Source organism: Salmo trutta, chromosome 12, assembly GCF_901001165.1.
Source record: "Salmo trutta chromosome 12, fSalTru1.1, whole genome shotgun sequence".
NCBI classification, from domain to species: Eukaryota; Metazoa; Chordata; class Actinopteri; order Salmoniformes; family Salmonidae; genus Salmo; species Salmo trutta.
The window spans coordinates 1,333,800-1,477,978 of NC_042968.1; the positions used below are offsets into that span (position 1 = coordinate 1,333,800).

The following is a 144,179-nucleotide window of genomic DNA, read 5'->3' on the forward strand; positions in this document are numbered from 1 at the left end:
CCTGCTGGAGGTCATTTTGCAGGGCTCTGGCAGTGCTCCTCCTGCTCCTCCTTGCACAAAGGCGGAGGTAGCGTCCAGCTGCTGGGTTGTTGCCCTCCTACGGCCTCCTCCACGTCTCCTGATGTACTGGCCTGTCTCCTGGTAGCGCCTCCATGCTCTGGACACTACGCTGACAGACACAGCAAACCTTCTTACCACAGCTCGCATTGATGTGCCATCCTGGATGAGCTGCACTACCTGAGCCACTTGTGTGGGTTGTAGACTCCGCCTCATGCTACCACTAGAGTGAAAGCACCGCAAGCATTCAAAAGGGACCAAAACATCAGCCAGGAAGCATAGGAACTGAGAAGTGGTCTGTGGTCACCACCTGCAGAACCACTCCTTTATTGGGGGTGTCTTTGCTAATTGCCTATAATTTCCACCTGTTGTCTATTCCATTTGCACAACAGCATGTGAAATTTATTGTCAGTCAGTGTTGCTTCCTAAGTGGACAGTTTGATTTCACAGAAGTGTGATTGACTTGGAGTTACATTGTGTTGTTTAAGTGTTCCCTTTATTTTTTTGAGCAGTGTATATATATATATATATATATATATGAGAAATCCTCGATCTCCACAAGTGCATAAAGGGTGTAGGGTTTGAACGGGGATGTGGCGACAGATTGGTAGCCTAGACACTTCGGGAGTCCTACCAATAGGGCAAGGTGGAGCTACTACCATAACTGACTTTATTGGCATGTCGAACTATTGTTGATGTAGCCATTTTATTGAGGTGAAAAGGTGCAATAAAACTCAGGTTATCTGGAGTCATTGCATAGTGCCCTGCTGAAAAATACCCCAAAGTCGGGCATTTTGGGTACACAAGCCTGAAGGAGGAGTGGACACACCATGTGGTTATGGAGCACAACAAGATTGTGGCACAGAAACCTCCAAGCACACAAAGGTATAAAATCAAGACTTCAACAGTAATGACAAATTCTCAAAACACAATACAAAGACATGTCTACAAAATTCCCCTGCAAAGGGCTACTATTGACAAGAATGGGATCTGTCAATTGGCTGGGGAGGTTTACAGACTGTACTTTGAGATAAGGAAGTTTTTTTTGGTTGTGCTTAGACAGTAAATGTATTGTTGTGTATGAGAGCGATTGAGGTGCCATTTCTCTTCAATGTCCCATACACAACTATTCATACTGTGTAAGAACCATACACAACAATTCACACTGTGTAAGAACTGCCTTCCTAAGACTTTTCACACCTTCTTTAGCCCCCAGCCGTTTCACTTTGTTGACAGATCTATGCTCTCAAAAGTAGCTCCCATTGTCTCTAAACAACACTCTAGCCGGTTCCATTCAGTTGATACCTTTACCAACAAAGGCGTGTTGCCCTACATCCCTTCCACAAAAAGTGTAAAATGCTAATGCTTCCAGGAGACGTGCAGTACCAGCAAATCTTTCGGCAGACTTATCCAGCTGGCCGTTCACAGCAGACAGGACAAGACCATTGCTATTAGCACAAAGAGTCTGCTTCCCCAGCCCACCATTGCTAGTGTACCGAAGCCGGATAAAGGACTATGGCTACGTTTACACAGGCATCCCAATTCTGAACTTTTTTTCACTAACTGATCTTTTGACTAACCAGATCAGTTCTGAAAAAGATCTGATGGGATTAAGACCAATTAGTGGAAAAAAGATCAGAATTGGGCTGCCTGTGTAAACACAGCCAGTGTCCCTCAGCATAAGACCATCTTGAACAGGTGTCTCCAACCCTGTTCCTGGAGAGCTACCCTCCTAAAGGTTTTTGCTCAAACCCCAGTTGTCACTAACCTGGTTCAGTTTATCAACCAGCTAATTATTAGAATCAGGTGTGCTAGATTAGGGTTGGAGTAAAAACCTCCAGGAACAGGGTTGGAGTGCCTTGATGTAGAACCACCATAAAATAAATATCTATATTTTCTATCAATCTTAGAAATGTATCAGCCCTTATGGATTCACAGAAGATATTTGTATTGTATTGTATTTGTATTTATTATGGATCCCCATTAGCTGCTGCCTTGGCAGTGAAATGTGAAATGCCAGAATAATAGTAGAGAGAATGGTTTATTTCAGCTTTTATTTCTTTCATCACATTCCCAGTGGGTCAGAAGTTTACATGCACTCAATTAGTATTTGGTAGCATTGCCTTTAAATTGTTTAACTTGGGTCAAACGTTTCGGGTAACCTTCCACAAGCTTCCCACAATAAGTTGGGTGAATTTTTGTAATGGCTGTCGAAATGAGAAGGGGACCAAAGCACAGCGTGATAAGTGCTCATGATTTTATTTGACTATGAAACACTCAAACAAAATAACAAAACGAAAACAAGCCAACTGTCAGGTAAGAGAAAACTAAACAGAAAACAACTACCCACAAAACCAGGTGGGAAAAAGGCTGCCTAAGTATGATTCCCAATCAGAGACAACGATAGACAGCTGCCTCTGATTGGAAACCATACTCGGCCAAAACAAATGACATATCACACCCTGACCTAACTAAACAGATAAAAACGACTCTCTCAGGTCAGGGCGTGACAATTTTGGCTCATTCCTCCTGACAGAGCTGGTGTAAATGAGTCAGGTTTGTAAGCCTCCTTGCTCACACACGCTTTTTCAGTTCGGCCCACAAATGTTCTATAGGATTGAGGTCAGGGCTTTGTGATGGCCTCTCCAATACCTTGACTTGTTGTCCTTAAGCCCTTTTGCAACAACTTTGGAAGTATGCTTGGGGTCATTGTCCATTTGGAAGACCCATTTGCTGCCAAGCTTTAACTTCCTGACTGATGTCTTGATGTTGCTTCAATATATCCACATGACATCTATTTTGTGAAGTACACCAGTCCATCCTGCAGCAAAGCACCCCCACAACATGATGCTGCCAACCCCGTGCTTCGCGGTTGGGAAGGTGTTATTCGGCTTACAAGCCTCCCCCTTTTCCTCCAAACATAACAATGGTCATTATGGCCAAACAGTTCTATTTTGTTTAATCAGACCAGAGGACATTTCTCCAAAAAGTACGATCTTTGTCTCCATGTGCAGTTGCAAACCGTAGTCTGTCTTTTTATGGCAGTTTTGGAGCAGTGTCTTCTTCCTTGCTGAGCGGCCTTTCAGGTTATGTCGATATACGACTCGTTTTACTGTGGATACAGATACTTTTGTACCTGTTACCTCCAGCATCTTCATAAGGTCCTTTGCTGTTGTTCTGGGATTGACTTTCACTTTTTGCACCAAAGTACGTTCATCTCTAGGAGACAGAACGTGTCTCCTTCCTGAGCGGTATGACGGCTGCATGGTCCCATGGTGTTTATACTTGCGTACTATTGTTTGTACAGATGAGCGTGGTACCTTCAGGCGTTTAGAAATTGCTTCCAAGGATGAAGCAGACTTGTGGAGGTCTACAATTTCTTTTCTGAGGTCTTGGCTGATTTCTTTTGATTTTCCCATGATGTCAAGCAAAGAGGCACTGAGTTTGAAGGTAGACCTTGAAATACATCTACAGGTACACGTCCAATTGACTCAAATGATGTCAATTAGCCTATCAGAAGCTTCTAGAGACATACTTTTCTGGAATTTTCCAAGCTATTTAAAGGCACAGTCGACTTAGTATATGTAAACTTCTGACCCACTGGAATATGTCAGTGATACAGTGAATTATAAGTGAAATTATCTGTCTGTAAACAATTGTTGGAAAAATGACTTGTGTCATGCACAAAGTAGATTTCCTAACCGACTTGCCAAAACTATAGTTTGTTAACAAGAAATTTGTGGAGTGGTTGAAAAATGAGTTTTAATGACTCCAACCTAAGTGTATGTAAACTTCCGACTTCAACTGTATGTTTTGACCATGACACTTTACAATCTAGGGTTACTCCAAGCAGTTTAGTCATCTCAACTTGGTCAGTTTCCACATTATTTATTACAAGATTTAGCTCAGGTTTAAGGTTTAGTGAATGTTTTGTCCCAAATACAACGCTTTTAGTTTTATAAATATTTAGGGTTAGCTTTTTCCTTGCCACCCACACTGAAACTAACTGCTGCTCTTTGTTAAGTGTTGCAGTCATTTCAGTCACTGTAGTAGCTGATGTGTATAGTGTTGAGTCATCCACATACATAGACACTCTGGCTTTACTCAAAGTCAGTGGCATGTCGTTAGTAAAAATTGAAAAAGTAAAGGGCCTAAACAGCTACCCTGGGGAATTCCTGATTCTACCTGGATTATGTTTGAGAGGCTTCCATTAAAGAACATCCTCTGTGTTCTGTTTGACAAGTAACTCTTTATCCACATTATAGACTATGATTGATAACGTCAAAAGCTGCTCTGAAGTCTAACAAGATAGCCCCCACAATCATTTTATCATCAATTTCTCTCAGCCAATCATCAATCATTTGTGTAAGTTGAGTGTCCTTCCACTGTAAGCGTGCTGAGAGTCTGTTGTCAATTTGTTTACTGTGGAACAGCATTGTATCTGGTCAAACACAATTTTTTCCAGAAGTTTACTAAGGGTTGGTAACAGGCTGATTGGTCAGCTATTTGAGCCAGTAAAGGGGGCTTTGCTATCATTAGGTAGCGGAATGACTTTAGCTTCCCTCCAGGCCTGAGGGCACACACATTCTAGTAGGCTCTAATTGAAGATGTGGCAATATCGTCTGCTATTATCCTCAGTAATTTTCCATCCCGATTGACAGACCCCGGTGGCATGTCATTGTTGATAGACAACAATAATTTTTTCACCTCTTCCACACTGACTTTACGGAATTCAAAAGTACAATTCTTGTCTTTCATAATTTGGTCCGATATACTTGGATGTGTAGTGTCAGCGTTTGTTGCTAGCATGTCATCCCTAAGTTTGCTTATCTTGCCAATTAAAAAGTCATTAAAGTAGTTGGCAATATCAGTGGGCTTTTGTGATGAATGAGCCATCTGATTTTTGTATTTATTTTCACAACAGTGCATTTTCTAAATTCAAACTGGCTCCTTGCAACACAGACATCATTTTATGAGACTCGTGTTTCCCCGAATAGAGGACGAAGACAGCATAGCTAAGGTTGGTCAAAAAATTATCTGTACTACACCAAACAGTACCTCTCCTATAACTCCCAGTGTAACAGTCTGTAGCTTAGAGAACTGGTGATCAGCAGATGATGGGAGACGTGGTCATTATGAAATTGCCATTCCAAAGAAACAGACAGTAAGTTCAGGGAATACTTGTAAAGCTGTGGGATGAGAGTTTTGACCAAACTGCCATTTAGCTCCTCATGAGTCATCTGCTTGAAAACAATACTCTGAGAGCGACACAGTTCAGCTACAACGACAGACGCAGACAAATAAATAATATTTTTGTATCCAGAATCCACTCCATGAAGATGCCCAGGTTGTCTGTAAGACAAAAAAAATTAACTATTGAACCATGCCAGCATAACATCAACATTAAGGTAGACTAATTGTACATGTATACAGTGCATTCGGAAAAGTATTCGAGACCCCAGGACTTTTTCAATTTTTTTAAGCCATATTCTAAAATTGATTAAATTAATTTTTTTCTCTCATCAATCTACACACAATATTCCATAATGACAAAGTGAAAACAGGTTTTTGGATTTTTTTGCAAATTTATGTATAAAGAAATGTATACCTTATTTACATAAGTATTCAGACCCTTTGCTATGAGACTCGAAATTGAGCTCAGGTGCAGCCGGTTTCCATTGATCATCCTTGAGACGTTTCTACAACTTGATTGGAGTCCACCTGTGGTAAATTCAATTGATTGGGCATGATTTGGAAAGGCACACACCTGTCTGTATAAGGTTCCACAGTTGACAGTGCATGTCAGAGCAAACACCAAGCTATAAGGTGGAAGGAATGGTTCCGAGACAGGATTGTGGAAGGGTACCAAAAAATGTATGCAGCATTGAAGGTCCCCAAGAACACAGTGGCCTCCATCATTCTTAAATGGAAGAAGTTTGGAACCACCAAAACTCTTCCTAAAACTGTCCGCCCGGCCAAACTGCACAATCGAGGGAGAATGACCTTGGTCGGGGAGGTGAGCAAGAACCCGATGGTCACTCTGATAGAGCTCCAAAGTTCCTCTGTGGAGATGGGAGAACCTTCTAGCTGGACAACCATCTCTGCAGCACTCCACGAATTAGGCCTTTATGGTAGAGTGGCCAGACGGAAGCCACTCCTCTGTAAAGGCACATGACAGACTGCTTGGAGTTTGCCAAAATGCACCTAAAGGACTCTCAGACCATGAGAAACAAGATTCTCTGGTATGATGAAACCAAGCTTGAACTCTTTGGGCTGAATGCCAAGCGTCATGTCTGTAGGAAACCTGGCACCATCCGTATGGTGAAGCATGGTGGTGGCAGCATCATAATGTGGGGATGTTTTTCAGCGGCAGGGACTGGGTCTAGTCAGGATCGAGGGAAAGATGAACGGAGCAAAGTACAGAGAGATCCTTGATGAAAACCTGCTCCAGAGCACTCAGGACCTTAGACTGGGGCGAAGATTCACCTTCCAATAGGACAATTAAACTAAGCAACGAAAATGGCTGTGCAGCGACGCTCCCAATCCAACCTGACAGAGCTTGAGAGGATCTGTAGAGAAGAATGGAAGAAACTCCCCAAATACAGGTGTGCCAAGCTTGTAGTGTCATACCCAAGAAGGCTGTAATCGCTGCCAAAGGTGCTTCAACAGAGTACTGAGTAAAGGGTCTGAATACTTATGTAAATGTGATACTTTAGTTATAGAGATTTACAACAGTAAATTGTTGTATTATTGTTTCTCCTCAATGTTTGCTAGCAAACTTAGCTAGCTTTCTGGATATGCAATACTTGTTATTTACATCTGTTTGGAATCTTATCTTGCGTCATGCTTATAATTTTGTGATTGAAATGCATCCAAGTTCATAATCATAACCAATGTCAACCCTCGTCAATTAGGTTACATAGCTAGCTAGTAAAATGTACAGTTGCTGATCCGACACATTTGCTAACAAGTTACAATTGCCATCCTCAAATTCGTGTTGATGAGAGGAATCACTTGAAGCCATTGTGTCTGGTCAGTTCTTTCAGTTTTTCCCAAAGCATTGTTGTTAGTGTCTGCCTCCTTTAAAAAAAGCTTGCCTTGGGGTAGGGACGAGGTAGTAATCTTTCAGAGACTTGTATATTTAGCAATGAATATGCTGATAGGAACAACTCTGAAATACATCCAATGGCTCTATCAAACGAGGACAACCATATCTACACCCACAAAAACGTATATTGTGCGATCAGTATAACATAGACCCTTCGCAAAATGCCACAAAGCAGGATTACATGTATTTTTAGATCTCGCCCCACCTCACCCTTTTCTTATAGTGCGCTACCGACTGTGCCCCAAAAGCATGCTCGAGCGGCAGAGTCGATATCCGCGCTTATTAACCCAGGGTCGTTACACTACTCCCTCCTTTCAAAGAGCACGTCCTCGCGCTAGCTTGCGACTCTACGTCTTATAGGAACGCACTCACTGGCCAAGCACACGCACTGTCGTGGATGCAAGGTCCGATCACTTCTGACACCAATGTAATGAAACAGGCAGGGAGCAGGTCTTGAACCCTCAACCTTCTAGCCCAAAGTCCAGCATGCTATTGACTGTGCCCCAAAAGCATGCTCGAGTAGCAGAGTCGATATCTGCGCTCATAAACCCAGGGTCGTTCCACAACTAAGAAATCTGGGAAACCCAGAACTAAAATCTTCCGCCAGCTACTCGATTTAAGTTCTGGGTAGAGATGTGGCGAAAGCAGGTCAGTAAGTTCTCTCTGCAAGTTCCTGGCAAATCTACGGGCCAAATGGTCCCTCCCCTTACGAAATTCGAAAGATGCACACACCTGCAAAATCATGTTGGTCCAGATAGCCTAATCAGTGATGAAAAACATTTCACAAGAACAATGTTCCTCATTAGTCATCACATCCGTTTGTTACCTGTGTCTGTCCAAGAGACATAATTTCTAAAGCTGCGGCTTATAGCTGGATCTACACAACTGATGCTGTAGGATGTTGACTCATCTAGACGACTTTCGCAGCCTGAAAATATCTGACAAACTTTGATTTTGGAGTATAATGTCCCTTTAATACTTATAGAGCTTCGTTGAGGCCATCTTCCCCTTCAGCTCATCATCATTTCTGTCACCTTGTAGGTCAGTATTATCATGCAATATCATCAAAGCAAGTCAACAACAAGACAACAAGAGATGGCACAAACAGATTCTCACCTGGCTGTGCACAAGCTAATGCCCCATTCATTTTCTCAAGTCCCCAATCAACTTTAGATCTCCACAGAATCAAAAATAACACAAAACTTTAGGTCGTCTCCCACCAGTTTTAATCTCCACGGTTTCACAAGCTTTGATTTATAAGTGGATGGAACCAACGAGCACGGCATTAAAGTCCTATCTCCAGGGGAAATAATAAGGTGGCGCGTCAATCAAGCGTGGCGGCCTGGTGAGTGACAACATAATGCCACTTTCATTAAAGATGGAGGAGAACACAAAAACAGCTACCATCACAGAGCCGCAATTACCGCCAGTCTCCGACAGCTAGCATAATCAGGGGACCTATCGTTGGGGGGGACTCGGGGGAGGAAAGGGAGCCATGAGCATTGAGAGACAGCTAGAGAGAGGCTGTGTTTGAAAACGTTTCTAAGTTGTTACCCCAGGTAGTGGTCTGATACAGAGAGACGGCAAGAGAGAACTGGTAAATGCAATGGTCCACACTTTGCTCTCAGTAGCACTTTCATTGTCATGCATCTGATGGAAGTACAGACCTACACTTTTCCAGGTGCAATCTCCTGATGGACCAATGATGAACAACAATTTACACCAGCTTGAAGAAATGTAGTTGCCTCCATACACACACACACACACACACACACACACACACACACACACACACACACACACACACATACACACACACACACGCACACACACAGCTGTAGAGCGTTAGCAGTGTTCTCCTCCTTGGTCTCAATTGCCATGTGGAGTGTGAGGAGATGAGCTTGGTAGGTCATTGACAAGTATATTGGTTGACACAGAGATATAAACTTGAGTGTTCAGAAATGTATTGTTTAGTAGGGAAGAGTCACTATTGAGAGGATCTTGATGCACTTTTGGTCATTGACAAGTATATTGGTTGACACTGAGACGCGTTGTGTCCATTTGAATCGGGGATGCTACTGGATAGAGTCTGATACATGGGTAATTTAATTTCATACAATAGTTGTGAGCATTAGGTTAGGTTGCATTAGGTTGTACAACAGGTCCAGATGGCCATTCTGCAGGGGTTTGTTCCAGCCCTGCTTTAACACGCCTGATTCAGATAATCAAGGTACAGACGAGCAGCTGATTAGTAGAATAATCTACGTTAGAATAGGGTTGAAGCAAAATCTGGCAGCCAGTAGCTCTCCGAGAAGTGTGGTGCCACACCTGTTCTATCTCTACAGCAAACCCATGCCTCACTTTTCTCTTTCTATACTTCAATAAAGAAAATAAATGCCATGTATTTCCTGCATCTTCAACTGGTGATTACTGCATGATGATTCACAGATAACACTAGTCAAGTGGTATTAAACATCTACCCAGGGATGTAAGCCCAGTTTGTCAGTCATTAGTCCATTTCTTATTTCGCATACACAACCATGGTGTTCAGTTTTTTATAGCCTACATACTGTATATACATACACTATATATACAAAAGTATGTGGACACCCCTTCAAATTAGTGGATTTGGCTATTTCAGCCACAACCGTTGCTGATAGGTGTATAAAATCAAGCACCCAGTCATGCAATCTCCATAGACAAATATTGGCTGTACTGTAGAATGGCCTTACTGAAGAGCTCAGTGACTTTCAATGTGGCACCTTCATAGGATGCCACCTTTCCAACAAGTCAGTTTGTCAAATTTCTGCCCTACTAGAGCTGCCCCGGTCAATTGTAAGTGCTTTTATTGTGAAGTGAAACGTCTAGGTGCAACAACAGCTCAGCTGCGGAGTGGGCCACACAAGCTCACAGAATGGGACCGCCGAGTGCTGAAGAGTATAAAAATCGTCTGTCCTTGGTTGCAACACTCACTACCGAGTTCCAAACTGCCTCTGGTTCATGAAATGGCTTTCCATAGTCGAGCAGCCACACACAAGCCTAAGATCACCATGCACAATGCCAAGCATCAGTAAAGCTCGCAACCATTGGATTCTGGAGCAGTTGAAACGTATTCTCTGGAGTGATGACTCACGCTTCACCATCTGGCAGTCTGACAGACTAATATGGGTTTTTGCGGATGCCAGGAGAATGCTAACTGCCCGAATGCATTTGTGCCAACTGTAAAGTTTGGTGGAGGAGGAATAATGGTCTGGGGCTGTTTTTCAAGGTTCGGGCTAGGCCCCTTAGTTCCAGTGAAGGGAAATCTTAACACTACAGCATACAATGACAGTCTAGACAATTCTGTGCTTCCAACTTTGTGCCAACAGTTTGGGGAAGGCACTTTCCTGTTTCAGCAGGACAATGCCCCTGTGCAGAAAGCAAGGTCCATACAGAAATGGGTTGTCGAGAAGAACTTGACTGGCCTGCACAGAGCCCTGACCTCAACCCCATCGAACACCTTTGGGATGAATTGGAACGCCAACTGCGAGCCAGGGGTAATTGCCCAACATCAGTGCCCGACCTCACTAATGCTCTTGTGGCTGAATGGAAGTATGTCCCCGCATCAATGTTCCAACATCTAGTTGAAAGCATTGCCAGAAGAGTGGAGGCTGTTATATAGTAGCAAAGGGGGGACCAACTCTATATTAATCCCCTTGACTTTGGAATGAGATGTTAGACAAGCAGGTGTCCACATACTTTTGGTCATGTATTGTATATCAGTTACTTATACAATAACAATGTTGTCCTAATTGGCTATGTTCCTTTAGTATTAAAAATATTTCTGAATGATCTTTCCTCCATTACTTACATTATATTTCTTTACCTCCTGAAATCTCATTAGAGTAGAAAGGGAGGGACCTTGGATCTTCTCCTCCAATATGTTTTGAGAAGGAGGCGAGGAAGAAAAAGTGACTAGATTATTCAAAGAAAGACAACTAAGAAAGAGCCCTAAACAGCTCTTAAATCCAACTCCTATCCAGCCTGAGGAAGAGGAGGGAGGGCTGAGGAAGGAGGGTTGGGGAAGAGGAGTGAGGTAATATAGTTGCTTCCTTCCTGTTAATGACTCATTCCCATCAAGTTTCACACGTTGATTGTACATTAACATGCAAATTGACATGCATAATGCCAGAGTGTTCAGAAACACAAACCACTTGACAGGTGATTTAATAGAAAGATTCATGACACTCCTATCATTGTGATGTTGACCAACTAAGAGGTGAAATTGAGTTCACACAAAAATGACCTATAGACCTGACAACAAATCAAATTTACAGATCCCCCCAAAATTATGATTTAAAAACTCAATTGAAATAACTTTTTAGTCATGCAGGACTATACTTAAAGGGGAAATCAGCTAAAGGATGGGGCTGGAGAAATATAACCACTCTCAAATTAGTAGGCAGAGCTATGGGTGCTTGGACTGACCATCCGTGAAATCAAAATTATAGTTTTAACCATGTTTTAAAGATATACAGTTTACAAACAATGGAGTAAAACAAATGTATAGTTCTGATGGGGAATAACAGTTGAACTAAGCTCATGAGGGATTTGTAAGTTCTATTATTTTAGAATGAATGGCTATACAGTATATCATTCATTCATTTAAATCCAAAAATGGATGTTCCAGTCCCGGATTACCCCTTTAATCTGTGTCTGGGAAAACTTCTATGACTTTAAATTATATCATTGAGCTGATTCTCCAATCCTCCATGAATGCTGAGCTAAATATCACTTTGTCAGTTCCTATGGTAACACCACAGAGAATGAAAGAGAAAGCATCCCTATATCGTTTCCATTATGGCAACTTTGAGCACACAGGCAGCACCAGAGAGGAAGAGGCGAAGCGAGAGGATTTACTCTGCCCAAAATCTGACTGTGTGAGATAAGCCTATTTTTGTATGAAGGTCTATGAGAGAGTGTTGAATTGTGTGAGGCTTATACTATCAAAATACATTTTGTAATGTTTAGGCTGTTGCTAATGTACTGGTATTTAAGTGGATGCACGTGGCATTCCAGCAACGACTAAGTTGTGCCTGTTGTTCTCATTGGCTAGAATGGTTACCCTGAACTTGCCTGCTTTCAATCATTGAGGGCATGTATTTCCATTGTTAGAACAGTCACTCGGCTATCTTGTCAATATAATAGACCATGTTTGGCAGCGCCATTGAGGCAATCTCCATTTTGATGTAGTACATTTTCTTCTTCTATTTACTGCCACCTGCAGTTTTGGAATGTTTGCCCACAAGTATTATTCATTAGCTTATCCCTCCTGGTGACCCAGATGGAGTCATGTGATCCTTTTTTTTTTTTTTTTTTTTTGTCATTTAGCAGACACTGTTATCCAGAGCAACTTACAGTAGTGAATGCATACATTTCATTTCATGCATTTAAATGTTTTATTTTTTTTGTACTGGCCCCCCGTGGGAATAAAACCCACAACCCTGGCGTTGCACACACCATGCTGGCATTGCAAACACCATGCTCTACCAACTGAGCCACAGGGAAGACGCATAGGAAGTCTCATCCAGTAGAGTACTTCAAAATGATGAAAGCAAAGATGGTGGATAAATGAAGATGTTAACTATTGGAAAAATGGTCAAGGTTCCTGTCTGTGTAAATGGGCATTCCCTCTCTTGCGTGAGCTTGCTTTCTCGCATGACAGATTAAGACTAACTGGGACTGATGGGACAACTCAGAGCTTCTGCTCTTTTCTGTCCATATAGTTCTCTTGGGAGGAAGAGGCAACGCAGGCAAGGATTGAGGATGGGAGGGTGTGGTTAGATCAAGGCATTGTCCTGCTTAAATGTGGTTTTAAATGTGATTTGTGCTCTAGGGTCAAGTAGTTTCCCTGTATGCATTCATGTAATGTGATTTCCTGACATGATTTTATTTAAAACAAACTTTACTAGGTTAAAAGATAAGAGATAACTAAGAAAATATTTAAGATATAAAAAAGGGGGGGGGGGGTATAGAACAATGTTCCCCAACTGGAAGACCGTGGGACAAATTCAGCCTGTGGGTGGTTTTATAAAATTTTGTATTTTTATTGTTGGACATGAAAGACTGTAAAAACACCAGGAGATCATCTCTAATGGATTTTAAATTGAGAAAACTGTTCCCAAGTATTCCCACGCATAGTAGAGAGACACGTGATTGTATACAAATGTAAGCAAGGTTTGAAATGATTATGTTTTAGTCAAATATTATATCTGTTTGAGATTATTGCGGTCAATTTGCATTCAAATGATTTGTAATTATGTTATGGCTCCCTGACCATCCGCTCAAGAAAAAAATCAGCCTGCAGCTGAATCTAAATAGTTGATCCCTGGTATAGAAGATACAAACCCAGATTCGGGTAGGGGTAAGGGGTAGGGTTTGTTATATTAAATATCATATAGTTTGGTGCTAAAAAGCATGTTTAAGTTGTAAGTACATTTAAAGCAAGTTAATTAAAAATAGGCTAGTACCTATCTCAAATAGAAGTTAAGTTGGATAAATAGCAAAAACTAAATCAAATAAAAAAGAGGAAAAGATGGTCATGTGTGGTTGGAGTCAGTTATGTTTGGCTTGGTGGGGTTATTTTAGGGATATAGGGTTGTATTGGCTCAGTGTAGGTTCCAGTCCGGCTTTGACAAAATAAGATGGCGCGGAAGAACATGGCTGACGTTTTACATTCTCCCAACCAATTGTGCTATTTTGTTCGTTTTTTTGCATTTTGTGTAACTTATTTTTTTACTTATTGTGTACATAATGTTGCTGCTACCGTCTCTTATGACCGAAAATAACTTCTGGACATGAGAACAGCGATTACTCACCGCGGACTGGAAGAAACTTTTTCCTTCAACGAGTCGACGGAGAAGGATATCCTGCTTTCACTGGAACAGGCCCAGATCCACGACTTTTGCGTGAAGAAAAGATGCAGGAAAAGGTGCCGCAGATCAGACAACATCCTGAGAATCCATAGGCTAGCGAGTAAACTCCCACTGCAATCCGTTCTTCTTGCTAATGTGCAATCATTGAAAAATAAAATTGATGACCTACAATTAAGATTATCCTACCAACGGGACATCAAAAACAGTAACATCTTATGTTTCACCGAGACGTGGCTGAACAACGATATGGACAATATAGAGCTAGCGGGATTTTCTATGCACCTGCAGAACAGAGACGCTACCTCTGGTAAGACGAGGGGTGGGGTTTGTGTCTATTTGTCAAAAACAGCTGGTGTCTAATAATAAAGAAGTCTCGAGGTATTGCTCGCCTGAGGTAGAGTACTTTATGACAAGCTGTAGACCACACTATCTACCAAGAGAGTTCTCATCTACATTATTCATAGCCGTCTATTTACCAACACAGAACGAAGCTGGCACTAAGACCGCTCTCAACCAACTCTATAAGACCGTAAGCAAAGAAAAAAATGCTCACCTAGAAGTGGCGCTCCTAGTGGCCGGTGACTTTAATGCAAGCAAACTTAAATCAGTTTTACCAAATTTTTAACACCATGTCACGTGCAACCAAAGAAAAAAAATCCTAGACCACCTTTACTCCACACACAGAGATGCATACAATGCTCTCACCCGCCCCCCATTTGGCAAATCTGACCATAATTCTATCCTCCTGATTCCTGCTTAAAAGCAAAAACTTACTAGTACCAGTGACTCGCTCAATACTGAAGTGGTCAGATGACCGTGGATGCTACACTACAGGACTGTTTTGCTAGCACAGACTGGAATATGTTCCGGGATTCATCCAATGGCATTGAGGAGTACACAACCTCAGTCATCAGGTTCATCAATAAGTGCATCGACGACATCGTCCCCACATTGACTGTACGTACATATCCCAACCAGAAGCCATGGATTAAAGGCAACATCCACATCGAGCTAAAGGCTAGAGCTGCCACTTTCAAGGAGCGGGAGACTAATCCGGACACTTATAAAAAATCCCGCTATGCCCTCAGACGAACCATCAAACAAGCAAAGCGTCAATACAGGATTAAGATTGAATCCTACTACACCTGCTCTGATGCTCGCCAGATGTGGCAGGGCTTGAAAACTATTACGGATTACAAAGGGAAACCCAGACGCGAGCTGCCCAGTGACGCGAGCCTACCAGACAAATTAAATGCCTTTTATGCTCGCTTCGAGGCAAGCAACACTGAAGCATGCACGAGAGCACCAGCTGTTCTGGATGACTGTGATAACGCTCTCGGTAGCCGATGTGAACAAAACCTTTAAACAGGTCAACATTCACAAAGCCGCTGGGCCAGACGGATTACCAGGACGTGTACTCAAAGCATGCACAGACCAACTGTCAAGTGTCTTCAGTGACATTTTCAACCTCTCCCTGACCGAGTCTGTAATGCCTACATGTTTCAAGCAGACCACCATAGTCCCTGTGCCCAAGGAAGTGAAGGTTGAAAATAACCTGCCTAAATGATTACCGCCCCGTGGCACTCATGTCAGTAGCCATGAAGTGCTTTGAAAGGCTGGTCAGGCTCACATCAACAGCATCCTCCCGGACACCCTAGACCCACTCCAATTCGCATACTGTCCCAACAGATCCACAGATGACGCAATCTGAAATTGCACTCCACACTGCCCTTTCTCACCTGGACAAAAGGAACACCTATGTGAGAATGCTGTTCATTGACTACAGGTCAGCGTTCAACACCATAGTGCCCATGAAGCTCATCACTAAGCTAAGGACTCTGGGACTAAACACCTCCCTCTGCAACTAGATCCTGGACTTCCTGACAGGCCGCCCCCAGGTGGTAAGAGTAGGCAACAACACGTCTGCCATGCTGATCCTTAACACTGGGGCCCCTCAGGGGTGTGTACTTAGTCCCCTCCTGTATTCCTTGTTCACCCACAACTGCGTTGCCAAACACGACTCCAACATCATGATTAAGTTTGCTGACGACACAACAGTGGTAGGCCTGATCACCGACAACGTTGAGATGGCCTATAGAGAAGAGGTCAGAGAACTGGCAGTGTGGTGCAGGACAACAACCTCTCCCTCAATGTGAGCAAGACAAAGGAGCTGATCATGGACTACAGGAAAAGGCGGGCTGAACAGGCCCCCATTAACATCAATGGGGCTGTAGTGGAGTGGGTCGAGAGTTTCAAGTTCCTTGGTGTCCACATCACCAACAAACTATCATGGTCCAAACAAGACAGTCGTGAAGAGGGCACAACAAAATCTTTTCCCCCTCCGGAGACTGAAAATATTTGGCATGGGTCTCCAGATCCTCAGAAGGTTTTACAGCTGCACCATCGAGAGCATCCTGACATGTTGCATCAACGCCTGGTATGGCAACTGCTCGGCATCTGACCATAAGGCGCTACAGAGGGTAGTGTGACCGGCCCAGTACATCACTGGGGCCAAGCTTCCTGCCATCCAGGACCTATACAATAGGCGGTGTCAGAGGAAAGCCCATAAAATTGTCAGAGACTTTAGTCACCCAAGTTATAGACTGTTTTCCCTGCTACCGCACGGCAAGCGGTACCGGAGCGCCAAGTCTAGGACCAAAAGGCTCCTCAACAGCTTCTACCCCCAAGCCATAAGACTGCTGAACAATTAATAAAATCGCCACCGGACAATTGTTCTTCCTCTGTTATCCATGGTTACCTGCAAGGAAACACGTGCTGTCATCATTGCTTGCACAAAAAAGGGCTTCACAGGCAAGGATATTGCTGCCAGTAAGATTGCACCTAATTCAACAATTTATCGGATCATCAAGAACTTCATGTAGAGCGGTTCAATTGTTGTGAAGAAGGCTTCAGGGTGCCCAAGAAAGTCCAGCAAGCGCCAGGACCATCTCCTAAAGTTGACTCAGCTGCGGGATCGGGGCACCACCAGTACAGAGCTTGCTCAGGAATGGCAGCAGGCAGGTGTGAGTGCATCTGCACGCACAGTGAGGCGAAGACTTTTGGAGGATGGCCTGGTGTCAAGAAGGGCAGCAAAGAAGCCACTTCACTCCAGGAAAAACATCAGGGACAGACTTAAATTCTGCAAAAGGTACAGGGATTGGACTGCTCAGGACTGGGGTAAAGTCATTTTCTCTGATGAATCCCCTTTCTGATTGTTTGGGGCATCCGGAATAAAGCTTGTCCGGAGAAGACAAGGTGAGCGCTACCATCAGTCCTGTGTCAAGCCAACAGTAAAGCATCCTGAGACCATTCATGTGTGGGGTTGCTTCTCAGCCAAGGGAGTGGGCTCACTCAGAAATTTGCCTAAGAACACAGCCATGAATAAAGAATGGTACCAACACATCCTCTGAGAGCATCTTCTCCCAACCATCCAGGAACAGTTTGGTGACGAACAATGCATTTTCCAGCATGATGGAGCACCTTGCCATAAGGCAAAAGTGATAACTAAGTGGCTCGGGGAACAAAACATCGATATTTTGGGTCCATGGCCAGGAACATCCCCAGACCTTAATCCCATTGAGAACTTGTGGTCAATCCTCAAGAGGCGGGTGGACAAACAAAAACCCACAAATTCTGACAAACTCCAAGCATTGATTATGCAAGAATGGGCTGCCATCAGTCAGGATGTGGTCCAGAAGTTAATTGACAGCATGCCAGGGAGGACCGCAGAGGTCTTGAAAAAGAAGGGTCAACACTGTAAATATTGACTCTTTGCATCAACTTCATGTAATTGTCAATAAAAGCCTTTGACACCTATGAAATGCTTGTAATTATACTTCAGTATTCCATAGTAACATCTGACAAAAATATCTAAAGACACTGAGGCAGCAGACTTTGCGAAAATTAATATTTGTGTCATTCTCAAAACGTTTGGCCACGACTGTACAAATTACCTAAACTAACCTGTACCCCCTCACACTGACTCTGTACCGGTGCCCCCTGTATATAGCCTCGTTATTGTTATTCTTATTGTTTTACTTTTTATTATTACTTTTTATTTTACTCTACTTGGTAAATATTTTCTTAACTCTTTTTGAACTGCACTGTTGGTTAAGGGCTTGTAAGAAAGCATTTCACGGTAAAGTCTACACTTGTTGTATTCGGTGCATGTGACAAATAAAGTTTGATTTGACATCTGCAGCATGGTTCATATTGGTGTTTCTGTGACCCATTGTACTTCTTGTATGGTCCTCTTGAGTGATGGGTTGTTGATTGCTCTATTCAATTATTTCTGTCCTATTATTGCTTGTCTTTCTGAAATGATCTTGACTCCGGATATGTGGTCGATTTATTGAGTGTTGATGAAGTGGGGTAGTTCGTATGCCAGTTTTATTGCTCATTTCTGCATTCTTTGTAGTCTGTTAATTTGATGTCTGGGGGCTGTAATCCAGATAGGAAGTGTATACTCGAGGATTGATTTAAGTAACTGATTTAAACTTTTAAAACTGTTTCCGGTGCTGCTCCATTTTTCTTTCCACAGAGGGCTTTGAGGTGGTTAGTTATTTTACGTCCTTCCTTCTCTATGTTGCTGATGTGTGTGGTCCAGTGCATATTTTGTTGGAAGGTGAAACCAAGGAACTTTGCTTCTTTACCCACAGTGACCTGTTCACCATGCAGTGTGACATTGATGGGCTTCTTCTTTTTTGTGTTGGTGTTTCTTGTGAAGATGATGGACTGTTTTTTTTTTTAAGGGTTAAGTTTGACACGCCACGTGTTTGACCAGTTTTCTATTTTGGATATGCACTGTGTGAGTTTATGCTCAACAGGGAGCGATGATCCGATCTCTGAACCTCCTCTAAACAGATTTAGTGTTGCCATATGCCAGTGAATTGTGTGATGATGATGTGATATGTTTGTACCCAGTAACTTCACTGAAAAAGTGAGGTAAATTGTATTGACTTTGACCCCAAAAATGTTTTGGGTTTGGTAGAAACACGCATCATACGCGGAAGCCTCCCAGGCGATAGTTCAGTTAGACCTTCTTTAGGGATTGAGATTCCACATAACTATGATTGCATTTGGATCTCATGAAATAGGTCAGAAATACAGTCTTGCAGCAAAGAAACATCTATGCACTTTATAAAGGCACAGATCTGATTAAAATCATATTTTGATTAATAAAGCCATGATTTGATTTGTATAATGGTCAAAACCAGCCAAATATGATCATGTATAGTATTTTAATGGTTCTGATTTTAATTGAAGAGCTTTCAAATAGACTGCTAATGCAAGTAATTACTGGGTTTCGTCTCATATTCAATAATACGGTACATTCGGAATGTATCCAGACCTGTTAACTTTTTCCATATTTTGTTATGTTTACAGCCTTGTTCTAAAATTCATTTAAATTAAAATGTCCCTCATCAATATACACACAATACCCCATAATGACAAAGTGAAAACAGGTTTTTAGAAATATTTGTAAATGTATTAAAAATATATAAAAAACAGAAATACCTCATTTATATAAGAATTCAGACCTTTTGCTATGAGACTATGAGCTCAGGTGAATCCTGTTTCCATTTGATCATACTTGAGATGTTTCTACAACTTGATTGGAGTCCACCTGTGGTAAATAAATTGATTGGACATGATTTGGAAAGGCACACACCTGTCTGTATAAGATCCCCCAGTCGACAGTGCATGTCAGAGCAAAAACCGAATTGTCCGTAGAGCTCTGAGACAGAGCTGGCCACCTGGCCAAACTGAGCAATCGGGGGAGAAGGGCCTTGGTCAGGCAGGTGACCAAGAACCCGATGGTCATTCTGACAGAGCTCCAGAGTTCCTCTGTGGAGATGGGAGAACCTTCCAGAAGGACAACCCTCTCTGCTGCACTCCACCAATCAGGTCTTTAGGTTGAGTGGCCAGACGGAAGCCACTCCGCAGTAAAAGGCACATGACAGCCTGCTTGGAGTTTGCCAGAAGGCACTTAAAAGGACTCTTAGACCATGAAAAACAAGATTCTCTGGTGTGATGAAACCAAGATTTAACATTTTGGTCTGAATGCCAAGTGTCACATCTGGAGGAAACCAGGCACCGCTCCTCACCTGGCCAATACTAACCAAACGGTGAAGCATGGTGGTGTCAGCATCATGCTGTGGGGATGTTTTTCAGCAGCAGGGACTGGGATCGAGGGAAAGATGAAAAGAGCAAAGTATAGAGAGATCATTGATGAAAACCTGCTCCAGAGCTCTCAGGACCTCAGACTAAGCCGAAGGGTCACCTTCCAACAGGCCAACAACCCTAAGCACACAGCCAAAACAACGCAGGAGTGGCTTCGGGACAAGTCTATGAATGTCCTTGAGTGGCCCAGCTAAAGTCCGGATTTGAACCCGATCGAAAGACCTGAAAATAGCTGTGCAGCAACACTCCCCATCCAACCTGACAGAGCTTGAGGATCTGCAGAGAAGAATGGGAGAAACTCCCCAAATACAGATGTGCCAAGCTTGTAGTGTCATACCAAAGAAGAATCAAAGCTGTAGTCGCTGCCAAAAGGTGGTAAAACAAAGTACTGAGTAAAGGGTCTGAATACTTATGTAAATATGATATTTCTGTAGCAAAAAAAATTTAAAACCATTTTTGCTTTGTCATTATGGGGTATTGTGTGTAGATTGATGAGGGGAAAAAACAATTTAATCAATTTTAGAATAAGGCTGTAATGTAACAAAATGTGGAAAAAGTCAAGGGGTCTGAATACTTTCCCGAATGCACTGTATATCCAATATTGGAGACTCAATAATAGTTTAACATACTGTTTAAAATATGTACTGTGAGGGCAAATTGTATTGTCTGAAGGGATAGCCTTGAATTGTACACAGTAGCTCCTTTCATGCGGCAGGTAGCCTAGTGGTTCGAGCATTGGGCCAGCAACCGAAAGGTTGCTAGATCAAATCCCCGAGCTGACAAGGTAAAAATCTGTCGTTCTGCTCCTGAACAAGGCAGTTAAACCACTGTTCCTAGGCCATCATTGTAAATAAGAATTTGTTCAGGAGAGAAATACATTTTTTGTGCGTATGGCACATTTCTAGGCTCTTTTGTTTCAGCTCATGAAACATGGGACCAACACTTTACATGTTGCATTTATATGTTTGCTCAGCAAAACAAATTAAATACAGTTTCTTACCTTGATATAGATGTCCAAATCTGAATGATGGAGCTACCTTTAGTTGGTCATCATAACCTGTCAGATTGAGTGGGGGAGAGGAGCCCCCACCCGTGGCAGCAGCGTCAAATTTACCATTTGCGTTTTGAGTTTTGAGAGAAAGGCTAATTCCGGCCCCTTAACCCCTAAACCAGTCATAAATGCAGATGTTGTAACCTATCAAAAGAAAAATTGGTGATTGTAGCGCAGAGATATTGACATGACAACTATCAGAAACATGTTTTCCAATTTTTGAAGGATGGGCTGGAAAGGGTTAATTGAGTCTTTAATATGAGATGAATGCCATTATTGTGTACCCTCTTTTGATAGGTTACAATGTCTGTATTAATAATATACACTGCTCAAAAAAATAAAGGGAACACTTAAACAACACAATGTAAATCCAAGTCAATAACACTTCTGTGAAATCAAACTGTCCACTTAGGAAGCAACACTTATTGACAATAAATTTCACATGCTGTTGTGCAAATGGAATAGACAACAGGTGGAAATTATAGGCAATTAGCAAGACTAGTCTAGTGGTAGCATGAGACGGAGTCTACAACCCACACAAGTGGCTCAGGTAGTGCAGCTCATCCAGGATGGCACATCAATGCGAGCTGTGGCAAGAAGGTTTGCTGTGTCTGTCAGCGTAGTGTCCAGAGCATGGACGCGCTACCAGGAGACAGGCCAGTACATCAGGAGACGTGGAGGAGGCCGTAGGAGGGCAACAACCCAGCAGCTGGACCGCTACCTCCGCCTTTGTGCAAGGAGGAGCAGGAGGAGCACTGCCAGAGCCCTGCAAAATGACCTCCAGCAGGCCACAAATGTGCATGTGTCTGCTCAAACGGTCAGAAACAGACTCCATGAGGGTGGTATGAGGGCCCGACGTCCACAGGTGGGGGTTGTGCTTACAGCCCAACACCGTGCAGGACGTTTGGCATTTGCCAGAGAACACCAAGATTGGCAAATTCGCCACTGGCGCCCTGTGCTCTTCACAGATGAAAGCAGGTTCACACTGAGCACGTGACAGACGTGACAGAGTCTGGAGACACCGTGGAGAACGTTCTGCTGCCTGCAACATCCTCCAGCATGACCGGTTTGGCGGTGGGTCAGTCATGGTGTGGGGTGGCATTTCTTTGGGGGGCCGCACAGCCCTCCATGTGCTCGCCAGAGGTAGCCTGACTGCCATTAGGTACTGAGATGAGATCCTCAGACCCCTTGTGAGACCATATGCTGGTGCGGTTGGCCCTGGGTTCCTCCTAATGCAAGACAATGCTAGGCCTCATGTGGCTGGAGTGTGTCAGCAGTTCCTGCAAGAGGAAGGCATTGATGCTATGGACTGGCCCGCCCGTTCCCCAGACCTGAATCCAATTGAGCACATCTGGGACATCATGTCTCGCTCCATCCACCAACGCCACGTTGCACCACAGACTGTCCAGGAGTTGGCGGATGCTTTAGTCCAGGTCTGGGAGGAGATCCCTCAGGAGACCATCCGCCACCTCATCAGGAGCATGTCCAGGCGTTGTAGGGAGGTCATACAGGCATGTGGAGGCCACACACATTACTGAGCCTCATTTTGACTTGTTTTAAGGACATTACATCAAAGTTGGATCAGCCTGTAGTGTGGTTTTCCACTTTAATTTTGAGTGTGACTCCAAATCCAGACCTCCATGGGTTGATAAATTGGATTTCCATTGATTATTTTTGTGTGATTTTGTTGTCAACACATTCAACTATGTAAAGAAAAAAGTATTTAATAAGATTATTTCGTTCATTCAGATCTAGGATGTGTTATTTTAGTGTTCCCTTTATTTTTTTGAGCAGTGTATATGATTGGTTTAGGTTTGCATTTTCAAAATGGTACAGTTAAAATGCTTCTAGTGCATAACAACAATAGTGGAGTGGTTGGAACCCTGACCTGTTCACCGGATGTGCTACCTTGTCCTGGACCTGCTGTTTCGAGACTCTATAACCACTGTGATTAATTTTTGACCCTGCTGGTCATCTATGAATGTTTGAACATCTTGAGGAACGATCTGGCCTTAATGCCTATGTCCTTTTAGAATCCCCACCCGGCACAGCCAGAAGAGGACTGGCCACCCCTCTCTGAGCCTGGTTCCTCTCTAGATGTATTCCTAGGTTCCTGCCTTTCTAGGGAATTTTTCATAGCCACTGTGCCTCTACATCTGCATTGCTTGTTCTTTGGGGTTTTAGGCTGGGTATCTGTTTAAGAACTGCTAATGTAAAAAGGGCTTTATAAAATAAATGGGATTGATTGAGTAGTTACACTACATAAATACATTGAGTTTGCTGACTACATATTTGAAACAGTCTTTAAATTGAATCTCCAATACATAGGAAGGTGTGCCTATGTACCAGTTTAGCTTCCGTCCCTCTCCTCGCCCCAACCTGGGCTTGAAACCTGGACCCTCTGCACACATCAACAACTGACACCCCACGAAACATTGTTACCCATCGCGCCACAAAAGCCACAGCCCTTGCAGAGCAAGGGGAACAACTACTTCAGGTCTCAGAGCGAGTGACGTCACCCGATTGAAATGCTATTAGCACGCACCACCGCTAACTAACTAGCCTTTTCACATCAGTTACACTTAATGTTTTGTACACTCAATGTATATTATGGAATATGAGATGAAACCCAGTAATTACTTGGCAATCTATTTTAATTAGCTCTTCAATTAAAATCATAACCATTCAAATCTTAAACATTATCATATTTGACAATAGGTTATGATCATTATAAAAATCAAATTATGGATTATTAATCAGAATATGCTTTTAAATCAGAACGGTGCCTTTATAAAGTGCTTAGATGTTTTTTTGCTTCAAGACTGTATTTCTGACATGCACTCTATATACAAAAGTATTTGCTATTTCAGCCACATCAGTTGGTGACAGGTCTATAATATCGAGCACACATTTACATTTACGTCATTTAGCAGACGCTCTTATCCAGAGCGACTTACAAACGGCCATGCAATCTCCATAGACAAACATTGGCAGTAGAATGGCCTTACTGAAGAGCTCAGTGACTTCCCACGTGGCAACGTCATAGGATGCCACCTTTCCAACGAGTCAGTTTGTCAAATGTTTGCCCTGCTAGAGCTTCCCCGGTCAACTGTAAGTGCTGTTATTGTGAAGTGGAAATGTCTAGGAGCAACAACGGCTCAGCCGCGAAGTGGTAGGCCACACAAGCTCACAGAACGTGACCACTGAGTGATGAAGCACGCAGCGTGTAAAAATGTTCTGTCCTCGGTTTCAACACTCACTACCAAGTTCCAAACTGCCTCTGGAACCACAAGAACAATAACTGTTTGTCGGGAGCTTCATGAAATGGGTTTCCATGGCTGAGCAGCCGCACACTATTTCCGCCTAATTTCATACGTCCAAGCATCGGCTGGAGTGGTGTAAAGCCTGCCGCCTTTGGACTCTGGAGTAGTGGAATCCCGCTTCACCATCTGGCTGTCCGACGGACAAATCTGGGTTTGGGGGATGCCAGGAGAACACTACCTGCCCCAATGCATAGTGTCAACTGTAAGGTTTGGTGGATAAGGAATAATGGTCTGGGGCTGTTTTTCATGGTTCGGGCTAAGCCCCTTAGTTCCAGTGAAGGGAAATCTTAACGCTACAGCATACAATGACATTCTAGACGTCAGTTTAGGGAAGGCCCTTTCCTGTTTCAGTATGAAAATGCCCCCATGCACAAAGCAAGGTCCATACAGAAATAGTTTGTCGAGATTGGTGTGGAAGAACTTTACTGGCCTACACAGAGCACTGACCTCAACCCCATCGAACATCTTTGGGATTAATTGAAATGCCGACTGCTAGCCAGGCCTAAATACGTAATGCTCTTGTGGCTGAATGGAAGAAAATCCCCACAGCAGTGTTCCAACATCTAGTGGAAAGCCTTCCCAGAAGAGTATAGGCTGTTATAGCAGCAAAGGGGGGGACCAACTCCATATTAATGCCCATGATTTTGGAATGAGATGTTCTACGAGCAGGTGTCCACATACTTTTGGTCATGTAGTGTATTTCATGATATCCAAATGCGATCATAGTTATGTGGAATCTCAATCACTGAAGAGGGTCTAACCGAACTACAGCCTGGGAGGCATATGTGCTTCCGTTTCTGATGCATGTTGCTTACCGAACTGAAACAAAAATGAAAGTGAATAAAGTCAATACAATTTGTGTCACCTTTTGAATAAAGTTACTGGGTAACAAATATCACATCATCACACAATTCACTGGCGATGCTAAATCTGTTTAAAAGACGTTCAGATATTGGAGCATCTCTCCCTGTCAAGCATATTCCATGTGATACCATAATGTGCAGTACATGCGCGCATGCAATTTCTATAGCATGTATGGCTTGACCGTGGATTTTCATTTGCAGGATAGGTTGACCGCAGTAGCACCTGGGTGGTCTCTGTTGTCACTGTAATGTTTATGATCTTGTTTACAATGCATTTTCTCTAGTTCTCACAGTTTGCTATCTTGTAGATGTACTTTGGTTTTGCAGGTGCTTGTTGTAGTTGAAGTAAAAAGGAGGCAAGGATGGGAAGGTGGTCACTTCTGACGTCATGGCTGATGGAGAAGCTGAGGAGTTTGGCATTCAGATCCGGGAGCAGAGGACAAGGTCGAGGATGTCTGCAGTGGAGATGGAGGAGTGGATGTGTATGGGTTTGTCGTTGTTGATGATTGATGAGGTTTGTACTGTCAAGGATGGTCCGTAGTGCTCTTCGTGAGTGTTTTGTGGTGTTGCAGTTAAAATCGGTGTGTTTGGCATTAGAATCTCCCATAATGATAGTGTGAAAGTTGTTTTGTGATATAACAGTGACCAGCTTTTCTGAGGGGGTTATTGTAGGTGGACAGTAGCTACCAGGAGTGAGGTATGTGCATTTAAAATGACTATTGCTGCTATATACGCATTGTTGTCTAGATCTTCTCCCGTGTGAGACCAATGGCACTGGTACACTTATTGTCCCCTCCCTGCTCTCCCCACCCACCCACCCTGCCTCGACCAGACAAAATTAGCCAGTGAGATGTCTTCGCTTCTGGGGCAGGCAATAAGTAGACCTGAGTGGCCCTGCCATGACAAATTAAGGAGTGGGGTGTCTTGCTTTCTCTACCAGTCCTCAATGGTGCTGGTAGAGAAAGTCTTCAATGGTGCTGCCCATGCTAATAAAGGCATTTGGCCACTAGAGGCCTGTATCATTCTCTATGGGTAAGACACATCTGGCCATTTTAGGAGCTCAGTGAAGACAGGCAAAGATCAGAAATGATCGAACACAGTGGGTTTGTTTCTGGGTCACTCCAGGATATTCTCCTTTGAATAAGATTAATTTGTGTCGGGGAAACCGGCCCAGTTTGTTTAAAGTCTAAGATTCATTATTAAAACAGTAAGCCTACAATCACACATTTTCAACCAATTTTTACACCACCTGTACTACCACCAACCTTGCTCTACATTTGATCCATGGCAGCCTAAATCTTAGAGGGCACTGGTCGTACTTGGTCTTGAGGATTCTCCATACCGCCAGGCTCTCTCGCAAAAACAATAATATGATGATGTGATTGTTAACGTAGCTAGAACGAGCTGTGGCTCAAAGCAGCCTTAGAAAAGTTTTCAGTCAGACATTCACACTTGCCATACAGAGTTGATATTTCTAGCCAACATTTTGAATTGAATAACATTGCTTGATTTGACACTTGATTTGACACTTTGACTTTGGTTAAAAGCAATTAGAAATGCATGCTAGTAGTTATTGCTCCTGCTCGAGAGTCTCCACATTCTGGGTGATGCGAAACAACGTCATCATCTCACTGGCTTCTTCTCTGGCGAGCTCTCATTGGCTATTGCTGATCACAATTCCCAAAACTTGTTGCACATCTCACACTACAAGAGCATTGCAGATTTTGTGCTGATAAAAATATTGGTGGTCTGGGACTGCTCAAAGACGGGATTGGTAGCACTCAGATTGCATCTCTGACCCGTTTACATTAAACGAGCATCAGTGACAGCCGTGCGCCCCGAGTTGGCAGCGACATGGGGATTTAGGCTCCGATCTCAAAAACTTGTCTGGGACAGCTAAATTTGGGCTAAAATCGTGTTGTGTGACATCCTTTTACAATGGCACAAACAGATTCTCGCCTGACAATGGACATGCCCTTTCATTTTCTCAAGTCCCCAATAATCTTCAGATCTCCAGAAAATCCCAAAAGAATGAAAGACTTCAATATGTCCCCCCCAGTTTTAATCTCCATGAGAGCCTGACTTCATTGAACACTAGCCAGGTAAAACTTTATTCAAACTAGACTAGAGAACGATTGTGATGTATTTCAGTCCTTTCAGATGACTGGGCAAGACCTTAGCAATTCTCCACAAGAGGGTGCACTAGGATAAGCAGTGGTGGCTGATGTGAACGGCTCTCTGTTCCATTTTAAGTGAGCACTTGGTAGTAGAGCTCACAGCCTGAATGAAGCCTTGTCCAGAATCGCAAAACAACCCCTAACCCTTTTTCCCTAGGCAGTACAGGCCCTTCTTGGTCTGAAAGAATGGATAATGGTAGTCTCTCCACCTAGCCCTCTGATTTTTATTTTATTAAACTAGGCAAATCAGTTAAAAAAAAATCTTACTTACAATGACAGCCTAGGAACAGTGGGTTCTGTCTTGTGCAGGGACAGAATGACAGATTTTGATCTTGTCAGCTCAGGGATTTGATCCAGCAACCTTGCAGTTACCTGCCTCCCCAGACTAGTGGAATTGCTTACTTATGTCCAATCCCAGATCTAAACAAATGCAGAGGAGTTATTTCTTGTTTATACATTAGCTGAATATAACCATAGGATGTCATAAGGCCGGTGATACTGGTGCAAACATCTGGCATCTGATAGTTTTTCTGTTTAGGAGTGTTTTATTAAAGAATGTGAAACAATGTTGTTTCTGGTTGCTCCTTTTCATTAAATCATGCATATCTGTTCTTTATTTGGCCTAAAATAAATCAGTTAATATGGGCAGAATATTATCTTACTGCATTTTCATCAGATATGAAAATAAAACATTTAATGAGGAAGAAATGTATCTGGTGAATGGCAGACATTTGGTACGTTTCAATTAAAAAAGACTGCCACATGACTATAAAAATGGAAACATTGTGATTTTAGAGACACAAAGTAACAATAGCCTACGTTTAAAGGACGCTTATCATCATCATCATTCACATAATTCCAATTCAATCAAGTCACAGTTATCAGCTTTGGTATTGACATCAGTGAAGAGGCTTTCAGAGAGAGGAGAGACACAGGTAGGCCTACCACCTGAAAATAGAAATAAAAAATTTAATTAAAAAAAACTATGCTTTTTAATCATTTTAACACTCTAATAAGTCCATATAGTACAACATCACAAAATCATTTCATGTAGTCTCATTATGATTCGGAAAATGTTGGCTTTTTTTTTAACTGAATAACATATTTTTAATTTACTGTCTAAGCTATTATACTAAAGATCTATCCAAGGTTAAACTTTTTTTAAACTATTTTGATACTCACCTCATGTCTTTATAATATGAATGAGAATGTAATCCATTTTGTTTTGAAAATCAGTATTTGTCCATCTCTCCCATTTTCAATGAAAAAATATGCATCAGACATTCACAAGACTATAATGTTGTAAAACTTTGCACAACCATGGCTGGCGAGACACTCAGGTGAAGACATGGAATAATTTGAATTACACGGAAATAACGCTTTTAAGCTTTTGAACCTCTTTAAAAATGCTATAGTTCTACATTTTTACCCTGTATAGTTTGGACTATCCTTTTCATAATTTATAAGACATCAAAACATTCTAGAAAAGCCTTACGTGCTATCACAACAGCTGTTCACTTTACTGTCATTTGGAAAATGATCTTCTGAATCAGCTGATGATTATTGAAACAGGCATCAATATCAACGTCTACTTCCACAGATAAATGCTTATTATGTTGATAGGCAAACAACACTGCCATTAATACAAGGATCCAAAAGGGTTTTATTTCACACCATTTTGGACCTAAAATGTTACATCTTACATTCCCATGACGCCCAAAAGATGGTTCTAGTTTTATGAGGTCATACTGAAATGTAAAATAATAATAGGCACACAAACTAAAGAAAACTATTTTTGTATTTGATTAACTTAAGATTCTCACCAAGACAGGCAGACAGTTGAGAGAGACAAACAGTAGAGTAGGCTATACATTGCACAAGAAGAATATATGCTATTTTAATAGATTTAACAGAATGAATGCAGATGTACACCGTATGCTGTTAATGAACAAAAACTAGGCCCAATTGATTACCTTTGAAACTATCCTCTTTGAACTGCCGGATCTGAATAAATGAGTTGGATGGATGGCTTCGATAGTCCAGCAATCGAATGGCAAGTCATTCATATGCTAATAACCAAAACATTCTTCTTAAAAAGATCTTGCACTGCTACCCTCAGCGTTCATTATTCTTAAAGGAGGACAGAACAAACAATGCAACCTGAATTCATCCTCTCTGTGCTAGGAAAAAATATCCTGACGCATGAAGGCTACACCTACAGACGTGAACGATAGACCACAAATAAGTCATTCTGGAAGTGCACTGAATATAATGCTTTCGAATGCAGAGGTCGTATAACCCTCACTGACGGGGTTATCTGGAGAACACAACCACAACGGACAATTCTCGGATTTGGATCAGAAAGGTGATGAATGGCCTGAAGGAGAGAAGCCAGGAAGAAACCGACCAAGTTGTGGACCGTGGTTCACATGACCTGCCTGTGTCTATTTGAGGAGAAATGCCTACTCTGAAGCATCCACATTAATGTAGAAGTGTTTAGAAAAATGTTATATTCTTATCTACTATAAAAGTGACTCCAAAATGACACAATACATAACTTACCATTAATTTCTATTGGGCACAAAATAATCTGAAACACAACCAAAACAAAGATAAATTGCATCCAGCAATGTTTGATGAAGTCATTGCATGCTATGAATATGGGACCACATTCTTAACTTTTTGCTACTTTAATACACATAAGTGAATCTGTCCCAATACTTTTGGTCCCATAAAATGGGGGGACTATGTATAAAAACTGCTTTAGTCTCTAAACGGTTCACCCGATATGGATGAAAAAAACTCAAATTAAAGCTGACTGACTGCACTTTAATATCAAAGTCATTGTATCATTTAAAATCCAAAGTGCTGGAGTACAGAGCCAAAAAACCCCAACATTTTGGCACTTTCCCAATACTTTTGGACAGGGTTGCAACTTTGGTTTTATAAGTGGTGGGGACGTAATAAAACATATATTTACAGTAACAGTGAAACGTTTGGACACACCTACTCATTCCAGGGTTTTTCTTAATTTTTACTATTTTCTACATTGTAGAATAATAGCGAAGACATCAGCACTATGAAAAAACACATATGGAATCATGTAGTAACCAAAAAAGTGTTAAACAAATCAAAATATATTTTATATTTGAGATAATTCAAAGTAGCCACCCTTTGCCTTGATGATAGCTTTGCACACTGTTGGCATTCTCTCAACCAGCTTCATGGGGAATGCTTTTCCAACAGTCTTGAAGGAGTTCCCACATATGCTGAGCACTTGTTGGCTGCTTTTCCCTTGCTCTGCAGTCCAACTCATCCCAAACCATATCATTTGGGTGATTGTGGAGGCCAGGTCATCTGATGCAGCACTCCGTCATTCTCCTTCTTGGTAAAATAGGCCTTATACAGCCTGGAGGTGTGTTTTGGCTCATTGTCCTGTAGAAAAACAAATGATAGTCCCACTAAGCACAAACCAGATGGGATGGCGTATCGCTGAAGAATGCTGTGGTAACCATGCTGGTTAAGTGTGCCTTGAATTCTAAATATATCGCTGACAGTGTCACCAGTGAAGCACCCCGACACCATCTCACCTCCTCCTCCATGCTTCACGGTGGGAACCACACATGCGGGATCAACCGTTCACCTACTCTACGTCTCACAAAGACACGGCGGTTGGAACCAAAAATCTCAAATTTGGACTCGTCAGACCAAAGGACAGATTTCCACCCGTCTAATGTCCATTGGTCGGGTTTCTTGGCCCAAGCAATTCTCTTCTTATTATTGGTGTCCTTTAGTAGTGGTTTCTTTGCAGCAATTCGCCCATGAAGGCCTTATTTACGCAGTCTCCTATGAACAGTTGATGTTGAGATGTGTCTGTTACTTGAACTCTATGAAGTATTTATTTGAGCTGTAATTTCTGAGGCTTGTAACTCTAATAAATCCTCTGCAGCAGAGGTAACTCGGTCTTCCTTTCCTGTGGCGGTCCTCATGAGATCCAGTTTCATCATAGTACTTGATGGTTTTTGCGACTGCAGTTGAAGAAACGTTCAAAGCTTTTGAAATTTTCCGGATTGACTGACCATCATGTCTTAAGGTAATGATGGATTGTCATTTCTCTTTGCTTATTTGAGCTGTTCTTGCCATAATATGGACTTGGTCTTTTACCAAATAGGGCTATCTTCAGTATACCACCCCTACAATTCCAGGTGACTACCTCATGAAGCTGTTTGAGAGAATGCCAAGAGTGTGCAAAGCTGTCATCAAGGCAAAGGGTGTCTACTTTGAAGAATCTCAAATATAAAATATATTTTGATTTGTTTAACTATTTTTTGGTTAGGACATGATTCCATGTGTTATTCCATAGTTTTGATGTCTTCACTATTATTCTACAATGTATAACATAGTAAAAATATAGAAAAACCCTTGAATGAGTAGGTGTGTCAAAACGTTTGACTGGTACTGTATATACACGCTCACCGGACAGTTTCCCTTCAGAACAGCCTGAATTCTTCAGGGCATGGATTCTACAAGTCAGAAACGTTCCACATGGGATGTTGGTCCATGCTGACGGGATGGTATCACGCAGTTGTTGCATATACGAAGACGGTACACCACCATTGATACCAGGCAGGATGGGTCCATGGAGTCATGCTGCTTACGCCAAATCCTGATCTGCCATCAGCATGATGCAACAGGAACTGGGATTCTTCGGAGCAGGCAATGTTTTTCCGCTCCTCAATTTTCCAGTGTTGGTGATCGCGTTCCCACTGGAGCCGATCCTTGTTTTTAGCTGATAGGAGTGGAACCCGGTATGGTCGTCTGCTGAAATAAGGATTGATGAGTTGTTCCCTTCCGAGATGCCGTTCTGCACACCACTGCGTCGTTATTTGTCTGTTTGTGGCCTGCCTGTTAGCTTGCACGATTCTTGCCATTCTCCTTCGACCTCTCTCATCAACGAGCTGTTCAACATCCACAGGACTGCCACTGACTGGATGTTTCTTGTTTGTCGCACCATTTTTGGGAAACCGTGGACATTGTTGCGCGTGAGAAGCCCAGGAGGGCAGCTGTTTCTGAGATACTGGATCCAGCATGCCTAGCACGGAAGATCATACCATGCTCAAAGTTGCTTAGGTCACAAATTTGTCCGATTCTAACTTTCAATTGCACAGTAACTGAATGCCTCGCTTTATATAGTGAGTCACTGTCTGTTGGAGAAATCCGTTTTTGTGAACAAGGTGGTCTACCTAATAAACTGGCAGGTGAGTGTATATTGTGTATGGACATTATGGACATTATATGAATAGGAAAGGTGTGTACAGCAGTAGTTATATAGGATGAGCCATGACTAGAATACAGTGTATACGTATAAAGCAATATGTAAACATCAGTGGCGAACTGTGACTGTTCAACATCCACAGGACTGCCACTGACTGGATGTTTCTTGTTTGTCGCACCATTTTCATAGGCCTTCTGATGGACCAAAATTCCGCCAATACGTTGTATCAAACAAGAAAATCGAGAAAATAACAGAAAACATAGCATCACTTAATGCGCCCGGTATTATATCTTCTGTAGTCAGACCATTCTAGTTCTAGTGGAAGAGGAGCAATACTTTTTGATGACATTATGAATCAATCAAACAGGCCTACATGTCAGCAGGGATGGAAATTAAGCTAGCCCTAGGCAAGTACTTTTCAGACTGGGATAGTAGACAATGTACCAAACTAACCTGACACAGCAGTGAAATGGCTAGTAGAACATGTGCCAAACTAGCCTGACACAGAAGTGACATTTTGTCTTTACAAACAATACACACATAATTCAAAAAGGTCTGCAGGCCAATGCCCAAAAACCTTATGTTCCATCCCTGCATGTCAGTCCCTTTCAGACGATCCCCCATCACTGTTGGTCCTCCTCCGTGACCTCACGGCTGAGGGTTTTAACTTTGCTCTTGAGAATTACAATCTGAAGTACAGTCGTATAGCTCATTGCAATACTTCACCTCTTCGGGCAAATAGTACCCTGGACTGTCCTGTTCATCTAGTTGGTCATTCCAGATGATTCCTCCATCACAGCAGAAATGTCCCATCCACATAGTAGGATTTTAGATGTGCAGATAGACCAAAGCCCAGTCTATTTTACCATTACTATAGACAAGTCTGTGGGTTAAGGTATTTTAATATAGATTAAAAGATATATATAAAGATATAAAGATATAGTTATATAGACTTGGTTAAGGTTAAATAAAAAAAGAAAAGTTACCATTTTAGTAATCAACTTAGCTAGCTAGTAAAAGTAACTTTTTTTTTCAGATGGGTTGACCAGAAACCCAGTGACAGCATTCAGGTCTGCTGCTGCCATTTTCCTGTGGGAAAGAGAAATGGCCCTGTATTTACCAGAAAAGGTAGCTCATAGCTGAAGACGAAGATCCAGACTGTTGATTGGGAAACAAGAACAAACAATGCGGCATGAAGAGTGGGTGTTGAGGGACGACTTGTCACATTGTCCAAGGTGAGTTTGTGTTATGATAAACAATGCATTTTCTGTCCAGATGAAGATTGTCACACCCTGATCTTTGTGCTTGTCTCCACCCCCCCTCCAGGAGTCGCCCATCTTCCCCATTATCCCCCAGTGGATTTATACCTGTGTTCTCTGTCTGTTGCCAGTTCGGTTTGTTTGTCAAGCCTACCAGTGGTTTTCCCGTTGCGCCTCTCTTTTTCTAGTTCCTGTTTTCCCGGTTTTGACCATTCTGCCTGCCTTGACCCTGCCTGTCGTTCTGTACTTTGTCACACCACACTGGATTATTGACCTCTGCCTGCCCTGACCCTGAGACTGCCTGCTGTTCTGTACCTTATGGACTCTGATCTGGATTACTGACCTCTGCCTGCCCTTGACCTGTCATTTTGCCTGCCCCCTGTCCTAGTAATAAACTTTTGTTACTTCGACACCGTCTGCATCTAGGTCTTCTCCAGAAACGTGATACAGATGTGGTATACACCATTGAAAAAGACCCACCACTGACTAAATGTCTCTTTGTTTTCAGTCCAACAGGAGTGCATCCCTCAGACCACCCGGTGCATGGATATCTTGTGCCAGTGTGATCTGGTTGTGGAAACTTCAGCACATCGAGCCATGTGGACGAACAGGTCAGTAAATCATCAAATATGATACAATAGTGTATTAAAAAACATTGAATTTATAGATGTACCCTTTTCCCCATGTTTTAGACATAAGGCAGAACATCAGGCTTACCCCACTAGAAGCAGTGCATGATCAACACCACCCTCAGCAAGGAGATGTGCTGGAAGTGATGGTTCTCCCATCCTTAGATGCTCTCTCTCTCTCTCTCTCTCTCTCTCTCATTCTCTCTCGTTAAGCAGTCCAGATTTTCGTAGGGTGTGTTCTAATCAACTCTACTTACTACTAATTTGGAGTACAATGGTAACATTGAAGTTCCAGGCATGATGCCAGATGTCGGGATAGCAGGTAGCGCTTTGCTTTGATGTTGCCTTGCTTGAATGTTGGCAGTTCATTTCAAATATTGTCAGTTAATCATTCCACTTAAACTAGCTGGCTAGTTAGCTGACAAACAAACATACTGTGCAGATATATCTATACATTTTTATAAATCCTGAGGCCTGAAAACCTAGAAGGTCCTGACAGATCCCCACTGGTAAACATTAAAGTGTTCAATGACTCTATAGGGCAGAAGTCTCTAAGGTGCAGGGTAGAGTACTGGGTGGTATTCGGCTTGTAACAGTTTCTACGGCTAGTGGTGACTGTTTAACAGTGATGGCCTGGAGATAGAAGCTGTTTATCAGTCTCTCAGTCACAGCTTTGATGCACTTGTACTGTCTCCGCCTTCTAGATAATAGTGGGTTGAACAGGCCCAGCTTGGTGAGATATGATTGACTTTACCCTTCCACGCAGAGGACAGTCATATTCATCATTATTGCCTTGCTCTCTTCATTATAGTGGGTTGAACTCTATCCAAGCTTTATTTTAATGTGGTTTGACTTGCATCATCTATATTCACTGATCTTCTGAAACATGACATAGGGACTCTCCTCAACTGTGACCCCTGATGAACTTCCATTACAACATCAAACTCATTCCACATTCTCCCTGTTTTCTCTCTTCCTCCTTCATACCTCTTCTCACCCTATCCTCATCTCTCTCCCATTTGCCAAGAGGTTTGTCTCTCTCCATATTCTCTTTGATCTCCCCCGCCCTCCCTCCTTCCTTCCCTCCCTCCTTGCTCAGTTTCGGCGAATCAGGCCCCCACACAAACTTTGCCATCAACTACGGTCAAACCCAAGTAGCTGTAGCTAGCGCAAACTATAGGCAGGGACGTGTCCCTATGCATTACACATTTCTGTATCTCATCTATCTGTTCTGTAGCTTTTCCCCACAACCATACTGAGGGGGGTGGAGGCATACAACAAATAAACTCCCCCGCTCGTTAATTGCAGGGTGCACTGCTGCAATCTCCTGTGCTTCCCCCTCCGTAGTTTCTGGCTGTTTAGCGCTACTTTGATCAGCAGATAGAGTGATGGGAGAGAGGCCCGCCCTGCAAGCTTGCCTATTGACCCCCCGCTTCCTTGCACAAGAGAGAAAGCGAGAGATGAGTTTGGGGGCGTTTTGCTTCACATGTGTGTGGCTCTGCAATTCCAAGTCAAACAGCTGTTGTTTCCTCCATCATGCCATGCATCCTTTCAGATATTTACCCTTCTTATATGTCCCCGCAGGAGGCCTTTTGGAAGTCATTTTAAATAAGAATTTGATCTTAACTGACTTGCCTAGTTAAATAAAGGTAAAATAAATATGTGAGTGTGCTTCTAAACATTACCAAGAGCCTGATCGCTTAAGCCTTGGCAGTATATCCCAGCTGCCTCTCAACAAACCATACTCTGGCCTTGTAATAACAGTCAATAGGCACTTCTGAAGAACAACAAGAGAGTTCCATACCAGCATGGGAGAAAAACTATTTTGATCAGTGCTCATGCAATACATCACACTCCATTGCGCAACCCATTGCATTCCAGAATCGAGCATGTGTACATATAGAACCAGTGAAACGAATGGCCTGGCTGCTGTAAGGTTGGGGTACAACTCTCAGGAGGGATACAGCCCGCAAGAACGCCCTTATCTCACTGGAGGATTGATAACCACTAAAACGCCACTTGCTTACGCTGTCAATAACTGTCGGTCCTGGTTGTCTGGGGAGGGTATTAAAAGATAATAAAGGGTCTCATTTATGGACAAACATGTACGCTTAAGGATTTCCCATGCAATCCATGGCGACGCTGTTTTGGCAGAGCCTGCATCTGATATTAGCCGCCATTAATCAACTGTTGTTATTGACACAGGTTTTCAAAGCATTAAGAAGCTTAATCAGCTGGTGTTGTACATGAACAGTGATTTGCATGGGCTGGTATAATCGTATTCACTTAGCCAATCCAGTACAATGTTGTGTTAGGCCAGACATGCTACTGGCAGGATTATGTCGATGCTATCCGCCATCTCAGATGTGATGTAGTTATCTGATCTGTTCTCAAATCAAATCTTATTTGTCACATACATATGGTTAACAGATGTTAATGCAAGTGTAATGAAATGCTTGTGCTTCTAGTTCCGACAATGCAGTAATATCTAACAAGTAATCAAAAAATTCCCCAACAACTACCTAATACGCACAAATCTAAAGGGGTGAATGAGAATATGTACATGTAAGTATATGGATGAGCAATGGCCGTGCGGCATAGGCAAGCTGCAATAGATGGTATAAAATACAGTATAAACATGTGATATGAGTAATGTAAGATATGTAAACATTATTAATGTGGAACTATTTAGAGTGCATTATATAAAGTGACTAGTTATCCATTTATTAAAGTGTCCAGTGATTGGGTCTCAATGTAGGCAGCCTGATGGCCTTGAGATAGAAGCTGTTTTTCAGTCTCTCGGTCCCAGCTTTGATGCTGGTGTGAACAGCGGTGTAAACAGGCAGTGGCTCGGGTGGTTGATGTCCTTGATCTTTTTGGCCTTCCTGTGACATCGGGTGCTGTAGGTGTCATGGAGGGCAGGTAGTTTGCCCTCGGTGATGCGTTGTGCAGACTGCACCACCCTCTGGAGAGCCTTGCGGTTGAGGGCGGTGCAGTTGCCGTACTAGGCTGTGATATAGCCTGACAGGATGCTCTTGATTGTGCATCTGCAAAAGTTTGTCAGTGTTTTGGGTGACAAGCCAAATTTCTTCAGCCTCCTGAGGTTGAAGAAGCGCTGTTACGCCTTCTTGACCTCACTGTCTGTGTTGGTGGACCATTTCAATTTGTCTGTGATGTGTACGCTGAGGAACTTAAAACTTTCCACCTTCTCCACTGCTGTCCCTTCGATGTGGATAGGGGGGTGCTCCCTCTGCTGTTTCCTGAAATCCACAATCATCTCCTTTGTTTTGTTGATGCTGAGTAAGAGGTTGTTTTCCTGACACCACACTCAGAATGCCCTCACCACATCCCTGAAGGTTGTCTTGTCGTTGTTGGTAATCAAGCTTCTGTTGTGTCGTCTGCAAACTTGATGATTGAGTTGGAGGTGTGCATGTCCACGCAGTCGTGGGTGAACAGGGAGTACAGGAGGGGGCTGAGCGTGCACCCGTGTGGGGCCCCAGTGTTGACGGTCAGAGACGTGGAGATGTTGTTTCCTACCTTCACCACCTGGGGACGGCCCGTCAGAAAGTCCAGTACCCAATTGCACAGGGCGGGGTTGAGACCCAGGGCCTCCAGCTTGATGATGAGCTTGGAGGGTACTATGGTGTTGAATGCTGAGCTGTAGTCAATGAACAGCATTCTTACATAGGTATTCCTTTTGTCCAGATGGGATAGGGCAGTGGGCAGTGTGATGGCGATTGCATTGTCTGTGGACCTGAATGGGGGCGATATGCAAACTGAAGTGGGTCTAGGATGGCCGGTAAGGTGGAGGTGATACGATCCTTGACTATTCTCTCAAAGCACTTCATAATGACAGAAGTGAGTGCTACAGGGCGGTAGTCATATAGCTCAGTTACCTTTGCCTTCTTGGGTACAGAAACAATGGTAGCCATCATGAAGCATGTGGGGACAACAGACTGGGACAGGGAGAGATTGAATATGTCCGTAAACACACCAGCCAGCTGGTCTGCGCATGCTCTGAGGACGCAGCTAGGGATGCCGTCTGGGCTAGCAGCCTTGCGAGGGTTAGCATGTTTAAATGTTTTATTCACGTCAGCCACTGAGATGGAGGGGGGGGGGGGCGCAGTCTTTGTTAGCAATCCGCGACGGTGGCACTGTATTGTCCTCAAAGCGGGCAAAGAATGTGTTTAGTTTGTCTGGAAGCGTGACGTCGGTGTCCGTAACGTGGCTGGATTTCTTTTTGTAGACCGTGATTACCTGTAGACCCTGCCACATTCGTCTCAGACATATTCCCAGACCTCTTTTTCCATGGTTAAATGCAGTGGATTGCGCTTTTTTGCGCGAATGCCGCCATCGATCCACGGTTTCTGGTTAGGGTAGGTTTTAATAGTCACAGTGGGTACCACATCTCCAATGCACTCCTTTATAAACACACTCACCGAGACAGCGTATAGGTCGATGTTGTTCTCTGAGGCAGACCGGAACATATTCCATTCCGCATGAATCAAACAATCTTGAAGTGTGGCTTCTGATTGGTTGGACCAGCGTTGAATGGTTCTCGTCACTGGTACATCCTGTTTGAGTTCCTGCCTATAAGACGTAAGGAGCAAGATGGCGTCGTGGTCGGATTTGCCGAAGGGAGATGCATTCTTTCTATGCTTCCTGTTCTTCAGTTTAGTTTTAGCGTATATTACTTTCGGTTTTGTACACCAGCTTCAAACAGCTGAAAATATAATATTTTGGGTTATGGAAAATATATTTCACAGTGGTTTAGATGGTACAATGTTTCTCAACAGTTTACTTGCTTGTTTTGTCACATAATCTGAAATTAGACGAACTATTAAAATTTTAGCAAACAGGAAATGGCGGAACGATTTCTACATCTTTAAAGATGCACTCTCAATCATTTGGATAATTTCAGCCAGAAGTTTTGAAAGTGGTGCTCACGAGCCAAAAGTGGTTCCCGTTTTTTAGGTGTACTACGTCATCCATTTCGTGTGATATGCTGCGAATTTTGCAATTTGTGTGATATGTTACAAATTTGTTGTGCTTAAGATTCCGGAATGCATCTTTAACCATGCAACCCATTTTTATCATCAGGTGCCACTCTTAACAATTTGTGTTCCAAATCATGATTAAATTGCGCCGAGTGGATAGATGCCAATGCAAGGTTTCATCTGTCAGGTCTACTTTTTAAAGGGGTTGTGCATTCTTAATATTGATACAAGCCTTCCAAGAACAGGACTTTGGAGTTAAATAAGACATTGTTCCTCATCTGGTGGTTACAGTCCCCTGTCATGTCTCATGTATGACATAAGTGCAGTTTATTTTGTTTACTATTTCATATGGAATGTTACAATATACACTACATGACCAAAAGTATGTGGACACATGCTCGTCAAACATCTCATTCCAAAATCATGGGCATTAATATGGAGTTCCCCGTTTGCTGCAATAATAGCCTCCACTCTTCTGGGAAGGGTTTCCACTAGATGTTGAAAACTTGCTGCAGGGAATTGCTTCCATTCAGCCACAAGAACATTAGTGAGGTCGGGCACTGATGTTGGGCGATTAGGCCTGGCTTGCGTGTTCGATGGGGTTGAGGTCAGGGCTCTGTGCAGGCCAGTCAAGTTCTTCCACACCGATCTCGACAAACCATTTCTGTATGGAATTCGCTTTGTGCACAGGGGCATTGCCATCCTGGAACAGGAAAGGGCCTTCCTTTGTCATTGTATGCTGTAACGTTAAGATTTCCCTTCACTGGAACTAAGGGGGCTAGCCCAAACCATTAAAAACAGCCCCAGACCATTATTCCTCCTCCACCAAACTTTACAGTTGGCACTGTGCATTTTGGCAGGTAGCGTACTCCTGGCATCCACCAAACCCAGATTTGTCTGTCGGACTGCCAGATGGTGAAGAGTGATTCATCACCCCAGAGAACACGTTTCCACTCCTCCAGATTCCAATGGTGGCAAGCTTTACACCACTTCAGCCGACACTTGACATTGTTCATGGTGATCTTACGCTTGTGTGAGGCTGATCATCCATGGAAACCCATTTCATGAAGCTCCCGATGAGAAGTTCTTGTGAATTCGGTAGTGAGAGTTACAACCAAGGACGCGCTTCAGCACTCGGCAGTCCTGTTCTATGAGCTTGTGTGGCTTGTTGCTCTTAGACGTATTTATTTCACAATAGCAGCACTTACAGTTGACTAGGGCAGCTCTAGCAGGGCAGAAATTTGACAAACTGACTTCTTGGAAAGGTGGTATCCTATTACAGTGCCACGTTGAAAGTCACTGAGTTTTTCTATGGAGTGCTCAATTTTATACACCTGTCAGCAACGGGTGTGGCTGAAATGGCCAAATCCATTAATTTGAAGAGGTTTCCACATACTTTTGTGTATATGTTAGGCATAGGGTCTACAGGCAAAGCAATCTGAATGGAAATAACAGACTGCCTCTCAAGCGCTTCAGTGTGATGATGAATACATGAAAAGAAGAATGTAGCCTTGCCCTTGCATGACATGGCTGGGAAGCATTTCCCCTATAGTCATAAACTTTGTGTCACATGAGTGAGCATTCATTAACGGCCATCACAGCAACATCATGTTCTCACTGCCTCCTTTGCACATCAAAGTGTTGCTTACAGTATGTGACCGCCTGGGTTAGAACTGGGTCACTTGCATCACAAGACTGAGTTAACCTGCTGAGCTAAAGCCTAGGCATTACTCTGGGGACCTAACGCTAATCTTCAAGTCTCAGGAAAGGTTATTCGTCACGCTAGCATGGTTCATGGAACCACCTGCATTACACATACTAGTAGTTCCCTGAACTAACCTCACCACCTAATATCTTGCTATTAAATTAATCAAAACTCCTCTGAGAGTGTGTTGCCTGTTTTCCATAGTCCTCCTCAGGGCAGCAAACAACAAGAAGTCACACAGCAGCTAGGGAGTGACTCTTTTGGCTCTTTCCAAAGTACAACTGAATGTGACTCTTAGTATGATGTATGTACAGGTAACTGACAAAATAAAGGAAACACTTGAGTAAATGAGGGTTCTAGCGGCTCTGTTATGGTGTGGGGTGCTTTTTCCTGGCATGGTTTAGGTCCACTCGGCCACTTTGAGGGAAAGGTAAATGGCAATAAATACACAACCATTCTGAGTGATCACCTTCAACCTATAGTAAATAATTTCAATTCTGATGGGAGTGGTCTCTTCCAGGATGACCACGCCCCCATCCACAGGGCACGAGTCGTCACTGAATGGTTTGATGAGCATGAAAATGCTCATCAAACGTAAACCATATGCCATGGCCATCTCAATCAACAGATCTCAACCGAATTGAACAATTACGGGATTTATTGTGGAAGAATGGTGTCATTCCCTCCAATCGATTTCCAGACACTATGCCAATTCACATTGAAGCTGTTCTGGTGGCTCGTGGTGGCCCAACGTTCTATTAAGGCACTTTATGTTGGTGTTTCCTTTATTTTGTCAGTTATCTGTACATGTCTTTCAGCCATTTGTGTTCTCATTCGCTGTAGTTTATCTAGGTGAGCATTCATTGCAAGTGGGCCGCATCCATCTTTTGATCCGGTGTCTAATTAATTCCTTAAGTGCTTGTATTTATTGTGCAGAGTGTACGTGTGAAGGTGGTAGTGATGGGGGAAATCAGGCTTTGAAGTTTGTGCTGTGCAGTCTCTAGAGACCCTCAGGCCTTGGGCTGGATGATGGCACTTTTGAAGGGAATAAACCCTCCGCAACATTCCTCTCCCTTCTCCCAACCACTACCACCACCACCAACTAACTATCCATCCATCTTCCTAACCACTTCTCCCATCCCCTGCTGCAGTATCTGTAGTTAAGTCTGTTGGTTCACGCCATTAGTTACAGTATGTGTATTGGTGGTATCTTACAAGTGTTTGCTGTAAGGAAGGGAGTACTGAAAATATATTTTTGGGTATAATTTTTTTTTCACTCACTGTTCTGTTTCAGCTGGTATTTCATGAGGCATTGTGATTAATTCAACACAATCTGGAACTACTACAAAACATTTTAATAAATCCCAAAGAAACCCCAAAGTAATTATGTTAGAGTGATTATCAGTTAAGAACAAAATATTCACCAATTGACAGTGTAAAGTCTGTAATATCAGATTAAAGAAGACTATGAAATAACTGTTAACAACATAGTTAACCATACATCTACTTGAAATCTGACAATGGTAAGTATAGAGGCTGTTAAAATGTAGTATTATCATGATTCCTTATATTTGCCTTGATATTATTAAAGCAATATTAGCTTAGTGCACATCTCTATACGTTTACCTGAAAAACATGCATTTTGTGGGATATAGTCCTAGTCGGCATGTCCAGTTAAATATGTTCATAATTTGAGTACAACCACATCCCGGAACCTGATTACTCCTACAACTCCTGGACTAAAAAGCATGCTCAATTGATTATTTTTCTGGGTCTGAGAAACCGGACCAAGGTTATTATATACTGAACAGAAATATAAACACAACATGTAAAGTGTTTCATAAACTGAAATAAAAGATCCCAGAAATGTTCCATAAGCACAAAAAGCGTGTTTACATCCTTGTTAATAAGCATTTATTATTTTCCCAGATAATCCATCTACCTGACAGGTGTGGCATATCAATAAGCTGATTAAACAGAATGATCATTACACAGGTGCACCTTGTGCTGGGAATTTAATGTTAATTTCTCTACCATAAGCTGCCTCCAACATTGTTTTAGATAATTTGGCAGTACGTCCAACCGGCCTCACAACCGCAGACCATTGTATGGCATTGTGTGGGGACGAGCAGTTTGCTGATTTCAACGTTGTGAACAGAGTGCCCCATGGTGGCGGTGGGGTTATGGTATGGACAGGCATAAGCTACGGACAAAGAACACAAATGCATTTTATTGACGGCAATTTGAATGCACAGAGATAGCGTGATGAGATCCCATGGCATTCATCCACAGCCATCATCTCATATTTCAGCATGATAATGCACGGCCCCATGTCGCAAGGATCTGTACACAATTCCTGAAAGCTGAACATTTCCCAGTTCTTTCATGGCCTGCATACTCACCAGACATGTCACCCATTGAGCATGTGTTTGGGATGCTCTGGATCGACGTGTACGACAGCGTTTTCCAGTTCCCGACAATGTCCAGCAACTTTGCACAGCCATTGGAGAGAAGTGGGACAACATTCCACAGGCCACAATCAACAGCCTGATCAACTCTATGCAAAGGAGTGTCACGCTGCATAAGGCAAATGGTGGTCACACCAGATACTGACTGTTATTCTGATCCACGCCTCTACTTTTTTTTTTAAAGGTATCTAAGACAAACAGATGCATATCTGTATTCCCAGTCATGTGATATCCATAGATTAGGGCCTAATGAATTTATTTCAATTTACTGATTTCCTTATATGCATGTTGCGTTCATATTTATGTTCAGTATACATACAGTGGGAAGGAAAAAGTATGTGAACCCTTAAGAATTACCTGGATTTCTGCATAAATTTGACATAACATTTCATCTGATCTTCGTCTAAGTCACAACAATAGACAAACTCACTGTGCTTAAACTAATAACACACAAATGATTGTATTTTTATTGAATAATGTGGAAGGACCACCAGAGGGCAGGTTGGACTCACGGATAGTAGCCCAACTAGGCATGTGAGTCAAGGGGACCTGAGGCAATTAAGCACAGCTGATGGTACTAATGACCTATTATCTTTTCCCTACAAGAGAGAGGAGGGAACCAGCAAGATTGGGGGGGACCTATCTCTGGAAGATGGCTACCAAGAGAGAGAAGCTAACCACGAAGAACCATTAAGACGGTGACAAACCCGTGACTTTTGTTGTAGTTTAAAGATAATCGTATTGTGTTTCTGTTTCATCTGGAGAAGAAGATGTATGTTTTTCCTTGGGAGATTTTCATTGATTATGTTGGAGTGTTTGTATTGACCAAAATCCCTCAATAGAGAACTGTGTTCAATCAAGAAACCAACTCCTGACTTGTGTATTCCACCTTTCTGCTTTAGTGATGCCAAATTACTTGGTCCGCTCAGAATAAACATTCAGTGTAGGTTGGAAAAAGTTTGTGAACCCCTAGACTAAGGACTTCTCCAAAAGCTAATTGGAGTCAACTAACCTGGAGTTGAATTAATGAGACGAGATTGGAGATTTTGGTTAGAGCTGCCCTGCCCTATAAAAAACACACAAAATTTGAGTTTGCTATTCACAAGAAGCATTGCCTGATGTGAACCATGCCTCGAACCAAAGACATTTCAGAAGACCTAAGATTAAGAATTGTTGCCTTGCGTAAAGCTGGAAAGGGTTACAAAAGTATCCCTAAAAGAAAGTCCACGGTAAGAAAAATTGTCTATAAATGGAAGTTTCAGTACTGTTGCTACTCTCCCTAGGAGTGGCCGTCCTGCAAAGATGACTGCAAGAGCACAGCGCAGAATGCTCAATGTGGTTAAGAAGAATCCTAGAGTGTCAGCTAAAGACTTACAGAAATCTCTGGAAGATGCTAACATCTCTGTTGATGAGTCTACAATACGTAAAACACTAAACAAGAATGGTGTTCATGGGAGGACACCGTGGAAGAAGCCACTGCTGTCCAAAAAAGAATTGGTGCACGTCTGATGTTCACAAAAGAGCACCTGGCATAATATTCTGTGGCCAGATGAAACTACAGTTGAGTTGTTTGGAAAGAACACACAACACTATGTGTGGTGAAAAAAAGGCACAACACACCAACATCAAAACCTCATCCCAACTGTGAACTATGGTGGAGGGAGCATCATGGTTTGGGGCTTCTTTGCTGCCTCAGGGCCTGGACAGCTTGCTATCATCGACGGAAAAATGAATTCCCAAGTTATCAAGACATTTTGCAGGAGAATGTAAGGCTATCTGTCCTCCAATTGAACTCAACAGAAGTTAGGTGACGCAACAGGACAACAACCCAAAAGACAGAAGTAAATCAACAACAGAATGGCTTGAACAGGGCTTGAACAAAAGAAAATATGCCTTCTGGAGTTGCCCAGTCAGGCCTGACCTCAACCCAATTGAGATGCTGTGGCATGACCTCGAACGGTTCACACCAGACATACCAAGAATATTGTGGAATTGAAAAAGGTTTTTATAAAGAGGAATGGTCCACAATTCCTCCTGACCGTTGTGCAGGTCTGATCCGCAACTACAGAAAACATTTGGTTGAGGTTATGCCAAAGGAGGGTCAACCTGTTATTAAATCCAGGGGTTCACATACTTTTCCCAACTTGCACTGTGAATGTTTACACTGTATGAGCAATAAAGACATGAAAAATTAATTGTGTGTTATTAGTTTAAGCAGACTGTTTGTCTATTGTTGTGACTTAGATGAAGATCAGATCAAATTGTATGACCAATTTATGCAGAGATCCAGGTAATTCTAAAGGGTTCACACACTTTTTCTTCCCACTGTACGTATTGTATGTAATTTAGAGTAGTTTGTTAGACACAGTTGATGTAAGGAAGATGTGGGAAAGATAAGACAGCACCGCTTAAGTAGTAGTGTAGATGTGAAATTACCGTAGGCTGAGAAATTCTATTTATAAAAAGCATGTTGCAGGGTAACATGTTTTCAATTGCAGATGTAATATCCTAATTTGAGCCAGTTTGCTGTAGCAGGAAAATAACATTAAATATGAATTATTATATGGATTTTAATTCATGAACATTTGTTTAGGGGTTGATTAATTTTTTCGGTGGGACAAATCAAGTTTGAAATTTCAAAGTAGAAATTACTAACTTTAGAAGCCTTTTTAAAACTCAAATACACTACAAGTTTGCATTTCCTGCTTTGCAGAAACATTCTCAGCAACAAAAGAGTGATCAAATTAAGATCCTAAATCTATATCCATGCAAGCATACACAAATATATGAAGTAATATGTTGGCCAAGGTAAATACAATAAACAGAACATAAGTGTGATGTTAATGGCTCTGAGCACAGAGATCCTATAACATTATAGGTGTTCTAATATGTAATTCTATGTCTCTGAGTTGGTCATTGTTATCAAGTGCATCCTCAAGTGGTGGACTGGACCAGTGATGTAGTCAAGTCACTAAACCTTGAGTCTGAGTCGAGCCCCAAGTCCCTTGTGTTTTCGAGTCAAAGTCCAAGTCCTTTATACTCGAGTCATGAGTCGAGTCACGAGTCCCTTGGTCGTACTAAAAGTAGTTGTCCAACCATTTCTTTAAGCTAAATTTCATTACACCGTTGAACATTTGTAAGGCTAATTAGGTAATACAGCTATCTAACGTTTGCTGTTGTAGCTAGTATGTTAAATTATGCAAAAGAGAAGAGATTTTCTGACAAAGTCAAACTGTTCAAGTCTAAGTCACAACTGGTCGAGTCCGAGTCGAGTCACGAGTCATGAAAATCGTGACTTGAGTCCCAGTCAAGCACTAGGCTACAACACTGGTATGGACTCACACAACTAGCATTTTTAACTTGTACAATGTAGCCTATATTATAATTTTTTTATTAAAATGTTTTCATTCAATGTTGTTGGTGTTGTTTTTTTACACCAAATAAAAACATACACATATGAACAACTTACAGACGCACACAAATAACGACTACAAATCCTCTGCCCAGACCCACAGGCTCAAATCCCCATCTCTAGTGCCTGCATTATTGTTTGCCACATGACCTGAAACTGCACCATTTTTGTTTCTCTCCATAGCACACGCACTTTCAATACTTAAATCATAAATAATTTGATTGTTCCATTGTGTTAATGATGGTGGATTGATTGATTTCCAAGTTTTTTCAAGATGAGTGATGAGAAGAGAATCGTCCAACCCATAGCGTATCTCACTACAAGACATACAAAACCTTGCAGACAGCATATCCAACTGACAATCTCTTAGAAAAAAATAAACTATTGAAATAAAGAATTTAAAATAACTGATGTTGGCACAAGATGGAGGGAATGTAGTGTATATTCTAAAGTGAGTGTTAGACCTAAACACCATTTCTTTCAAATATGTCAGGTCTTTTCTGACTTTGTTGGACAGACAGAGAGAGGATGACAGTGGGGAAAGATAGTTTGTGTCAAAGGGCAGTAGGCCGGATTTAAATCTATGCTGATACTGTAGACGTGTGTGCCGGAGGTAATGCAATACCGCTAGACCAGGCAGGCCACCTACACACTTTTTCTGGTGCACTTTCCAATGGAAGGAGCAGACATGACAGAATGTGCATTGCAGTGGGGCTCCCGAGTGGCACAGCGGTCTAAGGCACTGCATCTCAGTGTTAGAGGTGTCACTACAGACACACTGGTTTGAATACAGTCTGTATCACAACCGGCTGTGAATGGTAGTCTCAAACGGCAGTGCACAATTGGCCCAGCGTTGTTCGGGTTTGGCCAGTGTAGGCCGTCATTGTAAATAAGAATTTGTTCTAAACTGACTTGACAAGTTAAATAGGTTAAACATAGGTTAAACACATTAGCATACCCCTTGTGGCATGGGTTCAAACCCTGCCTGCGTTCAGCTTCATATCTGTATTCTTATACCTATCTGTCTCCCCCTCACATTTGTGCCTTTCTATCTCAATAAAGAGAAAATGTTTATTTTGTGTAATCTGTAAGATGCTTATTTTATACGGTTTATTTTATAGGAGGGGTGTGTCACTTCGTGCCAGGATTTTTTTGCTATACTCAACTTGAGTGGGTTGAGTCACTGACGTGAGCTTCCTGTCTGGTTTTGCACCCTGTAGGGCTCGAGCGGTGGAGGAGATCTTAGTGGGCTATACTCAGCCTTGTCTCAGGGTAGTAAGTTGTTGGTCTGTTGATATCCCTCTAGTGGTGGAGGGGCTGTGCTTTGGCAAAGTGGGTGGGGTTATATCCTGCCTGGTTGGCCCTGTCTGGGGGTATCGTCGGACGGGGCCACAGTGTCCCCTGAACCCCCCGTCACAGCCTCCAGTATCTATGCTGCAATAGTCTATGTGCCAGGAGGCTAGGGTCAGTCTGTCCTATCTGGTGTAATTATCCTGTCTTATCTGGTGTCTTGTGTTAACTTAAGTATGCTCCCTCTAATTCTCCCATCCCTCTCTCTCTCTCTCCTCCCGGAGGACCTGAGCCCTAGGACCATGCCTCAGGACTACCTGGCCTGATGACTCCTGGCTGTTTCTTCCTATGTTCCTGCCTTTCTAGGGAGTTTTTCCTAATGGCTGTGCTTGTACATCTGCATTGCTTGCTGTTTGGGGTTTTAGGCTAGGTTTCCGTATAAGCACTTTGCACTATCTGCTAATGTAAAAAGGGCTTTATAAATAGATTTGATTGATTATATTGTTTCTTGTTCGATGTGGTTATGTCCAACTGAGTTCCCTTCTATTTTACCCAGTTGTCAGTCACATTATTGTGGCAAGAGAATATTATTTTGTCTTCTTTACCTGAATAGCATTCTAGATGTTTGTCACTCTGCTATGATTTGAGTTTCGACAAATTGCCAATGGTTGTGCATATGCTATCAAATAAGCAAGATAATGTCAGTGTACTACTTATTAGACCTAAAGAAGATAGCAAAATATTAATAACAAACAGTTAAAATATAGAAGAGATTGGCAATATTGAATGGCTGACTCCATTTTCATCATCGGAGAAAAACTATTTGACTGAGGTGGTGTCAAGAACGTCATACAATATAAATTCATATTTAACTTTGTGGTATTAATTCCTGTGAAATAGCTCATTTAGACAACCAAGGTAAAGTTGGTTTTATATTCACACATTCAGACATTCAACAGACATTTGACAAAATCCATTTAAAATTGTAAAAATCAAAAATTAATTGACTGTCAAAGAAACATAAAAATAGATATTGTTTATTCTATAAATGTCTAGCATAGTTTTACAACCTTTGTTTTGATTCAAAAATCCAGTTTTGATTTGATGGAAAAAAATACAATCTTTAAAATGCAATTTAAAGCAGTATAAATCAATGACTAATTGACCCTTTGTCACAGAATCATCAAACTAGATATGATTTATTCTATAAATGTCTAGCATACTTTTACAACCTTTGTTTTGAATAAAAAATCCAGTTTTGATTTGATGGAAATACATAAAATCTCAAATATTGCATTTAGAGATGAAGAAATCAATAACTAATTCAGTGATTGACTCAGAAAAAAAGTGAAAATATGCAGTTACTTGCTATAGCTTTAAATAAATGTTAATTTCAAGTGCAATTTGTTCTATATGAAGTTAGACAATGTAAACATTGTACAACTTTATGTAAACAATCTTAAATTGTATACCAAATCAATGTTTGCATTTTTAGTGCAACAGTTCCACATTTTAAATTAGTTACAAGGCACAACAGTAATTTATTTATGTCTCTCTCAGCAAAGGGCCCTCTCTCTCAGCAAATCATTTTCTATTTTGGCTTTGTTGAAATCCTTCTTTGTCATTCCCAGACAAGCTGAATGGTACCATCTCTGGCACAAAGAGCATTCAATCTGCAGTATTAAAAACATAAAACAGGATTATAAATTGTAAATTACAGTTCTGTAATACCCAAATTATGTTACATGCTTTTGCAATTAGGAACATTTTCAAATTGAATTGGATTTTTGTTCAATTGCTAAATTGACTTTAAATGACATGCATTTGACCACAACCCTGACAGAAGCACACATAACTGAGGTGTTAATCATCGTTGAGTATTCAGGCAATAAAAATCATATAGTAATAAAGGAATACATTTGCAAAAAACGTATGCGTTGATAAAAAGATATCACACATCAATGTTGTAATCAGGGACGAAAATCTGATATCAACTTTGGAGGGGACAATTACATGAAATTTTCTCAAGAGCAATTCCTGAGGGGGACACCAAAAGTAGTGCTGTAACACATAGCCTACGTTGTAATATGGTAAATATATATTGAGGAACCAAAGAAATAAGGTGTTTGCCGTACTCCTAACTACCGGTACCCAAAACTACACAACTAATCACAACAGCAATACCATTGCCTTTAACAAATCTTAGTTCAGTCACCAGTTTAAGTTGAGAGTGGGGGTATCCATGGCATTTTCCAATTATGTTCCTATTTTACAAGTAAAAAAAATTGAGAACCTTTCATAATGTTGCCAAACAAAGACTCAACAAATTTACCTTAGACTCCCTGTCTCTGCCAGTCTGTCCCTGCATATCTGTCCCCAACTCTGCTGTCTGTGTGCCATCTGCTGCCTGCTCTTCCTAATGACATCATTGTGAAACATTTCCATTAGCATTTCACTTCTTTCTTATTAACATTTTATCAACTAGTCTTTGAGATATTAGGCTACTAGGGTTCTTATTTTGCGTTTTGGTGTACTGAAAAATACTCTGATGTCCGTCTTTTTTCTGCCATTTTTCTACCTGGCTGGCTACACACACAGTGTGTAGGTTATTTACAGTAGGAGATGGGCTACTATCATCTTATCTTCTATCATTCTATATGGGCTTCGATCTAAAAGGTAGCTTAGCAAATGTGAAACGGATTGCAGTGACAAGAGTTGACAGCTGTATGAGTTCACCATTTACACAACATATGCTGCAACCTTTTGTAATATTAATAGTTTGTTTCATATTGGCTGGCTTCCAACAATAGCTGAATTTGCAAAGCTAGCGAGCACCAATTCCGTTTCAGTGGTGTTTGCTATAATCTTTACTACCGGGGTTAAATAAAGGTGAAATAAAATAAATAAATAAAAGTTCCCTTGCGACAATTTAGCTTTTGCAACGAGACCATTAAACATATTTAAGACAATGGTAGAAGAGAGTGTAGTTCTGTTCAGTTTGGACTTCAGTTTATCACTAACCTTATCACAGGGACTTTGAAGCACTAACTTACATCTGCATGCTGATCTTGGAATAAATTGATACCAAAGATTCCATCTTTGACGACGCAACATAAATGGAATAGGTACTAGCTAGCTTAATAGTTAATATTTGCGCGCTAGCTCTGCAAATTCAGCTAGTGTGTGTATGAAACCTGCCAACATAAAACAAAACATTGCTATGGCGAGATTGACTGGATTAACCTCACGTCAGTTACGCGCATTGAGTGCCTTTCAGACAGTAGATACGAACCCTCTGTTACCTAGCAAGCTAAGGAACTGGCAGTGGATCAAACCATTGTGAGGAAAAGGGTGGGGGGTCACAATCTTTTGAAACTTAAAAACGCGCTATTAAGTGTCTATAATCAGCACAATTGCTTTCATTGCGTATTATTAATATTATTTAAATTACATAGTTATGTTTACAGTGATATATTGGGGGGGACAAATCATATTTGTAGGATGTGTCCCCCTGTCCCCCCTGGGATTTCCGCCCCTGGTGTAATATCAAACATTACAATAATGGCAGTCTTTGAAAATCAAATCAGTTTACTCGTCACTTGTGCCAGATACAACGTGTGTACATATTACAGTGAATTGCTGTCATAGTATGTATCTAGTATCGCTCATAGTAGAATAATAAAATAGAGTCATGATAATAGAACATTAGTGCAATAATACAAGGATAACCCTGATAAAAAAAGTATTGCGCCCTCTAGACGGACTACATGCCCTCTATCAAATCAAAACTGACATTTATCCTCAAAACAAAGGTTGTAAAAGTATGCTAGACATTTATAGAATAAATCATACCTAGTTTGATGTTTCTGTGACAATCACCGAGTTAGTTATTGATTTATACCACTTTAAATGTCATTTTATAAATTGTATGTATTTCCATCAAGTCAAAACTGGAATTTCTACTCAAAACAAAGGTTGTAAAAGTATGCTAGAAATGTATAGAATAAATCATACCTAGTTGTATGTTTCTGTGGCAAACGGTGAATTAGTTATTTATTTATACCGCTTTAAATTGCATTTTATAGATTATATGTATTTCTATCAAGTCAAAACTGGAATTTCTACTCAAAACAAAGGTTGTAAACGTATGCTAGACATTTATAGAATACATCGTATCTAGTTCGATGATTCTGTGACAAACGGTGAATTAGTTACTGATTTTTACATTTTTAAATGGCTTTTGGCGAATGACAGTTGAATGTCCGAATGTGTGAATATAAAACCAACTTTACCTCGGTATTTAGACGCGCGTGCATATCACAAAGGTTTCGATATTCACCAGCAATCTTTTCCGCATTGGTTCCGCCTTCACCCGGTGCGGTCCGTCGGACTTTCCGCGGCCGTTAATTATACATTATCAATTAAAAACGGTATGGTTGACAGCGGCCGCTCGTGTCGGGATAGCACTCCATGTTCGTTGACATTTTCATCCGGATATTTTTTATTTTAGTTTTTACTGTGGATGTTATTTCTTTAGTTCGTGTCTTGGAATCTCTCTACAGTACCATAACTAGGCCGCAACCCAATCCCCGGTGTCCCCTACGTTTATTTAACGTTAACTAGCCATCGACTGGAGACAACCATGGGTTTCACAGGCAGTGAACGAAGCAAGCCGCCACCACGCTGTTCCTGTGGATTTTGGGGGTAAGCGTTAACTAGCTAGTTATGAATAATAAACATAGCTATGTAGTTAGCTCTAGCTTGGTACAGCTAATGAAATGTACAATAGCCCCCGGTCTTTCATAGCTTGACGCCTGTCGTGTGTCGCTAGTTGACGTTAGCTAGGTACAGAGGGCCAGAAGTAGAATGTGGGGGATGTGTTGTTTCAACTAGCTAAAGTTATGAAATGTAGCATCTAGTTAGGTGTTAACTGGCTAATTTCATGGAAATTGTCATTTTTGTTTTTCAATATTAATGTCTGCCGTACATTAACTACTAACTCCATTTAATGCTATTAAGCTAGCTAACCGACTGGTTAGCTAATGATAGCATCAGCTCGACAGCTAATGTTAAAGCTAACCGGAGCGATCTAACAAACATATCAATATCTGCTTTTGGTGCTGCTGCCGGTTGCTGCTGTGACGCTAGTTTGACAGCTAAGCCAATTTGTAACTATAATTACAAGCCAGATTCAATCCAAGCTATAGCTAAGTTTCGAGAGAATGTCAGTGGTATGTTGCAAGCTTGTATAATATGAAGTTAAGTTAGCTAGTAGACCTAATTATGTATGTATGGATCATATTTCCGAGGTCACAACAAATATTCACAATACGTCTCGATAGGGGGACTGATGTATATGCCAGCTAGCTAACTGTTAGTGTTCTACTCCCGAATTCTCATGAGGGTTATTGTTTTATTAGCCTTGAGAGCTCAATCTTTATCCAAAATGTCGACCAGAGTAGACCTATAGTTAGTATAGGACAATGTTTTTATGAACTCGTATGTATAACCGTTGGTGACCATTGTATCTACCTCATTTTCGAACGCTTTTGAAACAGAAGCCAAACTGGAAAACCTATGGATGCAACTTACTCCACACCACTAGAAATCCCTGCATTAACATATTTCTGTTAGCCTATACGTCCTGACAAAATGCACCATATTAATGGCCTGCTAATCTGCTTGGACCTTGTAGGCTAAACTACAGAGAAAAGACCCATAACTGATCCAAATGGTTGCCTAATCAGGCATGCTAGAAAATTAAGCATTCAAAACGCCAGGCCTTTGAGCGATTATTGAAATGACAATGGCTATTCACTGCAGTTTACAACCTAGGCCTTAGGCTATAGTTTTGTACAAAACGGCATCAATAGGGTAGCTTTTTGAGCTTGATCACTGCTAGACACTCTTTCGACACAGGTATAAGGCCCGCTCCCATCTTCCTTTCGGTAAATCTGACCACACCTCCATTTTGCTTCTCCCTCCTACTAACAGACTCGAGGGAAGTTCCGGTGGTCAGGTCTGTACAGCATTGGTCCGACCAATCAGAATCCATGCTACAAGAATGTTTTGATCACGTAAACTGGAATATGTTCCGGTTAGCCTCTGGGGATAACATCAATGAATACGCCGACTCAGTCACTGGATTCATCAAACAATTCATAGATGTGATTCTGATAGTCTTTCAAAACTTACCTGACTCAAAAAATGTGGCTTGATGGCAGCCTGTAGGGAAACTGAAGGAGAAAGATGCTGCTTATTAACACGCTAAAGTGACTGGGGACAATGTTATGGTTAAATAGTACAAATGCGACCTATGCAGATCGTTCAAGATGGCGAAATACATATATAGGGAGAAAGTGGATTAGCAATTCTGCGGGTCAGACACAAGGCATATTTGGCAGGGGCTACTAACGATCACAGATTACAAAGCCAGCCACGTCGCTGACACCAATGCAGCCTTATCGGAGGAGCTGAACACATTTTCTCACGCTTCAAGCACAACGACGACTTTGAGCGGTCGAGGAGAGCCCTTGAGGACAACGAGGGCTATGTGCTTATGGTCTCCACGGAGGACATGTGTAAGTCATTCAAATATGTTAACCCTTTGAAGGCTGCGGCCCAGAAGGCATCCTGCCCAGGGACTGAACTTCTCTCTATACAACTGGGTCCTGGACTTCCTGACGGGCTGCCCCCAGGTGGTGAATTTAGACATCTGATTCTCAACACAGGGGCACCTCAAGGGTGCATCCTCATTCCCCTCCTGTACCTCCATGACTGTGTTGCCTCACACAGTTCTAAGTTTGCTGATGACACGACTGTAGTAGGCCAGATAACCAACAACGATGAGATGACCTACAGGGAGGAGGTAGGCACTCTGACGGCATTCACATCTCTGAGGAGCTGAAATGGTCAAACCACATGGACACCATTGTGAAGAAGGCACGCCAGCTACTCTTCAATCACAGGATGCTGAAGAAATTCTGTCTGTCGCGAGCACCATCGAGAGCATACTGTCGGCTTACATCACATCCTGGTACGGCAACTACACCGCTGTGCTACAGAGGGTGGTACGCTCAGCCAAACGCACCATTGGGTGCACACTGCCTGCCCCCAGGACACCTACAACACCAGGTGTTACAGGAAGGCGAAAAATATAATCAGGGACCCCAGTCACTTGAGCCATGGCCTGTTCTCCCCTTTTCCATCAGCTGGACGCAGGCAGTATAGAAGCATCATGGCAAGTTGTTAGACTAGCCAATAGCTTCTACCCCCAGACCATCAGGCTGCTGAATAGCCACCACTAGTCAGATTAACTGCTCCCCCTATGGACGTTGTACATGTGACTATTAAACTTTAATCTCTAAAAAAATTGCCTTTCTCTTCCAGCTGTTTTCGTGTACAATGGGCTATACACAAGCCTCTCTGCAATAGGCCATTCCCCTACTCGTGATATCCCAGGAAAAGCTATAGGACATTTTATTTAAAAAAAATTATACTAGGTTTAATAGCCTAGTAGGCCAAATTACCTGTCGGGAAAGTTGAGTGGTGTTTTGAACACTTTTGTCCAGTTATGATAAAATTGTAGCACTGATGCATTGCAAATAGTTGCACAGCACAGTCCGAGTGAGATGAGCATGGTGAAAAAGAAGACCCAAAGGAATTGACAACAATTAGAAAAATATAAATTATTTGCAAACCTCTTGAACAATGAGACACTGACATGCTGTAGCAGATGGGCAGGCTAAATTACGTTTATTGAATTGGTACTTTTTAATGCAAGTTACTATGTAATTGTTCATTAGGCCTATATGTACATTGAAGTAGCCTTTTTTTTGTTGCAGTTTTCACTATGAAAAACCCTTAAGTCACTGAATGGTGTTACCATCTTATTAATAGACTGTGCAGTAGGTTACTTTGTTACGTTCTCAATGGTCTCTCGCTGGGTGACTGACGCAAGAGGCGAGTTGTTACTGAATAGCTTGTTCAGATTTTACATTTTATTTAAACGGGGTCACATTGAGATTCCAATTATTTTACTAGAGCCCTGTATACATTACAATAAAAACATACACGTGTATAAAAATATATAATTCAGCACACAATAACAAACACATATAAAATAAAAGCAATCACATTCAACTACATAGAGGTCCTTAATCAATAATTTTAACTGCCTGAGTGGCACCAGCACATGTAACTGCAGTTAACTCTGTATATTGTTCCACAAATTGGGGGCAAAAATTCAAAATGCAGATTTTCCCAAATCTGTGGAGACTGAAGAGATCTCTAGTGTGTTTGTGAAACGAGATTAACATTAGGCTAGCCTACTCGTTAGGCTACTGTATGTAAATTCTCAGGACCGATATTGACATGAGCTTGTCAACCACAAGGCCTTTTTTCAGCTAAATCTAGCCTAGTCTGGAACATCAGTCATTTTTATTGGTGAAGTGGGTTGTACAGGCTAGGCCTACTCCAAAACATGCTCTGTAAAAAAAAAAAAAAAGGATTGATACATTCCTTTCTCTTTTGCTCTGCATGTCCGCTATTGACTATTGCAGTGTCAGAACAATAATTATTTTACATTTTAAGCAGTTGCCGTTGCGCGGAACAAGGAACAGCCCTACATTGGCTATCCTTTTTGCCTTTATGAAGGGAAAGAAACCCTTGTATTTTGAGTTGAGAACCTGTGTTAGCAAGGCTTGCAGACTTTTGTTTGTCGCGCAGACTGTGTCATTGATTTCAAAGGCAGATGGCTCAGAATTCCCCAACACAAGCATGTGACGCAAAGGGATATTGGGTAAATCCATACATGTTTGCACATGGAAGAAGTAGTCAGAAAGTGACTTTGCAAACTGTTTATTCTGTTTTATACACAATTCACACACAGACAATTCAATTTGTATAAAATCAACCAAAAAGGAAAACAAAGCTATAGAGATCAAGTTAAAGGCACAGTGCTGTTAAACATGTTTTTCCTTTTTTTATTTTTATGTCCACACGGAGGTCGAAATAACAAGAAATTGTGAATTTTATAATAATGCCCTTGTGTTTTCAGCCCGTCATCATCACCCAGCGGTCTGATTTGTAATAGTTCATCTTTCATTTGCCTATCTCCTCCTGCTGCTGGTCTTGCCCTATCAAACTGGTACTCCTCATATTGACATTCACAGGAGAGGTATCTAGTTATCCACGGCCAAAAGCAAGAGATTGTGCAGTAGCTGGCTGCAAAGCAGCAATTGTTTCTTTGCACGGTCTTCCATCAGAACAATCACTTTGTTTGATATGGCATATGCACAGCACACTTCGACAAGGTAGGAAGCTAGCTACACTTGCACTAGCCAGTGGATTTGCAGCTTTCATCCCCCTCCAAGCTTCTGTCCCATACATCTTGCATCCGGCAGCGGCAGGTGGCAGCCAGCAGCAACCTTTTCAAGAAGTAAGTCTAAGTAGTTATTCTTCTAGCTAGATATAATTTATTTAAAGTTAAGCAGGGCATGACTTAACTTTTTATTGCCACTTGTCCTTTGGACAAGTAAGGATACATTTTTTTTTTTACTTGTCCAAAAGTAAAAAATGGTCTAACACCATTTTTACAGCATTGTATGACACAAGAAACCACTTTACAAAATAATTTGCATTACTATCTTTTAACGTAGTTAGACGACAAACGTAGGCTACATATTCAAGCCTGTCTCAAAATAAAGCACTGTCCCTTTAACCCAATGAGTCCCACCGTATCACCGGAGTGTTTTGAACTTCTAACGTGTGTTAGAGCTACGTACTCCTGCGTTATACAAATCAAATGTATTTATATAGCCCTTCTTACATCAGCTGATATCTCAAAGTGCTGTACAGAAACCCAGCCTAAAACCCCAAACAGCAAGGAATGCAGGTGTAGAAGCACGGTGGCTAGGAAAAACTCCCTAGAAAGGCCAAAACCTAGGAAGAAACCTAGAGAGGAACCAGGCTATGAGCGGTGGCCAGTCCTCTTCTGGCTGTGCCGGGTGGAGATTATAACAGAACATGGCCAAGATGTTCAAATGTTCATAGATGACCAGCATGGTCAAATAATAATATTCACAGTTGTCGAGGGTGTAACAAGTCAGCACCCCAAGAGTAAATGTCAGTTGGCTTTTCATAGCCGATCATTGAGAGTATCTCTACCGCTCCTGCTGTCTCTAGAGAGTTGAAAACAGCAGGTCTGGGACAGGTAGCACGTCCGGTGAACAGGTCAGGCTTCCATAGCCGCAGGCAGAACAGTTGAAACTGGAGCAGCAGCACGGCCAGGTGGACTGGGGACAGCAAGGAGTCATCATGTCAGGTAGTCCTGAGGCATGGTCCTAGGGCTCAGGTCCTCCGAGAGAGAGAAAGAGAGAATTAGAGAGAGCATACTTAAATTCACACAGGACACCGGATAAGACAGGAGAAATACTCCAGATATGACAGACTGACCCTAGCCCCCCGACACAAACTACTGCAGCATAAATACTGGAGGCTGAGACAGGAGGGGTCAGGAGACACTGTGGCCCCATCCGACGATACCCCCGGACAGGGCCAAACAGGAAGGATATAACCCCACCCACTAATTGGATTAGTTTATTTCTTCTGCATCTGTAGATACCAAACATTCATTCGTCAGTGATTAACGGGGGGGTTGAGGTACAGCGGTGTTTGTGACAAGGGGCCTGTTTTTTTTTTGTTTTTTTTTCTCCAAAAACTTCTGTAGAGTCAATGATTTCAGCTATAAACCATTAAAAGCCATCTATGAACAGCTGCGATTATTATGCACATCTTTTGCTCTGACACTCATAAGCTACACGAGTTGTTAGAAGGTAAGGGGTTCTTCTACATGGAAGATCATTGGAAATCCCAGGACATAGTGTCTATAATACTTTTTTAATTTCACATAGTTGCCGTCACAAACTCAACACAGCTGTCACTGAATAATTGAATATTAATTTCCTAGTGAGCAAACCATTTCTGTACTTACAGCAACTCCAAGATGGCGCAGCAGTAAAACGTTTTTGTCCCATGTAAATATTCAGTCTTTAGTTTTTTTGTATACATTTCATTGTCTTTTTTTTCCATTTTTGAATTAAATATACTTTCCTGCAACCCGCCTCACCCAATGTGGTACGGATCTGCAAATTTTTTTTTTTTAGACCTTATAACTGGAACCTCCATCAGAAGCTAGCCAGCTAATTAGCTACTAGCTATTTAGTCATTGTTAGCCACTGCTAGCGGTCTTAACCTTTAGCTCGGACACCAGCCGCTTTAGCCCCAGTAGCCCGGATAATACCTGCCAGTGTGCACAGCGCGATATCAGTCCTGAGCATATCGGACTGCTTTTTCCCCCACCTCATCACTGGATTCCTGCCGCAAGCTCTGGACCATTACACCGGATCTTCGCAGCTAGCTAGCTGCTACCGAGTGGCTATTGTGGCTAACGCCCTTGTCCAGAAGCATGCACCAGTTATCCTCGAGCTAGGCCCATCACCCGGCTAGCAAACGAAGTACACCAACTACAATACCTCTCTTGCCAATTGGCCTGGACCCTTTGTCGACACGGAGCCCCGCTGATCCATCACGACTGGTCTGCTGACGTAATTTGGCCGATGTGCTCTCAACAGACCTCTGCGTCGTGGATGTTGGAAATGATCCATCTGCTAGCCCCGGCCCGCTAGCTTCCTGAACGCCGTGTCTCCCGCTCGCCTAGCGTAGTAATCAACTCCCGAACGGCTCCCTGTTTCATCTATTGCTGCTCATTGGACCCTATGATCACTCGGCTACACAGCTGATGCCTGCTGGACTGTATATTAACACGGTACTTCACTTTGTTTATCCGTCTGCCCCAGCCTCAAACTCAGGCCCTGTGTGTAGCTAACTGACCCTCTCTGCCCATTCATCGCCATTTACCCGTTGTTGTCTTAGCTGTTTACCCGTTGTTGTCTTAGCTCTCCCAATCAACACCGGTGATTGCTTTATGCCTCTCTGTCAATATGCATTGTATACTGTTGTTTAGGGCAGCTCCCATTGTTTTATTTTACTGTGGAGCCCCTAGTCCTGCTCAACATGCCTCAGATTGCCTGTCCCCCCCCCACATATGCGGAGACCGCACCTAGCTTAACTGGTGCAGAGACAGACAACCTCTCTCATCGTCACTCAATGCCTAGGTTTACCCCCACTGTACTCACACTCTACCATACCCCTGTCTGTACACTATGCCCTGAATCTATCCTACCACGCCCAGAAATCTGCTCCTTTTTTTCCTCTCTTCCCAATGCACTAGACGACCAGTTCTTATAGCCTTTAGCCGTACCCTCATTCTACTCCTCTGTTCCTCTGATGTAGAGGTTAACCCAGGCCCTGCAGCCCCCAACATTACTCCCATTCCCTAGGCGCTCTCATTTTGTTGACTTCTGTAACCGTAAAAGCCTTAGGTTCAAGCATGGTAACATCAGAAGCCTCCTCCCTTTGCTTTATTCACTGCTTTAGCACACTCCGCCAACCCTGATGTCCTGACCGTGTCTGAATCCTGGCTTAGGAAGGCCACCAAAAATTCTGAAATTTCCATCCGCAATTACAACATTTTCCATCAAGACAGAACTGCTAAAGGGGGTGGAATTGCAATCTACTGTGGAGATTGACAGAACTCTGCAGGCTTACTATCCAGGTATATGCCCAAACAGTTCTAGATTCTACTTTTGAAGATCCATCTCTCCAGAAATAAGTCCCTCACTGTTGCCGCTTGTTATAGACCCCCCTCAGCTCCCAGCTGTGCCCTGGACACCATATGTGAATTGATTGCCCCCCATCTATCGTCAGATTTCATACTGCTAGGTGACCAAAATTGGGATATACTTAACACCCCGGCCGTCCTACAATCTAAGCTAGATCAGTCTCACACAAATTATCAAAAAAACATGGACTCCCTCATAGATATCATCCTGACCAACTCGTCCTCCAGATACACCTCTGCTGTCTTCAACCAGGATCTCATTGCCTGCGTCCGTTATGGGTCCGCGGTTAAACGACCACCCCTCATCACTGTCAAACGCTCCCTAAAACACTTCAGCGAGCAGGCCTTTCTAATCGACCTGGCCCGGGTATCCTGGAAGGATATTGACCTCATCCCGTCAGTAGAGGATGCCTGGTTGTTCTTTAAGTGCTTTCCTCACCATCTTAAATAAGCATGTCCCTTTCAAAAAAATGTTGAACTAAGAACAGATATAGCCCTTGATTCACTCCAGACTTGACTACCCTTGACCAGCACATAAACACCCTGTGGTGGACTGCACTAGCATCGAATAGTCCCCCGCGATATGCAACTTTCCAGGGAACTCAGGAATCAATACACATAGTCAGTTAGGAAAGCAAAGGCTAGCTTTTTCAAACAGAAATTTGCTATATTTGAATTTTAATAAGCATTTCTTTCAGCTCTGTACACCCCCCCGGTTCTCCTTCACTCAAATCCAGACATCTGATGTTCTGAAAGGGCTTCAAAATCAGGATCCCTACAAATCAGTTGGGCTAGACAATCTGTACTAGAGGTCGACAGATTATGATTTTTCAATACCGATTATTTGCGGGCCGAAAAAGCCGCTCCTGATTTTTAATCTGCCGATTATCATTAGGATTTTTTTTTAGTATGTATGTATGTATGTATGTATGTATGTATGTATGTATGTATGTATGTATGTATGTATATGTGTATATGTGTGTGTATATATATATATATATACATGCATACACACACACACACACACACACACACACACACAGCTCTGAAGTGACAACGATACTGAAGAGTCTGCTTAGGAGACAAATACTCTCAACTGTTTGAATAATAAAAATACAGTTTAAGTTACCTGTGATGAATGCTGAAAACAAAAACTGTAATTTCTATATGCAGGAAATCCTATTTTAATAATGGGCATGGTAAGAATTGACTAACAAAGTACGAGTCATAATTCCCATGACACCTTCTAGCAAAATCTGAAAAGCGGTTCCTTCATTTATTCCATAGGATATTTTTAGATTAACTTAAAATAAGGTTTGTGTTTGGTTTAGGCTTACACCACCTTGCCAATTTTATAACTGTGTAGATATCCATAGGATATAACTCTGATCAATATAAGCGAAGATCATTTTTTTTGTAGAGTGGATTTATGAAAATATGTTGACAAACGTTACCTAGTGAGATTTACATGGGTATCAAAATGCTACGGCGGTTTAAGCACAAAACACAGACCTTATTTGAAGTAGATCAAGACATTCTCTATGGAAGACATGAACGGTAAAATACGAAGGAACCCTTTCAAGTTCAGCCGCAAGTTATTACAGGAATTATGACGCGTCGACTATTTCTCTCTAAACCATATATCTTTGACTATTACGAGCCTGCTGCTGCCTTCCACCGCTCAGTCAGACTGCTCTATCAAATCAGACTTAACTATAATATAATAAACCATAGGTCATTAATATGGTCAAATCCGGAATCTCGAAAACATGATTCTTTCAGTGACATACGGAACCGTTCCGTATTTTATCTAACGGGTGGCATCCATAAGTCTAATATTCCTGTTACATCGCACAACCTACAATGTTATTTCATAGTTCCGTAAAATTCTGGCAAATTAGTTCGCAACGAGACAGATTCTGTATACCCTAATTCTGCGTGCAACGAACGCAAGAGAACTGACACAATTTCACCTGGTTAATATTGCCTGCTAACCTGGCTTTCTTTTAGCTAAATATGCAGGTTTAAAAATATATACTTCTGTGTATTGATTTTAAGAAAGGCATTGATGTTTATGGTTAGGTACAGTCGTGCAACGATTGTGCTTCATTTCGTAAATGCGCTTTTGTTAAATCATCCCCGTTTGGCGAAGTCTGCTGTCTTTGTTAGGAAGAAATAGTCTTCACAGTTCGCAACAAGCCAGGCGGCCCAAACTGCTGCATATACCCTGACTCTGTTTGCAAGAGAAGTGACACATTTTCCCTAGTTAAAAGACATTAATGTTAGCAGGCAATATTAACTAAATATGCAGGTTTAAAAAATATATACTTGTGTATTGATTTTAAGAAAGATATTGATGTTTATGGTTAGGTAGACGTCGGAGCAAAGACAGTCCTTTTTCGAGAATGCACACCACATCGATTATATGCAAAGCAGGACAGGCTAGATAAACTAGTAATATCATCAACCATGTGTAGTTAACTAGTGTTTATGATTGATTGATTGTTTTTTATAAGATAAGTTTAATGATAGCTAGCAACTTACCGTGGCAACGTAAAGCAGGTGGTTAGAGCGTTGGGCTAGTTAACGTAAGGTTGCGTCCCCAAGCTGACAAGGTAAAAATCTGTCGTTCTGCCCCTGAACAAGGCAGTTAACCCACCGTTCCTAGGCCTTCATTGAAAATAAGAATGTGTTCTTAACTGACTTGCCTAGTTAAATAAAGGTTTAAAAAATATATATATATATTGTAAAAAAAATTGCAAATCGGTGGCCAAAAATACCGATTACCGATTTGTTATGAGAACTTGAAATCGGCCCTAATTAATCGGTCGACCTCTAATCTGTACCCTCTCTTCCAAAAATGCTCCGCCGCCATTGTGGCAACCCCTATTACTAGTCTGTTCAACCTCTTTCGTATCGTCTGAGATTCCTAAAGATTGGGGGAGACTCTCTAGACCCAAACTGTTACAGACCTATATCCATCCTGCCCTAAAGTCTTCGAAAGCCAAGTGAACAAACAGATCACTGACCATTTGAATCCCACCGTACCTTTTCCGCTATGCAATCTGGTTTCCGAGCTGGTCACGGGTGCACCTCAGTCACGCTCAAGGTCCTAAATGATATCATAACCGCCATCGATAAAAGGCAGTACTGTGCAGCCGTCTTCATCGACCTGGCCAAGGCTTTCGACTCTGTCAATCACCACATTCTTATTGGCAGACTCAACAGCCTTAGTTTCTTAAAAGACTGCCTCGCCTGGTTCACTACTTCTCAGATGGAGTTCAGTGTGAAATCAGAGGGCCTGTTGTCCGGGCCTCTGGCAGTCTCTATGGGGGTGCCACAGGGTTCAATTCTCGGGACGGCTCTTTTCTCTGTATATATCAATGATGTTGCTCTTGCTGCGGGTGATTCTTTGATCCACCTCTACGCAGATGACACCATTCTGTATACATCTGGCCCTTCTTTGGACACTGTGTTAACAAACCTCCAAACGAGCTTCAACGCCATACAACACTCCTCCTGTGGCCTCCAACTGCTCTTAAATGCTATTGAAATGAAATGCATGCTCTTCAATCGATCGCTGCATGCACCCGCCCGCCGTGCAGCATTTACGGTGATACGGCGTCTGCAGAAGTCAGGGCATTCATACTTCTTACGCTTCGCTGAACAGCGCAGAGCTGTTGTCAAGGAAGTGAGTTTGTTTGTACAGGACCTCCCGCCCTCTGACTTAGAATATGTGGACAACTATAAATACCTAGGTGTCTGGTTAGACTGTAAACTCTCCTTCCAGACTCACATTAAGCATCTCCAATCCAAAGTTAAATCTAGAATCGGCTTCCTATTTCGCAAACAAAGCCTCCTTCACTCATGCTGCCAAACATACCCTCGTAAAACTGACTATTTTACCGATCCTTGACTTCGGCGATGTAATTTAGAAACCCACTGGCTCCAGTTCATCTATATGTCTGAAATCTATATCTCTCTGAAATCTTCATCCCTAACTACAACGTTTTCAGACAAGATAGAACGACCAAAGGGGGCGGTGTTGCAATCTACTGCAGAGATAGCCTGCAGAGTTCTGTCCTGCTATCCAGGTCTGTACCCAAACAATTTGAACTTCTACTTTTAAAAATCCACCTCTCCAAAAACAAGTCTCTCACCGTTGCCGCCTGCTATAGACCCCCCTCGGCCCCTAGCTGTGCCCTGGACACCATATGTGAACTGATTGCCCCCCATCTATCTTCAGAGCTCGTGCTACTAGGTGACCTAAACTGGGACATGCTTAACACCCCAGCCATCCTACAATCCAAGCTTGATGCCCTCAATCTCACACAAATTATTAACCTCTCTGGCGCATGTGGGACGAACTCGTCCCACCTACGTAACAGCCACTGAAATCCAGTGGCGCGATTTTTGAATCGTTAGAAATACTATTACTTCAATTTCTCAAACATATGACTATTTTACAGCTATTTAAAGACAAGAATCTCGTTAATCTAACCCCACTGTCCGATTTCAAAAAGGCTTTACAACGAAAGCAAAACATTAGATTATGTCAGCAGAGTGCCCAGCCAGAAATAATCAGACACCCATTTTTCAAGCTAGCATATCATGTCACATAAACCCAAACCACAGCTAAATGCAGCACTAACCTTTTATGATCTTCATCAGATGACACACCTAGGACATTGTGTTATACAATACATGCATGTCTGTTCAATCAAGTTCATATTTATATAAAAAAACAGCTTTTTACATTAGCATGTGACGTTCAGAAAAAGCATAACCCCCTCAAACTTCCGGGGAATTTACTAACAGTTTGCTAAATTACTCACGATAAACGTTCACAAAAAGCATAACAATTATTTTAAGAATTATAGATACATTACTCCTCTATGCACTCGATATGTCCGATTTTAAAATAGCTTTTCGGATGAAGCACATTTTGCAATAATCTAAGTACATAGCCCGGCATCACAGGGCTAGCTATTTAGACACCCACCCAGGTCAGCCTCCACCAAAATCACATTTCCTATAAGAAAAATGTTCTTACCTTGCTTGTTCTTCGTCAGAATACACTGCCAGGACTTCTACTTCAATAACAAATGTTGGTTTGGTCCCAAATAATCCATTGTTATATCCAAACAGCGACGTTTTGTTCGTGAGTTCTAGACACTATCAGAATGCTACATCACGGTCTTGCGCATGGCGCATTGGCGTGACAAAAAATGTCTAAATATTCCATTACCGTACTTCGAAGCATGTCAACCGCTGTTTAAAACCAATTTTTATGCCATTTATCTCGTAGAAAAGTGATAATATTCCGACCGGGAATATGCATTGAGCCTAAACAGCCGAATAAAATTTCTCCTCAGGAGCGAATCGTGCACGCGCCTCAAAGGTCCTCTGAGCCGCCACTTACCAAAGGCGATAATGTGTTTCAGCCTGAGGCTGCCTCGTCAACCTTCAGGTATTTCCCGGGTTCTGAGAGCCTATCGGAGCCCTGGGAATTGTCACGTTACAGCTAAGATCCTTACTTTTCAATAAACAGATGCAAGACGCACGACTCCTTGTCAGACAGGGTACTTCCTGCTTGAAACCTTGTCAGGTTTTTGCCTGCCATAGGAGTTCTGTTATACTCACAGACACCATTCAAACAGTTTTAGAAAATTCAGAGTGTTTTCTATCCAAACCTGAACAATAATATGCATATTCTAGCTTCTGAGTTGGTGTAGGAGGCAGTTAAAAATGGGCACATATTTTTTCCAAAATTCTCAATACTGCCCCCTATCCCAAACAGGTTAATGAACCCACCAGGTACAACCCCAAAGCCGCAAACACTGGCACCCTCATAGATATCATCCTAACCAACGTGCCCTCTAAATACACCTCTGCTGTTTTCAACCAAGATCTCAGTGATCACTGCCTCATTGCCTGCACCCGTAATGGGTCAGCGGTCAAACTACCTCCACTCATCACTGTCAAACGCTCCCTGAAACATTTCAACGAGCAAGCCTTTCTAATCGACCTGGCCCTGGTATCCTGGAAGGATTTTGACCTCATCCCGTCAGTAGAGGATGCCTGGTTATTTTTTAAAAATGCCTTCCTCTCCATCTTAAATAAGCATGCCCCTTTCAAGAAATTTAGAACCAGGAACAGATATAGCCCTTGGTTCTCCCCAGACCTGACTGCCCTTAACCAACACAAAAATATCCTGTGGCGTTCTGCATTAGCATCGAACTGCCCCCGCGATATGCAACTTTTTAGGGAAGTTAGAAACCAATACACACAGGCAGTTAGAAACGCCAAGGCTAGCTTTTTCAAACAGAAATTTGCTTCGTGCAACTCCAACTCTAAAAAGTTCTGGGACATTGTAAAGTCCATGGAGAATAAGAACACCTCCTCCCAACTGCCCACTGCACTGAGGATAGGAAACTTTGTCACCACCGATAAGCCCACTATAATTGAGAATTTCAATAAGCATTTTTCTATGGCTGGCCATGCTTTCCACCTAACTACCCCTACTGCATTCAACAGCACTGCACCCCCCACAGCTACTCGCCCAAGCCTCCCCCATTTCTCCTTCTCCCAAATCCATTCAGCTGATGTTCAGAAAGAGCTGCAAAATCTGGACCCCTACAAATCAGCTGGGCTTGACAATCTGGACCCTTTCTTTCTAAAATTATCTGCCGAAATTATTGCAACCCCTATTACTAGCCCGTTCAACCTCTCTTTCGTGTCGTCTGAGATTCCCATAGATTGGAAAGCAGCTGCTGTCATCCCCCTCTTCAAAGGAGGTGACACTCTTGACCCAAATTGCTACAGACCTATATCCATCCTACCCTGCCTTTCTAAGGTCTTCGAAAGCCAAGTCAACAAACAGATTACTGACCATTTCGAATCCCACCGCACCCTCTCCGCTATGCAATCTGGTTTCAGAGCTGGTCATGGGTGCACCTCAGCCACGCTCAAGGTCCTAAACGACATCGTAACCGCCATCGATAAGAAACAATACTGTGCTGCCGTATTCATTGACCTGGCCAAAGCTTTTGACTCTGTTAATCACCACATCCTCATCGGCAGACTCAGTAGCCTTGGTTTCTCAAACGATTGCGTCGCCTGGTTCACCAACTACTTCTCTGACAGAGTTCAGTGTGTCAAATCGGAGGGCCTACTGTCTGGACCTCTGGCAGTCTCTATGGGGGTACCACAGGGTTCAATTCTTGGGCCAACTCTTTTCTCTGTATACATAAATGATGTCGCTCTTGCTGCTGGTGAATCTCTGATCCACCTCTACGCAGACGACACCATTCTGTATACTTCTGGCCCTTCTTTGGACACTGTGTTAACAACCCTCCAGACGAGCTTCAATGCCATTCAACTCTCCTTCCGTGGTCTCCAACTGCTCCTAAACACAAGTAAAACTAAATGCATGCTCTTCAACCGATCGCTGCCTGCACCTGCCCGCCTGTCCAGCATCACTTCTCTGGACGGTTCTAACTTAGAATTTGTGGACAACTACAAATACCTAGGTGTCTGGTTAGACTGTAAACTCTCCTTCCAGACTCACATCAATCATCTCCAATCCAAAGTGAAATCTAGAATTGGCTTCCTATTTCGCAACAAAGCATCCTTCACTCATGCTGCCAAACATACCCTCGTAAAACTGACCATCCTACCAATCCTCGACTTCGGCGACGTCATTTACAAAATAGCCTCCAATACCCTACTCAACAAGCTGGATGCAGTCTATCACAGTGCCATCCGTTTTGTCACCAAAGCCCCATATACTACCCACCACTGCGACCTGTACGCTCTCGTTGGCTGGCCTTCGCTTCATAATCGTCGCCAAACACATTGGCTCCAGGTCATCTACAAGACCCTGCTAGGTAAAGTCCCCCCTTATCTCCGCTCACTGGTCACCATAGCAGCACCCACCTGTAGCACGCGCTCCAGCAGGTATATCTCTCTGGTCACCCCTAAAGCCAACTCCTCCTTTGGTCGTCTCTCCTTCCAGTTCTCAGCTGCCAATGACTGGAACGAACTACAAAAATCTCTGAAACTGGAAACACTTATCTCCCTCACTAGCTTTAAGCACCAGCTGTCAGAGCAGCTCACAGATCTCTGCACCTGTACATAGCCCATCTTTAATTTAGCCCAAACTACTACCTCTTCCCCTACTGTATTTATTTATTTTGCTCCTTTGCATCATATTATTTATATTTTAACTTTGAACTTTCTTCAAACTACAAATCTACCATTCCAGTGTTTTTCTTGCCATACTTTATTTACTTTGCCACCATGGCATTTTTTGCCTTTACCTCCCTTATCTCACATCATTTGCTCACATTGTATATAGTCTTGTTTTTTTTCTACTGCATCATTGATTGTATGTTGTTTTACTCCATGTGTAACTCTGTTTTTTTGTATGTTGTCGAACTGCTTTGCTTTATCTTGGCCAGGTCGCAATTGTAAATGAGAACTTGTTCTTAACTTGCCTACCTGGTTAAATAAAGGTGAAATAAAATAAATAAATAAATAAATAAAATGTCTAGATAAAGCTCCGCCTTATCTCAGCTCACTGGTCACCATAGCAACACCCACCTGTAGCACGCGCCTCAGCAGGTATATGTCACTGGTCATCCCCAAAGCCAACACCACTTTCGGCTGCCTTTCCTTCCTGTTCTCTGCTGCCAATGACTGGAACGAATTGCAAAAATCACTGAAGTTGGAGACTTAGATCTCCTTCACTTACTTTAATCGTCAGCTGTCAGAGCAGCTTACTGATCGCTACAGCTGGACATAGCCCATCCAACCAACTACCTACCCCATTCCCATTATTCCCCCCCCCCAAAAAATCTGCTCTTTTGCACACCAGTATTTCTACTTGCACATCCTCATCTGCACATCTAACACTCCAGTGTAAATTGCTAAATTGTAAGTACTTCGCCACTATTGGTCTATTTATTGCCTTTCCTCCTTACTTCATTTGCCACACTGTATACATCTTTTTATATTGTCTTATTGACTGTACGTTTGTTTATCCCATGTGTAACTCTGTTGTTTTTGTCGCACAGCTTTGATTTATCTTGGCCAGTTCGCAGTTGTAAATGAGAACTTGTTCTCATCTGGCCTACCTGGTTAAATTAAAGGTGAAAAAAATAAACATTTACAAATCCATTTCTATCAGGATTTTGCTATGGTGGACCTTTTTATTTATTTTTTACGTTTTGTGTACTGGTTGTCCTGAAAAGAAAAATACTTTGAGGCTAAATTTCAGTTCTGGACATGTAGATAAGTGAAAAGCAGATCTTTCTGAGATCTCGGTACTGACAGGGTTATTTAGGCTATTCTGGAGGATGGTTGGCCACCCTTAGTAACCTATAAAATATTATAATTACAACCAAAAACTTTTGTATATATTTTCGGTTCATAACAGAGTCTGAGACGAAAGATCCAAAATGTATACAACCACAGTATAATTTTGTTTTAAAAAGCTATAAGGCTGATGCAACAGATCAGACTGTTTAGCTTAAAATGTTGAAGTTTCATATTATAAGCTCAAAAAATTTGAAAATGGCTGTAGGCTATTCGAGAATGGTGTTTTCCAGCTAAATGCATTTTTGGGACATTCTCAAAGCGCAGGTTTCATGTGACCGAGATAAATATCCTTTTAGAAGTTAGATAAAGGGGAGATCTAAAGATGCATCAACTAGCATGTGTTACTAATATGACTAGGGTTATACCTTTTGGCTGCTGGTCAATAAAGAACGTTGATTTGAATACCAGTAGAACATGAGAGAAATGCTGGTTTCAATTGCATATTAAGTGTTAATAAAATAATTCCCTCAACATTTCTGTGGTTGTATTTTGTCTAGGCTTCTTTAAAACAAGATAAGACTTGCATCATAAAATTACTTTTATATTTTCTAAATGCTGACCACCTCCGCTCAGTTTCAATGTTGGTGATGTGCAGTGTGCAACAGCCACTGACCTTCACTCTATGTATGTTCAGACCAAATTGTAACAAGACCAAACTGTGCCTCCAGTAGTAGACAGAATCAAGCCTTTAGACGTTAATGTTAATTATCCGTCATTGTACTTGTCAAACATGACTGGCGTTTAGCCTATATTTATGTAAGTCTGTTTGGCTACGTTATCAGGCACCTCCCTCGTGTCATCTTTGGCTTGGACATAAAGCTGTAGCCAATATTCATATCACCTACACTTTGTAGCCTTTACATTTTTTTGTTGTTGCTGTATATGGAAAAATATTTAAATTATTCCAATGTTGGCCTCTGATTTTGATAGGAGTAATTGTTTGGACAAAAAAAAATAATCACAAAATCAGTCAGGGAAATGTATCTATATTCTTGTCCGACATTTATTTATTTATCCAGGACAGGTGTTAACGTCGAGCCCTGTAAAGGTCATGATGATGATGATGTTGTGGTGCTGCTGCTGCTAGCTAACTACAAACTGCAACCAGCATAGCTAGCTACCGTTGGCTACTGAGCTGATTTATTATATTTCCATAGCTAGGTACTTGTAGCTAGCTAATGTTACGTCAAAAGTAATGTCAGAATCGTAAAGGGGAAATGCTGGCCTGGGCAGACGTTTCCTCCCACAATGTAAACAATGTTCCCCGCATAGCCAGCTACACGTCTTCCCTCTAGGTAGCTAGCTAATTTCGACGGCAGTTAGCTAGGATACTAATGTGACATTTAGCTAAATTTGCGATTCTCACATTGCTTTATTATGTACATGTACCTTAGTACATGTCAAGTCAATATCCTGCAGTCGACGCTAGTTAGCTACCTTGCTAACTGGATCCCCATGGAAAGTGTAGGTTGGAAGATTTACATTGTGGGAGGCAACCCGACTGCCTCACCGCATTTCTCAAAGTGTTCGCTTGATTTTGAAAAGGGGGTTGTGAGAAGAACCTGTCATAGAATGCAGTCTTTTTTTTTTTTTCTCCTGCAAATGTGGCTCTAACTTTTTAAATGGTTGGAACTACAAGCTATTATGACCCCATTCCTGAAAGATTGTCAGGAACACAAGCTGCTCACAAGCTGTGCAGGACTTGTTAGAACAGAGAGTGGACAGGACCAGGCATAATAGGAATAATCAGACTGGTGGGGGGCACCATGATGATATTTTCTACACAGAAGATCATACACAATTATTGCCTGGTGATCTTCTTATCACTTCCCAATACCTTTTTTTATGAATCATTTCACTTCAAACCGTACTTCCTTAAGATTGAAATACAAGCTCACCATGACAGTCGTGAAGCGGGCACGACAGAACCTATTCCCCCTCGGGAGACTGAAAAAGATTTAGCGTGGGTCCTCAGATCCTCCAAAGGTTCTACAGCTGCACCATTGAGAGCATCCTGATTGGTTGCATCACTGCCTGGTATGGCAACTGCTCGGCCTCTGACCGCAAGGCTCTACAGAGGGTAGTGCGAACGGCCAAGCTTCCTGTCATCCAGGACCTCTGTACCAGGCAGTGTCAGAGGAAGGCCCTAAAAATTGTCAGACCCCAGCCACCCTAGTTATAGACTGTTTTCTCTGCTACCGCACGGCAAGCGGTACCAGAGCGTCAATTCTAGGTCCAAGAGGCTTCTTAACAGCTACTACTCCCAAGCCATAAGACTCCTGAACAGCTAATCAAATGGCTACCCAGACTATTTGCATTGCCCCCCCCCCCCCCTCCACACAACTGCCACTCTCTGTTGTCATCTGTGCACAGTCACTTTAATTAACTCTACCTACATGTACAGACTACCTCAACTAACTGGTGCCCCCACACATTGACTCTGTACCAGCACCCCCCTGTATATATTGTAATTACTTGTTACTTTTATCTCTTATTCTTATCCATATTTTTGGAAACTGCATTGTTGGTTAGGGGCTCATAAGTAAGCATTTCACTGTTGTATTCGGCGCATGCGACTAATAAAATGTTATTTCACTGATATGTAATGATAGACTGTCATAGCCCCAAATAAAGTATACTTTGGCTGTTGATTGTGTTAACACTTAGCAATAACCATTTTTATGTCGCCACATAAATCAAAAGGTAAGGTGTGAGAGGGCAGTGAATATTCAGTTTCAATCTAGTAAAGTATGGATATGAAAGTGTTTGAGATGTATTGCAGCTCATGGTTTGTTTCTGTCCATTTCTTTCTGCAGACCTCCCAAACCCATCCAGTATGGTTCTCTTGACATCCTGGAACTCCTGGTGGGTGCAAAGGACTACGCAGGCTGCAGCACTACTCTGTTCCTATGGCACAGATGGACCTAGCACCAACTAACAAAGCTCATATAGGCCAGATAGATACCTGTAATTAATACCATGTCTTCTGTTGGTCATACAGTCAATCACAAGTAGACCCTGTCCATTGACAATTCCCACTAAGTGTCAAAGGGCATTGTTTAGCCATTACATGTACTGAAAGATAGTAATTTATATACACCCTAGATTGTTCTGCTATGGGGATGAAAAGTGATATTACTTTTTTCAGTGTAGTGGTTGAACCAGTTATTTTAGTAGGAATTATCAATGGGTTGGCGCTATCGGTTTATCTGTGATTGAATGTATGACTTTGTGTAGGGGCACCAACCTTCCTGGAGATATATTCTCCGGTAAATTTTCTTCCCAACCATCACATCAGATTCTGTCAAGCAAGTTCTTGTTGAGAAGCTACGTGTAATTTTGTGTACAATACTAACTCTTCCACCTTTCCTGTCATGGGATGAGATTATAGTTGTGTATAGTGATGTTGATGTTTGAGAAAGCAGGTGATGACAATGTAAATAAAAACACAAGGTTTTGTACTTTAACCAATCGATGACTATTCTGTTGCTGCTCTACACCTGCTAATTGATTTGTTTAGCTACACCCTCTTTACTTTCACCATGATTTGTTTTCCTCACACATGATCCACTTCCAGAGCTTGAGCACATGTGAACTATTAACTTGAAAGACACTATATATACAGAAGTATATGTGGACACCCCTTCAAATGAGTGAATTTTGGCTATTTCGGCCATACCTGTTGCTGACAGGGTTATCAAATCGAGGTCACAGCCATGCAATCGCCATAGAGAAATATTGGCAGTAGAATGGCCCTGCTAGAGCTGTCCCAGTCAACTGTAAGTGCTGTTATTGTGAAGTGGAAACGTCTAGGAGCAACAATGGCGTAGCAGTGAAGTAGTAGGCTACACAAGCTCACAGAAGGGGACCGCAGAGTGCTGTAGCGTGTAAAAAAAAAAATATTTTTCCTCGGTTGCAACACTCACTACTGAGTTCCAAACTGCCCCTGGAAGCAATGTCAGCACAAGAACTGTTCGTCGGGAGCTTCATGAAATGGGTTTCCGTGGCTGAGCAGCCGCACACAAGATCACCATGAGCAATGCCAAGGCGTTGGTGGTGGAGTGGTGTAAAGCTAGCTGCCATTTGACTCTGCAGTAGTGGAAACGCGTTCTCTGGAGTGATGAATTACACTTCACCATCTGGCAGTCCAACGGACAAATCTGGGTTTGGCGGACGCCAGGAGAACACTACCTGCCCTGAAGAACTTGACGGACCTGCACAGAGCCCTGACCTCAACTCCATCGAACACATTTTGGGTGCCCAACTTCACTAATACTTTTGTGGCTGAATGGAAGCAAGTCCCCGCAGCAATGTTCCAACATCTAGTGGAAAGCCTTTCCAGAAGAGTGTAGGCTGTTATAGCAGCAAAAGGGGAACAAGTTCGTCTTAATGCCCATGATTTTGGAAGGAGATGTTCAACGAGCAGGTGTCCACGTACTTTTGGTCATGTAGTGAACTTGCATGCCATGATTTACACTTTCATTATAACCTATTATTTTTGTATTATGTTACCAAAGAAATGTATGAAGAATGACACTTTCATTGCAGTCTGGCTTCTTTTTACTTTCTACAACAGAAAACATTTAGAAATGTGTAATTTAAATAAGTTCTCTCCATTATCACAAAGTCAATATTGTAAAAAATGTAACTTTCTGATACTGAAGATTATACCATATATTCTGCCCTGTAGATAATCATGGCATTCTGCAATGAATAGATGGCAGGCAGGGTATAGGCCAGGATGGTCCACTGTGAAAAAAGGCTTATGTACCTGCATCCTCTGCGTCTTCTAGTGATCTGCATCTACTGCTGACCTTTTGAAAACGCTACACCAATGATATTGCAAATAAAGATGCATTATGCTTGCCGTTTTGTTAACAAAACAAACTAGCCCACACACCTGTGGAAGTTCGCTGACTTAAGTGTCCAGCTCAAACTGACAGGTTGAGTACCATGTGCCTTTGGGTTTTTTTTATGGTAAGGGAGTGGGCTCTAGGCGATTCTGTAAATGTATTCAAATTGTATTTCAGCGGCCCAAGGAGGCTCAGGAAATAAATTGTAAAAAATATATATTTTTTTATATATGAAACAATGATTTATTAGACAAGTGATGCTAAAAAAAAAAGACCGCATGGATCTTTAAATATCTGCAGTTCAAACGAGAGTAAAACGGTCACCCTGCAAACAGCCGAGGGATGGGGTGGAGCAATGGAACCACTATTACATTCATAGATCAAGTTTAACCTTGTTTTGAGGTCACTTAATAATTTTTTTATACAAGTACATCGTTTAAAAACAATGGGGTCAGAACAGGCATACTGTAAACTTACTCAGTGTCTCAAATAGCTGCCTGTCCCTTTTTTAATAGCCAGGCAATAGCACACATTTCAGTAAACACCTTTTTTCAAATAAATGCCGGGTTTAATGGAATTGTTAACGAGGTTGCCATGAATTGTTTGAGGTTTAATGTTTTGATTTGTTACATTAAATAATTCAGTAATGACTTGAAAAAATGCCAATCGTCTGTTTTTATCTCCAGTATGAAACTGCTAACCATTGGCTGCTAACAGCTGTGAGCTGCTTGCTAACTGGCAAGCACATTAAGATCAGGTCACTTTATTGGTCAATTGCACACAAAGTCCAACTGAAATTTGACTTCTGCTTCTAGCCCAACCCCTCCAAAAGATAAAACCTGTGTGTGTGTCTGAGAGGTGCCATACTGGGTGCTGCCAACAATTGAGTACAGACCCTTAGAAATCGGTCGATCGCTCTCTAGTGGCGAAAGAACTGCCAAAAATGCAATGTCAGAGGAGAGTAATTATTCTGTCAAGGAATACTAAGACAAAAGAAGTGTGGCACAGTTTGTAAATGATAACACATTAGTGCAGGAAATGTATTAAAATGCTGGACTTAAACAATTAACTATGCAAATGAGCAAAAGGAAATGGCTCAAATAGAAGCCTGTCTCGAATAGACGCCTGTTGTGTAGAGTGATTTAAGCAAATGTCTGGGCTATTAATTGCATTTTTACGGTAAATCTTAGGCACCACAGGGGCAAGCCAGTTGAAACAAGCCCATAAGATAACCACAAGCCACACTCTCCCAGAATCAATGGGCACATAACCAAGTTCAAAGTCAGCCACAAAATACAGATTTTATTTTTAATATAAGAATGCTATCAGCGGGTGGACTGTTAAAAGACCGGTACGCAGCCCAAGTCTTAAAACAGTTTAGAGTTCCCATGTGTACTAAATATTTTTTTGATTCTAATTTCAGAGAACACGTCACATCTCACACCTAATATAAGATAGGGAAACCACCATTTTCCAGTTCTGGAGTATTAGCCGTCTCGCTAAATTAGTGGTATAGGCAACAGTGTCCAACCTGAATTATTGACTATATAGACAGTACCAGTCAAACGTTTTGACACACCTACTCATTCAAGGGTTTCTTCTTTATTTTGACTATTTTCTACATTGTAGAATAAGATATCAAAACAATGAAATAACACCTGGATTCATGTAGTAACCAAAACAGTACTAAACAAATCAAAATATATTTTAGATTCTTCAAAGTAGCCACCCTTTGCCTTGATGACCGCTTTGCACGCTCTTGGCATTCTCTCAACCAGCTTATCCTGGAATGGTTTTCCAACAGACTTGGGAGTTCCCACAAATGCTGAGCACTTGTTGGCTGCTTTTCTTTCACTCTGCGGTCCAATTCATCCCGAGCCATCTCAAATGGGTTGAGGTCGGGTGATTGTGGAGGCCAGGTCATCTGATGCAGCACTCCATCACTCTCCTTGGTCAAATAGGCCTTACACAGCCTGGAGGTGTGTTGGGTCATTGTCCTGTTGAAAAACAAATGATAGTCCTACTAAGCCCAAACCAGATGGATGGTGACATCGGGTGGTGTAGGTGTCCTGGAGGGCAGGTAGTTTGCCCCCGGTGATGCGTTGTGCAGACCTCACTACCCTCTGGAGAGCCTTACGGTTATGGGCGGAGCAGTTGCCGTACCAGGCGGTGATACAGCCTGGATGCTCCCGATTGTGCATCTGTAAAAGTTTGAGTGTTTTTGGTGACGAGCCAAATTTCTTCAGCCTCCTGAGGTTGAAGAGGCGCTGTTGCGCCTTTTTCACCACGCTGTCTGTGTGGGTGGACCATTTCAGTTTGTCCGTGATGTGTACGCCGAGGTACTTAAAACTTTCCACCTTCTCCACTACTGTCCCGTCTGTGGATAGGGGGGTGCTCAATGGTGCATCCTTAAGTTGAGGGTCTTCAGGGCCAAGCCGAATTTCTTCAGCCTCCTGAGGTTGAAGAGGCGCTGTTGTGTTCTTCACCACGATGTCTGTGTGGATGGACCATTTGAAGTTGTCATTGATGTGCACACCGATGAACTTGAAGCTTTTAACCCACTCCATTTAGCTTGTCTGGTAGGCTCGCGTTGCTTGGCAGCTCACGGCTGGGTTTCCCTTTGTAATCCGTTGAGTGGGCTGAACCAACCACCTACTTTCATCATTGAGTTTTTTGCTCTCATGCTTTGCTTTTGGATTGTGTTGCCTACCCGACACTACCTAAATCTAAGATACTCCTTTTTGTTTGTTCTACTAGACCTCACGCCTGGTAGAGTTGACCTTGTGTCGTACTTTAGAAATGAGAGGGGGGAGAAACAAATAGGCTACGTCACTTGACTGGGCTGGGTGAGTCTATTTGCTGGGATAACAGTTCTCCGCTCTTCACTGTCAAGCGCTCTCCACTCCAGGCATACTAGCCAGGCGTGATGATCGACAGACTCATATCAGACTCGCACCCTAATTATTTTGGGTGTCTCCGCGACCTTGTCCCCGTTTCTAAATGAGGGGATCCATAACCAACTAAGTGAACCGATATAGGTGCTGTTTTGGAAGAGGCGCGCAGGTAACAAGAATCACCGAGTTGACGGCAACGTAGTGATTTGGCAATCACGGGTAATCTTCATAATCATAGGCCAATCAGGAAGTACGGATGGTGTGTGTCCGTGCATGCGTGTGTGGAAGGGGGTTAAGGAATAATGCTTATAAAGACATTAGGGAAACAGGAAGAGAGGACACCCTGAGAGTTTTAAGTAGGCAGCGAGGGCTAATGGCAAGCCATGGTGAACGAGAGACAGAGCTCTCTGATTGGGGTAGACTGGCAGGCTGGGTTCTGTCGCTATGGGGGCGAGACTTGAGTGACATGGGAGAGAGCAAAGGGTGGTGGTGAAGGAAGGATGCAAAACGGAGGAGGATGAGAGGTGGAGACGTATAAAGAGGACGAAGTGGTGAGCGAAGAGGAAGCTTTATTGAGCGATGGTGACAGACTAGGCATTGTTCGCAGTAGGGCTGACACCATTTAGTTGACTGATTGTTTGATCGATAGGCTGTTGGTCCAGCAGTGGCAACTGTATAAAGAAAATGTTATGGCACAATTTATTATTGTTATTATTACAGTTTTACCATTGTCATTGTAGGAGTGGACAGGTTGTTTGCAGAGCACACAACCTAGGCTACACTTGGGAGAAAGTTTGGGTAGATTTAATTCTATTTTCGAGTTGTCAATTTATTAATTGTCTTTTGTTTGGAGCGCTCCTGTAAATCTTGAGTAAGGACACACACCTGATTAGGCCTAGGCTACCTGGCCTGCACGCAAATACAGGCTTATAAATGTGTCCATTTGGGATCTGATTCTATTTCTGATTGTCTTAACTCACGAGCACTGTGGAGCATCTCAAAGTGATTTTTTTTCTTTGCATCAAAGAGCAAATAAACAAAGTCTGTTTTTGCATCCATTGAAAATGACAGTAGTTCCTCAATGTTGCCTATTTGAAAAATATTTCTAGCTCTCTCCCTTTTGATAACCACTCAGCATGAAAGGGGGAAAAAAATGCTCTGATCAGGTCGAAGCGTCATAAAAAAGGCCTACCTGATTACTTCTTATCCTTTGCGCAAATAGACTACAGCTGTATCTGTCTGTCTGGAGCTCACTGGCATGGGAAACTGAGGGCCCAGAATATTTTATACAATGTTGCAAGTTTGTTAGCACCGCTTCAGGCTGGACCAAGTTAATAGTTGATACACAGTGCGATTTGTAGCATATTTATTTTTATCAGGGTATTTTCTACCTGCGGGCTGCATTTATTTTATTTTTTTGGCATTATGTATGCTATTTTTACATATTGGCAATGGCAATAGAAATTACTTTTAGATTTGTATAATTTTTATTAACCATGTGAAATTGATTTTGAGATATGCAGACTTTTATTATAAATGAAACTGTTCCACGAAAATGTGCATATGAAAATCATACTGGCATGCAGATCAGTAGAAATGGTAGGATAACTTGACATTCCAAATGGAAAAGGTTGCCGATCGGGAACTTCAGGAGCGAAGGCCAGCAGCAGCGGGAAGAGGGTTGGCAACATGTTTTTTTTCTTCTGGTTAGGCTATATTGATCTCTGGCTTTCTCTTCAGTATTTTGTGTGTACATTTTTAATCACAGTGCTTAAAGCATTAGACAAGCTCAGTAACCTACGTATAGTTGATTTTATTCAAACATGTCTATATAATATGGAAAAAACACAACTTAAATTTTTGTTTTTGTCAGGGACAGCCTTGTTCTCAGAGATATTGACCGTGCTCAAGAGAATCAAATCTTTGATTCAATGTGGGTAAATTGTGACTGACTGATCTACAAATAATATTGTAGTGATTTACGATGCAAGGTGATTCTTAGATCTGTCAGTTGCTGCAATGTTGTTTTGTAGTGGGGTATTGCTGACCAGGAACTGCTGACACCATTTTAATGTAGTTGGTTCTAGGAAAATAGGAAGGAAATGGCTGTTACAATGTGTTTTTTTTTCAGTCATCAGTTGCAGAGCCTTAAAAGACATGAATAGGAGCTATAGGCTTTGCCAGATAGCACCAGCTACACTGGCTAGGTTTCCATCCAGCTTGCAACAGATTTCCATGCCAATATTCAAAAATCTGCATATTTTCACACCAGAGATGTTTCTGACTTTTTGCGGATAAACGGCTGTGCGCGATGACGTAATGCACATAACGTTTTACCGTTAAATTCCCATGTACCGAATGAAAATTACAAGTTAAATGGGTTTCCATCGCATTTTCAACTTTACATGTGGTTTTGTCACAAAAACTGTTATATAGCAATTGGTCTTGGCACATGTGCTCTAGCCAACGGCTCATAGATACAGTGTAGGCAGGCTACCTTCATGAGGTTATTATTAATTAAAGTGATATTATTTGTTTTTGTCAAACTGCAGCCAAGCTTCGATTGAAAAGGAGCATCAAGCTCATCACCTTACAAATTCACTACCCTGTGAAGTTCATCATATCTTATTTCATCTGTCACCTAATAAACTGCATGCTTTCCCAAGTCGTAGTGGGTGGACCAAACAACATATCATCACATGACTCCAAGTTTACTTCGATATGATGGTTATTATATCAATATTTGTGCATAAAGGCTTTTCCACCGCATAATCAATTTTACATACTCAAATAGATACCACCATGTCGAACTATGAAATTGTCTGTCAGCTTTTTATAAATTTGTACCGACATTTCATGTTTCCATCATCCCAGTCATGTCTTTTTTCCTGCGTCAGGTAATTAATCTGCATGAAATGGTTGGATGGAAACGTGGTTACTGAGGAAACTTAATGACCCACACACACATCAAACATACACATTCTCTCTCACTAATCTAACACACACAAACACGTGCGCTAATCTAACACAGATAAACACGTGTACACACACACTCTCATTAATCTAACACACACACACACACACACTAATTTACTAACCTAACACAAACAAGCATGGGACGCCAGTGATGCATTCAACCCACACCTGTAGGTCTATGAAAATATTATTTGATCAGAACATCATTAGCAAGCCTCTCAAAAGGGCTATAGAGTGCACAGACTGAACTCATGTTTTCAGTGCCACAACAGCAGGTTGAATGTGTGTGATGCCTTTTACAGCCATTGCCAGTTTCTTAGTGAAAGAGATACTCTCGTATACTTTTTAGTCAGTAGTTCTGAAAGTAACTCTCACAAGCCAAAAGTGGTCCCCTTTTTTTGTGTAAGAAGTCATCCAATGTGTAGGCCTACTACGTCATCCATTTTGTGTGATACATTATACATTTTGCAGTGTATGATATCATACAAATTTATCATTGTGTCATATATTTTGAAAGTTGTATGATATTAGAATTTTGAAATGTGTGTAATATGTTACCAATCCAATTTGTGCAATATGTTATGCATTTGTTGTGCTTAAGATCCTGGAGTGTTAGGCTCACCCATGGCAAAGGAAGATCCTTAAGGTAGGTTTAAATGGATTTTCAGGGGTCAAATAGCCTTAGCCTAGGCTAGTCAACAAATGTTTTGGACCAGACCAGGAGTTTGAGCATTTGATTGAGCCTGCCTGGAGTGCAGGGTTTGCTTTTTTAGGACTGAGCTATTCCCTTGACTCTATTGCTAGCTCAATCAAGCACAGCTTAAGTATTTGATAGGTTGTGCCCATTTTAATCCAGGTATGGTTTGTGGTTAAAAACATTTACTGACCACAGCAACACCTCTGAGCCGGACTTTGAATTTGAGAGAAAAAAAGAGAGAAGGAAGAAAAGAAGGCTCTTGCTCCTTTTCCCTGTCTTTCTTAGTTTCACTCTCATTTTAACCCATCACTCAATGCCAATCAAGCCGGCAGCACTCCGGGGGTATAACAAGGCAGGAGACCGGGATTAATTTGACATCTCCCGTTAAATGTCATCCGCAATTAAGGCTTATGAGTGCTGGCGTCGGCAAAGAGCGCCAATCAAGATTCCGCCAGCCGGGCGGCCCACGTTAGTTAACCTTCTTCAGGCAAATCAAAGATGGGTGGTGGGAGAATAAAGTGTGTGTGTGTTCATGCCAAAGTAGCCTATTGGTGCAGAGTATGGTCTCCAATGGCAATTCCAACAGGTAGCTTTTCTGCTACCATTACTCAGGTGGGTCACCCCACTCTGTTTCCCCCAGGTGTAAAAACATTTGACCTCTTGGTTTCAATTTCATTCTTTGGTGGTTTTTGTTTTGCAGCCCTGAATGGTGCTTCGGGGCCCTGTGTGTGCCCCACTAAGGGGTGAAATTTACTGTAGAGAAAACACGAAATAAACTGAGGTGCTTAAATTGATTTGAGTTGTTTTGGGGCCTGGAGTTGCAGACTACTATGCTGAATCTCAAACTGAACACTTGGCCGATGAGCCCTTTATTGAGTGGCCACTTTCTGATCTGTATTGATAGTGATCACTCGAGTCTGCTACCGTTTCAGGCCAAAAGAGAATTGAGACGATGCGCACTTCCATCCTATCTGCCACTTTGTCAATATTCCAATATTCTAAACCCATTCCCAAGCATAGTCTACCACAACCTATCTTGTATTATAATTCACTATGAAGATTCATGGGTAGCACTTGCTGCCAAGGGCAGCGAGTTGACACAGGATGCCCACTTGGTAGAGAGGCTGCCTGAAGGGCTCAATGGAGCCCTCGGTCACTCGACAATTAGCCATGGAGATTGACTTGATTGACTGGTGAACACGCATATCGCATGATCGAGTGGTCAAAGTGTTCGGTTTAAGATTCAGCCCTAGCATGTTTTATTGGTTTGCCTCCAAATTAGGTGCAGCAAAAATAAAAGCTTCCAAGGGCTCCGAGGAGCTCATCCTTCCAGAATGAAGAAATGTGAGGGAAGGGAAGGGGCTTAAGATTTAAGAGAATGTCAACACACACAAAGTTATATCCCGACACCTGTTTTGTTGAGCAGAAGTTGAAACAAATGCACACATACGGTCTGAGGCTGTGCTATCAGAGTGGTCATCAGAATGTTATGCCAACCTATTCATTCACAGCCTTTCCTTTTATAAACGTCTGCACTTTTTATCTATCTGGATAGTTTGTGGTAGACTAAGGTACAGTATCAGCCTCTAAAACTAGGATACATCAATTCCATAAAACAAAACACACAGCCGCTGTCACACCCTCTCAACAATCCCTACCTTTCTAGCCTAACGGTCAATGTTGATTAATTTCCCTCCGTGTGGCATCTGGTCCAAGCAAGGTCTTCCTCACCGCAGCAGGCTTTTCATGAGCCAACACAGAGCAACAATGCCTTGGGTGCCATGTTCAAGAACCTTAGCCTAGGTAAGGTGCATTTTACTCCAGGCACAGAGTAAATTGCTCCCCATGGAAGAGAAACATTGAGGCTTGATTGAGCTCAACTGCCAAGGTGAGCAGAGAGAATACTTTGCTCTGCATGTAAAAACAATGGTCATTTGGGCTGTTTATCATTTGCGCTGTTGCAGTTGGACAACAAATAGGCTATGGGACCCGATTCAATGTAGGTTAAACCATAGCCCCTCTAGTAATTAAATAAGATCTCTGTGATAAACCCTCAATGTTCCAGAAGGGGGTAAAAGTTGCAGCAATATTGGTCAGGAAGTAATCCAAACTATTCTACACTGACCAACAATATAAACACAAGATGCAACTACTTTTCAGACAGGCAAACTACTGCTTCTTAACACACTGCTTACTTAACCCGGAAGCCAGTCGCACCAATGTTTCGGAGGAAACACCATTCAGCTGACGACCGAAGTCAATTTGCAGGTGCCCAGCCCATCACAAAGAGTCGCTAGAGCACGATGAGCCAAAGAAAGACCCCGGATCAAACCCTCCCTTAACCCAGATGGCGCTGGGCCAATTGTGCACCGCCCTATGGGGTGCCCGTTCACGGCTGGCTATGACACATCCCGGGATCGAACCCCAGGCTTTAGTGGCACCTCAGCTGCTCCACTCGGGAGGCCCATGAGTAAGACCTTTTAAACAGCTGAACATTCGCAAGACTACAGGGCCAGACCGAATAGCAGGACATATACTCAGAGCATGCACTGACCAGCTTGCAAGTGTCTTCAACCTATCCTGACCCCATCTGTAATACCAACTTGTTTCAAGCAGACTGCCATAGTCCCTGTGCCCAAGAACGCCCAGGTAACCTGCCTAAGTGATTATTGCCTCACATCATGAAATGCTTTTAAAGGCTGGTCATGACTCACATCAACACCATTATCCCAGAAACCCTAGACCCACTCCAATTCACATACCGCCCCAACAGATCCACAGATGACACAATCTCTATTGCACTCCACACTGCCGTCACCCATCTGGACGAAAGGAATACCTATGTAAGAATTATGTTCATTGATGACAGCTCAGCATTCAACACCCATTGTCCCTTCCAAGCTCATCACCAAGCTCAGGACTCTGGGACTGAAGCCCTTCCTTTGCAACTGGATTCTGGACTTCCGATGGGCCACCCCCAATGCCAGCAAGACAAAGGAGCTGATCATGGACTACAGGAAACCACATCGATGGGGCTGTAATGGAGCAGATCAAGACCATCAAGTGTCCACATCACTAAGAATTGAACATGGTCCACACAAACCCAAACAATTGTGAAAAGGGTACGACAGCACGTCTTTCTCCTCAGGAGGCAGAAAAGATGTGGCATGGGCCCTCAGATCTTCAAAGTTCTACAGCTGCACCATTGAGTACGTTTATATGCACAGTAATAATTTCATTTTAAACTCATTATGGCAGTAGGCAGATTTTGCAATCGTGATGTAAACTCTTTACTCTGCTTATCTTAATCGGCATGAGGTCAAATTCGAAGTAAGCAAATGCTGATTAAAACACCTGGTTTTCTGAGCAATCGTTCAAGTTTAGGATATGTAAACACTTTAATCTGCATTCCAGCGGTGTATTTGATCTATGCATGTGCTAGCACCAGTCGAGCCAGCCTCCCTCTTTAGCTGGCGAAGTTTCGTAGATTAAAGTTATGAAGTTGGCAGAGGTAAGGGACATACAGGTCCACTGTGAAGGATGATGGATTGGACACAATGAAAGAATTGACTTATTTTATTTAGGCTATTTGTCACATTATGTTGTTTTAGGGTGTCCATTTTTATATACCGAATGTGGCACGATTTATTTGGTCTTTATCTAGCCAATTGTTTTGCCATTGGTTAGGTGGTCGTGTTACATGTGGAGAAATAAGTTGCTTAGAACTGAAGACTTTACATTTTTTAACTGCAGATAAAGGAAACCGCACTGCCCAATGTTAAAACTGGCCCACAAGCTGTCTCTCTTGTGGACATTTTCATTGTAGGCAATATTGATGCAAAATTACAGCCTGGTTAACCAGCCTGATCTCTGCGTTCACCATTCTGTTTCACTTCACGTATAAGTCCAATACCTGTCCAATCAGCATCCTCTCAGGTGGGTTTAGGACAAAATCCTATGTGGCTAAACACTGTGCTTTGAATTAGGCCCTCCTCTGGTTGGTTAAAGGCCATCCAATCCCAGACAAGTTAGTTTTAAAGAATTTCCTTTGTTACAGACATAGTATCAAACTGTTTCCATAAGGAGGAATGCCAGACTGATGAAGTAAAATAAAATATTGAATGCAGCGATCAGGCTTGCCGAAGTACACATGTCCTGTGAATAATAATGTGATGGGCTGATCTCCTTTTCTAACCTGTCATTGTCTCTTCTTTTTAGGTCCAGCAAAACCATGAACCTTTGCTCCAAATGTTTTACGGGTAGGTGCGTCCACTCAACTCCCCTCACACACCCTTTCCCCTCGAGTTAAGGGAGTTTAAAGCAGACGGCTTTGAGTCATGCAGCAATACCAAAGATTTGTGTGTGCTGGGGAGAGAGTGTGCGTGCGTGGGAGAGACTATGTGAATAGCAGTGTGTGTTAGCATAGGTGAGTATGCAAATGTGTAGTTTGTGTGAGCATGGGCGTCTGAGTGCATGTAAGAGGGTATAGTGCCTGAGTGAGTGCATGTATGCGTGCCTGTACCCCACGTGTGTGTGCCAGTGCCATCATGACTGAACGTATATCTGTTTGTTCACGTCCCTGCTGCTGTGTTGTCACAAGTTGGTGTCCCGCTCTGCTGCTGTGGCCAGCATGGAGTGGCTTTGGTGACGCTGTGTAAACAGGGGGATTGTGTGAAGATGAGGGAGGAGAAACCCTCTCTCCTCCACCATTACGCTCCACGGACCTACTGCTGGATAGTGGATCCATACTGTCCTGCCGTGGGTGGCTAAGCGTGACCTCTCGACTACTCTCTCAAAAACATACACAAGCAGACTCTCACACACACACACGGGGAGATACACAGAGGCGTACATTGCATTCGGAAAGTATTCAGACCCCTTGACTTTTTCCACATTTTGTTATGTTGCAGCCTTATACTAAAATTGATCAAATAAAAAATCCTTATCTACACACAATAGTCCATAATGTCAAAGTGAATACAGGTCTTTAGAAATGTTTGCAAACCTGAAATACCTTATTTACATAAGTGTTCGAACACTTTGCAATGAGACTCGAAATTGTGTTCAGGTGGATCCTGTTTCCATTGATCATCCTTGATGTTTCTACAACTTGATTGGAGTCCACCTGTGGTAAATTCAATTGATTGGACATGATTTGGAAAGGCACACATCTGTCTATATAAGGTCCCACAGTTGACAGTGCATGTCAGAGCTAAAACCAAGCCATGAGGTCGAAGGAATTGTCCGTGAGCGCTCCGAGACAGGATTGTGTCGAGGAAAATATCTAGGGAATGGTACCAAATAAATTCTGCAGCATTGAAGGTCCCTAAGAACACAGTGGCCTCCATCATTCCTAAATGGAAGAAGTTTGGAACCACCAAGACTCTTCCTAGAGCTGGCCGCCCGGCCAAACTGAGCAATCGGGGTAGAAGGGCCTTGGTCAGGCCTTGGTCAAGAAACCCGATGGTCACTGACAGAGCTCCAGAGTTCCTCTGTGGAGATGGGAGAACCTTCCAGAAGGACAACCATCTCTCAGACCATGACAAACAAGATTCTCTGGTCTGACAAAACCAAGATTGAACTCTTTGGCCTGAATGCCAAATGTCACGTCTAGAGGAAGCATGGTGGTGGCAGCATCTTGTAGTGGGGATGTTTTTCAGCGGCAGGGACTGGGAGACTAGTCAGGATCGAGGCAAAGATGAACAGAGCGATCCTTGATGAAAACCTGCTCCAGAGCACTCAGGACCTCAGACTGGGACGAAGATTCACATTCCAACGGGACAATTAACTAAGCAACAAATGGCTGTGCAGCGACGCTCCCTATCCAACCTGACAGAGCTTGTGAGCATCTGCAGAAAAGAATGGGAGAAACTCCCCAAATACACGTGCCAAGCTTGTAGCGTCATACCAAAGATGACTCGAGGCTGTAATCTCTACCAAAGGTGCTTCAACAAAGTACTGAGTAAAGGGTCTAAATACCTATGTAAATGTGATATTACACTTTTTCAATTTGCAAACATTTCAAAAAACCTGTTTTTGCTTTGTCATTATGGGTGTATTGTGTGTAGATTGATGGGGGGGAACAATTTAATTAATTTTAGAATAAGGCTGTAACAATTTTTTTGGGGGGAAATTAAAGGAGTTTGAATACTTTCCTGAATGCACTGTATGTATATACACACACGCTTAAGTAAGCATATACAGTATGCACACATATACTCTCTTACATACATGCACACACACTTCAATCTCCCCCTTCACAATGAAATGTCTAGAGGGTAGGAGTTATTTTGGAATCCAGCATCTCTCACACACACAAACACACACCCACGCTAGTCACTCTCTTGTATAACCGCAGACATTGAGAAGAAGCAGCCAGGCGAGGACTGTGCCCCAGAGCCTGCCCCCAGCTCAAGCAACAGCCAGTCAGTCATCTTCTATAGCGAATCAAGCAGCAGCAGTAGCCAATCCCTTTTGTCAGCGCCTGTCAGCTCAGAGGACCCGTTGCCTGGAAACACAGAAGCCACGCCTCTACCTGAACAAGATGGTAAGGACAGGAGCCTATGTCCTGCAGTTTGGAATGTTTTTTTTTTTTTATATATACATATGTGATCGACCGCCTCGATTCGTCTTATGTGAAAATGTATTTTTTATTTTTTTACATTGGATAAAAGTAGAGACTCCAAGCTAGAAAATGTGTTTATCATACACTGCAGTTGAGGAACAATGGGGAAGTAGTTCTGATTTGGAATTTGGTAACTTTTGAGAAAATGACCCTTGATTGTTTTGGTACACATACTGGAGAGGTCTTTGTATACCCATTCAGCATCATTCACACCGTCTTATATGGAACGCCGTTTGGGTCTTTGCGTGTCAAAAAAGATACACGTCAAATAACGCGTTGACGCGTTAAATAAGATTTTAATTTGGCATGTAAAATAACACAGTTTAATTGTAGAATGTTGTGTTGGACTGCAACTTCTGGTATTAGCTAGGTAGCAACTTATTGTTAGCCTATTGAAATTGAACTTCAGGTCATGAAAATAAATAGCTAGCCAGCTACTAAACCCTGTTTCCCAAAGCTGGCATTATAAGCAGTCAGCTAGCTTCATGATGCTCGACTGGACCAGGTTATGTGTTGTGAAGCTAGCCACAATAAGGATTAGGCACAATTTTGGAATTTGGTGTTTGCTTTCAAAATAAAATCCTATTTAAAAGTAATGCAAAAGGTTACAATTGGTGGAATCATGCCATATTTAGACTAGATAATGTCAAACAAGGTTGGAATGTGAAGCAATGAAATGGGGTATCAGTCAACTCGGTGACACTCTCAGAACACAACTGTGAAAAGATTACGCAAATATTAGCGTTGTAGCTCTTATCGGGGGACTGTGACTGAAATTTCCTCCCCAGTCAGCTTATTGAGTGCATTGACATTCATGTTGCACTGTACAGCTTTACCTAAGGATTGGGGCTCAATGAAATGGGGTATCAGTCTACCCAATATATTTTTTTCCCAACATCCTCCTCAGAGTTATCAGACTCCAAAACATCCACGCAGTGTTGTTTTTCCTTTATTGTTGACAATAAATGTGTCTCAATTCAGTTCTTTCAGAGTCCCACAATAAGAGCTACGACGCTAATGTTCTCTGGGTGTCACTGAGTAGACTGATACTCCATGTCATTGATCCACAATCTATAGGTAAGGCTGTACAGTGAAATAAGTATGCCCCTCATGCAATTCTAAAGTCTAATACATCCAGTGTGATTTCAACAGCTTTTTGTCAAATTAACAAATTGTCTTTTGTTGATTTTTATATAACATTCCAACCGCGTTTAGCATGATCTATTCAATTATGCCATAATTATACTATTTGCATCACTGTCAATGACATACTTTTATTTTGAAGGCTAACCGCAAAGTTCACTATTGTGGCTAATCATTATTGTGGGTAGCTTCACATAGATGGGTCCGACCACCATTGATCAAATAAGAACTGTCATATAAATTAGGGTTATTTTAGATGATGACACCAAGCTAGATAGTTAGCTTGCTAACTATAGCTACTGAAACAGATTGTCGTTTTGCTATGTTTTTGGGGAAGAACATCGTTTGCATCCATGCGCTAGCTAGTTTTTTTTATAACCAGCACTGTAGGTATGCGAGACAACTTTACCAGCATCATAGCATACGTATCGATGAATCGTTGTGACATATGAAATACGAGTGATAGTGTAATTAATGTGTAATAACTACGTAAAAAATGTATCAAAGCGTTAAATTATTATGTGACGTGCAGTCATATTCAGGTCTTGATTGGTCAACAAGCTTATTTGACACTGATCTTTTTTTACATGCAAAGACCCAAATGGCGTTCCGTACTCTTAAGCCTTAGCCTCACATGTGAATCCTTAAAGATATGGATGGGGCTATGTGGCAATCCCACCCTATATCAAATAAAATTGAATATTATTTGTCAGATGCACAGGATACAGAACATGTAAACGGTACAGTGAAGTGGTTACTTGCATAGTTGAAATTCAAAAATAGTGTCCAGATAAAAATATTTTATAATTATTTGATGACATTTACTCGACACACTTGTCTAAGTTGATGGGTAATGTGAAGGAAATGCTGTATCCCAACTCATACTACTACCAATACAAACATTGTCATAGCTGTAGTATGAATCTGCAGGTAGCTAAAGCAAACAAACTAGCTTCAATGTTAGCTAGCTAACCTTAGGCTATAACTAACAATGTAAATTGATTCCTGATTCGAATCATATTACTTCACAGATCATACACTTAACGTTAGCTAGCGAGCCAGCAACGTTTGCTAGTTATCTAACAGTACGCTTTAAATTACAAAATTAGAAACTTATCTGCAAATGTAGCTAGATTCCTACCCGTATACATGGATGAATGCTTTTGTGGCAGATTGGAACCATTTAGCTCCGTTTTTGTTTGTAGCTGTTTGGCCAGCGTTGTGTCAAGTCACTCCGGTTCACACTGACCGTGGCGTGTGCAGAAATTAGCCCATCACTTTTTCCAACTGATCTGTCGATAGCACCTGCTGAATTCAGGGCATCAATGTGGTATAGAAAAGTAGCAAAACTTGTGTAGTTCTTGATGGCTAATGTTATATCTTTCAACAACAGTGTGATAAAAAGGACTGTCAAGATGTACTGAACAGCTCACATTATAGACAGAAGCATGCTACATGGCAGACCAATCCAAACTCATCTCCCGGCATGTCCAGCCCACCCATTATCTCAGCCAATCATGGCTAGCGGGAAGGTTCCTGAATTTTTCTGTGGCTAAACCAACTAGGCTGGTAATTGACCAATTGTATTCGTATTTATGGATGGAATACAAGTTTGTTATTAAAGCACATGAAAGTTAACGTTCCAGAAGGCATTTCAGCCCAAAAAACGCATTTTGATAAAAAATAAATGTTTATGTTCAAATGCTGCTCCTGTGAAGTAGTGAAGTGCGACATACACTTAGTTTCCTGAAACGAGTCATATACACAGTACATTTAAAAAACATAACCGGGATTGCACGATAAAGTCAGAGACGTTGTGGTTCCTAGACCTCCAGTTAATACAGATTTTGCGTGTTTCCATGAGACAGACACACAGTCTGCTTTCTTTAATAAACACACACACACTTACTCCTTTAGTCCAGGAGCCTGCTATTGCCAAGGACACATCTGCTATTTTCTGCAACAACGGTGAAGCTGCCCAGACCAGTCTATATCTGCCCTGGCATACATAGGAGAGAGAGGTGGGAGAAAGGAAGGCAGTTGGAGTACTGGGCAGATCTTCCACTATCTGGAAGATCTGCCCAGGTTATGTATACAAAGAGGTGGTTACAGTCCCCTTTTAAGTTAGCGATCTGTCATGACTGGGACCCATTTAAATGAACGAAAAAATTGATTTCTGTAGCGATTTAGTGTGAGATACTTGACTTGTCAGTCACATATCGACTCTTGGTTTTTCAACATCAATTCATCCTCTGTAAGACCAAGACATGTCAGACGCAGATTAGATATCAGGCTCGGGCCTCCCGAGTGGCGCAGTGGTCTAAGGCACTAGAGATCCTGGTTCGAGTCCAGGCTCTGTCACAGCCGGCCGCGACCGTGAGACCCATGGAGCGGCGCACAATTGGCCCAGCGTCGTCTGGGTTAGGGGAGGGTTTGGCCTGCAGGGATGTCCTTGTCCCATTGCGCTCTAGTGACTCCTGTGGTGGGCCGGGCTGACACGGTTGCCAGGTGTACAGTGTTTCCTCCAACCCATTGGTGTGGCTGGCTTCCGGGTTAAGCGGTCATTGTGTCAAGAAGCAGTGCGGCTTGGTTGGGTCGTGTTTTGAGGCCGCGCGGCTCTCGACCTTCGCCTCTCCCGAGTCCATACGGGAGTTGCAATGATGAGACAAGACTGTAACTACCAATTAGATACCACAAAATTGGGGAGAAATAATAAAATAAAATATATCATTGCTAAGTAAGCCAAATGTAAAGCTAATTTGCATCCCATTCATTGGATACCATTTATATGTCACGAAAAGGATTAATGCTGCCAAGTTGCTGTTCCAGGAAGTCTAGAAAGGTTTGAGTAAGTCAGAGATTCAGCATTGGCCGCCTTACGCCTATATAATTATTGTCACGACTTCCGCCGAAGTTGATGCCTCTCCTTGTTCGGCGGTCATCGTCACCGGCTTTCTAGCTACCTCTTTTTCCATTTGTTATGTCTTGATTGTTCACACCTGGTTCCCATCTCGTTATGATTATTTTCCCTATTTAACCCTCTGGTTCTCATTATGTTTTGTGCCTGATTGTTTTCTTGTCATCGTGTTAGTTGTTTTGTGTCAGGATTATTTATCCCTGCGTGGATTTTGACTTATGAGTTTCTTTGAGAGTAAAGTACATTATTTTACTCAGTTCTGTGTCCTGCGCTTGACTCTATCCTCACCTCCACATAACTGACACTGACAGAATCACGCACCACGTTATGGAGACAGCAGATGCATCCATTCCTCCGGTACCAGTAGAGGAACGCATCCAGCAGCATGCGACAATGCTACAACATCTTACATTTACATTTTAGTAATTTAGCAGACGCTCTTATCCAGAGTGACTTACAGTAGTGAATGCATACATTTCAAACATTTCATTTCATACATTTTTTTCTTTCTGTGCTGGCCCCCCGTGGGAATCGAACCCACAACCCTGGCATGCAAACACCATGCTCTACCAACTGAGCTACAGTCATGGATCGCGTGCTGCTCACCATCGAGCGATGGGAAAAAGGCTTTTTTCCCACAACTTCATCCACATCACTCCAGCCAACACACAACCCCCACAGCTGTCCACCCCTCCGTCACCTGGAGCCAGTGGGATTCGGCTCTCGCTTCCGAGGGCTTATGATGGAATGGCTGCCGGGTGCCAGGGGTCCTGCTCCAGATGGAACTCTACCTGGCAATCGCTCACCCGGTTCCCTCGGGATACGAGAGCGTGTCCGCCCTCATCTCCTGTCTGACTGGGAAAGCACTTGAGTGGGCCAACGCGGAATGGGGGAGTATAGATGCTACGTTGGTACACAATGAGGATTTCACCTGTCGCTTCCGGGCGGTCTTCGATCATCCACCTGAGGGGAGAGCGTCGGGTGACCGCTAATTCCATCTCAGGCAGGGGATGAGGAGTGCACAGGGGTTCGCACTGGACTTTAGGACCTTGGCTGCCAGCGCAGGATGGAATGAGAGGGCCCTGATCGACCATTACCGATGTAGTCTACGAGAGGACGTCCGTCAGGAGCTGGCCTGCAGGGACACTACCCTTACCCTCAAGCAGCTGGTGGATTTATCCATCCGGCTGGATAACCTGTTGGCTACCCGCGGACGTCCGGATCAGGGTCCGCCCATTCCGTCCCCCAGCACCTCCGATTCTACACCTATGGAGCTCGGGGGTGCTGCTCTAAGGGGGACCGGAGTGGGAGCTATTTCCTGCACTACCTGTGGCCGCAGAGGACACACTGCTGGTCGGTGCTGGAGATGTACCCCAGGAAATCGAGGCAGCAGGCAGGGCACTGGTGGATTATCCCAGGTGAGTATGCACCCAACTCACCCAGAGCTTCCTGTTGCGCACATGTATATATCTATAGATTTCCTGACTTTTCCCCGCATTCTCAGCATAAGGCGCTAGTAGATTCAGGCGCAGCTGGGAACTTTATTGATTGTTTGTTTGCTCGTAGATTAGGGATCCCTATTGTTCCTGTTGATGTGCCCTTCCCTGTACATTCCTTAGATAGTCGTCCTTTAGGATCGGGTCTGATTAGGGAGGTCACGGCTCCACTGTGCATGAGAACGCAGGGGGGTCATGAGAGAATTCATCTCTTCCTGATAGATTCTCCTGCGTTTCCAGTGGTGTTGGGGTTTCCCTGGTTGGCTCATCATGACCCCACTATTTCGTGGCAACAGAAGGCTCTTAAGGGATGGTCACATCAGTGTTCAGGGAGGTGTATAGGTGTTTCCATAGGTGCAACTACGGTGGAGAGTCCAAACCAGGTCTCCACCATGCACATCCCCTCTGAATGCCGATTTGGCTCTCACCTTCTGTAAAAAGAAGGCGACTCAATTACCACCCCATCGACGGGGGGATTGTGCGATAAATCTCTTGGTAGACGCAGCACTTCCCAGGAGTCACGTGTATCCTCTGTCACAGGAGGAGACGGCGGCTATGGAAACATATGTCACCGAATCTCTGGGACAGGGATACATTCGGCCTTCCATTTCACCTGCCTCTTCGAGTTTCTTTTTTGTGAAGAAGAAGGATGGAGGTTTGCGCCCGTGCATTGACTATAGAGGTTTAAATCAGATCACTGTGAAGTTACCCTCTGCCTCTCATAGCCAGTGTGACTGAGTCATTGCATGGGGTGCGCTTCTTCACCAAATTGGATCTCAGGAGTGCTTATAACCTGGTGCGTATCCGGGAGGGAGACGAGTGGAAGATGGCATTTAGTACCACCTCAGGGCACTATGAGTACCTTGTCATGCCGTACGGGTTGATGAATGCTCCATCAGTCTTCCAATTCTTTATAGACGAGATTTTCAGGGACCTGCACGGGCAGGGTGTAGTGGTTTATATAGATGACATTCTCATATACTCCGCTACTTGCGCCGAGCATGTGGCTATGGTCGACTGTTGGAGCATGACCTGTATGTGAAGGCAAAAAAATGCTTGTTCTTCCAACAGTCCATCTCCTTCCTAGGGTATCGTCTGTCAGAGTCAGGGGTGGAGATGGAGAATGACCGCATTTTAGCTATGCGTAATTGGCCGACTCCAACCACGGTAAAGGAGGTGCAGCAATTCTTAGGGTTTGCCAACTACTACCGGAGATTTATCCGGGGCTTTGGACAGGTAGCGGCTCCCATTACCTCACTGCTTAAGGGGGGACCTGTGCGACTGCAGTGGTCAGCTGGGGCAGCCAGGGCTTTTAATCAACTGAAGGCTCTGTTTACCTCGGTTCCTGTGTTGGCTCATCCTGATCCCTCCTTACAGTTCATAGTAGAGGTGGATGCGTCCGAGGCTGGGATTGGAGCTGTGCTGTCTCAGCGCTCGGGGACGCCACCTAAACTCCGCCCCTGTGCGTTCTTCTCAAAGAAGCTCAGCCCGGCGGAGCGAAACTATGATGTGAGGGACCGGGAGCTGTTGGCTGTTGTCAGAGCTCTGAAAGCGTGGAGGCATTGGCTTGAGGGGGCTAAACACCCTTTTCTCATTTGGACTTTCCACCGCAATCTAGAGTACATCCGGGCGGCGAGGAGAATGAATCCTCGCCAGGCAAGGTGGGCCATGTTTTTCACCCGTTTTGTGTTTACTCTATCCTACCAACCATGTTCCCAGAACGCTAAGGCAGACGCACTGTCTCGAATGTATGACACAGAGGAACGATCCACGGATCCCACTCCCATAATTCTGGCTTCTTGCCTGGTGGCACCGGTGGTATGGGAGGTTGACGCGGACATCGAGCGAGCGTTACGTGCGGAGCCCACTCCCGCCCAGTTGGACATAAGTACGTTCCGTCTGATGTTCGTGATCGATTGATCTGTTGGGCTCATACCTCACCTTCCTCTGGTCATCCTGGCATCGATCGGACAGTGCGCTGTCTTAGTGGGAAGTACTGGTGGCCCACTTTAGCTAAGGACGTGAGGGTGTATGTTTCCTCCTGCTCGGCGTGCGCTCAGTGCAAGGCACAGAGGGAAATTACAACCCCTACCCGTTCCACAACGGCCGTGGTCACATCTATCTGTGGATTTCGTGATGGATCTTCCTCCGTCACAAGGAAACACCACGATTCTGGTTGTTGTGGATCGGTTTTCTAAGTCCTGCCGTCTCATTCCTTTGCCCGGTCTCCCTACGGCCCTACAGACTGCGGAGGCCCTGTTTACACACGTCTTCCGGCACTACGGGGTGCCTGAGGATATAGTGTCTGATCGGGGTTCCTAGTTCACATCAAGGGTCGGGAGGGCGTTCATGGAACGTCTGGGGGTCTCGGTCAGCCTGACCTCAGGTTTTCACCCCGAAAGTAATGGGTAGGTGGAGAGAGTTAACCAGGATGTGGGTAGGTTTCTGCGGTCTTATTGCCAGGACCGGCCGGGGGAGTGGTCGGTTTTTATCCCCTGGGCAGAGATGGCCCAAAATTCCCTCCGCCACTCCTCCACTAACCTGTCTCCGTTTCAGTGTGTACTAGGTTATCAGCCGGTTCTGGCACCGTGGCATCAGAGCCAGATCGAGGCACCTGCGGTGGATGATTGGTTTAGGCGCTTGGAGGAAACCTGGAATGTTGCCCATGTACGCCTGCAACGGGCCATCAGGCGACAGAAGGCGATCGCCGATCGCCACCCTCGTGAGGCCCCGGTATATGTACCGGGAGACCGGGTCTGGCTCTCAACCCGAAACCTGCCCCTTCACCTGCCCTGCCGGAAGCTGGGTCCGCGGTTTGTGGGGCCATTTAAAGTCCTGAGGAGACTGAACGAGGTATGTTATAGGTTACAGCTTCCCCCTAATTATCGTATTAACCCCTCGTTCCATGTGTCTCTCCTCAGGCCGGTGGTGGCTGGTCCGCTCCAGCAATCTGAGGTACGGGACATCAAGGGGGCCCCGGTGTATACAGTGATAGCCATCATGGACTCTAGGCGTCGGGCAAGGGGTCTTCAGTACCTCGTGGATTGGGAGGAGTACGGTCCGGAAGAGAGATGCTGGGTGCCGGTGGAGGACATACTGGACCCTTCCTTGCTGCAGGAATTTCACCGTCTCCACCCAGATCGCCCTGCGCCTGTCCTCCGGGTCATCCCCGAAGCCGGTGTCGGCGCGCTGCTGGAGCCGCATGTCCGGGGGGGGGGGGTACTGTCACGACTTCTGCCGAAGTTGGTGCCTCTCCTTGTTCGGGCAGAGTTCGGCGGTCATCGTCACCGTCTTTCTAGCTACCACCGATCTACGTTTCTTTTTCCATTTGTTATGTCTTGATTGTTCACACCTGGTTCCCATCTCGTTCCCTATTTAACCCTCTGGTTGTCATTATGTTTTGCGCGTGATTGCTTGCTTGTCATCGTGTTAGTTGTTTTGTGTCAGGATTATTTATCCCTGCGTGGATTTTGACTTATGAGTTTCTTCGGGAATAAAGTACGTTATTTTACTCAGTTCTGTGTCCTGCGCTTGACTCTATCCTCACCTCCACATAACTGACACTGACAATTATCTACAATTCTACAAATTGAACAGTAAAACTGTGTTGTTTCACTTCTAAATAGGTGACTCTATCCAAACTTAAAATGTCTAGGGCCACAAAACAACATTAGTCTATTAAATGCCTCAACGGAAAAATACATGGGGGGAAAAAAGAAAAAAAAAAAAAAATATATATATATATATATATATATATATAGTCAGAAAATAACAAGATTGCATCATGCCTTGACCCTCCATGTCTGTCAGTCTGCTCTTTGTAGTTGATGGATTGCACCAACCACAAGTCTCTCTTTTCCTTCTTTTTTCCCTTTCTCTTCCAGAGGTCTCCAGCACAGACACAGCCCACGGCATACTAGTATCCACCCCCACAAAACGGCCCTGCAACTCAGGTAGCTACGCCTCGACGGACCTAACACTAGGTTTCCGTGTCAGGCGCCGTGTTCCCACTACGGGCCTGTCAACTCCACTTAATGGAGCCGGAATGGAGTGAGACTGGTGTCGGAGGGAATTGGAATCAACCACTGTTAATTGATCCAAAATGGCAGAGTTAATTGACCCGATAGGTAGACTGTAAATTGAAAGCAATAAGGGGCGATATGGGGAAAGTAGACTACCTCACATTTTGTTAGGTAGTTTTCATTAAGTATATTCCCCATGCAATTGAAACACCACCCGCATTTCAGTGAGAAAGTAAGTGAAGTGACCATAGTTTAGGCTCTCCAGTATTATGTAATATGGCTGCAATATTTGGCCTTTCTATCTTATTAAGGTTGACATTAAGGAGTGGACACACATGCACGCACACACACATTTGTCAGCGAGACTTAAACGACTAAGGGACTCCTCTTCCCCTGCAGGAGATCACATGTTTCTACCCTCGCTGCTAAAAAGAAGACCCATTAAAAAGGCAGAAAGCCTGGAGATACCAAAGGGAGTTCTGCATTCCAAATTGCACCCTATTCCTTACATGGTGCACCCAGAGAGATTCCATAGGATAACGGGTGCGGAGGAATCGATCGTGAATGCCAAAGATTCGCCGGTCAACTTCGCCTAGTTCTCAGATATGTATCGAGCCAAGATCTTTGTTCCACAGCCGAACCAGGGAGGAAAGAAATGTCTCTGGGATGGAGGAGAAAAATCCTGACCTAAAATTGTCTACTGGGCAGATGCTTGACTAATTTCGTCAATGGCAGCCATTTTAACTAAAGTACTGTATATGGGTATCATTGTTGTCTGTTATTTTGTTGTAGAATGTGATGGGGGAAATGCTTTAATTATCCTCAATGCAGCATTTCTCAAACATCTCCTTGGGGACCCTCAGCCGTTCCTTGTATTTGATGTAGCACACCTGATTCAACTTATCATCAAGCCCTTGGCTGCATTTCAAACTCATAAAAGACACCCTCGTCCACTTACCCTCGTCTTATGCCCTTGGGGGAATCCCCGTCACCATCTTGGAAGTTGGTCCAAACGATTAGCCAAACAAGGGAAGTTCGCAACGTAAGCTCCTCAGCCCTTGTTTTTGATCGAGTTTGCAAGTGTACAGTTATGTTCACTTCGGGGCCTGAAACGCCCCATAATTGAATTTGCGATGATTGTACATCCGCTAAGAAAAGTCTGCCGAAACTTAAAATCAATATGGGAAAGTCAACATAAGTAAAAACGAATGTAAAAAGGTTTGAAATTGTTCTACTAATGCACATGACGGCACAAACACGTCTCAAATCAAATTTTATCTGTCACACGCACCGAATACAACATGAGTAAGTGTTTCACCTTACAGTGAAATGCTTACTCACAAGCCCTTAACCAACAATGCAGTTTGAAGAAAATCTCTAAAAAAGTAAGAGAGAAGAATAACAAATAATTAAAGAGCAGCAGTAAATAACAATAGCAGGGCTATATGCAGGGCGTACCGGTACAGAGTCAATGTGTCAATGTGCGGGGGGAACCGGTGTTGAGGTAATTGAGGTAATTATGTACATGCAGGTAGGGTTGTTAAAGTGGCTATGCATAGGTAACAGAGAGTAGCTGCAGCGTAGGATGGGGCAATGCAAATAGTCTGGGTAGCCATTTAATTAGCTGTTCAGGAGTCTTATGGCTTGGGGGTAGACGCTGTTAAAAAGCCTCTTGGACCTAGACTTGGCACTCCGGTACCGCTTGCCGTGCAGTAGCAGAGAGAACAGTCTATGACTAGGGTGGCTGGAGACTTTGACAAGTACAGAATCCAGTTACAGAGGAAGGTGTTTAGTCCCAGGGTCCTTAGCTTAGTGATGAGCTTTGAGGGCACTGTGGTGTTGAACGCTGAGCTGTAGTCAATGAATAGCATTCTCACATAGGTGTTCCTTTTGTCCAGTTGGGAAAGGGCAGTGTGGAGTGCAATAGAGATTGCATCATCTGTGGATCTGTTGTGGTGGTATGCAAATTGAAGTGAGTCTAGTGTTTCTGGGATAATGGTGTTGATGTGAGCCAAGACCAGCCTTTCAAAGCACTCCATGGCTACAGACGTGAGTGCTATGGGTCAGTAGTCATTTAGGCAGGTTACCTTAGTGTTCTTGGGCACAGGGACTATGGTGGTGTGCTTGAAACATGTTGGCATTACAGACTCAGACAGGGAGAGGTTAAATGTCAGTGAAGACCCTTGCCAGTTGGTCAGCGCATGCTCGGAGTACACGTCCTGGTAATCCGTCTGGCCCAGCAGCCTTGTGAATGTTGACCTGTTTAAAGGTCTTACTCACTTCGGCTGCGGAGAGCGTGATCACACAGTTGTCCGGAACTGCTGATGCTCTCATGCACGTTTGTGTTACTTGCCTCAATGCGAGCATAGAAGTTATTTATCTCGTCTGGTAGGCTAGTGCCATTGGGCAGCTTGCAAGCCCTGCCACATCTGACGAGCATCAGGCCGGTGTAGTACGTTTCGATCTTAGTCCTGTATTGACGCTTTGCCTGTTTGATGGTTTGTCGGAGGGCATAGCGGGATTTCTTATAAACTTCCGGGTTAGAGTCCCGCTCCTTGAAAGTGGCAGCTCTACCCTTTAGCTCAGTGCAAGTGTTGCCTGTAATCCATGGCTTCTTGTTGGGGTATGTATAGTTGAAGTCGGAAGTTTACATACACTTAGGTTGGAAACCCTAAGTGGAAACCCCAACACCACTCCACAAATTTCGTGTTAACAAACTATAGTTTTGGCAAGTCGGTTAGGACATCTACCTTGTGCATGACACAAGTAATTTTTCCAACAATTGTTTAGATTATGTAACTTCCAATTCACTGTATCACAATTCCAGTGGGTCAGAAGTTTACATACACTAAGTTGACTGTGGCCATGTGTCCCCATGTGTCCCCTTGTGCAGTTGCAAACAGTAGTCTGGCTTTTTTATGGCGGTTTTGGAGCAGTGGCTTCTTCCTTGCTGAGCAGCCTTTCAGGTTAAGTCGATATAGGACTTGTTTTAGTGTGGATATAGATACTTTTGTACCTTCCTCCAGCATCTTCACAAGGTCCTTTGCTCTTGTTCTGGGATAGATTTGCAATTTTCGCACCAAAGTACGTTCATCTCTAGGAGACAGAACGCGTCTCCTTCCTGAGCGGTATGATGGCTGCGTGGTCCCATGGTGTTTATACTTGCGCACTATTGTTTGTACAGATGAACGTGGTACCTTCAGGCGTTTGGAAATTGCTCCCAAGGATGACCCAGACTTGTGGAGGCCTAGAATTTATTTTCTGAGGTCTTGGCTGATTTCTTTTGATTTTCCCATGATGTCAAGCAAAGAGGCACTGGGTTTGAAGGTAGGCCTCGAAATACATCCACATATAAACCTCCAATTCACTCAAATGATGTCAATTAGCCTATCAGAAGCTTCTAAAGCCATGACATCATTTTCTGGAATTTTCCAAGCTGTTTAAAGTCACAGTCAACTTAGTGTATGTATACTTCTGACCCACTGGAATTGTGATACAGTGAATTATACGTGAAATAATCTGTCTAAACAATTGTTGGAAAAATGACTTGTGTCATGCACAAAGTAGATGTCCTAACCGACTTGTCAAAACTATAGTTTGTTAACAAGAAATTTGTGGAGTGGTGTTGGGGTTTCCACTTAGGGTTTTCAGCCTAACTGTATGTAAACTTCCGACTTCAACTGTCTGTGTGTGTGTGTGTATATATGTGTACATATTAGGGTTATTCTTAATTTTCTGTATGGTAGAATAATAGTGAATACATCAAAAGTATGAAATAACACATGGAATCATGTTCATTTCACTGGACTATAGTAAAGGTCAAATTCAATATTTTATTGCTAATAGTCATTCTATGGATCATTTAGCGATCTTTAAAAAAATTACATATGTCTGCATAGAACCCACCGAAGGCTTAGACTTATAATTATTTTGTAACTTATCTTCAGTAAAACTTTGTTTTGACCTCAATTAGCAGTAGTAGCAGTATGCAAATCAGCGAGCCAAATGAACATCTCATTCATCGATGTGATTAGGTTCCTGACGTTCACCATGAAGATTTGTTCAAAAAGAGCCGTTTGTTCGCGAACGACCCTTCATTAAAACACACTATTAATGGATTGGTGTGGCCTTTTTGTGTGTGTTTTCTTTTTGTGTGCGAGCAGAGAGTGGCGCATCCCCAGAGAAGAGAGCACGGGTGGGCCCCGGGTCTAAGGAGTCATTATCTACCCACGGGGGTCCCAAGCAGAAGAGAAGCCGGCGCTGCCACCGATGCCAAACCAAACTGGAGCTGGTACAGCAAGAGCTGGGCTCCTGCCGCTGTGGTCAGTACACATGCACTCATAAAAACATAGGCCTACATGTCTCCCGAGTGGCTCAGCGGTCTAAGGCCTCTTGCACTGACTTGCAGTGCGTAACTACAGTCCCTGGTTCGAATCCAGGCTGTATAACATCCGGACGTTTTTGGGAGTCCCATACGACGTCTCACAATTGGCCCAGTGTCGTCCGGGGTAGGCCGTCATTGTAAATAAGAATTTGTTCTTAACTGACTTTCCTATTTAAAATAAAGGTTACACAGACATATGGGATGCTTATACACATGCAAGCAAATACAGAGGCTCATACATGCTTACACTCACACACACTCGTTCTCATACAAATGCAGGTATGCTAACATTCCTGTGTTGACACACAGTACAGTGCATTCGGAAAGTATTCAGACCCCTTGACTTTTTCCACATTTTGATAGGCTACAGCCTTATTCTAAAATGGATTAAATAAAGCATGTTTCTCATCAATCTACACACAATACCCCATAATGACAGTGCAAAACACGTTTTTAGAAATGTTTGCAAATGTATTAAAAATAAAGAAATATACCTTATTTACCTAAGTATTCAGACCCTTTGCTATACAACTCAAATTTGAGCTCGGGCATTCTGTTTCCATTGATCATCCTTGAGATATTTCTACAACTTGAATGGAGTCCAGCTGTGGTAAATTCAATTGATTGGACATGATTTGGAAAGGCACACCACTATATAAGGTTCCACAGTTGACAGTGCATGTCAGAGCAAAAACCAAGCCATGAGGTTGAAGAAATTGTCCATAGAGCTCCGAGACAGGATTGTGTCGAGGCACAGATCTGGGGAATGGCACCAAAACATTTCTGCAGCGTTGAAGGTCCCCAAGAACACAGTGGCCTCCATCAATCTTAAATGGAAGAAGTTTGTAACCAGCAAGACTCTTCCTAGTGCTGGCTGCTCGGCCAAACTGAGAAATCCGGGGAGAAGGGCCTGACCAAGAATCCGGGGAGGTGACCAAGAACCCAATGGTCACTCTGACAGCGCTCCAGAGTTCCTCTGTGGAGATGGGAGAACCTTCCAGAAGGACAACCATCTTTGCAGCACTCCACCAATCAGGCCTTTATGGTAGCGTGACCAAACGGAAGCCACTCCTCTGGAAAAGGCACATGACATCCCGCTTGGAGTTTGCCAAAAGGCACTCGGGAGACATGTAGGCCTATGACTCTCAGACCATGAGAAACAAGATTCTCTGGTCTGATAAATCAAAGATTGAACTCTTTGAACTGAATGCCAAGCATCACATCTGGATGAAACCTGGCACCATCCCTACAGTGAAGCATGGTGGTGGCAGCATCATGCTGTGGGGATGTTTTTCAGCAGCAGGGACTGGGAGACTAGTCAAGATCGAGGGAAAGATGAACAGAGCAATGTACAGAGAGATTATTGATGAAAACCTGCTTCGGAGCGCTCAGGACCTCAGACTGGGGTGAAGGTTCACCTTCCAACAGGACAATGACCCTAAGCACACAGCTGAGACAACGCAGGAGTTGCTTCAGGACAAGTCTCTGAATGTCCTTGAGTGGCCCAGCCAGAGCCCAGACTCGAACCTGATCGAACATCACTGGAGAGATGTGAAAATAGCTGTGAAGCGACGCTCCCCATCCAACCTGACAGAGCTTGAGAGGATCTGCAAAGAAGAATGGGTGAAACTTGCCAAATACAGGTGTGCCTAGCTTGCAGCGTCATACCCAAGGAGACTCAAGGCTATAATTGCTGCCAAAGGTTCTTCAACAAAGTTTTGAGGAAAAGGTCGGAATCCTTATGTAAATGTGATATTTCAGTGTTTTTGTTTTTAATCCATTTGCAAAAAATTCTAAACCTGTTTTTGCTTTGTCATTATGAAGTGTGTGTAGATTGAGGAAAAGCAACAAGTTAATCCATTTCAGTATAAGGCTGTAAAGTAACAAAATGTGGAAAAAGGCAAGGAGTCTGAATACTTTCCATATGTACTGTATATACTCAAACTTGACAAATATACTGTGCTGATATTTCTCAGTGGTAATACACATCTAACAGCACATTTCTGCTTTTGTTTAGGCCTCATTCCGGGACAAAAAGTGATACTGTTTCTTTTCTTGCCTCGAGAGCATTAGAACTGGACTGAGATTTTGTACTTGACACACAAAACTGTAATACTGTTTTAAGAAACCTACTTTGAGCTAATGAACTTGTTTTTCATAAAAATGAAACTTCATACTTAAAGACTCAACTCGTCAGAGTTAAGAACTGACGTATAAGTTGCTTTACCCTCGTCTTCTAGAACTGCAGACCTGGAGGCATAGATTTAGACGGAGGCCTCACTCAAAGAAATAGGCCACAGGGTTGGGGTAAATTCCATTTCATTGCAGTAAATTCTTGAAGTTAACTGAAATTCCAATATTCGTAACTTTCTTTATTTTATTAAGAAAATGTTAAATGGAATTTCAGGTCACGTCCTGAATTGACTGAATTAAAAGGGGAGTGACCCCCAACTCTGATTGTCCATACCTCAGCTTAGAGACAACTTGATGGACATAGATAATCAGCTAAACTAACTTGGTGTTGATTACTTTACTAATATTTAGCACTAGCATAGTTGACTACCCCTATTTTCATGTTGTCAACAGCAAGTTCAAATCAATAGTCTAAATCACTTTGAATGAGCTACCTCTTTAAGGCTTAGCTATATATATATATATATCTGATAAGTCATATCATGTTAGTAAGCCTATCATTTCAGCCACAAAGCAGTAGTTGTAGGCTACTTAATGTGTCATTACTGAAGCCAACGCCGGTGCTTGCGTAGCACTGCTATTTATTATGACAACGAGTCATTCTAATGATGGCTTAATGACACGTCTCGCTGTTAGTGACTGAATGCTTCGCCGCCAAATTGATGGCACCTTCTGTTTAGAGCTAGCAACATTTTCACAGCAAAATTATCACTCGAGAAAGCGTTTTCCCTGCCGTTTGTCAGTAGAAGTACCTCACTTGATCCGTTTATCTATTGGCTGTGCTTTGTTTTTGGCTGTGAACGTTTTTGTGTACAATAGCAATAGTTTTGTCCCTTTATCTTAAATTAACCATGCTCTATTTGAAGTTGTGTGTTAACTGTTAACACACATCAGTTACTTTAGTCACCAAGCCTCTTTCTCCTCATACTCCCACCAAGCCCCGCTCTCCCCTATCCCACTCTCCTTTTGCGTTTATCAACCACTCCCTCTTCCACCTTTACCTTCGGCTCCATGCTAGCCCCGCTGTAGCAACACACCACCCCACACACTACCACATCTTTCTTTATTCATTCCTGTGCATGGCTTAATAATTGCCTCCGCCACTCTTCAATTAAAGGGCGCTTCGGTCGCTGTCGCTCTGAGACTTTAATCAGTGTTCGTCGCTGTCAGGAACATTATGCATATTAACGAATACATTAAGACTCCCAACGTAACTAACGAGTCGCTCTCGCTCTCTGTATTATTGAGACTCCTTTCAGCTACCAGGGCTTTGTGGAGGGCTGACACAATGGGGAGGATCGCTGGTGGTAGTGTCTTCACTGGCAATGATACTCAGGCAGCTTAGCTCCTAAGGGCTGATTTGAGATCAGGGATCTTTGGCTGACAATGATACTCAGGCTGGAGTGTGCTATTATACTCTGCGAACAGAGTATAATAGCATTAGAATACTTTGAAGAACTGAGAACAGAGTATAGAGAATAAAGTATTCTAATGCTATTATACTCTGTTCTCAGTTCTGTGCTCACGAGAACACCAATGAGTACATCAAACACCGAATCTCAAATCAGTCCTTAGAAGCTACAGCGCCTGTCTTCAATACTCTACACCTGAAACATGTCATCACAAATCAATTCTTAGGAGCTAGGACTGACCTCGAGTCAGTCATTAGGAGGTACAACACCCACCTTCTTCAATACACTCCAGCCTGAGTATCATTGTCAGTCAAAGATCCCTGATCTCAAATCAGCCCTTAGGAGTTAAGCTGCCTGAGTATCATTGCCAGTGACGACACTACCACCAGCGATCCTCCCCATTGAGTCTCCATTGTGTCAGCCCTCCACAAAGCCCTGGTAGCTGCATTAGCTGCAATTGCATTAGCTGGGGTTGAAGCTTTACAATGTGGAGATGCATTTGCTTGTCTCTGTTCTATTGGATTGGATCTGGATGTATTGACGTATTAGAGAAAATGTTGCCGCTATACTGTAGCTAGCTAACTTGGGATCGTGGTCTGTGCCCAATTTAACTTTTGAAAGAATTTTAAAAAGTACACTCTCCTGCGCCCTTGCTCCCCTTCTCCATCCCCTCTCTTAATATCCTTTCTATCTATTCACATCTTCATTTAATCTTCTTTGTCCCCCTTTCCTGCCCGTTACCATCAAAATATGTAGCCTAACAACAAGGGTGCTCCCAAACAGGACAAAATTATGCCTAAAAAAACTGGGGGAGGGCCAGAAAAGTAAGGGAGTTTAACTATTGGTGCAACGACACATCTGTCAACCAATTGAAAAAGGAGAACAACGTTACTCCTGCCTCATTTTCTCCCCACTCCACTATGTTGAAGAATGCATTACATGTATTTAGGTTTGGAAATGTCCATAAGGCGTATGCTTCCCAGCCGAAACAGTTCGGTAGAGTTTGTACATATATTATGATGAAATTTTGTGATGTTTTTGTTACTTTTGGACTTCGGTGAGGGTTTTTTCGGCTGTTTGGGCACACATTCTTTCTGGAGGCAAGCCGAAGTTCGGTGCCGAAGTCTACGCCCCTTCATCGGTGATTGGTCAACAGTATGGATTCTTCAATAAAGTCTTTCAATGAGACGACTCATTTTCATGCACATTTTTCATTGAGAAATGCTTCACCAAACATCTTACTTAGATGTCAAATTCTGCGACTAAGATCTATTCGGGCAAAATGTCAAAATTAATGACAGATTTCTTGTTAGATTAATTCGGACTATTTTGAGAGAGTGTATACTGGCTACAGCTTCTCAAAATGGACAAACATTACTATTGATAATGCTTTTTTCTCGTTTTTCAAGCAAAGGTCTTTTAAGGGAGTATACGATCACACTCGTTCCGTTCGGCAAAGAGCATAGTGAGCACCTCTTCAACATTTTTGGGTGTGTGTCAACTCATGCTATATATAAGAAGTAAAAAACATATCACTTTCTCACCAACAGGCTATGTGTTCTGCATGCTCCACCGGCTGCCCGAGCAACACGACTGCCTCTTCGACCACCTGGGGCGCGGGCGCGAAGAGGCCGTCCTCAAGATGGTCAAGCTGGATCGCAAGGTGGGTCGCTCATGCCAGCGCATCGGTGAGGAGTGCTCCTGAACACCCCCCCCATCCCCAACCCCAACCCCGACGATGAGAACGAGGAAGAGGAAAGAGACTGCGTCCTAAATCATTCATCTTTATCCAGAAATGTGCACTTGTACAGACCCCGTCATGGATTTCATAAAAGTATAGGATTGGTGTAAAGCATTGGCTGCGTTGTTAAATCAATGTGAGAAAGTGTGTAAGTGGAGACTTCGGGGAAAAGGTGGCAAATGGGGACGGAGACAAATGCTCACTTTATACTCACTTTTGTCCCCAGTGCCCCTTTTTGTTGTGACAATGCTCTTACCTCAAATATGCAGACAAAGCACTTCTAGTTTTCGCGCTCTGACAAAGGACTGCTAAAGCCACCTATCTGGAACTTCCCTTCCTGCCAACCTCATAATAAGGACCAGAGCCCCCTCATTTTATCACTATTATCACAGAGTGGGATGAAGTTACCCCCTAAACACAGATCTAAGGTCAGTTTTTAGTTCAGGTCAACCCAATGATTAAGGGTATGATGCAAGGGAGGTTAAGCTGATCTTAGATCTGTACCTAAGGGGCACCTACCACCCTAAGACATCTCTTGAATCCCTCTCCCTCCACTGTTTTGTGATTTTGACCTATAACTTTTGAGCATGTCTTACCCACCTCTGCTTCTCAGCCTTAACCCCTCCCATCTCCAGATCAGGGACATCCCTGTTCAGAAAAACTATACCCCTCCGCTGCTTATTGCTACTGTCCCTATCATCATCACCACCACCTCAGGTTGTGGGAGAATCCAATGAGAGGGGTTTATAGGGGGGAGAGTCAGGGGGGTTGGACTATTGCAACTCCCTTCCCCTTACCCCCTCCCTTTCTGACCTGCCTGCTGCTGTTGACACAGCAGCCATTTTCTGTAACTTGGGAGAGAGAACTTTCTTTCTAGACAACAGGCACCGATCGTCCCCAAGTTAGGGGGTTGGATTAAAAATTGAACAGTCTGTCTGTCAGGGATTTAATCCATCTCCCCGAGTGAGTTTTAGTCGCTATGGAGACGGAAAACACACCCCTTGAGATTTCCTTTGGCCATGATGTTCATGCTACTATGGGTGCTGGCCAAGGATAAACTTCTAAGATGGACACAAAAGCAAAGAGCTGTCAAGAGACCTCTATAGGTGCCTCTATCGGAATCTGGTTCCCCCTGCACAGTTCACATGCGCGCATACATACACAAACACTCTTTTACATACAGTTCAGCCCGTGCACAGAGCACAAGGACAGTTAAGCAAAATCAAGTGGTACACATTGGACTGTGCTGAATTTGTGGAGAAACTTTGACAAAGTTCTTCAGTAGGACGCTCATGGTTGTTCAGGTTTCGCTCGATATAACCCATAATATCTTAGCCATGGACTTCATTTCCCATCAGCCCCCACTGTTTGAAATGTTTCTGCGACGCCTCTGTCTCTCGATGCCATCCCCGACCCCTCAGTGGGATTCTAACGCCCTCTTTCTTTCACAGATTCTCTTCTTCCTGCCCTTGCCCGACGCACACCACTGTCTTTCTCCCTCTCTCCTTTCACTCTCTCCATTCCATTTCCAGACAGCATGTCTTGCTCTCACCCACCTTACTCTCCATTAATCCTTCCCTCTTTCATTCTCATTTCTCCACAGTATTGATTTTCTCACTTGCTCTCTCTCTCTCACGCACACACACACACACACACCTCTTTCTTTCTTGCCAAAGAGCGAACACTGAGTGAGGGGTTGGGGCCTGGCCATAGGTGGGGCTGTAGGGCTACAAGCAGAGCGCGGAGGAAAAATTGAATAGAAATTGAATTGTCGTAAAATAATATTGTGTATCTTAAAGAAAAATCCTTATTTAACCCTCTTTGTTTTTTGAAATGTTATTTTACTTACACATTAGCATAGTGCTGCATTTTTTGTTTTACATTGTAAGAAAAAATGGATAAGAGAATTCTGTAGCCTTCGTTTTCTTTTGTTCCCTTTTGTGCTGAAAAATAAAGTAATAAACTGGATGAGAGGAGGTGTAGTGTGATCATTGTCTCATGTCTGCTGGAGAGATGGATGGAGGGAGGAGCATGAACAATCACTGGGCCGTGTTCAGCGGGGCACAACTTGAACGTTTCGGTAGAAATATGCAACTCAGAACAAACATGCGTATGTCGTCAGCTCTTGTATGAATGTGCGTACATCCTATTCCAACGGCGAGTGTGTATGGTGTCTGTGTGCAGTCTGCACACATTCACACATTTAACAGGTAGTTTGCTACTTAGTGTTTGATGGTTGCTGGCACTGTGCGTGCTGTTGGCTCTGTGCCATGCTGTAACAGAGTTTTATGGTGATGTAAATAGCTGTTTATTGGCGACAGTATACCCACTTGCAGCTGCTCTGAATTACTAAAATAATTTGTTAAGTGTGTGTGTGTGTGCATCTGTCGTATCCGTGTGTGTGTTTGTGTGCGCATTTACGTGTGCTTGCGTGTGTGGTGCCCACGTGCTTTTGTGTATGGAGATTTTTACAAACAGGCAAGGTGGGTATTTGATGCCAGCGATGCGTCTATCTTGTGGGACTCATATCCACTAATTAGTGTTTTCGAAAAAAGGAAAACCTATGTATGATCAAAAGGTGGCTTCAAACAAACACCAACATTGGCCAGCAGCCAACATCACATGGGCAGAATTTGTAGTACTCCACTATCCCCAATTTGGATAAAAGATGCTTAGCCTACCGATATGCTCAGTTGTCTGCACACAGCCTAGTTACCTTTCTGCCCTATTCCCCATCTCGTTTTAAGGTTGGTATCCGTTCTATTTTAAATCAAGCGATTCAAGAAATCTGAAATCAAGATCATTCATTTGATCTTATCCATTATCGTCAGAGCTGATTTTCTGTTCATGCTTACATCTTAGCACTGTTACTACCACTGTGTGTGTGTGTGTGAGAGAGGGAGTAGCCTGTGAGTTTGTGTGTTGGTTATTAGGAAATGGGATCTGTAGCTGCCAGTGGCTCAATAGTGGTAAAGGGGATTTGAAGATAAAATGCTGTTAAGGGTAAAGACATCCATTTGCAGCACAACAAACAAGGAGGCCTGTCATTTAGCTGGGTCTTGGCCGGCCATGCAAGTGTAATCCATTCACACAATTTAACCTCCAATTTTGTTTAATAGAAGGTCTAATAGAAGGTAATTGAACACAAATGTTTTTGGAATGTGCAATTTAAGGCAGTGAATGTAGAAAATTGTAGAGTTTGAGAGCCAGTGTGTGTATGTACACACAGGCGGCCTTAGCTATGTTTCATAGTGTGCGCCCCAGCTTAATTTAAAACCTGACTGTTTAATGTAAAATGTATGTTAGCCACTGATTCAACAGCTTCAAAGAAATTAAACACTTATATGAACAAGGTATTTTTAATTGTCAGATAATAATCATAGCAGTTCATTTACGGGGGATAATTTCAGTTAAGGGGGCCCTTCAATGCATTTTAAAACGAGGCCCCAAATTGCTAGTTCTGCCCAGGTGTACACGGAAGTGTTCCCTTAAGACTCGAGGTGGACACAGTAGTCTTCATTTACTAATGCAATAGAAGGGCTGATATCCGGGCAGCGAGTGAAACCCAAGCATATTAGACTTATATTAGATTCCAGAACAATTATCACAAAAGCTTGGGCTCAGTTACATCTTAAACACATTATTACCCACTGAGCCCATTTCAGAACTAATGATGTCTGTGATAACCAGTCAATCAGCAAAGTGCATGATTAGTCAGCTATTGTTATATTTATCCTTCATGGCAATTTCGGGGTGGTTTCCTGGACACAGATTCAACCTAATCCTGGACTAAAAAGCATTTTCAATGGAGATTCTTTCCAGTACTAGGCTTAATCTGTGCCAGGAAACTTCCCCTTTAAGTACAGTGTGTGAATACAGTTTGTCTGATCCCTGCGGGAATTGAAACCACAACCTTAGCATTGCTAGCGCCACGCTCTCAGGACTATTATTAAAATCTGTGTAAACTATAGTTGACCTGTTTTAGTTTCATTAGATGCTTTTTGCTTATTTCATTCTGTGAGGATGGCGACGATACTAGACGAGCATTGATATCTGAGACGGCATTAAAAGGCCCCTTAGCAGTGCACCAAGTATTGAAAGTGTGTTTGTGTCCCAAATGGCACCCTATTGCCTACATAGTACATTACTTTTGACCATAAGGCACTGGTCAAAATAAGTGCATGATGTAGGGAATAGGGTGCCATTGGGGCACAGACAGCAAGTGTTTCATGGATGGAACATTTTGTGACATTGTATGTAATGCATCTCGTAGGCCAGTTTTAACGGACACAGATTTTAAAAAATCTGTTCTTGGTCCAGAATTGGTCATATTAATCCAGGAAACTGGTTCTTGTATGGAAGCCCAATATCCCATTTTTGGCACAGTAGCCTATAAACAGACATTTTCAAACACACATAAACGTCTATACACCAAATTGTCGACCATACAATTTCACCGATAGGAAATATCTGCTATTCCAGTTAAAGCCCAAAAACTCCACACCAAATTTACTTTAACTATTTTCCCCCCACACAGGTTACATAGAAGCCGCTCTCCCACCTGTAGACCCGTTGATATTTAGTCACATTTAAGAGAAAATCGATGGCGATGGCCGAAGAATCCCAGTGCACCTATTAATATCAGTTTTTCTTGTGACCTTTCCATGCCGCTGACAGTACAGTTTCTGGACTGCCCTCAATAAACCACTAAAATGAATGAATCTTTAATGAAGCATTAGCGATGAATACGGGATTGGGTTCCTGCAGAGTCTGGGAAACAGGCAGGCATGGGTGACAGAGGTGGTAAGGTTTCAGCCCGTCGTGACTGGAAAGTGTAGGCCTGTCACTGGGCAAAGACGGGTGGAATCTACATTGTTTCCATGTTATTTTAACCAATATTTTCAGCGTGAATGCGTTGTTTCAACAAAAGACTAATTTGATTTTGGAAAAGTAATTGAAGTTCAAATATTTTGACTTGTTTCAACCCAACTGTTAACCAAATCAAATTTTATTGGTCACATACACATGGTTAGCAGATGTTAATGCGAGTGTTGCGAAATGCTTGTGCTTCTAGTTCCGACAGTGCAGTAATATCTAACAAGTAATCTAACAATTTCACAACAACTACCTAATACACAGAAATGTAAAAAGATTGGAATAAGAATATGTACATATAAATATATGGATGGCCGAGTGGCATAGGCAAGATGCAATAGATGGTATAAAATACATTACTCATCTTATATGTACATACTGTAAGATATGTAAACATTATTACGTGACCAGTGATCCATTTATTAAAGTGGCTAATGATTTGAGTCTGTATGTAGGCAGCAGCTTCTCTGTGTTAGTGATGGCTGTTCAACAGTCTTTGAGATATAAGCTGTTTCTCAGTCTATTGGTCCCAGCTTTGGTGCACATGTACTGACCTTGCCTTCTGGATGGTAGCGGGATGAACAGACAGTGGCTCGGGTGGTTGTTGTCCTTGATGATCTTTTTGGCCTTCCTGTGACATCGGGCGCTGAAGATGTCCTGGAGGACAGGTAGTTTGCCCCCGGTGATGCATTGTGCAGACCGCACTACCCTCTGGAGAGCCTTGCGGTTGAGGCTGGTGCAGTTGCCTTACCAGGCGGTGATGCAGCCCGACAGGATGCTGTCAGTTGTGCATCTGTAAATTTTGAGGGTTTTAGATGACAAGCCAAATTTCTTCAGCCTCCTGAGGTTCTTCACCACACTGTCTGTGTGGGTGGACCATTTCAGTTTGTCCGTGATGTGTACGCCGAGGACTTTCCACCTTCTCCACTACTGTCCCGTTGATGTGGACAGGGGGGTGCTCCCTCTGCTCTTTCCTGAAGTCCGCGATCCCTGTAGGCTGTCTCGTCGTGGTTGGTAATCAAGCCCACTACTGTTATGTCGTCTGCAAACTTGATGATTGAGTTGGAGGTGTGCATTGCCACGCAGTCATGGGTGAACAGGGAGTACAGGAGGGGGCTGAGAACGCACCCTTGTGGGGCCCAAATGTTGATGATCAGCGAAGTGGAGATGTTGTTTCCTACCTTCACCACCTGGGAGTGGCCAGTCAGAAAGTCCAGGACCCAATTGCACAGGGTGGCATAGGCCATTAGCCTTGGACATGGACCATGTATAGGGAGGTGCCTCTATTAGATTCATTATGGTAATCATGAGATTGTGAACTGTGAGCTTGCTATTGGTCTGTTTGTGTTAATTGATTGCAGGTGTGATTGTGATGAGCACATCTAACTGGTATCTTAAAGAATGACTGCCCCTAAAAAACAACACATTTCTTTGAAAACAGCTTATATCGCATCAATATTAGTCAGGAACATTAATTCTAGTGTCAAAATTGAAAACAAAGTGTAAATAAGATACTTTTTAGTCATAAAGTCAGTCTCGTCTCGAACGGCATTTGGAACCTGTGTGCGTCACAACGAGTAAATTAAGGTTAGGTTTGGATTAAAAAATGTCAACAATTCCTGTCCCCTTATACCTATTAACACCTAGTGGCACCATGTTTTCTGGCAAAAGACTGGGTGAGTTCGCTTTGCATTTCCCGTTGCACCGGGCAGGCAGAGACTTCTCTTTAGGTCAAAAACTAGTAAACCCACCCACCCGGCGCACAGGTTCACACAAAACAAACTCACCCACTGGAATGTCTTCCCCAGACAGTGGTTAGTACTTGCCCTTGCTCATGAAATAGATACTTTAGTGAAAATGGACTTCCATAAAGTTATTCAACAATCTTGAGCAGATGCCAGAGGGGTATAAAAAAAAATTAGGATCAATGAGTTGGCTTGAAATGGGCATGGTCTAATTGACTCAAAAACAAAAAACACATACGTTTAGCTTACTTAATGAATCAGAAAAGCAATAGTTCAGTTTTTTGTCAAAGTTTGCTGCCTAACTCATTGATCCTGCTTTGTAGTGTACCCCTCAGGATAAGGATTAAATCCGACTAGCTTTTACTTGGGCTGTCAACCGTTAAACCTGCGACTGGTGTGTTGTTGGTAAGGAGCTACATTTTGTTTATAGCTAACTAGTTAAATGTCATTATTTGATAGGCTATGTCGCTATGATAACTAGCTAGATGCATAGCCTCTATCTAACGTGTAACGTGAGAGGGAGATTAACATCGCTGTCATTACACCTGAAGACATGTTTGATCCTTGCTAGCTAACATAATCAAGCAAACCTGATGACATATTTGTTGCTTGTTGTAAGCTACTGTAGCTATCAATAAACTTGAACCGGCTAGCCCTTGTTTGTTGTGAATGGCAAAGACACACCCACATCCACCCCACCCCCAAGACAACTCTTGTTGGCCTTCTGTCATGGCCGCTAGCATTTCTAAATGAGCATTGATTAAAAACCAGGCCAAATCAGGAAGTGCAGTTGACCTTTACAATGGCTGCATTTCCTGGAGCCGGGAAAGGACAGGGACAGAAATGCTGCTGTCTCAAAGTCCCTGCATCAACCATAGTCTAAGAATTTCCAGTTTGCATTTGACAATCCTATTTCAGTCGGTTCATTTGAAAGTGTTCATTGTGAGTATTCTGAGTACAACTTGTCTTGTGGTTGTACTGTATATATGTATAAAGCAGGGTGGGGATGATACCAGAATTGCGATACAGGAAACAAAACACACAGAGGATGGAACTTCTTCAGGAAAACAGCAGTAATGTTAGAAACAAACAATATTATGTTGTCATCCAGAGTCACATTTATTTATTTTCCAAGCTATAGCACACTATTTTACATACAGCAGGTTTTTAAAGGTCCAAAGAGTTTGGTCTGCTTTGTGTTAACATTTTTGCCATGCGATACTAGTATTGTCCTGGACCTAGTACAAAGGCCTTATTTATTGCATGAGCACTTTAGTCTTTGAGACTTGATATTCATCCCTACTTGTAGAATTGTGTGTGAAGTTTTCCGTGCCTACTTTTAAGATTTGTTGTGCCTTTTGTGATACATTGATTATTTGAGAACTGAAAATTGCATGTGAACACTTTTTGTATAGAGGACCTGAGACTCAATGTGCTCTTTTACAAGCCCACACGCTTGTAGAAGCTTTAAAAGCCCACCACTACAACCCTGTTGTGCTATTTTAATCATAATTCTCTGTAATATATATATGCAGTAACAGTCAAAAGTTTGGACACACCTACTCATACAAGGGTTTTTCTTTATTTGTACTATTTTCTACATTGTAGGATAATAGTAAAGACATGAAAACTATGAAATAACACATGGAATCATGTAGTAACCAAAAAAGCATTAAACAAATCAAAATATATTTGAGATTCTTCAAAGTAGTCACCCTTTGCCTTGATGACAGCTTTGAACACTCTTGGCATTCTCTCAACCAGCTTCATGAGGTAGTTACCTGGAATGCATTTCAATTAACAGGTGTGCCTTGTTAAGTTAATTTGTGGAATTTCTTTCCTTCTTAATGTGTTTGAGCCAATCCGTTGTGTTGTGACAAGATAGGGGTAGCAAACAGAAGATAGCCCTATTTGGTAAAATACCAAGTCCTTATGGCAAGAACAGTTCAAGTAAGCAAAGAGAAATGGCAGTCCATCATTACTTTAAGACATGGTCAGTCAATGCAGTAAATTTCAAGAACTTTGACAGTTTCTTCAAGTGCAGTCGCAAAAACAATCAAGCACTATGATGAAACTGGCTCTCATGAGGACCGCCACAGGAAAGGAAGACCCAGAGTTACCTCTGGGGCAGAGGATACGTTCATTAGAGTTACCAGCCTCAGAAATTGCAGCCCAAATAAATGCTTCACAGAGTTCAAGTAACAGACACATCTCAATATCAACTGTTCAGAGGAGACTGCATGAATCAGGCCTTCATGGTCGAATTGCTGCAAAGAAACCAATACTAAAGGACACAAATAATAAGAAGAGACTTGCTTGGGCCAAGGAACACGAGCAATGGACATTAGACCGTTGAAAATCTGTCCTTTGGTCTGATGAGTCCAAATTTGATATATTTGGTTCCAACCGCCGTGTTTTTGTGAGACGCAGAGTAGGTGAACGGATGATCTCCACGTGTGGTTCCCACCATGAAGCATGTAGGAGGAGGTGTGATGATGTGAGGGTGCTTTGCTGGTGACAATGTCTGTGATTTTATTTAGAATTCAAGGCACATTTGGTAGCATGGCTACCATAGCATTCTGTTGCGATACGAAATCCCATCTGACTACAGCTCAGCATTCAACACCATAGTACCCTCCAAACGCATCATGAAGCTTGAGGCCCAGGGTCTCGACCCCACCCTGTGCAATTGGTACCTGGACTTTCTGACAGGCTGCCACTTCGCTGATCCTCAACACTGGGGCCCCACAAGGGTACGTGCTCAGCCCCCTCCTGTACTCCCTTTTCACCCATGTGTGGCCATGCACGCCTCCAACTCAATCATCAAGTTTGCAGACGACACAACAGTAGTGGGCTTGATTACCAAACACGACGAGACAGTCTACAGGGAGGAGGTGAGGGAACTCGGAGTGTGGTGTCAGGAAAACAACTTTTCACTCAATGTCAACAAAATAAAGGAGATGACCGTGGACTTCAGGAAACAGCAGAGGGAGCACCCCCCTATCCACATCAACGGGACAGTAGTGGAGAAGGTGGAAAGTCCTCGGCGTACACATCACGGACAAACTGAAATGGTTCACCCACATGGACAGTGTGGTGCCTCTTTAACCTCAGGAGGCTGAAGCTTGTCAACTAAAACCCTCACAAACTTTTACAAATGCACAATTGAGAGAATCCTGTCAGGCTGCATCACCACTTTTTTTAACCTTTATTTAACTAGGCAAGTCAGTTAAGAACAAATTCTTATAACTGCCTTGTTCAGGGGCAGAACGACAGATTTTTACCTTGTCAGCTTGGGGGATTTGATCTTGCAACCTTTCGGTTACTAGTCCAACACTCTAACCACTAAGCTACCTGCCGCACCTGGTACAGAAACTGCACTAAAAATGTTTACATATCTTACATACTCATATGTACAGTTGAAGTCAGAAGTTTACATACACTTAGGTTGGAGTCATTTCTTGTTAACAAACTATAGTTTTGGCAAGTCTGTTAGGAAATCTACTTTGTTCATGATACAAGTAATTTTCCCAACAATTGTTTACAGACAGATTATTTCACTCCAGAAAATGATGTCATGGCTATAGAAGCTTCTGATAGGCTAATTGACATAATTTGAGTCAATTGGAGGTGTACCTGTGGATGTATTTCAAGGCCTACCTTCAAACTCAGTGCCTCTTTGCTTGACATCATGGGAAAAATCTAAAGAAATCAGCCAAGACCTCAGAAAAATATAAAGTATAAACACCATGGGATCACGCAGCCGTCATACCGCTCAGGAAGGAGACGCGTTCTGTCTCCTAGAGATGAACGTACTTTGGTGCGAAAAGTGCAAATCAATCCCAGAACAACAGCAAAGGACCTTGTGAAAATGCTGGAGGAAACAGGTACAAAAGTATCTATATCCACAGTAAAACAAGTCCTATATCAACATAACCTGAAAGGCCACACAGCAAGGAAGAAAGTTCTCCAACATTGCCATCAAAAAGCCAGACTACGGTTTGCAACTGCACATGGGGACAAAGATTGTACTTTTTGGAGAAATGTCCTCTGGTCTGATGAAACAATAATAGAACTGTTTGGCCATAATGATCATTGTTATGTTTGGAGGAAAAAGGGGAGACTTGCAAGCCAAAGAACACCATCCCAACTGTGAAGTACGGGGTGGCAGCATCATGTTGTGGGGGTGCTTTGCTGCAGGAGGGACTGGTGCACTTCACAAAATAGATGGCATCATGAGGTAGGAAAATGATGTGGATACATTGAAGCAACATCTCAAGACATCAGTCAGGAATTTAAAGCTTGATCGCGAATGGGTCTTCCAAATGAACAATGACCCCAACCATACTTCCAAAGTTGTGGCAAAATGGCTTCAGGACAACAAAGTCAAGGTTTTGGAGTGGCTATCACAAAGCCCTGACCTCCATCCTGTAGAACATTTGTGGGCAGAACTGAAAAAGTGTGTGCGAGCAATGAGGCCTACAAACCTGACTCAGTTACACCAGCTCTGTCAGGAGGAATGGGCCCAAATTCATCTAATTTATTGTGGGAAGCTTGTGGAAGGGTACCCGAAACATTTGACCCAAGTTAAGCAATTTAAAGGCAATGCTACCAAATACTAATTGAGTGTATGTAAACTTCTGACCCACTGGGAATGTGATGAAATAAATAAAAGCTGAAATAAATCATTCTCTCTACTATTATTCGGACATTTCACATTCTTAAAATAAAGTGGTGGTCATACCTGACCTAAAACAGGGAATTTCTACTAGGATTAAATGTCAGGAATTGTGAAAAACTGAGATTAAATGTACTTGGCTAAGGTGTATGTAAACTTCTGACTTCAACTGTATTTGCTGTATTTTATACCATCTATTGCATCTTGCCTATGATGCTCGGTCATCGCTCATCCATATTCCTATTCTTAATCCCTTTAGATTTGTGTGTATTTGTGTGTATAAGGTAGTTGTTGTGGAATTGTTTCATCACTTGTTAGCCTGTTACGGCTGGGGGTTCCGCTAGCAGAACATTTCGACAACATCCGGTGAAAATGCAGAGCGAAGAATTCTAATTAAATTATTAGAAATATTTAACTTTCATAAAATCACAAGTGCAATACATCAAAATAAAGTGTAACTTCTTGCTAATCCAGCCACCGTGTCAGATTTCAAAAAGGCTTTACGGCGAAAGCAAACCATGCGATTATCTGAGGATCATACAAATGCATGAAAAACATATTTTAACCAGGGAGGTGCGACACGTTAGTCAGAAATAACAATATAATTCATGCCTTACCTTTGAAGATCTTCTTCTGTTGGCACTCCAAAATGTCCCAGAAACATCACAAATGGTCCTTTTGTTCGATAAATTCCTTTTTTTTATTCCCAAAATGTCCATTTAGAAACACACTGCTTCCAACTCGCCCAACATGACTACAAATTATCTAATAAATTACCTGTAAACTTGGTCCAAACATTTCAAACAACTTTTGTAATCCAACCTTAGGTATCCTAAAATGTAAATAATCGATAAAATTTAAGGCGGAATATACTGTGTTCAATAGCGGATAAAAACAACGTGTAGCGAGCTCCAGGTCGCTCGCAAAACACAATAGAGTCCACTTGGCTTGACACTCATACTGAACAGCCGTACTTCTTAATTTCTCAAAAGAAAAACTTCAACCAATTTCTAAAGACTGTTGACATCTAGTGGAAGCCATAGGAACTGTAACCAGGTGCCACATAAATCTAATTGAAAACACAGTGATTTCAATTTTTCTTTCCCTGGATGGTTTGTCCTCGGGGTTTCGCCTGCCAAAAAAGTTCTGTTATACTCACAGACATAGTTTTAACAGTTTTAGAAACGTTAGAGTGTTTTCTATCAAATCTACCAATTATATGCATATCCTAGCTTCTGGGCCTGAGTAGCAGGCAGTTTACTTTGGGCACACTTTTCATCCGGACGTGAAACTAGTGCCCCCCAGCCCAAAGAGGTTGTTAAATAATAACTTCGGAACTAGAAGCACAAGTATTTCACTATACTAGCCTTAAATTTTGTTAACCATGTGTATTTGACTAATACGATTTGATTTGACCCAACACCTCCAGGCTGTGTAAGGGCTATTTGGCCAAGAAGGAGAGTGATGGAGATGGAGTGCTGCATCAGAAGACCTGGCCTTAACAATTACCTGACCTCAACCCAATTGAGATAGTAGGTGTATCCACATTTATGACTGACACTGTGTATGATATCCCTGTGTTGCGTGCAGGGAAACTATATATCTGTAAACTACAATACATGTGGATTCACAATTCCCTATGGGTATACAAATACAAATTCTGGTAGGAACCAAAATGAAAGAAACTCTGTGTATGTCATCCCCAATACACCCGCCCGCCCTGCTTCTTTTTCACGTCTTTCAGCTCCACGTCTGTCGACTGCACCACAGCCACTGCAGGGGTAATATTTCTCTAAACAACATTTACTTATTAATTTGTAGTTCTTGCAGGCGACGCACTGCTGTAAGGCCTCCTTTATTTTGCTGTCTGGGTGGCTGCCATTATTGATTTTCCTGTCTCTCAGTCTCTTAGCACGAGCCAAAGCAGTTTGTTTGCTTTGCAGCGGTTCTCGCCTCTCTCCTTCTTTTTCTCTTGATGGCGGAAAGTTAGGTCATCTGGTTGGGTGTCCAGAGCTCTGAGGGTCTGGTTGAATAGAACAGTTTGGAGCGAGAGCAGGACAGCCAGAGAATCTTATGCAGGCTGAGTAGCCAGTCCCAACGAGCTTGAGAAGATAGTTAATCCAAATTACTCTTTGAAAAAAATGTGTCTATGGGACAGAAGAGACTGCTTTAGGACACATTGTAATGAATGGAATTAATGGAACGGAGTCGAACATGTGATTTCCATATGTTTGATACCGTTCAATATATTCCATTCCAGCCATTACAAGGAGCCTGTCCTCTTATAGCTCCGCCCACCAGCCTCTAATAAAGTATACAATACTGTGCTACTGCTGATACAAAAAAAGCGTAAAAGAGAACAACGTACAATACGGCAAACTTAGAAAACGAGGCATTTTTGGTAAGTAAATGGGGGCAACCATTTAATAATAATAAAAAAAATATATATACAAATATCTTTTTTTCTTCTTTTTTTTTTTACAGCTTTTCTGCTATATATACATACATTTTGCATTCACAGTTTACATACACATTTGACATACATGGTACTTTTATATAACGCAGTCACATAACAATACATTACCAAACATAAGCTGACTATGGCTTTCCAAATCGTCCAACACTGCTATTTGTAGGTCCGTGTTGTTAAGTGCATGTTGTGATTTTTTTAACCATTCCTGAACCTGTGACCAGAAACAAGCTACCATCTTAATGCATGTCTGCTATTGTACCGAAAATCACGTCTCTTCTACAAAATATGTATCTGTTTACATTTTGTAACGTTTCCAGCCTTCTAAACAGACCCCAAAAGTGACTACTGGGGGTCAAAGGTGCTTCAGTCAGGCGGGAGACAGGGCAGATATACATACGTTTGTCTTGTTTGCCTCTCCCTCCCCGTGTGATTTTTACACTCATAAATATTGCCACGGATGGGGCTAGTTAATGGAAACCCGGGGTCCCAGCCTACAAATGCATCCATATGCACCAGCCCATTATCCATTATCCTGCTGTGAAAACCTGTGAACATTAATGACCCGCCCGCACCTGATTTCCCCTCCTGTGTGTGTGTGTGTGTGTGTGTGTGTGTGTGTGTGTGTGTGTGTGTGTGTGTGTGTGTGTGTGTGTGTGTGTGTGTGTGTGTGTGTGTGTGTGTGTGTGTGTGTGTGTGTGTGTGTGTGTGTGTGTGTGTGCGCGCGCGCGCGTGTAGTCACTATCTCACCTCCTGTGGGAGCTGCTCCTGGGTAAATGGAAAAGCCCACCCAAACTAGGCCCCAATCACACACGCACAAATGCATGCACACACACACACCCCCGCCTCTCCACTCAATTTCTTGTAACCCCCTCAGGCCAACACACCCCAGCCTTCTAACACACCTCTCTCCCTTTATGATCCGCAGAATTGGTCTCACAAGGACCCCATGAAGGAGGGGTGGGGGATGGTGTCTGTGAGGAAACCAGTGCTCGTCTGTCAGAAAGAGGTGACAACACAATCTCTCAGCCCACCCCGGATTCCATTACCCGGCACAGTGATAAAATTCCTGTAATGACACCCCAGCTCTATGGCATCTACCAAAAGGTGCAGATAGAAAACATAAATTCCTGTTTGCCGGAGAGTTAGCGCCTAATTGCTGTAATCTCACATTACATGCAGCGGGTGCTAACAAATAGCATGATCAGGGTGGGAGGGGGCACACCCTATCTGGAATGATCCACGGTATCGGACACCTTGATCCGGTTTGAAAGCACACAATAGCCATGTGACCTTCACCATTCAAGGCATGGCATGGTAGTGAATGTTTGGCTGACGTATGATAGCTTTTGGTAGAAGATGCCTTTGCCACCGATCTAAGATCCCTTCCCGAATTGTAACCTGGACCATTGGTTGGGGGTAACCTAACGTAACAGACGTAAAAGAAAAGCCTAAGTGGAGTCCCCAAATCCAGCTTTCAGGGGATACTGTATTGGTTAAATACTGTATCACTGAAAATCGGAAACATATAGCTGCTATACCATCTCTTAAAACGATCCCTTAAGTTCACCAGTCCAAGAAGGTTGTGTGATGATCTGTCACCTGAAGGTCTGTCGTCTGACTTTGCTGCTTTTGTCTATCATTCATATCTGATATTGTCCTGAGAATTATTTGACAACCTGAGTTTGCTTTGGCAGTTCTCTGTCTTTTAATGTAAATGTGGTAGGACTCCACCTTGTCTGTGGAGCAGCTGCACATGAAACAGCTGTAAGCTTATAGCCACAAGAAACGTACGCTCATGCCTTTCCTCTTTGGATTGATAAGTTTGTCTTTAGACAAAAAAAACGACATGTATTTGTCTCAACAAATAATAAATATGTATAAAAGCGGAGCGTCCGGAGGATCATCAAAGGTGTCAATGCCCCTAAACTGGCACTCCTCATTCTGTTCGGACGAGTCATAGACAAACAAGTGGAGTTGTTGGTTCAAAAAGACACGCTGGTAAGAGGAATTGAAGACAGCAGCAGCTCTGTCCCTCTTTAGTGCTGAGTGTACACCCTTTTTAAATCAACATACCAGTAAAAGGACCATTTCTCACATAGGAAGAATTCCATTTCACAAATACCCAGTACCTGCCAATACCTGCACTCTTACCATGGGTCCCCGCTCACATAAGTGGTGATAAAAGCCTAGGGCAAACCTGGGCAAGAGCGACTTGCTGGTGCCCGTGCAGGTCTGGCCAGTACCCACTTGCACCATGCTTCACAACAACTAGCTTAGATAATTAGCTTTGCAAAACTAGCTGATTTCGCCATCAAGATGAGTAGAGAATGCTCGAAATGTAAAAGTGACGCCTCCACAATGTACCTTACTACAGGCCTAGTCTCCTCAAACCTACCTCAAATCACGACCCTTTCCAATCCGGAAAGCCACAGACTCCATGGACTGCAGTGGCAACAGTCCTAAATGCCTCCCCCCATCTGATCAGACATAATCACACAGGGACAGATGGACAAGCAGTTAAACAACACAAACAAACATAGGGAAAGATGCACAAGCAGTTAAACAACACAACCCATGAGTTCAAAAAATGTCACATGGCAGTATTACCAGTTCTGTGAATCCATTTCACAAAAGCCCAAGAATCTAGCGCAACAAAGTAGCTGCAGCAGTGCACCTGCAGAGGATGTACACTATACAATACATTCAGAAAGTATTCAGACCCCTTGACTTTTACCACATGTTTTACATTACAGCCTCATTCTAAAAGGAATAACAAAAAAAAAATCCTTATCAATCAACACACAATACCCCATAATGACAAAGCAAAAACATTTTTTTAGAAATTTTAGCAAATTGATTAACAGCTGCAGAGGATGTACACTATACAATTCATTTGGAAAGTATTCAGACCAATTGACTTGACAACATTTTTACATTACAGCCTCATTCTAAAATGAATTCAATAAAAAAAAATCGACACACAATACCCAATAATGACAAAGCAAAAACATTTTTTTCCAAAATTTTAGCAAATTGATTAACAACAAAAAACGTAAACATTACATTTACATAAGTATTTAGACCCTTTACTCAGTCCTTTGTTGAAGCACCTTTGGCAGCAATTAGAGCCTCAAGACTCCTGGGGTATGAGCGAACATACCTGTACAAGCTTGGCATACCTGTATTTGGTAAGTTTCTCCCATTCTTCTCTTCTCTCAAGCTCTGTCAGGTTGGATGAGGAGTGTCGCTGCTCAGTTATTTTCAGGTCTCTCCAGAGACGTTCGATCGGGTTCAAGTCCACTCGAGGACATTCAGAGACTTGTCCCGAAGCCAATCCTGTGTTGTCTTGGCTGTGTGCTTAGGGTTGTTGTCCTGTTAGAAGGTGAACCTTTACCCCAGTTTGAGGTCCTGAGCGCTCTGGAACAGGATCTCTCTGTACTTTGCTCTGTTCGTCTTTCCCTCGATCCTGACTAGTCTTCCAGGCCCTGCGGCCGAAAAACATCCCCACAGCATGATGCTGCCGCCAACATGCTTCACCGTAGGGATGGTGTCGGGTTTCCTCCAGACATGACGCTTGGCATTCAGGCCAAAGAGTTCAACATTGGTTTCATCAGACCAGAGAATCTTATTTCTCATGGTCTGAGAGTCTTTAGGTGCCTTTTTACTGAGGAGTGGCTTACGTCTGGCCACTCTACCATTCAACCCTGATTGGTGGAGTGCTGCAGAGATGGTTGCCCGTCTGGAAAGTTCTCCTATTTCCACAGAGGAACTCTGGAGCTCTGTCAGAATGACCATTGATTCTTGGTCACCTCCCTAACCAAGACCCTTCTCCCCCGATTGCTCAGTTTGGCCAGGCGGCCAGCTCTAGGAAGAGTCTTAGTGGTTCCAAGCTACTCTAACTTCTGCGATGCATACAAAGCCCTCCCCGTCCTCCATTTGGCAAATCTGATCATAACTCCATTTTATTGCTCCCTTGCTATAGGCAAAAACTAAAACAGGAAACGCCCGTGCTCAGGTCCAACCAACGCTGGTCTGACCAATAGGATTCCACGCATCAAGATTGCTTCGATCAGATCACGTGGACTGGGATATGTTCCACATAGCCTCGGACAATAATATTGATGTATATGCTGACTCGGTGAGCGAGTTTATTAACAAGTGCATCGGAGATGTGGTACCCACTGTGACTATTAAAACGTTTCTTAACCAGAAACTGTGGATTGATGGCAGTATTCGCACTGAACTAAAAGCGCGAACCACCGCTTTTAAACATGACAAGGCGACTGTAAACATGACCGAATATAAGCAGTGTAGCTATTCTCTCCGCAAGGCAATCAAACAAGCAAAGCGTCAGTATAGAGTCAAAGTAGAGTTGCAATTCAACAGCTCAAACACGTGACGTATGTGGCAGAGTCTACAGTCAATCACGGTTTACAAAAAGATAAACAACCCAACCATGGACACCGATGTCTTGCTCACAGAGAAATTAAACAACACTGCTCAAAAAATAAAGGGAACACTTAAACAACACATCCTAGATCTGAATGAAAGAAATAATCTTATTAAATACATTTTTCTTTACATAGTTGAATGTGCTGACAACAAAATCACACAAAAATAATCAATGGAAATCCAATTTATCAACCCATGGAGGTCTGGATTTGGAGTCACACTCAAAATTAAAGTGGAAAACCACATTACAGGCTGATCCAACTTTCATGTAATGTCCTTAACCTGTTAGGGTATAGGGGGCAGTATTTTCACGGCTGGATAAAAAAATTTACCCGATTTAATCTGGTTACTAATCCTACCCAGTAACTACAATATGCATATACTTATTATATATTGATAGAAAACACCCTAAAGTTTCAAAAACTGTTTGAATGGTGTCTGTGAGTATAACAGAACTCATTTGGCAGGCAAAACCCTGAGACAGATTCTGACAGGAAGTGGATACCTGATGTGTTGAATTGACTTTAAGCCTATACCATTGAAAAACAAAGGGGGTGAGGAATGTTTTGGCACTTCCTATTGCTTCCACAAGATGTCCCCAGCCTTTACAAAGTGTTTTGAGTCTTCTACAGTGAGATCTGACTGAAGAAGAGCCTTGGAACGCTGATGGCCCAGAGCTGATGGCCCAGAGCTGATGGCCCAGAGCTGATGGCCCATTAGACACCTTGCGCGCGAGTTGATGGTGGGTACTCTCATTCCGAAACGTTTTAAAAGAGAACCCAATGGTCCGCCTTGAATTTTATTCATGTTCTGGTTAAAAAAGGCCCTAATGATTTATGCGATACAACGTTTGACATGTTTGAACGAACGTAAATATATTTTTTCCGTTCGTGATGTGAAGTGAAGTCCGGCTGGCTTAGATCATGTGCTAACAACACGGAGGTTTTTGGACATAAATGATGAGCTTTTTTGAACAAAACTACATTCGTTATGGACCTGGGATTCTTTGGAAGTGACATCTGATGAAGAGAATCAAAGGTAATGGATTATTTACATAGTATTTTTGATTTTAGATCTCTCCAACATGGCGGTTAGTCTGTATCGCAATGCGTATTTTTCTGGGCGCAGTGCTCAGATTATTGCAAAGTGTGATTTCCCAGTAAGGTTAATTTTAAATCTGGCAAGTCCATTGCGTTCAAGAGATGTAAATCTATAATTCTTTGAATGACAATATTATATTTTACCAATGTTTTCTAATATTAATTAATTATTTTGTTGTCATGACTTGACTGCCGGTATTGGAGGGAAACGATTTCCTGAACATCAACGCCATAGTAAAACGCTGTTTTTAGATATAAATATGAACTTGATAGAACTAAAAATGCATGCATTGTCTAACATAATGTCCTAGGAGTGTCATCTGATGGAGATTGTAAAAGGTTAGTGCATAATTTTAGCTGATTTTATGGTTTTGGTGACGCCTGTCTTTGAATCGACAATGCATTACACACAGCTATTATCAATGTACTCTCCTAACATAACCTAACTTTATGCTTTCCCCGTAAAACCTTTTTGAAATCGGACAACGTGGTTAGATTAAGAAGATGTTTATCTTTCAAAGGCTGTAAGTTAGTTGTATGTTTGAGAAATTTGAATTTTGACATTTATTTGGTTTCAAATTTGCCGCTCTTGAAATGCACCTGCTGTTGATAGGGTGCGCCACGGGTGGCACGCTAACGTCCCACATAGCACCAAGAAGTTAAAACAAGTCAAAATGAGGCTCAGTAGTGTGTGTGGCCTCCACGTGCCTGTATGACCTCCCTACAACACCTGGGCATGCTCCTGATGAGGTGGCGGATGGTCTCCTGAGGGATCTCCTCTCAGACCTGGACTAAAGGATCCGCCAACTCCTGGACAGTCTGTGGTGCAATGTGGCGTTGGTGGATGGAGCGAGACATGATGTCCCAGATGTGCTCAATTGGATTCAGGTCTGGGGAACGGGCGGGCCAGTCCATAGCATCAATGCCTTCCTCTTGCAGGAACTGCTGACACACTCCAGCCACATGAGGTCTAGCATTGTCTTGCATTAGGAGGAACCCAGGGCCAACCGCACCAGCATATGGTCTCACAAGGGGTCTGAGGATCTCATCTCGGTACCTAATGGCAGTCAGGCTACCTCTGGCGAGCACATGGAGGACTGTGCGGACCCTCAAAGAAATGCCACCCCACACCATGACTGACCCACCGCCAAACCGGTCATGCTGGAGAATGTTGCAGGCAGCAGAACGTTCTCCACGGCGTCTCCAGACTCTGTCATGTCTGTCACGTGCTCAGTATAAACCTGCTTTCATCTGTGAAGAGCACAGGTCGCCAGTGGCGAATTTGCCAATCTTGGTGTTCTCTGGCAAATACAAAACGTCCTGCACGGTGTTGGGCTGTAAGCACAACCCCCACCTGTGGACGTCATACCACCCTCATGGAGTCTGTTTCTGACTGTTTGAGCAGACACATGCACATTTGTGGCCTGCTGGAGGTCATTTTGCAGGGCTCTGGCAGTGCTCCTCCTGCTCCTCCTTGCACAAAGGCGGAGGTAGCGGTCCAGCTGCTGGGTTGTTGCCCTCCTACGGCCTCCTCCACATCTCCTGATGTACTGGCCTGTCTCCTGGTAGCGCCTCCATGCTCTGGACACTACGCTGACAGACACAGCAAACCTTCTTGCCACAGCTCGCATTGATGTGCCATCCTGGATGAGCTCCTCATGCTACCACTAGAGTGAAAGCACCGCCAGCATTCAAAAGTGACCAAAACATCAGCCAGGAAGCATAGGAACTGAGAAGTGGTCTGTGGTCTTCACCTGCAGAACCACTCCTTTATTGGGGGTGTCTTGCTAATTGCCTATAATTTCCACCTGTTGTCTATTCCATTTGCACAACAGCATGTGAAATGTATTGTCAATCAGTTTTGCTTCCTAAGTGGACAGTTTGATTTCACAGAAGTGTGATTGACTTGGAGTTACATTGTGTTGTTTAAGTGTTCCCTTTATTTTTTTGAGCAGTATACTTGTTTGCTCGCTTTGAGGACAATACAGTGCCACTGACACAGCCCGCTACCAAAGCCTCTGGGCTCTCCTTCTCCATGGCCAACGTGAGTAAAACATTTAAACGTGTTAACCCTCACAAGGCCGCTGGACCAGACGGCATCACAAGCCGCGTCCTCAGAGCATGCGCAGACCAGCTGGCTGGTGTGTTTATGGACATATTCAACCAGTCCCTATCACAGTCTACTGTCCCCATATCACCACCACCACCACCCTAGACCCACTTCAGTTTCCCTATAAAAATCTGTCAGTTTAAGCTAGAGATAGGGTATATGTTTTTTGCATTGTATGCATCTCAATCCACCACATCTGCCTATGTCGCACTTCCGCATTTGCAGTGAAAGGTGACAGCTAGAGCGGTGTTTGTCAGATCATGAGACACCTCGAAAATCAGTCTTCTCACAAAATCATCTGTAGCGTCCGAATGGTTTGGCCTACAAACTATGATACCTCTATGGATATATTGGACTCACGAATACAATGGTATTCTCCGTTTTGCTCTACGATCCCCACAAGCATCTTGGGACCCGTCTGAAGTTAGTACAGCCGATTTGACAACTTCTGTCTGTAGCGTCCAAACAGTTTGGGCAACACACTAATATGACCCATTTCCTGATGATTCTTAAATACAGTTGAAGTTGGAAGTTTACATACACTTAGGTTGGAGTCATTAAAACTCATTTTTCAACCACTCCACAAATTTCTTGTTAACAAACTATAGCTTTAGCAAGTCGGTTAGGACATCTACTTTGTGCATGACACAAGTAATTTTTCCAACAATTGTTTACAGACAGATTATTTCACTTATAATTCAATGTAGCACAATTCCAGTGGATCAGACGTTTACAAACACTAAGTTGACCGTGCCTTTAAACAGCTTGGAAAATTCCAGAAAATGATGTCATGGCTTTAGAGGCTGCTGATAGGCTAATTGACATCATTTGACTCAATTGGAGGTGTACCTGTGGATGTATTTCAAGGCCTAACTTCAAACTCAGTGCCTCTTTGCTTGACATCATGGGAAAATCAAAATAAATCAACCAAGACCTCGGAAAAAAATTTAAACCTGCACAATTTTGGTTCATCGTTGGGAGCAATTTCCAAACGCCTGAAGGTACCACGTTCATCTGTACAAACAATAGTATGCAAGTATAAACACCATGGGACCACGCAGCTGTCATACCGCTCAGGAAGGAGATGCGTTCTGTTTACTAGAGATTAACGTACTTTGGTGCGAAAAGTGCAAATCAATCCCAGAACAACAGCAAAGTACCTTGTGAAGATGCTGGAGGAAACAGGTACCAAATATATATATCCATAGTAAAACGAGTCCTATATCGACATAACCTGAAAGGCTGCTCAGCTAGGAAGAAGCCACTGCTCCAAAACCGCCATAAAACAGCCAGACTACGGTTTGCAACTGCACATGGGGACAAAGATCGTACTTTTTGGAGAAATGTCCTCTGGTCTGATGAAACAAAAATTGAACTGTTTGGCCATAATGACCATCATTATGTTTGTAGGAAAAAGGGGGAGGCTTACAAGCCGAAGAACACCATCCCAACAGTGAAGCAGGGAGGTGGCAGCATCATGTTGTGGAGGTGTTTTGCTGCAGGAGTGACTGGTGCACTTCACAAAATAGATGGCATCATGAGGAATGAACATTATGTGGATATATTGAAGCAACATCCCAAGGCATCAGTCAGGAAGTTAAAGCTTGGTCGCAAATGGGTCTTCCAAATGAAGAATGACCACAAGCATACTTCCAAAGTTGTAGCAAAATGGCTTAAGGACAACAAAGTCAAGATATTGGAGTGGCCATCGCAAGGCCCTGACCTCCATCCTATAGAAAATTTGTGGGCAGAACTGAAAAAGTGTGTGTGAGCAAGGAGGCCTACAAACCTGACTCAGTTACCCCAGCTCTGTCAGGAGGAATGGGCCAAAATTCACCCAACTTATTGTGGGAAGCTTGTGGAAGGCTATCTGAAACATTTGACCCAAGTTAAACAATTTAAAGGCAATGCTACCAAATACTAATTGAGTGTATGTAAACGTCTGACCCACTGGGAATGTGATGAAAGAATTAAAAGCTGAAATAAATCATTCTCTCTACTATTATTCTGACATTTGACATTCTTAAAATAAAGTGGTGATCCTAACTGACCTAAGACAGGGAATTTTTACAAGGATTAAATGTCAGGAATTGTGAAAAATGTTGTTTAAATGTATTTGGCTAAGGTGTATGTAAACTTCAAACTTCAACTGTATATACTGTATTCTATGTCATCTACTACATCTTGCTTATGCCGCACGGCCATCGCTCATCCATATTTACATGAACATATTCTTATTCATACCTTTACATTTCTGTGTTTAAGGTAGTTGTTGTGAATTTGTTAGATTTCTTGTTAGATATTACTGCATTGTCGGAACTAGAAACAAGCATTTTGCTACACTCACATTAACATCTGCTAACCATGTGTATGTGACCAATATAATGTGATTTAATTTTATTTAATTTAGTTTGAGGTTGATGGCACGTAGACGGCTAAACAAAACTTCAAGTCGCTGCAGAGCCAGTTCCTTGGTGTGTGCAAAGACCAACATGTCATCAAGGTAACAAAGGAGATTTGAGAAATATAGGTGTCTAAATATAATTAACATCATTCTAATGAAAGAGGCCAGACTGTTACACAGACCTTGTGGCATGCGACTGTACTCATAAAGTCCCATTGGTGTGGTATAGGCTGTGTACTTCTTGTCGTCTTCATGAACTGGGATGTTATAAAATCCTGAGATCAAGTCCATGGTGCTAAAAAATGCACTGCCACCAAAGGCTTCTAAACATTCCGCTTAATGAGGAAGGGAATGGGCGCCCTTCACTGTTCGTGCATTCAGCCATCTGAAGTCAGTGCATAACCTCAGACTCCCGTCTTTCTTCCATACCATGACTAAAGGGGAGGCATACTCACTAACCGACTTGCGTATAAGACCTACTTCTTCCATATCTGTCAATACCTTCCTCAGCTTCAGGTAATGAGCAGGCGGAACTCTTCTGTATGGTAGCCAGAAGGGTCTATCATCAACCAAGTGGATATGGTGAACATAACCCCTGGCTTCTCTGCAGTCCAGATCATGTCTTGAGAAGATGTCTTCATATTTTGTGATGGCATTCACAAGCTTCTCCTTCCATTGGTAAGTCACTTGGCATCCATCAATGTTGATGTCTTGTAATCCTAGAACACAGTCTTTGTTTCAGGTTGTGGTAGCCATTGTCATCCTGCTTCTGTTCCATTGAAGTTTTCCCCACCTCAAGCATGTAGACACATTGGCCAGCTTCATGTTATGTGTTGGAGTGAGATGTTTATCTGAACAGTTTACTACCTTTAAGGGGACCCAGCCATCTCCCCACATGGGCATAATAACTCTACCCACAAGTATGTTTCTGGGAATAACCATTGACCTGGTAGGCTTGACTATTACAGTGCTGCCTGGAGACAACACCACATTTCTAGGAAGTTTACCCAAAAATAAGTGTTCAGTCTTGTGGAAAAAGAGTCACAGTTTGAGTGAGCTTCACGGTCTCAATCTTGCCATCAACTTCATATCCCTTCCAACTTTGTGACACATCATCTGTAGAAACTGCTCACCCTCTGGTGAGTCTGGCCATCCATGTTGTTGACTACCTTCCAGTATTCATCAGTGCCCTTAATCTCATGCAATAGATGCTTAATGGCATTCGATCCCAGGATAAGATCATTGCGCTGTCCAGGAACAACTAGGGTGTGCAATAAAACATCAGTCCTATAGATTTGCATCTCCAAGTCATAGAAACAATTTGGTGAGGCCTTCTTCCCCCCCAAACCCACTAATACTAACTCTTTTGGAGGATGATAATGCTGAGGAAGGGAACCTGCTACCAAAAGTCTCTGCTCAGCATGTTCACTCTGTACATGCCATAGACCCAGTGTCAAGCATGCCCTTAAGCTTCACTTTCCCCTGTACAGACACAGACGTGTAAAACAAATCTGAAAAAGCCTCAACCTCTTGTGAACCTAACATAACAATTTTCTCTCCTTTTGGATCAGAGCACAAACTCTCGTGTTTTCTGAAGTTCATCATAAAATGTTTGGGGGGCAGACAGTGAACCACTCACATTTCCACCCCCTCACCTGTGGGCGTGTCAGTTTAACAGTTGCTGCTGTGGTGGGTTTCTCTGCTCCTGTGTTGGGCGTCTCTCACCGCCGGTAATGGCATAGTGTTCCTCCTGTTTTGGACAATTTGACTTCCAATGATCTGGGTAAAGGGCTGAAGGGCTGGGTGGGGAAAGATGGCACCTCAGTCTGTGTCTGTGAAACCATAACAGGTGGTATGCTGTTCTCTAAGGCATACTTAAGCAGGTGAATGAGTCTCTTGATACTTCCACTCTGCCCGTCTTGGGTTTGATGTGAGAGAAGTGTCACTGCACGCATCCGTGTTGACCCGCCTTCAAACGGAGTTGTCTGGGGATATACTGTTACTTGCTTTGATGATACAGTGGTAGATTGAGACATGGTGGCCTTTCTGCGGCATTCATGTTCATAGATTCCCTCCTGTACTTAACTCGCAGTCCATTTCTCAGCAGAATTGTATTGGAATACTGCTGCCAGTTTCGGGTCAGGGCAGTATGTTACAAGAATCATGAGGACATCTGAGTTGGAGCTGTCAACCATTTTAAAAAAACTTTTTACCCCCTTTTTCTCCCCAATTTCATGATATCCAATTGGTAGTCCCGTATGGACTCGGGAGAGGCGAAGGTCAAGAGCCATGCGTCCTCCAAATCGTGACCCTGCCAAGCCGTACTGCTTCTTGACACACTGCTTGCTTAACACGGAAGCCAGCCGCACCAATGTGTCGGAGGAAACACCGTACAACTGGCGACTGTGTCAGCGTGCATGCGACCGGCCCGCCACAAGAAATCGCTAGAGCACGATGGGATAAGGACATCCCATCCGGCCAAACCCTCCCCTTACCCGGACAACGCTGGGATCGAATCCGTGTCTGTAGTGAAGCCTCAATGCAGTGCCTTAGACCGCTGTGCGACTCGGGAGGCCCCCAGCTGTCAATCTTTTTACCTTGTATCTGAAAGCCCTTGTCAGAGATATCTGCAGCCTTGTTCAATCAAACCCAATACTCCATAACAGCCTCTCCGGGTACTCTCCGGTGTTTAGTATTGTAGAAATCAGCAAAAGGGACGCATGAGTAGGCCAACTTGCTGAAATTCTGTTTCAGAATGTGAATAGGATCTCTGGTTGCTCTTCAGGATCAACAGATGTCTCATTGTGTACATGCATCTTTACCATGTCTTTTGCTTTGCCAGATAACTGACTAATCATCTCATCCAATTGTTCCCCAACAGGACATCCCTTCCTCCTCAAGTATATTCTCTTCAACTCCTCTCATTCATGAATGGAGCATTTGTCTGTACCATCTCCTCTACATTTAGGAGGTTCCTTCACATATGATTGCATGATAAACTTCATTTTTCTACATATCCTGCTGACTCTGAGTGATGATCGCTTATCTTCTTTGGACTTACTGGTGGCTCGTGAGTGCTGGACCTCCCACTTTGTATTTCTTCCCTAATGGAGCTCCCTATTCCTGGGCTAGCTGAGTGACCAGCTCAGCTAACCCATCTACGGGGGCATTTTGATTTACACTAGATGAAGGCTTTCATCAGTATTTTTTGTGGAGCAAAACAAGGGAGGAACCTACTGCATCTATACGCTTTACAAGTGTTTGATCAGGGTATGCAAAAAACCTCCCTCTCCCACATTTTTTTTAGGTTACAGCCTTATTCTAAAATGTATTAAATTGTTTTTCCCCCCTCAATCTACACATAATTCCCCATAATGACAAAGCAAAAACACTGTTTTTTTAAAAATGTGTGAATATGTATTTAAAAAATGTAAAACTGAAATATGATATGCTTTGTCGAAGCGCCTTTGGCAGCGAATACAGCCTCAAGTCTTCTTGGGTATGAAGCTACAAGCTTGGCACACCTGTATTTGGGAAACTCCAAGCGAGCTGTCATGTGCCTTTTACTGAGGAGTGGCTTCCGTCTGGCCACCCTACCATAAAGGCCTGATTGGTGGAGTGCTTCAGAGATGGTTGTCCTTCTGGAAGGTTCTTCCATCTCCACAGAGGAACTCTAGAGCTCTGTCAGCGTGACCATTGGGTTCTTGGTCAGCTCCCAGACCAAGGCCCTTCTCCCCCGATTGCTCAGTTTGGCTGGGCGGCCAGCTCAAGCAAGAGTTTTGGTGGTTCCAAACTTTTTCCATTTAAGAATGAAGTTGTAGAAGCATCAAGGATAATCAATGGAAACTGGATGCACCTGAGCTCAATTTCAAGTCTCATAGCAAAGTGTGTAAATACTTAAGTTTAATACATTTGCAAAATTTGGTAAAAACAGGTTTTCACTTTGTCATTATAGGGTATTGTGTGTATATTGCTGAGGATTTTTTGTTATTTAATCCATTTTAGAATAAGGCTGTAATGTAAGAAAATGTGGAAAAAGTCAAGGGGTCTGAATACTTTCAGAAGGCACTGTATGTGCCGTTGCCAATGAAAGGAAGTTAGGCTAGCGAGCAAGTATTTTGGCCAGGTAGGACAACAAACTAAAAGTGTGTACTGTATGACAGAGTGATTGACCGTTTAAGCAACATGAAAGAGGAGGATGGCATTGGCGTTTCTCTACAAGTAGGGTGAGTTAACATGTTTTTTCTACTTGCTCACACACACACACAGAAATCAGTTCCATGGACAGTCACATCAATATTTAGCTTACCTTGATGTTTGCCCACTGACAAGAAAGGATCAGTCTATAATTTTAATGGTAGGTTTATTTGAACAGTGAGAGACAGCAAAACAATAACAACAAAACAATTCAGAAAAACACATGTCAAAAATGTTATACCATACCAGGCTAACATAGAAATACAAAAACCTAGAGTACCCACCCTAGTCACACCCTGACCTAACCAAAATAGAGAAAAAAGGCTCTCTAAGGTCAGGGCGTGACAGAGCATATAAATAGTTTAGCTCGTCTGGTGGGCTCGTGTCACTGGGCAGCTCTCGGCTGTGCTTCCCTTTGTAAGGGTGAAGTTCACAAAATGCAAGGGAGTATGTGGACACGGGTGAAGATCAAGGCAGAGAGGAAAACAATAGAGACTGAAACTGGGTCCAGATTCTCTGAGTTATTTAAATAGCCATGGCTGTAATGGACCTTATGCATTATCTTTTACTGGGGACAGCAAAACCGTTTTTTACCGTCTGGAAGAATATTGATGCACGTAATCCACCTACAGAGCTAAAAACTCATCAGGATTTTCTCATTTCAATGCACAATTTTTTTTATTTATTAACATGCGTTTATTCCTTTTTTGCACTTAAGGGACTTGTGCAGGATGCCAATTATGATTTGCTGGACCCATTTTGCCTGTATCATCTTATGTACAAGATGTATCACAGTGGAGCGAGTTGGAGAGGCTAATTTCCACTTGCAACAGTTCTGTGAGAGCTTTCCAAGGTTGTATGGAAAACAGTATTGCACACCAAATATGTACATCCATAGCCACTTGAAGAAATGCGTTTTGGACTATGGTCCAGTATATGGTTTCCGGAGCTTTCCATTTGAGCGAGCAAATGGTTTCATAAGGTAAACAGAAGACCAACAATCAAAGCCATTCAGTTCAGTTAATGAGAGGTTTTAACTGCCCAATAAGTCAAGAACATGGTCTGGCCAACTGACTGATGAGAAACGTATTAGCAGGCAGTCATGAGAGAGATGAAATACATTTAGGTCCTGATGGTACCAAATACTTACACTACCGTTCAAAAGTTTTGGGTCACTTAGAAATGTCCTTGTTTTTTAAAGAAAAGCACAATTTGTTTGTCCATTAAAATAACAACAAATTGATCCGAAATACAGTGTAGACTTTGTTAATGTTGTAAATGACTATTGTAGCTGGAAATGGCAGATTTTTTTATGGAATATCTACATAGATGTACAGAGGCCCATTATCAGCAACGTTCACTCCTGTGTTCCAATGGCACGTTGTGTTAGCTAATCCAAGTTTATAATTTTAAAAGGCTAATTGATCATTAGAAAATATCAGGTAAGACCCAGATGCAGACAACGTCGAAATAACAATGGTTTAACAATCCAACAAGGGCAGGAAATAGACAGGTCAAGGCAGGCAGGGGTCAGTAAACCAGAGGTGGGGCAACAGTACCGGATGGCAGGCAGGCTCAGGGTCAGGGTAGGCAAAGTGGTCAGGCAGGCGGGCTCAGAGTCAGGACAGGCAAGGGTCAAAACCAGGAGGGTAAGAAAAAGAGAGACTGCGACTAGTAGGAGCTGAGGCAAAAACGCAAGTTGACTTGACAAACAAGACAAACTGGCAACAGACGAACAGAGAACACAGGTATAAATACACAGGGGATAATGGGGAAGATGGGCGACACCTGGAGGGGGGTGGAGACAATCACAAAGACAGGTGAAACGGATCAGGGTGTGACAGTACCCCCCTCTAGGTGGCGCCCTACCTTGGCGCATACCTGGTTAACCAGTGTGCCGGCGGTGGAAGTCGGCGATGAGGGCTGGGTCCAGGATGTCTCTAGCGGGGAACCAGCACCTCTCCTCCGGGCCATAACCCTCCCAGTCAACTAGGTACTGGAAACCCCTTCCCCATGAAACAGAAGTCAAAGGGCTGTGAGACACGGGCTTAATCCTAGACACATGGGAAAGTAGGGTGAATATGGAGGGTACGGGGTAACAAAAGACAAACAGCAGTGGGGCTAATGACTCTAGGGATGGGGAACGGGCCAGTGAAATGGGGGGAAAGTTTGTGGGAGACGCAGGTCCCGGGTGGAGAGCCATACCCTCTGCCCAAGCTGATAGCGTGGAGCAGGGGTCCGGTGGCGATTCGCTTGTTTTCCTGTACCTGGAAGTGGTCTTCAACAGAGCGGCCCAGGCTCTCTTCCAGGTACGGTGACAGCGGCGGATGAACATCTGGGCAGAGGGATTGTTGACTTCCTCCTCTTGCTCGGGGAAGAGCGGAGGCTGATATCCCAAGGAACACTCGAAGGGCGAGAAACAATGCCTTTTTCTGGGGACTTTTTCTAATCAAAGTCGCACACCTCACGTACTGTAGCCTACCCCATAGGCCTATATGTTTTAATAAGGTTTGTGTTACAATTAAGTGGCCAAATAACTTCTTAAAATGAAGCACATTAATCCACTTTACAAGGGGTGTGGAACCTAACTGGTATACATAAGCAGCGCGTAAGTTTCAAGTTGGGGAAAAAAAAATTCACCGTAAAAATGCACCTTTATAATAAAAGCGTTACATGCATAATTGCATTTGCGATCACTTTTGATAATGCTGTTTTCTGCTAATGTAACATTTTCGCTTATACTGTAGCTTACTACCATGTGCACATTGCTGCGCTTACAATGTGAAGAAATAGCCTAATAGTTTATCAACATTTTAAGCTAAATATTCTGATCTGTTGCGGCAGCCACATGACGTAAAAATGTTTTTTAATGTTAGTGGTTGTATTAATTTGGGATCTAATGCATCCCACAACTGTCCCAGACTATGTTTGGAATATTTATTACTCGCACAGAATAGAATAGGTCGACCTTTTTCCTATGGGGAATAGTAGATTGACATAGGCTAGTGCTTTTGCTGTTCGTTAGGCCTACTCATCTTGTTGGCTGACGAAAAGTAAATTCTTCCAATATCTTCAATATGCGCCTCGGAATTGGATAAAGATGCGTGCAGTTGTGTCCCCGATGTGTCTGTCTTCACTTGTAACCTGTGAGAAAGACCTGTTTACGTGATGCAGCATGTATCACTCAGGGAGAAGGGCACAACGCAAACGGAATGGATTTTTTAAGAGTGCATTAAGGCATTATCAAGTGCTTGTCAAATTGTGAATGAGTGACTAATGTAGTGTGTACAGCCTACACAAAAAAACTAAGCAGAGCTCATGCCTTTCAAGCGACTTAGTCACATCATGCAGTCGCATTATGCAGCATTACAATGTATTAAAAATGTAAACGTATAGCCCAATGTTTGTAGAACCACTAAAGTTACATTAACTCTATATTTAAGCATATAGGAATACTTATTTATTTGTTAACCGCTCAACACAGAATAGTGCGCACTCCCTCAAATCGTTTGGAGACAATATCCTTTCTATTTTATTCATCTTTGTTAAATGCCACGGAGTTCTAAGCAAATCTTGTATGCTAAAGAAACTAATGTAGCCCACAGCTATTTGCCATAGCCAGATCAGGACCTAACATAAGGACAACTCAGAGTATGCTATTCTGTTATTCTGAAATAGACGACATTTTCTTCATATCATGCTTCTTTAGACCTGTCTAAAATAAATAATGGATATATTACATGGATTTATTCGAATTTTTTAAATGTACATGTTCCAAAGGTTAGCATCAGTGGCTTGTAGGCTATGTGTGGAAGCCAAGAGATGCGAAATATGTTTATGTTAATTAACGGTCAATTACCGTGAGACTCCTGACTGACTGCCCCGCTACCAGCAAATCTTGGAAAGCTCTCTCAAAGGTCTCTGGATGAAACCACTCTCTGTTGTTCTGACCCTATTTCTGTGCAAAAAAAAAAGTTATTGCGGGGCAACAGTAACATTCTGTTTCTTCCACCCCAACCCTCTCTCCTGTAACTTATTTCAAATGTATTCTAAAAACCTGCTTTTGCTTTGTCATTATGGGGTATTTTGTGTAGAATGATGAGGAAAAAATACAATTTAATCAATTTTAGAATAAGGCTGTAACGTAACAAAATGTGGAAAAAGTCAACGTGTCTGAATACTTTCTGAATGCATTGTATATGTGATTACTGATTAGTAAACAAAGCACAACCATGTAGAGAAGTATGCACAGAACGCAGCATTTACTACTCGGAACTAAATTAGCTTGCCATTGTGACATGGTAATCTGTCATATTGCTGGATAATGAATGGATTGGAAATCTAGAAATTCTCAACAATGTCCCTCCAGCTCTTGAGGCTTAAAACTACCACGAAAGCTCCAGCCTCCACATCCCCCTCATCAATGGTGAGATCATCAATGGTGGCAACTCCAATATGTAATTTTCCATAACAGTGGCAAGCTGACCCTTCGGAAGGGATGGCAGAGCCCTCTTTGTTAGTTCTAATTTGGGCTCCATAGTGGCATAAGCTTGAATGGGAAAAGCAACCTGGCACCTCTGTGGTAAGATTTAAGAGGAATATTGTCATGAATCTCAAGTCTTGTGCATAATCAGACACATCATTCTCATAGTACACTCATGTTATATGTTCTGTAGTGTTCTCATTTCACTTGCAATCTCTAAAATAGTGGAGGCAGGGACAAGATACTTTGCTTATAGACAGAAAAAATAGACATGTTTTCAGCACTATACCAGGGTCAACATCATCAACATATTCCTCCTCCTGTATTGTTTGATATAAACAGTCCCTGTATGAGCCATGAAAAAGATTAGTAGGTGCCTGTTCAACTGCATCTCTGAGATAAACGGCTGCAATTTGTGTTGCATCCCACTTCTTGTGATATCAGGACAAATGAGAGGAAAAGGATGACTTGACTTTAAAAGTCTTGGTACATCCATGAAAAGAACACATTATGTCCAGGCCCTCTTGCAAATGGCAATTCAAGTGAGAACTTTCAAATTATTTAATACATTACTCCCAAGAACACTTTAACTGCACAGATACATTGCGATTGAACCCTTTGTTTCATGGTGGTTTCTGAACGTGAACATTGAAAGAATTGTAAGAAGAAATCCTTCAACCACAATCACGGTAACCACATGGAAAAGAGCCATTATTGACATGTCTGTGTGACCTGTAGTGCTTTACATTAGAGGATGAAACCAAAATTCATCTCTTTGGCCTGAATGCCAAGCCGAGACGCTTTGAAATTCACACAAGCCACAAGTCAACAACATGGTTGTGATGGACAAAGCGAAGAAAACAAAACCATGTGTCATGGCCATGACTCTGAGGCACTACCTTGCTGGCTACCAAAGCTAGTTAGCTCTCTAGCTATCCAACTAACCTTGACGCAAGCACAACTAGCTAGGTAGAAACGCCTAATTGTACCTTTAAACCACCCATGACTGCCCCATGCTCCTAAATTATGACTGGATCGAAGCAACCTTGACTGAGAAGCCTGTGTACAACGACATCCACAATGTGTTATTATTGAGCCATGATTAGTGCAAAAATGCAATATTATCAGAATACATTGATCGAACTGCAGTATTGAAGGGAACAATCTAACAACTAATGACAAAGTACTGTTTGAGTTATAAACTAATATTTGAAATGGTATGTGTATCCTTTTGATAAATCATTTGTCAAATGAATGAAACTCATGTTTTATGTCTTAGTTATATCGGTTTGAATAAAATTCTCCTTCCTTCAATTCAAATTCATTGTATGAATTTAATTAAACTCAGAAATAGGGAATTGACTCCAATACTGAGAGTGGAGAGAGTGAAAGGGAGAGAGATGGAGAGCGTTGAGAAAGACGGGGAAGAACATGCATGTCAGAGGGAGGGAGATTGAGATGAGAGACATGGGTGAGATAAGGAGTTTGAAATTGAGAAAGGGAGAGGTATAGGAAGGTAGGGACAGAGGAGAGCGGGATGCGAGAGATGGCAAGGCTTAGAAAGACAGAGAGGAGTAGGTGATATCAAAGGGAGAAAGTAGAGAGAGATCGAAAGAAGGAGGAGATGGAGAGAGTTTAGAGACACAGAAAGAGAGGAAGAAAGATCGATGAAGAGGTGGAGCACCTGGGAAAGAAGAGAGTGGCAGACATGGATAAGTTCCCCCCTCTCCCTTCTCCCCTTTGCCCAGGTAATGCAGTCAGCAAGAGTAGGGACAAATCTGTTGAGAGAGAGACCTGCCAGCCAAGCTTTGTTCTCGGAAAGCCTTTTCTTCCCTCTGTGCTATACAGTACATTGACCGCCCTCCTTTATCCTGCCTGCTCAACTCTATGGCAGTGTCCCAAATGGCACCCTATTACCTCCAATTGGGACGCAAGACTCCTCCAACACACAAAGCTAGATCAGAGGGCAGGGAAGCAGACTAACACTTATGATAACAGAGGCTGAAGTGAAAAACTGCTTTTCTAAAGGGGAAACCGCCTGTGGAAAGGAAAAGGTCAGTTTGCTCAGGCAATATTCTACCTGTGGACCGATGCGCTCCACATTCGAGAAGCAAATTAAACATAAATTAAATACTGGGATTGGGACAGACAATAAGTGAGAGGAGAGATTTGAGCTGGCACCAAGCAATACACTCATGCAAATTGTTTTAAGAAAGTCAAAACAAGGAAAATTTTGCTATTTGATTTTAAGACCCCTTGAAGTATCCCCCCAAAAATATTTGATGAAACATTTCTTGAGCCTTACTGCTATAGGCCCATAGAAACGCATTGAATAACAGATAGTCCCCCAAAAAATCTAAAGGAAGTTTGTTCTGAAGTGTCTGTCCTATATTTGAGAAATACAGTTGAAGTCGGAAGTTTACCTTAGCCAAATACAATTAAACTCAGTTTTTCACAATTCCTGACATTTAAAATAAAAAAATACAAAATATCCCTGTCTTAGGTCAGTTAGGATCACCACTTTATTTTAAGAATGTCAAATGTCAGAATAATAGTAAAGAGAATTATTTATTTCAGCTTTTATTTCTTTCATCACATTCCCAGTGGGTCAGAAGTTTACATACACTCAATTAGTATTTGGTAACATTGACATTAAATTGTTTAACTTGGGTCAAACGTTTTGGGTAGCCTTCCACAAGCTTCCCAGGTGAATGTAGGCGCATTCCTCCTGACAGAGCTGGGGTAACTGAGTCAGGTTTGTAGGCCTCCTTGCTTGCACACGCTTTTTTCAGTTCTGCCTACACATTTTCTACAGGAATGAGGTCAGGGCTTTGTGATGGCCACTACAATACCATGACTTTGTTGTCCTTAAGCCATTTTGCCACAACTTTGGAAGTATGGTTGGGGTCATTGTCCATTTGGAAGACCCATTTGTGACCAAGCTTTAACTTCCTGACTGACGTCTTGAGATGTTGCTTCAATATATCCACATAATTTTCTTTCCTTGTGATGCCATATATTTTGTGAAGTGCACCAGTCCATCCTGCTGCAAAGCACCCCCACAATATGATGCTGCCACCACCGTGCTTCATGGTTGGGATGGTGTTCTTCAGCTTGCAAGCCTCCCCCTTTTTCCTCCAAACATAACGATGGTCATTATGGCCAAACAGCCCAATTTTTGTTTCATCAGACCAGAGGACATTTCTCCAAAAAGTATGATCTTTATGCCCATGTGCAGTTGCAAACTGTAGTCTGGCATTTTATGGCGGTTTTGGAGCAGTGGCTTCTTCCTTGCTGAGTGGCCTTTCAGGTTATGTCGATATAGGACTCATTTTACTGTGGATATAGATACTTTGGTACCTCTTTCCTCCAGCATCTTCACAGGGTCCTTTGCTGTTGTTCTGGGATTAATATGCACTTTTCACACCAAAGTACATTCATCTCTAGGACACAGAACGCGTCTCCTTCCTGAGTG

The 144,179-nt window shown here is 42.7% G+C and overlaps 1 protein-coding gene and 1 long non-coding RNA gene across 4 annotated transcripts; one reads left to right on the top strand and one right to left on the bottom strand.

The window, feature by feature from the left end:
• Positions 1–49,572: 49,572 nt before the first annotated feature.
• On the bottom strand, positions 49,573–51,084 carry LOC115202684 (uncharacterized). The gene is made up of 2 exons (XR_003880016.1): positions 51,044–51,084; positions 49,573–50,384 (listed from the first exon to the last, which is right to left on the bottom strand). It is a non-coding gene; the product is annotated as an uncharacterized LOC115202684 (long non-coding RNA).
• A 1,890-nt stretch (positions 51,085–52,974) lies between these two features.
• On the top strand, positions 52,975–110,160 carry LOC115202802 (AN1-type zinc finger protein 3). Of its 3 annotated transcripts, XM_029766839.1 has the most exons (6): positions 52,975–53,415; positions 86,473–86,513; positions 88,613–88,801; positions 98,320–98,388; positions 102,621–102,779; positions 107,997–110,160. In XM_029766839.1, the coding sequence occupies exons 1-6, from the start codon at positions 53,354–53,356 to the stop codon at positions 108,149–108,151; spliced, it is 675 nt and encodes a 224-aa protein (XP_029622699.1). In that variant the 5' UTR covers positions 52,975–53,353; the 3' UTR covers positions 108,152–110,160. The 3 variants fall into 3 exon arrangements, 2 of the variants coding, with proteins under 2 accessions (XP_029622699.1, XP_029622700.1); XM_029766840.1 differs by lacking the exon at positions 98,320–98,388 and having other exon boundaries at positions 52,977–53,415; XR_003880064.1 differs by lacking the exons at positions 86,473–86,513; positions 88,613–88,801; positions 98,320–98,388; positions 102,621–102,779; positions 107,997–110,160 and adding an exon at positions 73,651–74,302 and having other exon boundaries at positions 53,068–53,415.
• Positions 110,161–144,179: the final 34,019 nt, after the last annotated feature.

Excerpts from the sequence above, each read along its gene's own strand:
- LOC115202802 (XM_029766839.1), top strand. The coding sequence starts at position 53,354 with ATGGGTTTCACAGGCAGTGAACGAAGCAAGCCGCCACCACGCTGTTCC. Across the intron at positions 53,416-86,472 it reads TGTTCCTGTGGATTTTGGGG|GTCCAGCAAAACCATGAACC; the intron begins GTAAGCGTTAAC and ends TCTTCTTTTTAG. Across the intron at positions 86,514-88,612 it reads TTGCTCCAAATGTTTTACGG|ACATTGAGAAGAAGCAGCCA; the intron begins GTAGGTGCGTCC and ends GTATAACCGCAG.